Source organism: Chenopodium quinoa, unplaced genomic scaffold (assembly GCF_001683475.1).
Source record: "Chenopodium quinoa cultivar QQ74 unplaced genomic scaffold, ASM168347v1, whole genome shotgun sequence".
NCBI lineage: Eukaryota > Viridiplantae > Streptophyta > Magnoliopsida > Caryophyllales > Amaranthaceae > Chenopodium > Chenopodium quinoa.
Window position 1 is genome coordinate 1,198,772 of NW_018742418.1, and position 144,179 is coordinate 1,342,950.

At 37.6% G+C, this 144,179-nt stretch overlaps 8 protein-coding genes and 1 pseudogene across 9 annotated transcripts; 3 read left to right on the top strand and 6 right to left on the bottom strand.

Moving 5' to 3' along the window:
- Positions 1-31,769: 31,769 nt before the first annotated feature.
- LOC110708503 lies at positions 31,770-37,040 on the top strand (annotated as a pseudogene).
- A 5,354-nt stretch (positions 37,041-42,394) lies between these two features.
- LOC110707688 lies at positions 42,395-46,870 on the bottom strand. Its single transcript, XM_021885720.1, has 4 exons — positions 46,716-46,870; positions 45,380-45,434; positions 43,391-43,711; positions 42,395-43,246 (listed from the first exon to the last, which is right to left on the bottom strand). The coding sequence occupies exons 1-4, from the start codon at positions 46,868-46,870 to the stop codon at positions 43,016-43,018; spliced, it is 762 nt and encodes a 253-aa protein (XP_021741412.1). The 3' UTR covers positions 42,395-43,015.
- A 700-nt stretch (positions 46,871-47,570) lies between these two features.
- On the bottom strand, positions 47,571-49,985 carry LOC110708510 (probable xyloglucan endotransglucosylase/hydrolase protein 33). The gene is made up of 4 exons (XM_021886647.1): positions 49,249-49,985; positions 49,065-49,165; positions 48,748-48,956; positions 47,571-48,141 (listed from the first exon to the last, which is right to left on the bottom strand). Exons 1-4 carry the CDS (start codon positions 49,487-49,489, stop codon positions 47,733-47,735), a joined length of 960 nt encoding a protein of 319 aa, XP_021742339.1. The 5' UTR covers positions 49,490-49,985; the 3' UTR covers positions 47,571-47,732.
- Positions 49,986-75,752: 25,767 nt separating this feature from the next.
- On the top strand, positions 75,753-78,364 carry LOC110707695 (protein FAR1-RELATED SEQUENCE 5-like). The gene is made up of 4 exons (XM_021885731.1): positions 75,753-76,076; positions 76,538-77,225; positions 77,268-77,921; positions 78,356-78,364. The coding sequence occupies exons 1-4, from the start codon at positions 75,793-75,795 to the stop codon at positions 78,362-78,364; spliced, it is 1,635 nt and encodes a 544-aa protein (XP_021741423.1). The 5' UTR covers positions 75,753-75,792.
- A 5,112-nt stretch (positions 78,365-83,476) lies between these two features.
- On the bottom strand, positions 83,477-85,418 carry LOC110707703 (merozoite surface protein 1-like). The gene is made up of 3 exons (XM_021885743.1): positions 85,348-85,418; positions 83,877-84,745; positions 83,477-83,759 (listed from the first exon to the last, which is right to left on the bottom strand). The coding sequence occupies exons 1-3, from the start codon at positions 85,416-85,418 to the stop codon at positions 83,557-83,559; spliced, it is 1,143 nt and encodes a 380-aa protein (XP_021741435.1). The 3' UTR covers positions 83,477-83,556.
- A 7,706-nt stretch (positions 85,419-93,124) lies between these two features.
- LOC110708518 (U-box domain-containing protein 19-like) lies at positions 93,125-95,766 on the top strand. The gene has a single exon (XM_021886656.1). It carries the CDS (start codon positions 93,460-93,462, stop codon positions 95,512-95,514), a length of 2,055 nt encoding a protein of 684 aa, XP_021742348.1. The 5' UTR covers positions 93,125-93,459; the 3' UTR covers positions 95,515-95,766.
- A 74-nt stretch (positions 95,767-95,840) lies between these two features.
- LOC110708537 (equilibrative nucleotide transporter 1-like) lies at positions 95,841-98,608 on the bottom strand. Its single transcript, XM_021886679.1, has 4 exons — positions 98,516-98,608; positions 98,171-98,432; positions 97,174-97,711; positions 95,841-96,721 (listed from the first exon to the last, which is right to left on the bottom strand). Exons 3-4 carry the CDS (start codon positions 97,697-97,699, stop codon positions 96,006-96,008), a joined length of 1,242 nt encoding a protein of 413 aa, XP_021742371.1. The 5' UTR covers positions 97,700-97,711; positions 98,171-98,432; positions 98,516-98,608; the 3' UTR covers positions 95,841-96,005.
- Positions 98,609-98,702: 94 nt separating this feature from the next.
- LOC110708546 (equilibrative nucleotide transporter 1-like) lies at positions 98,703-100,695 on the bottom strand. 2 transcript variants are annotated; one of them, XM_021886701.1, is made up of 3 exons: positions 100,153-100,695; positions 99,751-100,053; positions 98,703-99,613 (listed from the first exon to the last, which is right to left on the bottom strand). In XM_021886701.1, the coding sequence occupies exons 1-3, from the start codon at positions 100,265-100,267 to the stop codon at positions 98,892-98,894; spliced, it is 1,140 nt and encodes a 379-aa protein (XP_021742393.1). In that variant the 5' UTR covers positions 100,268-100,695; the 3' UTR covers positions 98,703-98,891. The 2 variants fall into 2 exon arrangements, with proteins under 2 accessions (XP_021742393.1, XP_021742382.1); XM_021886690.1 differs by having other exon boundaries at positions 99,751-100,695.
- Positions 100,696-101,617: 922 nt separating this feature from the next.
- On the bottom strand, positions 101,618-104,663 carry LOC110708527 (equilibrative nucleotide transporter 1-like). Its single transcript, XM_021886667.1, has 2 exons — positions 103,978-104,663; positions 101,618-102,678 (listed from the first exon to the last, which is right to left on the bottom strand). The coding sequence occupies exons 1-2, from the start codon at positions 104,513-104,515 to the stop codon at positions 101,963-101,965; spliced, it is 1,254 nt and encodes a 417-aa protein (XP_021742359.1). The 5' UTR covers positions 104,516-104,663; the 3' UTR covers positions 101,618-101,962.
- Positions 104,664-144,179: the final 39,516 nt, after the last annotated feature.

Sequence of the window (144,179 nt, forward strand, 5' to 3'; positions counted from 1 at the left end):
GGCAATTTTCTGCCACCTCCCAGCCAATCAGTCCACGCCAACACTCCTCAGCATCCGAGAAACCTGAGAAGGAGGACCAGCCAAAAGGACGGCGGGCGAGCTCCATCTTTCAAGGATCTCGGAGAGAAATGGGAAGAGGATACTTGGAGAACTGAACGGGAAAGAAAGAGGAACCCCCAGTCTTTCGAGGAATCCGAAACCCGAAGTTTCAAAAGCAGTAACACCGCCTCTATGTGGCAGGAACCTACTCGCCGAAATGTTCACGAACGCATCGGCTCAAGGGAGGTAAGTGTGCACAGTCGCCTCACTTACCCAGAAGGGACTGCACCATACCCCGCACCGTCCCAACTGAGGACATAAACCACTTCTACCTCTCTAAGAGGGCGAAGCGAGGTCTGTTCGGCTGGGTACAAGGGGAAAGCCGTGATGGTACCCACCAGTTCACGCTTCCAAAGCTGGATTATGGAAGAGCATGTGCTGACGGTGAAAATACTGGCACATAACATATGATGGAACTTCAGATCCGAAGGACCACATCGCCTCTTATGAGGGGCATATGTATCTGAACCCCAGGTCCGAAGCGACCTGGTGTAAATATTTCCCGACCACTCTCAAGGGTGTTGCACAAGCATAGATCACCAAGGGAGTGAATTAAGGCTCTATAACCGGTTGGAAATACCTTTCCAATAAGTTTAAGAGCAAGTTTTCTATGGAAAACCGCCGAGAGAAGACGACTGCTGAGCTGATGAGCCTGCAGCAAGGGGAGGACAAAAGCCTCCGAGACTATCTGACTCGCTTCAGCAACGAGTCGTCCAGAATTACAAGTCTGGACCAAGGGCTAGCCATTTTCGCATTGCGTAATGGGCTACAGGCTGGAAAGTTCCTTGACTTCATGGTCATGCACACCCCACAGACCTTGGAGGAAGCTTTAGAAGCTTCAGATAAGTACATCCGAGCTGAAGAGTGGAACAAGACCAAGTCCCAAGCTCAAACTGGGACTGGTAAAACAAAAGGACAAATGTCTGAAGGCTAGAGCCAAAGGAAAGGGAAGGTCGAAGCCTTAGAACCGTCCTCGGCTACTGAGCCGAAAAAAGAAAAAGCCCATTCGTAGGGAAATACGAATCTTACACTCCTCTCGTTCTTTCGCGTGCTAAAATTTATAGCATAACGAAGGACGAACAGAAATGGAAGAAGTAGAGGCCACTTCCATCGTGGCATCAGCAGAAAAATAAAGATCGATGGTGTGAGTTCCACGAATCTCCAGGACACCACACCGAGGACTATATCCAGATGAGAGATCAGATCGAGGATATAATCCGAAAGGGCTATCTGAAAAAATACCTCGCGGATCGACGCAAGGCTCGAAGATAAAGATAATATCGACATCCTTGTCATTTTTGGGGGGGACGAGTTCCCGAAACGCTCGAAGCGTCACTTGAGGGGTTGAACTCATTAAGTCAACCATGCTGCCATTCAAGGCCCAAAGTCTCCGGTGCCGAACTTTACGTGCATAGTCGAAGACTGTCGGGGGGTGGCATACCCCCATGATGACCCGCTGGTAATCATCGTAGGAATTGTAAACCTCAACGTCTGGCGAACCCTCGTCGACGGTGGTAGTGGAGAAATCATCCTCTTCCGAGAGGCGTATAACGAGCTGGAGTTGCAGACCAAGGACCTGAATCCAGTACCCTACCCGGTATTCGAATTTAATGGGTCTATAACATACCCAGATGGGAAGATCACCCTTCCCATCACCATCGGCAAAGACCGAGCAGCTCGGAACATCATGGCCGAATTTCTATAGATGTTCCATCTGCATACAACGTGATCATGGGGAGACCCATAATTCACGAAATTCAAGGAGTGGTCTCCACGTATCATCAAATGATGATATATGTATCAGACGAGGGCCACTCCGAAAGAATCCAGGGCAGCCAGAAAGAAGCCCGCAGATGCAATTACCTCAAGCCATCTAAAGATCGCCGCGATGACTAGGATGTGGAGGAAAAAGAAAAAGAAAAGGACTGAAGTGCAAAAAAGCATAAAGGCTTAAGCACTTCAGCTTAAGGTACCCCTACCCAAGAAAAGCAAAAAGGGGGAGGAAAGGCTAGTTCCTCATCCGGACCGAAAGATTCGGAAACTCAACCGAAGTTTGGGACGCTTGCCGATATCGACAGCAGGCCAGATTGTGAAGAGTTCGGTTCCAAATCAATTGAGTTGATCGAAGGAGACCCTGAAAAGTGTGTCAGCATCGGGCTTGGACTTCACCCAAATATCCGTGTTGAACTTATCCAACTCCTTCCGGACAACAAAGATGTGTTCGCTTTCTCAGCGGCAGACATGCCAGGGATCGATCAGAACCTCATCTCCCACAAGCTGAACATCAACCCAACCTGTCGACTTGTTAAGCAAAAGAAGCGGAATTACTCCGCTAATAAGAACCGAGACATCGCAGCTAAAGTAAAAAAACTTTTGGATGCAGGCTTCATCGAACCCTGCCAATATCCAGAACGGTTGGCTAATGTGGTAATGGTTCAAAAGGCAAATGGCACTTGGAGAATGCATGTTGACTTCGCGGACCTAAATAGGGCTTGTTCGAAGGACTTTTATCCCTTGTCGAGGATCGTTCAGTGACTCGACAAGTGGCCACGCCCTGCTTATTTTCATGGACGCATTCTTGGGGTATCATCAGATCTTCATGCACCCTAACGACCGAGCAAAAATGGCATTCGTTACGAACGTCGGGTGTACAATTACAAGATGATGCCCTTCGGATTGAAAAATACGAGGGCAACATATCAAAGACTGGTCGATAGGTCTTCGCCGAGCAAAAAGGCCGCAACATGGAAGTTTATGTTGACGATTCAATCGTCAAGAGCAAAGAGGGCAAAGACCATGTCACGGACCTGGACGAAACCTTCGCCACCTTAAGAAAGCACTAAATGAAGTTGAATCCGAAAAAGTTTGTCTTCGGCGTGAAGTTAGGCAAGTTCCTAGGCTGCATGGTCAGCAAGAGGGGGATTGACACCAATCTCGCCAAGGTGCAAGCAGCGCTCGATCTTCCCGAGCCAAAAACAAAGAGGGATGTTCAACGTCTCACCGGGAGAATGGTCGCCCTGTCCAGGTTCATCTCTAGAGCCTCGGACAAGGGGCTTCCTTTCTTCAAAGCGCTGAAGCTCCCAAAAACAAAGGAGCTCATCTGGGAAGATGAGAAAAAAGAGGCCTTCAAGCAGCTCCGTGAGCACCTAGCTCAACTCCCGACGTTGGCACGTCCAACCGAAGGAGAAACGCTATACTATAGTCGGCCCAGCCACCATAAGTGCGGTCCTGCTGAAGGAAGAAGATAAAGTCCAAAAGCCGATCTACTTCGTTAGACTCATTCTAACGAACGCCGAGACTCGCTACCCCCTACTAGAAAAAGTTTCTTATGTAGTAGTGGTAGTTGCTCAGAAGCTGAGGCCCTATTTTGTTTGTCATCAAATAGTGGTCTTGACTGATCAGCCACTGGAAAAAGTTCTCAGCAAGGTTGAAAAATCAGGTAGGCTAGCGAAGTGGGCCTTCGAGCTTACCGAGTTCAGCATCAGCTATCAACCGAGGACAGCAATAAAGGCTCAAGCTCTAGCGGATTTCCTTGTTGAATGCTCCTACCAAGAAACGTTAGACGAAGAAACGAAAATCTGGACTGTTTTTACGGATGGATCCTCCACCGTAAATGGTTCGGGGGCAGGGGTAGTACTCACCTAACCTGGGGGCAAGTCCTTTGAGTATGCACTAAAATTATCATTCCGAGTTTCGAATAACGAGGCAGAGTATAAGGCAGCAATTGCTGGTCTAGAGTTGTGCATATCACTGGAGGCCGAACATGTCTGTTTGAAAACAGACTCTCAGCTCGTCGCAAATCAGATCTGAGGCGAATATGAGGCCAAAGAGCCCTCAATGATTGCTTACCTCACAAAGATCAAAACAATAATTGCGAAGCTGAGAAATTTTAAAGTCGAGCTAATCCCAAGAGGTCAAAACGCACAAGCCGATGCACTTTCCAAACTTGCAAATTCAACTCTAACCGAGCTGAACAAATCTGTATATGTGGAAGTGCGGCGAGAAAGAAGTGTGGACGAAGCACCTGAAGTTGCTGCATCGCACATGAACTGAGCTGGATGGACCCCATCCTAGCTTACAAGCTTCGGTGATAAATTTCCGAGGACAAAAATTTAGCCTCCAAGCTGAAAAGAATCAGCTCGAGATTCATCATCTTCAGAGGAGAGCTATTGAAAAAATCATTCTCAGCCCCACTGATAGAACAATGTCTACTACAAGAGGGGGGGTGAATTGTAGACTTAAATTTTTTTGCGGAATTAAACTAACTATTAAGAGAGAAGACACTCGAGATAGGCAATGAATTATTTCACTATGTAAAGATGAATTACAAACGTAAATATTCTGCCTCGACTCAAGTTCCATGAGGAACTCAAGTTACCAACTACGATCCCTCAATCGCAGTTTCACACTCTATGTGATTCGACTCTGAATCACTTGTACAATGTGATGAACTCTCTCAAGCCTCACACTTAAAACTCTCACAAACCCCAATCCCAATTACAAAGTAATTACAAGGATTTCCCTAATGTACTTAAGAGACTCTAAGGATGGAAGGAACTCAGCTTTAAAACACTTAGAAACTTTTTACGCTCAGAAAACTGAAGTTGTTTTTCCACACTTTAAAACAGCAACGTTGAAAGCTATTTATAGAAAGCTTTTAGAAGTCTCAACCAAGTTCCCACTCCTCCCATGATCTCACGTTTACCATGACTGAAATAGTCAGATTAACGTTGAGGGAGTTGTGGGTTGTGGTTTCCCTGACTTCTCTCAACTTGATTCCTTAAAACAAGGTAACAAAATTTTGCTTAGTCAAAATCATCAGTTAAAAAGATATTTATTTAAAAGATAAATATTTATTAAAAGATATTTTTAAAGAAGATAAAAATAATTAAATAATTATTTAATTTAAAATAACAAACTTATCTATTTAAATTAAAGAATTATTTATCTATTATTTTATTTCTAAAATTCATCTTTTCAAACTAATTTTATGTTTTCCTAATTTTAAGGTTTTAAAAACTGTTTTAAAACAATCGTAAAACTTTTCTGAGTTAAATACTAAGTTCTTGCAGGAACTCCAGGTTCCTTCAGGAACTTCAAGTTTCGTATATATTTTCCTTCCAACACTTTGCTTCTCAAGTACGTACATGAAATTACTAAGTATTTAGAGCTGTGAGGATATCTTGAAAGCTTGCTTATTGCATCAAGACTTCCAAACTCTTTTGTTCCTACTCCGGAACATGTAGTTTTGTACCTGAATCTTCTGTTCAACCAAAACTTACACACGTCATTAGTCAGAATTTGTTTTATGTATGTCAATCATCAAAATATTAAGGTAGTTAATTCAACAATATTCCCCCTTTTTGATAATGACAAACAAAAACAAACTCGGTTAAACAAAATAGACATCCATGCATTTAGAGTAACCAATAACTAAGTAAAACAATTAAATAATTAAAGCAATAAAACAAACTAATTCTGCATCATTCATGAAAAAGTGAAATTATGAAATTTATACCTTTGCTTAATGATGAAGACTTGAAAGGAAACGGTTTGAGTCTGGCTTACTGAGTTTGTACTCCTTTTCCCCCTTTTGGCATTATTAAAATAATAGAAAAAGCATGCTATATATAGTACTAAACTACGGAGGGAGTAGTAAATCCGAATTCATGAACAATCAAGCATGCGCACACAGATCATATGCAACCAAAATGAGAATGTCAATTCCAAAGAGAAAACTGAGCCAGTTCCATTAGTACAAGCCGAAAGAAAAAAAATTGTGCTAGATAAAACAGAAAATAAAAATTAAAACAAAACATCACTGTTCAATATAAATTGCAAAAGAGGCTAAGTGATGTAAGGTTAGGCTGAGGGTGTTGTGGAGGTTGTTTAGGTTTGGGCGAGGGTAGATATTCACGAAATGCAGTAAAGCCAAATGGAGAGAAACTAAGTAGGTCAGGATAAGGAACTTGGGGATGTTTCTTTTGAAAAAGGAACATGGTGGTTAGGAATTTCATTGGGATTTTTGTCCTCTGAGTCAGATTGATGAATTAAGTGTATGTGAACTTCATCCCTTCTTCGCCATCATATCCTTTGTCTCCTTTTGTTCCTCAATCTCCTTAAACTTTTTCCCTCATTACTTCCTCTGTATTTCGCTTTTTTTTTTTTGATACACCATCAACTTCCTCTTCTAACTCATCTTCTCCCTCACAAAGATCAGCCCCACTTTTGGCCTCATCTTCTTCAACAATATTTGATTCCCCCTCAGTTTGTTCCCTCGGGTTTTTAACAAAAAATGTTACACCATTTTCTACTTTATGACTCAAGGTGGATGATCATTAATGCAGGGAAATTAATTTGCATTGTATTAGCTAAGAAGAAGATAATTGAAGGTGGGTTTTGATTGGGTTGTTACGGTGGGGTTTTTATGGAGGTTTGGTGGTAATTTGAAGAGGTGAAGGTGGATGGTTTTGGTGAACTGATGGTTTTAGGTGACTTGAATTTAGGTGGAGTGAATGTGGGTTGAGTGTATGGGAAGAGAGGGAATTATGGAGTAGTGGTATTGATGTGATGTGACGGTTTAGGTTTATGGAGAAGTGGGTTTGGGTAAATTGTGGGTGATAATTTATTTTGCAATCATATCAAACAATAACTTAACAAAAATAAAAAATTAAACAAGGATAAAAAAAATTTAAAGGATTAATAAAGATAATGAAGATGAAAATAAGATAAAGAAAAAATAAGATAAGAACAAATATTTTTGTATTTTTGAATAGGAAGAATAATAATAAAAAATTAGAAAAAGATAACAATAAGAAAATTACAAAAATAAAAAGATAAATAAAAATGGAAAATAACGAAAGAAAATTTCCAGTAAATTACGTGAGGTGATCTACTAGTTGACATGTACAGAGGTTTGTAACTTTAGCAAAAGGAACTTGGAAACAACATGGCTCAATTTGTCTTCTTCATCGACATAATCATATGATCACACACAAAATAGAATTGCACGCTCTTTCATTGCAAGATTCAAGATTATGTTTTTCACACCAAGGTTATATATAGCAATGCTCAGTCGTTTTACTAAGACATACCTTGGGGTTCCATGAAGAACTGCTCAATTTAGCTTTATCATTCCGAGTTCCAATCGCATCTTTTCGAATTTTTCTCTACTCAAAGGCTTTGTTAGAATGTCAGCAATTTGATATTCAGTTTGTACAAATTCTAATCTTATGGATCCATTTTCCACATTATCTTTTAAGAAATGATGCCTTACATGAATATGTTTTACACGTGAGTAATGTAATGGATCTTTTGATATGCAAATGGCACTAGTATTATCACAGAATATAAGAACACATTGAAGAACTATGCCAAAATCACGTAATTGTTGTTTTATCCACAACAGTTGTGAGCAACATGCAGCGGCTGCTACGTATTCTGCTTCTGCTATGGATAGAGCAACTGTGTTTTGTTTCTTGGAACTCCAAGAAACTAAACAAGATCCTAGGAATTGGACCATACCTGATTTACTTTTTCTATTCACCAAATCCCCAGCATAGTCGGCATCGGAAAACCCATTAAGATCGTATGTGTCACTTCTTGGGTAGAATAAACTCAAGTCGTCAATTCCTTTGAGATATCTCAGTATTCTCTTGACGGCTGTTAGATGCGATTCTTTGGGGTTTGATTGGAACCTAGAACACAGAACAACACTAAAAGAAATGTCAAGTCTACTTGCAGTTAAGTATAGTAAGGAACCAATCATACCTCTGTACTTTGTCTGGTCCACACAAGTTCCAGAGGGATCTTTATCTAATCTAGAGTTAGTTCCCATGGGAGTGTGGTTGATCTTTGCTGTGTCAAGATTGTACTTCTTCAGAAGTTCCTTGACGTATTTTTGCTCGTGAATATATATTCCTGTTTCTGTTTGCTTGATTTGCAGACCGAGAAAGAAATTGAGTTCCCCCATCATACTCATTTGGAACTCGCTGCACATCAACTCAGCAAAATACTTACACAAAGATTCGTTAGTTGCACCAAAAATTATATCATCTACATAGATCTGTACAACTAAAAGATGAGTTCCTTTTGATTTTAAAAACAAAGTTTATCAATTTTTCCTCGTTTAAAATCATATTCAAGAAGGAACTTGGATAGTCTTTCATACCATGCTCTTGGAGCCTGTTTTAGCCCGTAAAGAGCCTTATCAAGTTTGAAAACATGGTTAGGAAAGTTTGGATTCTCAAATCCAGGGGGTTGATTGACGTAAACTGTTTCTTCTAATAGGCCATTTAAAAAAGCACACTTTACGTCCATCTGATACAGTTTAAAATCCATAAAAGCAACAAAAGATATTAAAATTCTAATAGCCTCAAGTCTAGCAACATGAGCAAATGTTTCCTCAAAATCAATACCTTCATGTTGTTTATATCCCTTTACAACCAACCTAGCCTTATTTCTTACAATTGTACCATATTCATCAAGTTTGTTTCGAAAGACCCATTTTAAACCTATGACCTTTTTATCTAGTGGCTTAGGTTCAAGATGCCATACATGATTTCTTTTGAATTCATTAAGTTCCTCTTGCATGGCTATAATCCAGTCAGGGTCTTCTAAGGCTTCTTTATGGTTGCGAGGTTCCAAAGTAGATAGAAAAGCATTAAAGGCACAGAAGTTCCTCATTTGCGATCTAGTCTGAGTTCCTTTGCATAAGTCACTAATAATTTTGTCCAGTGGGTGTGACTTTTGGTGCTTCCAAGGTTTGGGCTGGAAGGTTTGGATAGTAACTCGACTATTCTTATTTTCTGAGCTAGTTTCTTCTTCTTCAGTGATTTCCTCTTGTGTTATTGGTTCCTCGGCAGGTTCTTCAATCTGAGGTTGTTCTGTCGAAGGAACTTCAGTCAGTATGTCGAGTTCCTTCTCCGGATTTTCATGATTTTCATTTACTCGAGTTGGCTGCTTATTTGGAATTATTGCATCTTCTTCTTGTTCTTGAGAACGTACTAGACCAATTTCAAAGTCATAGTCCTCATGTTCCTGTGTACATGGAAGTGGATTAGTTTCATCAAATATAACATGCACACTTTCCTCAACACACATAGTACGTTTATTGTAAACTCTATACGCTTTACTGTTAGTAGCATATCCAAGAAATACGGCTTCATCACTTCTTTCATCAAATTTCCCTATGTTTCTTTTACCATTATTATGCACAAAACATTTACAACCGAATGCTCTAAGATGATATATGTTCGGTTTTCTGCCTTTCATCAGTTCATAGGGTGTCTTATTTAATATAGGCCTTAGCATGACACGATTTATAATATAACAGGCTGTATTCACGGCTTCTGCCCAGAAGTTCCTTGGAAGATCGCTGGCTATTAACATGGTTCGAGCCATGTCTTCTAAGGTTCTGTTCTTCCTTTCCACAACTCCATTTTGCTGTGGAGTTCTTGGAGCTGAGAAATTATGACTTAATCCTTGTTCCCTGCATAAATCATCAAATTTAAAATTCTCAAATTCAGTGCCATGATCGGATCTAAGGTGTATCAGTTGATGACCTGTGGACTTTCGAATTCTCCTGGAAAATGTAACAAAATCGTCAAAAGTCTCATCCTTACTAGACATAAAAATAACCCATGTAAATCTAGAATAATCATCAACAATTACTAAGACGTACTTCTTTCTACTTCTACTTTGAATTCTCATAGGACCACATAAATCCATATGAATTAACTCTAAGGGTTTCGTGGAACTCACCATCTTCTTGGATTTAAAGGATGTCCTGACCTGCTTTCCTTTCACACAAGCGTCACAAATTTTGTCACATAGGAACTTGATTGAAGGAAGTCCCTCTACCAAGTTCCTTGTTCTTAACTTATCAATCAAAGAGAAACTTGCATGACCAAAACGTTTATGCCACAGTAAAGGATCATCCTCAATGACACTGAGGCAAGTTAAGTTGTTCCTCGGAACTGTATTGAGATCCACTGTATAAGTGTTTCCTTTTCGAGTTCCTTCCAGCAAAACTTTCCCAGTGTCATTCTGAATGATGCTACATTTTTCAGAATAAAAACTTACAGAGTTTCCTTTATCACAAAATTATGATATGCTTAATAAGCTGTGTTTGAGGCCCTCGACTAAAAAAACATTATCAATAGCTTGGGAACTTGACCTTCCAACTTTCCTACGGCAACAATGCTGCCTTTCTTGTTATCACCAAAGGTCATTGTTCCTCCTGTATAGGCCGTCAGTGAGAGAAATCTTGATTTATCTCCTGTCATGTGCTTGGAACAACCACTATCGAGGTACCATTGGTTGTTCCCCCTCACTACGACCTGTAAAAGAAACTAAGGGTTAGATTCAGGAACCCCATCTTTCATGGGTTCCTGTGTTAACACAGTAGACTCAACTTTCTTTTGCCACACATAGTTCATGTTTTTATCAGACTTGAGTTCCTTCCTTTTACATTCAGTATCTTTATGTCCTGACTTACCACAGAAGGAACAAACAGTCTCACTAGGAAGTTCCACATAATTTTTCTATTTAGCACTGCTTTTCTTTTTGTGGTTGAAACCCAAACCTTCTGTCCTTTTGGTTTGAGCTTCAAGTATCCACTTTGGAACTCCCATGTGGATTGCACTCTTATTGTTTCTTGCTCTCTCTAATTCCTTTTCAAGGTTTTCATTTTTATCTTTAGTAACCTGTAATTCTTCCTTCAATTTTTCAAGATCAGCATTGAAGGTTACTAAAGGTAATTGAAGAGCATTACAAGAATCAATACTAGTGCATAACAACTTATATTGAGTCAATTCAACATTTAAAAAAATATTTTCATTCTTGACTCTTTCCAGGGAATCTTTCAACATGGTGTTTTTATCAAGTAAATCAAAAAATCTTCCCTGTACATCAGTTCTAGAGCTATTCAAATAATTTACATGATTTTTACATAATTCTAAAGCTTTCTCACTTTGGCCTATCTTATGACAAATTTCTTTAAAGTCATCAAGTGTTTCTAAGAATAAAGAAATTAATATGTCTTTAGATAGAGACTTCAAATATTTGGGTTCAATGCTTACCTCATCATGACGATTTACTGTTTCATCGTGCTTAGCCATCAAGCAGAGATTAGATGTTTCTTCTTCAGTAGGTTCCTCTTCCTCTTCAGAACTTGATAGCCATAGCATTGATTTCCAATTTTTCGAAGTCTGATAATTTTTGGCCGTTATAGAGTTCTCCATCTTCGTCTTCCAGTAAGCATAATACTTCCCATTGAAGAGTGGAGGACGTTGGGTTGAGTATCCTTCTGCTAATCTTTCATCTTTCGACATCGTTCCTCCAGGAACTTGACTCGACAGGGTTTCCTGCTGTACGGAGTTCCTTGCTCTGATACCACCCACTCTTGAAATGTGTGGGACCAACAAATGCTGATTATATCCTTCGGGAAATTCACCTCGACATTTGTGGAAACCACATCGGGGGAAGAAATATAGCCCACAAGGCATTGAGGGCAGGGTATTACTGGTCCACCATGATCTTAGATGCTAAGGAGCTGGTCAGAAAATGCAAAAAGTGCCAAAAATTCGCGTCAGTCATCCATCAGCCAACCCGAGAACTTCAGCTAACGTCCTCACTTCCATTTGCTTAATGGGGATTGGATATCTTGGGACCGTGTCCTGATGCTCCGTACCAGAAAAGATGGCTGATAGTCGGCATTGACTATTTCAGCAAATGGATCGAGGCCGAGGCAGCCTCGAACATCATAGAGCAAACAGTCAGAAAATTCATCTAGCAGAATATCATCACTCGCTTCGGAATCTCGAAGGTTTTTGTCTTCGATCATAGGAGGCAATTTGATATTTGCCGCTAAGGTGGTACACTAATCAGTTCGGCATCAAGTTGGCATATTCCGCAGTATGCCATCCGTAAAGTAATGGTCAAGCCGAAGCTGCAAACTAGCAGATTCTCAACGCCCACAAGAAGAGAATTGAGGATAAAAAATCCAAGTGGATAGAGGAACTCCCAGGAACCCTCTGGTCAATTCGAACAACCAAAAAAGAGGCTACGGGACATTCACCTTTCGAGCTGTTGTATGGGTCTAAAGCCGTCCTTCTAGTGGAAATCGACATAGAAAGTCTACTGGTAAATCTCTTCTCGGGCAAGGAAAATGAGCAACTCATGAGAGAATCCCTCGATTTTCTGGATGAGGTTAAAGACTCAGCCCGAGACAGAATGGCCGCATACAAGCAAAGAATCAACAAATTCTACAACCAAAGAGTCAATGCAAGACCTCTTAAAATTGGGGATTCATGGGAAACTCTCAGCCACTTGGGATGGACCCTATGAAATTTATGATGAACTTCAGCCTAGAACCTACCAACTTTGACAGTTGGACGAAACCGAGCTGAAAAACCACTAGAATGCTGATGTAATGAAAAAATATCATGTATAAGCCCTTTGGGGAAGAACAATCTATGTAAGTGTATCTTTTTAAATCAATGAAAGGCTTTTGAGCCACCATTTCTATCAATTTTACAAGTTTCTATTTTTCTGTCTTCTACATTTTTTGTAAAAAGGTTTCCCTTCGGCACTGTCCGAAGTATAGCCCAGCAGAGGCATTGTACTTCGGATTGCCGTCAAACCTGCCCAACAGGGAACAATGATTTCACCACCAAAGTATAGTCATTTCAGGGCATTGTACTTCAAATAAATCAGTTCCTTGGGGCAAAGAGGTGATGGACAAATCTAAAGCATAGCCTAACATTGGCATTGTGCTTCAGACAAGTTATATCTAAGGCATTGCCAGAATGATGGCTTTATGTTTCGAATAGTCATTCCCTCGGGTAAATTTTAAGGATCGAGAGAATATTGCTCTCGAAGTCTAAGACTTCTGAGCAACGAACTCATAGATTCTTCACAAATAAAAAGATAAAGGAATAGAGCATAAACTTCATAAAATTTGTTTTTAGAAATTTTGCTAAGGCAAAGCTTCATCCACACTAAAAAAGTCAAAGTAAGCACCTTAGAAACCTGAAGATTACAACTTCAGATTTCTAGGGTTGGGGGGGGGGGGGGGTAAGAAGCATCCAGCTCAACCTTCCTCTTTCAGCCAAATAAGGCGATATAGTTCCAAGCCGAAGCTCGACACTTAGAAAAATTTTGCAAAATTTGCGAAAAAAGCAAGTAAGCTAAGTAGAAGGAGTAAGGAAATGGGAAAGAAAATAAAGCGGTGCATTCATAGTAAATAAATTATGCTCGAATCTCCGAGCTACATCAAATAAAGTTTCAGAACATACAAAGAAACATCCTAAATCGGCAGCCTTCCACAAGTAGAAAAAATCACAGCTGCCGAACTAAGTATAACTACTCAAAAACAAAAACAAGCGAAGAGTTTGTACATCAAGGCAAGCTAAAGAAAAAGATTCAAAGGCCAAAAGAGACGTAATAAAGTTTAGAATTAAGCACAAGTTGATACGCAAGACTCTGTAGACAGCTGCCCGAGTTCCTATGCTTCAGCATTAATACTATCAGGCTCAGCAGTTGTGCTTGGACTCCTTGAAGCTTCAGCATCAGCAGAGGAAGAGGCAGGCTAAACGAGAGCCCTCTCAGACTCCCTCTTCTTAGCTTCCTCCCTCTCAAGCCTCTCGGCTTCTTCTTGTTCTCTAGCCTCAACTTCTGCTTGGCGAGCAAGGAAAGCAATCTCAGCTGGACTGGCCTCGTTCATGTGAACGTCTTGCGGGTCCATGGACCAAGCCTCAGCCAAATCCCAGTTGATGGCGGAATCAGCATGGAAAGCCAAACGTCGGGCAACCTTAAAGCCATTCTCGAAGCCCTCTTCGTATTGTTCTTGGGTGTAAACCCGGACTTCCAGCAGCTTCTGAGCGGGTTCAAGTTCAGCTTGAGTCTTGGCAACTTCCTCTCCTTGAGTTTTCAGCTGATCTTGAGCACGCTTCAGCTCATCCTTGGCCTTGAAGAATTCCATCTGTTTAGCATCCAGCTCATTCTGGAGCCGCTGAATTTCATTTGAAGCTCAGTTTGGTTCTTCAGCGACTCTTTCTCAGTAGCGTCGAACTCTCTTTTTTTTCGTCCTGAATCTCCTGGATCTGAGACTCGAGGCCAGGGATATCCTCGACCTCATATCTCCTCAGTAGCTCGGCTCCCTGATCCATCAAGGGGAAAATGTGCTGCTCTAGATCCTGGAAGACGATGTCAGCATTCCTCTGCAGCCTGTCCACCTCGGCCTTGGCTGTAGTAGCCTCTTCTTCGGCAACTTCTCTTTTGAGCCCAGCAATGTTGGCCTGGAGTTCAACATCCTCGAGCTTGAACTTAAGCTCTTCGTTCATCTCCACAGCCAAGTAATGGTTATGAACGGCCTGTAGGGTTCAAAGATTCATCAGTCGAAGTAAAAAAAAAAAACAAAAAAAAAAACCAAGAAGTATAAACAAGTTTACCTGCATCAGCAACCTTTGATTCTCAGCAAATGGATCTGGAACCCTCACGAAGGGCTCAAATACCCCGGCTACGGCCCGAAGAGATCAAATCTTCGCCTTCTCAAATCGGATAGGCCAGACAGGTCGCCGAAGAACTCAATTACTGAGGCTCGGTGAGATTGAAGAGCGTTCCTAGCAGCATCAGGAACATCCAGCAGGGGGGAAGACTTAAACCCCATCTTAGCAGATTAGAAAGTCTTGAAGGAGTTGCCTGCCAAAGTCGAAGGCATGTCGAAGTTCTTCGCATCCTCAGCTTTCTTCTCGGTCTCCTTCGGACCCTCAACATTAAAATCTTTGGGCTCCTCACCCAAAGTTTGCACATCATCATCCTCGAGATGGACGAGCATCTTCGGAATCTTCTTCTTCTTCTTCGACTTTTTCTCCTTCTGCTCTCGGCTCAACAGCAGGAGTAGAAGGCCCTGATCTACTTCTGGAGGCCTCCGCGGCGATAGTTGCAGCTGCTTGCTCTTCAGCCAAATGGAGAAAATAGGGGTCGACCTTCTCGAACCAAGGTTTCTACGCCTGATATTCAACGGCGCTAAGGTTTCTACGCCTGATATTCAACGGCGCTGACTACCTGAAGCCTCTTCTCGTGTAGGGAAAGGGCCTGATCCTTGGAATCAATGATTTTAGGAGCGTTGGTAATCTGGTTCCTATCCTGACTGATCCCGAGCACTTCATAATCAAAGCCCGAGTTCTCTTCGTACAACTCTGAAGAACCAAAAAGACAACGGTTAGCTTGGACGAGAGAAATAATCATCAGAAAGCAGAAAATAACAAAAACATAATAAAGTCTTCGGCCCCAGCCGAGTCCCTTACCGCCTTGGTACCTTCAGCTGAGGCCGACTACAAAAGGTATTTTCTCCTGGAAGATATAATGGCAGCAAGGCAGCCAGATGGTAGGCACATTTGCCATTCGGCCTGTAGCTCCAGGCATGTGGCTCATGCCGAGGAGCTCTATCTATTTCAGATCGGCCTTGGAGAACTTATTAGGCCCGATGCTGAACATCTTAGGGTCAGGCTTCCTCAAGTATTGGGGGCCACCGAAGAAATTTGGATGATCCTCGTCTGAAGGCGCCTGAACCTAGATCCATTGGCTCTGTAGTCCTTATCTGAGGTATCATTCGGATAAGTAGAAAGGAACCCCCTTTCATCTTTGATTTGCCACCAACCACGGTCGTGCCATTTGTTGGACAACTTATTCGACATCAACTTGTGCATGCACCGGAAGTAGTGAACACTCGACGCGAGCCCGTAAAATAGGCACACCCAAAGATAAGTCATTATTCTTCAGATACTGACAGGGGTCAGCTGAGACAACGAGATGTTGTGCCCATTCACCACTTTGATTACAAAGAAATGGGCAGGAAACCGAAGCTCGTATTGCAGCTGCCGAGTATAAACCCCAATATATCCAGGTGGGGGGCGATGGATTCTATCCTCGACGGTGGGCATTCGGCACCAATACCCATCCTACTCCATTATGCCGTAGAAGATTTCGATTTGTTAAGCAAAGCGGTATGTGGCATTATTTTTGACCCACCATGAATAAGGTCGAGCCGTCATGATGCCATTATTCTCATCCACATCAGTCCACTCCCTTTCCTCGGGAGTCAATGGCCTAGATGCCGAAGTCGCGCTTCGGCCAAAGGTGCTAGCATCTTCCGATGCCCTGGGGGGCATACTGGAGATTGGCATAACCCTGATTGCGGCCCCGCTCGAGGTACTAGCAGCTCCAGCCCCGGGGTTAGGGTTCTGGCCACCAAGAAGCGGCATTATTGCTAAAGGACGGTTCCGCTGCAGAATCAATTGCAGCATCTCCTCCTCCTCCTCAATATCCGGTTCAGCCTCTATAGGCCTCTTTCCCCAGTCACCGGCCATTTTCAAATGGTGGTAATGCGAGAAAACGGAAAAAAATGGGGTACTTGAAAAAGCAAAGAAAATCGAAGAAATTTCAAAGAAAATTACCTTTGACAGATGCGAAATATGCCGATCTATGGATTCAGAGCAACAAATTCTAGCTTAAAGCTTCGGATTGCTGAGTATGAGCAGAAAAGGGAAATCGGGTTAGTAGCAAAGATTAGCGAGAAGCGAATGCGAATTAGCGAAAGGAAATAAAGAGAAATGTGGGACGAGTGGCTTAAGTACCTTCCAGAAATGGGAATTTTAGGAGTTCGCGCCACTAAAATCCCCACTAACTCCACTTCAATGCTCAGTTGTTTATATTTTTCTCTAATTAACTGCCCACTAAACCATCCAACTTCCCCATTACTTCAAAAAATAACCGTTATTGCCTCAGTAACCTCCAAATTTAAATTTTAATTAAGTCATTTGCTTCCCTCCATTTTGCAAGTCAAACCCGTTCCATCATGCTTCCTAATCGGGTCTGGGGAGGGGGGGCAAGTTGTTTGGGTCCAAATTACTTCAATTGGACCGGTCCACAAATGGTTCAATTACAAAGCCCAAATGCAAGGTTCAACTCTCCAATCAGATGCCAAGTCAGTCAAAGGCCCAGTCAATGTGGCAAGCCCTTTTGACTTCAAGGCCCACTTATCTATTGGGAAAGGTATAAAAGCCTTCATTCTCTTCTCTCTACATTCATTCACTTGAAGCCTCAAGAAATTAATACTCTAGCATAACTTTCCCTCTCTAAATACTGTACCGACTTCGGCATCGAAAGGGTCTTCCTCGGCACAACCCACGAAGCCAGTTACGTGTGTTTGCTGTGCAAGAAACCCTCGTCTCAGTCATCACTTGGGCCGAGTCCAGTCTTCAGCTCACAAGAAAGGTCTAGAAGAAGGACCTATTGTTTTCATCCGAAACAAATATATTTTACTTTAACCAATATAAAATTACATACTTGTAGTATACAAATATTTTTAATTACGTTTGTTGGTACAGGACATGAGTCAAGCAGTGCATGCATAGGCTTCGTTTATGATAATATTACGAGTAGAGGTATTAATTCAGATAACCTAATGGAGTTTGGGTCGGGTCAATACGGGACGGGTCTGTTCGAGTCGGATGTGTTTGGGTCGGATATGTTCGGGTCAAAATTATTTTTTAAACTCGGATCGGGTCGGGTCAAATTCGCATCATGGTCTATCGAGTCCAGGTCGAATATGGGTTGGGTCAACTCCAGATCTGTTCATGTTCAGTTCGGATTCATACGAATCGGGTTCAAAACGGGTTTGACTGGGTTAATTTCAAGTCGAATGAATTTGGGTCAGTTTGATTTCTGTTCGGATGATTTCGGTTTGGTCAAGTTCGGAATGATTAAGATAAGGTTGATTTAGTATTTGGTCAATTCCAATTCAAATCCTTTCCGTGTTTGTCTAGATTTTGGTCGAGTTGACCAAATTCAATATCGTAATAAGGTCACTTTTAAAATAGAGTAATTATTGAATTTTGACCTTATTATTGGGTCGATATGAAGTCATTCATGTGTCATTATATTTCTCATATTGCGTGATTAATTATTACGAAATGCGAAGAATTAGTTTTGTCATTCAATCAATTCTTGTGTAATACTCCCTCCGTTTTTAAATACTTGCTCCATTTCTCCATGCGCGGAGTTTTAGGAGAAATTGGAGAAAGTAATAAAATATGGCAGAATTGGAGAAGAGAGAGAATATGAAATTAATAAAATGTGATTTATGGTGGGTCCACTAAGGGAGAGAAATGAATTAAATATAGTAAAAACTTTCCAAATAAGGAAATGGAGCAAGTATTTTAAAACGGTCGAAAATGGAAAGTGGAGCAAGTATTTAAAAATAGAGGGAGAATTTAACTTGAAGCCAAATTTTAATTGAATAATTATCGATGACTTATCATACCTACGTACATAAGTTTAACGATTAGTAAATAGTAATGAACTAGTGATAGATTGATAGATGGTAATCATATATGGTGATATACAAAAAAGAATGTCCTCTTTTTAAGGTACCACTCTTCAATTGTTTAATCTCATGAGGCTACAAGTACTATTGGTTTGCTTTATTACTAATTCAATTTGTATAAGATATTTGTTAGAGTTTTAGACTTTCTAACTTATTAATAATTAGTAAATTTGTAAATATATGGTAGTATAAGAACTTGAAAAAAAAAGGTCAATAATAGGTTAGGTTTAAAATTATGGCCGGGTTAAAATCGGATCGGTTTGAAATTAGGTCGGGTTAATATCAGTTCGAGTTAAAACAGATCGGATTAAGTCGGGTCATTTTCGGATCAGATTGAGTTCAAGTCGGGTCACATCGGTTCGGTTTGAGTTCAAGTCAGCTCATATTGTGTTCGGGTTGAGTTCAAGTCGAGTCAAATCTTTGCCGGGTTAAGTTCAAATCGGGTTAAATTCGGATTCGGATTAAGTTCAGGTCGGTAACAGATCGGATTTGGGTCCTGAATTTCTTAGGTCAAATCGAATTGGTTACAATTTAAAACGGATAATTTTTTTTCAAATCGGTTCGATTTTGACACCTCAGTACTACCTAATTTAATAGCCATTACTCATTACACATTTTTTTTTCTTAAGCTCAGTAGTCATTGATAAATGATGAACATGACAAATAAGTTCCTGGAATTTTGTAATTTTCTTAAGTATTAAACATTTTTCAAATTTGGAAGAAAATCTTTGCCATTATTGCCAACAACTAGGAGTGAGCAAAAAATCAGGGTACCCTTAATCGGAACAAGAACCTGTTCGAAATTGCAGATTTCTGAATCGGAACCTGTACAAGAGGTTTCGATTTCGGAATCAACCTGTAGGGTACCCTGTAACCTGATAAAAGTATCACTTAAGTTCAAATTATACACCAATTCTAACCTATTTTTTTAAATAATAAATATCACTACAATGTAAATATATGTATTACTATTAGTTTGTTTTATTTGTGAGTTATAAACATTATAAATTAGTGATCATCTAGTTTATTATAAAAAAATCTGCAAAAAACTATTAAGTATATTATAAGACAGGGTACCCTAAATCGGAACCGATACTTCTGGTTCCTGTTCCCAATTTCTAGGAACCTGTTCAACAGATTTCGATTGTGGTTCCCAATTTGAAGAACCTGTCGTAACAGGTTCCGATTCCAGTTTCAGAAATTTTAACAAGGCACCTGTTATGCTCACCCCTACCAACTACTACAGTACTACATTACATCCTAAAGAACAAGTTGAAGTTTGGAAGATTTTATTTTCTTATCAATATTCCAATTTAGGAATGTGGCTCGCCCTTTTCAAGTTTTCAACAACGGCCACTACACACTCACACAGATTCTCACTGAACTTATTATCAAGTTTGCAACAACACATATATCCTTTTTTAATTTTTTGTTGTTATGTGGAAAATTACTTAAGTCCAAAAATATTGCTTTATGGTTCGGTTCTTTGGACGGTTAACCCTTATTCTTTTGGACGGTTAACCCTTATTCTTTTGGACTCTATTTTTTTTTTTAATTTTTTTAAATTTTTTTTTTTTAATTTTCACTTTACATTCTTTTAGTCAAAAACAACACAATTATATGAAGTATTGTCATTGAATTAAAATCTAATTAAAAAATATCCTTAAAGTTTTAAAACATCTTTTTCATTATTGTTTTTAGTTGTAAATTAGCTAGTCAAAGATCTATCTATTGAGCTCAAGCTCGGCTCAAAATGTGAGTTTTGACCAAAATATTTACGTGTGAATCACAACCTATGTATTTTTACCTGAACTAGAAAAGCTAAGACATATGTGTTCAAACTCAACTTGGTCCATCTTATGACTCAAAAATCATTTCATTTATACAAATATAATATGATAATTTTATAGAAAAAATAAAACCATAAAGTATTATTGATTTAATATTGTTGAATTGAACATGATTTTTGGCCTTAAATAACATGTGGATGGTTGTATAATTGGTTATGATGAATGGCTACGTTTATATTATTAATATCTTATTTGCGTTTTTTTTTTTTTCATGGATGAAGGCACTTGGCGTGTGAACAAAATTGGATTTGTTTTTTTGTGTTTTTTTTGGTCTTTACCTAGGCTGTCATAGTTTCTGATTGCGTTTCCAAGAATTTATCAAAATAAGGGGACCATATAATTACTTATTGTAAATTTGTGATAGGTAGATCATACTTAAGAAAGAAAATTCCTTAAGAAAGCAATTACCTCCGTTAATTTATTTTTATGGAAAGAAAGGGAAGTTGGACATGCAACTTAGCTGCGTCCGTCTGATCGTCTCAAAATACATTTCTTAATAGGCACATCTTTAGGTAGTAATAATTTTTTTTTTTCTCATAATTAATCTGTGATATAATATAAAAATGAGGCAACAAACTCATGTGGAACAAACAAATACAATGAAGAAAGATGAAATAATAAGGCAAAAATTATTAAAACTACAATTGAGAAAATAATATTATTTTTATTAGTTGTGTTGAAAATATTTAAAAAATAGTATACATTATATTACAATAATAATGCATGTTATTCCCAACAAAACTATACAATGTAGATGTCGTATAGTTTTATATTAATGAATTAATTTAGTTCAAAAAAAAATTATACAATGTACTTCCAAAAAAATAAGCTAAGTACTTAAGTTGAATAATTATAAAAAAAAAAAATTAAAAAAAAAACTTAAAGTTGACATCATATATTGTATTGATGGGAATTTTTTTAATGATAAATTGACATATGTCCAAAATGATCGATGTAAGCATGACCTGTTATAGTAATAGTTAAAGATTGTTTGAAGTAAAAAAAGTTAAAACTTGGTAATATTATTATAGAAATATTTAACAAAAAAAAACTCAATTATTATAATATTATTTCATACGATTTCAAATCAACAATATGAATAGGATTTTTTTTTTCCCATCGAACCCCACTATTGTACAATTATATAATGGTAATTAAATGTTAATATTGTATTTTTTACTCCGTTATTTTATACTCTTCGCCATATTTCAACCTTCTAAATTATAGCTTATTCTCCCTTAATTAAAAGGTCTCAAAATCTTGTGTAACTATTTTAAATAAATATAGAAAACGAAATAAAAAGGAATACAATTATTATAAATATAATATATAAGATTAGGAATAATGAATCAATAACATAATACTAAAACAGACACCGGGAATGACACACGTCACTTCTTAGTGTCATTTTTCCCTCCAAAAACGAATTTCCAAAAATAAATATATTCTAACTTTATTTTTCTTTTTATATCTTTTTTATTGGCAACTTATATAAGACAGTAAAATTATATATATTTATTTAATATATTATAATAGCAATTAAATATTCTTAGTACTAATTTTAATATTATTTGTTTAAAATGATTTTTTTTCAAATAAATTACAATCAAATGGATTTAATTTATAATATAAAAAAAAGAAATAAAATATCTTTACGTTACATTGTATCAAATTGACTTTAACACAGAAATCTATAACTATAATTATATTATTATACATTATATTAAAGGTGAAACCAGAAATGACATGTACCATCTCCTTTTTACAAAATTTCCACCATTTTTTTTTGGGCCAAAGCTTCTTAAAGTTTAATACTATTCAATGATGTTTCCTTACTATTTGGTAATTATATTCCATTTATACACATTCAACAAAAATATTATTCGTTTGATTATACTATGCAATAATATTTTCCTATATATAATTTTGTGGGATAATCCATAATTATTTTTAATAGTCTTGCATGTAATACTCCCACTATTTTTTTTAGTATGATACAATTTTATATTATTTTTATAATTACAAAATTTTTCATCTTATTTTGCAATTAAATACTTTTTATAATTAAATATAGTGTTAAACTAATAATAAATTGTGAAATTTACCGTGCATGGCACGGGACCTAATTTAGTATATTAATTATTATATTTGTATTATACAAATATTCCAAAAGTAAAAGATTTTTTTGCGAAAAAGGAATGGGGGAGTTTTAGAGGGAAAATACAGCACTAGGAAGTCACACGTGTCATTCCTAGTGTCTGTTTTAATATTACAATAATAATAATATTATTATTATTATTGATTGATTGATTGTTGATGATTGATTGATGATTATAAACACCTATATTTTAGGTAAATCTAATTAATTACTTTTTATTTTCGAAAATTTAACGTATAATTAAGCATTATATGATACGGTGTAAAACAAAATAAAACATTGTCAATGGTGCACAATTATAATATTCAACTCATACTATGAGCATCTTTTATATGGAGTACTTTCTTTGTCATATTTTCATATAATATATGGTGTAATATGTACTACATAGTAATAGTTTCACCTTTTGAATTTTTATAATTAATATTCATATACGTTCAATTAGTGGCGGATCTTAGGCCAAAAAAATTAGCGGGGGCCAACGTTTAATTCCATAACCTTTTGTTTAAAAATAGCAATACTTAATCACTATGGCACAATTTTTTATGGGCAAATATTAGATATCATATTACTTACAATCAATCACTCAAAATATTTTTTTTTTTTTGGGGGGGGGGGGGGGGGGGGGGGGTTGGGCCCTAGCCCGCTCAAATTAAGATCTGCCCCTGCTCTGAATATATATAATAGATACATTATATGCAGATACATTGAATATATATAATAGATACATTTAGAGGTTATTATAGGTACATCAAAAGTAAATTATAAATACATTGAAAAAATCAATAGAAAGAGCAGAGCTTGGGTGACAAGGAGGAGAGGTAGTACATGCATGTACTGTAGTCATCAAAATTGAGCACCGATTAACGCTATTTCATCGTAAATGAAGAATCACCACCAAAAAATCAAGGATAATTAATATACTAAGCAAGCGATAGACATTATTCACATGTCATGCGATAGTTGAATCATAATTCATAATCGTAAACCTTTCGAACTCCATAGAATAGAAAATAAAAAATAAAAAATTCAGATTCGTCTTCATCGTATTCTTGATAGATACTTAATGCATATCATGTCAACTAATAAGAACAAAAATCAAATGAATTTACAAATTAATTTTTTTTTGAGCTACTGTGATAGAAATGTGAAGGAGAGAGAAGAAGTATGAAGGATTGATGGTAGTGGTTGGTTTCTCCGCGGGAGTGATTGATGAAGAGCAATTTTGTTTCTTAAATAAAGTTTGTGATAATTACCACTTATGCCATTAATGAAGAGGGTTAAATATCAATCATTGGATTTGATAGATTTAAGGGTTGTAATTGCTTCTCACACTTCTCAAAATAAGAGCACTTCTCACATGAACCTATATATATATATATATATATATATATATATATATATATATATATATATATATATATATATAATAAATCCAAAGGTCGCTATTCAACCCACATCATTAATGGTATTATTGGTAATTTTCACCAACTTTCATTGCACATGTAAAAACAAATGTTGCTCTTCAATATCCCACTGATAACTAACGACAACACAATGTAAATCGCTGGAAATTCATGCTACCACCATTAATCGACGGTGGCGATGAAATTGACAACACAATGTTATTAATCGTTGGACGAAATTCGTTTGCGAATTCTATTTATTCTCCTCTGGAATCTATTAAACTTATATGTGACATTATTGACAATAATCAGCATAACAAATTTTAAGCTTAGATTGTTATCTTTTTCTTAAACTCTTCGATTGTTTGTACAGAGGAACATATAATTAGCTTAGGTTGACGTATTTATATCACTTTTTTGTGTATCTAAATTTTGTTTAATTAATTTTATTGATGAACGTATCTATAATTAGAACTTGATGTATTTAAATGTATTAAGTTGATGTATCTATCTTGGTTTCTCAATGTATCGGTAATTGTAAAGCTGAGGTAGTGTGCTTGAGTGCGGTAATGGAGGTTAGAATTGATAAAATTAAAAAAAATAAATAAAAATATTGTTGTGCGCCTTGGATTTAGTAAAAATACTTGTCCGGATGCATTTTTGAAAGGAAAGAAATTGTTGTATTTCTAATGTTTTTCTAATGTATCTAGAGTATGCCATCAATGTATCTCCAATGTATTAACAATGTACATGAGCTTTTCACACTTCTCACCTTATATATATATATATATATATATATATATATATATATATGTATATATGGCTTGAATGTTAAATATGGTCATATAATCACTTTTGATATTGCAGGATATTAAACATGCGATATCATACTTAAATTGTTTTTAAAAGTATTTTACTGATTAAAACTTATTTTTACTAATTCTCTATTATTTTAAAATATATTATAAATAGATCTTATTTTAAAGAACTTTTTAAAACGAATTTGATGATGAAAATAGAATCGAGTTATAGGATATTTATTAAAAGTTATGATTAATTTTGTATACCTCAATATTAGAATTTTATCGATAATAAAACTCTATACAACAATTTTATCTTAAAAAACTGTCAAAAAATCGATTACTTAATAATATTATTTATCTCCTACGTGGCGCGACACTAGGCGAAAAACCGGAATGCCAATCTCTACAAGAAAACAGCCCATTTCCAATGGACTGGTTCCGACGGACACGTTATTCCGTCGAAAAATTCGAAATTTCCGACAGATTTTTTTTTCCGTCGTATAATTTTCAAACAATCCATCGGAATATTTGTATTTTTCGACTGAATATTCCGTCGGGATAGGTCATTTCCGATCGAAAAATATTCCGTTGAAACTTTCCGATAGATTTTCCGTCGGAATATAATTTTTTTAAAAAAAACTTTCCTTTAATTAAACCCTAACCCCCTAAGTTCTTCCTCCCCTTTTCTTTTTTCCCTCTCTTCTCTTTCCTCTCTCCTCCTGGTTCACCTCTTCTCTCCTCCTTCTTTCCTCTCTTCTCTTTCTCTCTCCTCTTGTTCCGCCTCTTCTTTTCTCTTTCCTCTCTTTTCTTCTCTTTCTTTCCTCTCTTCTCTGCCACCTCTTACTTCTCTCCTCTTCTTTCCCCTCTTTCTTCTATCCATTACCAACAACAACAACAACCAACATCACCAACACCATCACTATCACCAACCAACAACAACGGAGACCACAACACCACAACCACCGTGCAACAACAACGGCGACCACAACAACACTGACAACGCGCAACAAACAACATCAATTGCACAACCACCGTCGCGAGAATCGTCAACCGCACAAGTATAGTAGATCTTGTTTTAATTTAGGTTAGATTGTAGATCTAGTTTTATTTTATTTTTTTAATAAATTTCTGATTATGGTTCATTTTTGAAGTAATTGTAATATTAGGTTATAAATTTTATGAGATAATTGTATATTTATCTAATTCATTAAATTTTTTGTGGTTAATTTTATTTTTATTTTTACCAAAATTCGGAATGTTAGATCTTACTTGTTTCGATTTTTTTTTGGGTTAATTGTCGTTTTCATGGTTAATTTTAGATCTACATGTTTTGGTTAATATTAGATCTATCTGTTTTGGTGGTTAATTTTTTTTGGTTAATTTTATTTTCGATTTTTTTTTTCTTTTTTTTTGTGGTGAACGGTGGTCGTGGTGTAGGGTTTAGGCTGGTGGTGGTCGTGGTTTAAGGTTGGGGCTGGTGGAGTGGTGGGGGCTGGTGGGGAATGGTGGCGGTTAAGGGGGAGGTGAGGCCATGGGGTGGGGTTTGTTTTTTTTTTTTTTTTTCAGGGTAAGATTCTCCGACGGAAATTTCGTCAGAATATTCTGGCGGAATGTTTTTCCGTCGAAAATTTCTGACGGACTTTTCCGGGCCGAAAAACCTCTTCCGATGGAAAAATTTTGTCGGAAATTTTGTCGAAAAAGTGTTTCCGACGGAAATTCCGTTGAAAAATGTCGATTTTCCTACAAATATGTTTACGACGATACGTCGAAAATATACTTTTTTTTAGTAGTGAAGTGTCGTTGTCTCGTGATCTGGCTGCGAGACCGACTTTATTTATTAGTGACTTTCTAGTACATACCCCGGGCGTTGCCCCGAATACCCATTTTAAAGAGTGTACTTACTTGTGGGCATGTTTTGTATTATTATTATTATAATTATAATAATCATAATAATAACTATGATAAAAATTTTATTATTACTATTTATATTTTTTGAAATGTTAGATGCAAAAAGAGAGTAGAAATACTACCTATTATTCTTTTTTCACGTTTGTTATTATTTTCTGTTTTTGTAAGGTGCACTATATTCACTTGGTCTACTACGACCAATGTTTGTGAATTATACATAAAAAAAATAAAAATATAATTAAGATATTGTTTATCAAAGTTCTATGTCGACATAGGGCTAAATTTTAATAGGAAACTAAAATAATAGAGGGATATATAATTTTGTGACAAGAAGAGTGTGTCGGTAAAATGTATATATATAAAAAAAAGTTAAAAGTAATTATTTTCTTAACCCGTAAAATCAACGGATTATTTTGTTGGTTTAATTGGACCATTTGTAATATATGGCTGGTAAATAGGCTACGGAGGCTTTGTAAAACCTTAAAGTTCTAAGATCTTGTTAACATTGATCTGAATTCACTTCAAGATTCCCTTGTATTGTACATTTTCTGTTGTGTCTTAATTTTAGTAGTTTTTTACTTCTTTAATTTCATTAACAAAATCATAAACATACACAAAAATATTACAACCGAATATGAAGAATATCTGATTCAAAAGCTTTAATAATGGTAAATCAATGGTAAACTAAAAAAAATTAATGATACATGACCATATTTATAATTATAAATACGTAGTTATTCGTATAAAAGTAAAATTTTATTGTTAATTGGATATTCATATTAATTATAAGTAAATTATTTTATGTATACTTTTTTAAAATTTTTTTTTATCCTAAACAAATCTATCCAATCTAACCTGGCATCTAATCTGATATGGTATGTTGCTATAAGTAAAATACTATTGTCAATAAAAAGATAATTTTTTTTCAAAAGAATTATAAATTATTTTATGTATACTGTTTTTTATCCGAAGTAAATCTATCCAATCTAATCTAATGTGGCATCTAATCTAATCACAATAATATCTATTTATCGCCTACGTGGCTCGACACTTGGCAAAAAATTAAAATGCCAAATGTCGTTGTCTCGTGACCTGACTGTGAGGCCGGCCTTTTATATTAGTGATATATATGATATGATATGATATATTATAAATTAAATATAATTAAATACAACTTTTATTATAAATTAAATAAAAGATAATTAAAAAATATTCATGGTTAAAATATAATCTAATATATATACATAAAGTAGGCATTTTTGGAGAGCATTCGGAGCTCCACGTAAGAAATGTACTTATTTCGACCAATAAGAAGAAAGATTTATATTTTATTTTTGAATTAAAAAATTATATCGCCACCTAGATAAAAGTACGTAACGAATTAGATTTGATACATCTAAAATTTTAATGCCACGTAGATTATAATCCACGAATTAAATTATTTTAATGAAAAAAATAAAGTAAAAATATAGGAAAAGATAAATTTATTAATTCAATACTACGAGTATAAGAAAAACAAAAAAAATATACTATAAAATATTTAAATGATAAACGCTTATAATAAAGTTTGATACTTATCCTTATAAGAGAAATTTTGATAGTATTTATGATAAGAAATACAAATTGTTCGTTAATTATAATTAAATTAAAATTTGTGATACCTACCATTATAAATTGACACATCATACGACACAAACAAAATTTCGTATCAATAAAAAACCCCATTAAGCGAATTTTGTGTTAGCAATTTTGTGTTAATTTTTGGTCATCAATGACCGGGTAATTTTTAGCTTAATTTTTCAAATCTTATGTTTAAATTAGTACTTCTAATTATTACTTAGATTGTATTAATTTGGGATACTCAACGATTATGTGTTTATGTTTTATTTACTAAATGTTTTTTTACATGCAGATCTAACACATCATATGATACAAATAAAATTTCGTATCAATACAAAACTCCATCAAACGAATTTTGTGTTAGTAATTTTGTGTTAGTTTTAGGTCATCAATGTCCGAGTAATTTTTAAAATCTTATATTTAAATTTATATTTGTAATTATTACGATTACTTGTTTATGTATTTATGTAATGGCATACGATTAGATGTTGTATACTTAATATATGGATGGCTTTGGTTATTATTGGAGATGATGAAAAAATTTCAATGCATAGATTTGATTTTACATCGCAATAATTTTTCATTTATTGGTAAATATATTGATTTATTTTATATAAATGTAAAGATTTAATTTATATCAATTTCAGTTTGGCTAACATTTTTATCCATTGATGTAGTAGGTTGGTTGTGGACGAGGTTGGTGATTCTATCGAAATAAAAGATATGGTAAAACATGAATAATGATTTAAGATTTAAATTATCAAAAATTTATCATTTCACATTAAATATTTTATATAACGGAAAAAATATTATATTTACAATTTATTTATATTTAATAAATTCATTATAAATTATTGTAAAAAAAATAAATATTAAACTTTTGTAATTTTGTTTGAAATTATTAAATACAATACATCAAATAATTAAAAATCTTAGATGTAAAAACCGTGCATCGCACGGGCTTCCATCTAGTACATAAATAAATGTGAAATTCTAAAAGAAAGAAGGAAGTATCTAACTATTATTCAGATTTTAAAATTCTTCCGTTTTTAAAATTACGTGACTGGTACTTACCCTATATATTTCTTATAATCGCACCCATGCTTGACTAATGTGCTTAAAAACAAAAGTGGGAAAATAGCAATGACAATGACAACGACAACGAACACATCTAATGATCTAAATATGATTTGAGTGAGAACCCTAATCTCAATTGTTTAACTTAGACGCAATATACCATCCAAATTCCAAATGATCCAATTATGTCAAAATTGCCACTCGTTTGACAAATTAACATTCAACATTTCCTTAATAATAAGATATTAGTCTTCCTTTGATTCTTCCGTATTCCTTTTTCTAATACGAAGTATTTTTCCTTCTAACTTTGCAACTATTCCATCCAAAAAACTTACAAAAGAAAAGTTAACTTTTTTTTTTCCCCTTAAATCTTTAATTAGTAAAATAAAATACTCCATAAAATAAGACTCTATTCCATACTGTTTTTAAGATTATAAATACTTTAAATATTTCCCTCAAAAAAAAAAAAATATTAGTCAAGCACCAACTTTTATATGTGGCGGACATCTATCATGGGGGTTATTTCATTAGTGTAGAGATTACTCAATCAATGTTACGAAGGTTATATTGTTAGTGTTATAGGAGTTATTTTGTATTTTTATAAGTGATCACATGGTGTAGCAACCGCACACAAAATACGTCGTAGAGATTATAAATATTAATGGATAGGATAAAGCTGACACGATGATGAAATTGAGATTGAATCTGCTAAGTGGGCTTCCTCTCTTATCTTGTATGTCATTGGTGAGACCCCCCGACCATAAAAGACTTGAACAACGTATAGTAGGACAAAGGATTCGGATTCTAAATAAAGCGATCCTAATAAAATCAAGTCACGTATGGTATGTCCAAAACGTTGTTGGTAGAGGAACGTTTTTCCAATTTGAGCTCTAAACGTAAACTATTGACAAAAATGGTAGCGTGGAAAAACTATTTACCAAACTAAGCTTCCAGGGTAAATCGCTGTCTCGGACAGCGTTTTACCCCTGGGTTTTTTTTAAAAAAAAATTCAACTGGTAAACGCTGTCCCAGACAGCGTTTTACCTTCTGTATTTTTTTAAATTCAGTAGGGCATAAAACGCTGTCTCGGACAGCGTTTTACCCATTGAATTTTTTTTTTAAAAAAACCCAAGAATAAAACGCTGTCCGAGACAGCGTTTTATTCCCTGTTTTTTTTTTAAATGAAACGCTGTCCGGGACAGCGTTTCATGGCCATATATCAGCATGTTCACTTCAGCAGAAAATCTGTGATAGGCGAACACAAAATAATTTTAATGTGTACGTCAACGGTCATCGGGTCTGAACCAATACTACTATGAACCTCATTCATCAAATCATTCATAGTCATGTTCGGTTCTAGTGTTAGTGGTTCCATATTTCCCCCACTATACTCGACCCGGGGTCCATCAAACAGAATTTCTCCTCCCCACCGGCATAACAAAACTACATTTTGTGACGCCATATTCTACATAACCAAAACACATTTTAGGATTATCGAAATCTAGAGCGAGGTAAATTATCAACACTGAAATAAGACTCTTCTCACCTATAACAACTTCACTTTCAACAACTTCACCAATTTCAACAATTTCATGAACAATTTGAATTATTTCAACAATTTCAACCTAAACTATTTCAATAATTTCAACAATTTCATCTCTTCTCACCAATTTCAACCATTAACAACTTCAACATTTTCACCATCATCAACTTCACCAATGTCATGAACAATTTCAATAACAATGTACCACATCACCATCAATAATTATCAACAATGTACCACATTTTCATTAATAATTAGCAACAATTACATGCAATTGACATGAATTAACAACAAGTAAGAGCAATTACATACAATTCACAATAATTAACCACAATAACTATGCAATTACACTAAATTCAGTTTAGGGCTAACCACGAAATTGAGTGAGTGAGTGTGAGAGGGAGGAGGGCAGCAGCAAGGTGGCGGCAGCAGCGGTGGCGCAAGGGTGGGCGGCGGCGGCAATGCGGGTGTTTGAGTACGGTCGTGGTTTAGTGTGAGAGGGAGGAGGGAAAGCGTTGAGGTTGAGGTTGAGTTCTTGCGCATTCTGCTGAAGTGAACATGCTGATATATGGCCATGAAACGCTGTCCCGGACAGCGTTTCATTTAAAAAAAAAACAGGGAATAAAACGCTGTCTCGGACAGCGTTTTATTCTTGGGTTTTTTTTTAAAAAAAATTCAATGGGTAAAACGCTGTCCGAGACAGCGTTTTATGCCCTACTGAATTTAAAAAAATACAGAAGGTAAAACGCTGTCTGGGACAGCGTTTACCAGTTGAATTTTTTTTAAAAAAAAAAAACCAGGGGTAAAACGCTGTCCGAGACAGCGATTTACCCTGGAAGCTTAGTTTGGTAAATAGTTTTTCCACGCTACCATTTTTGTCAATAGTTTACGTTTAGAGCTCAAATTGGAAAAACGTTCGTTGGTAGAGCGTGTTGGTTTTTCATGCACCTCCTCTCCCACACTCTTTTCTCATTCATCATTTCATTTCGACTTCATTCCCCCTATATTTAAGGAAATTATCAAATAAAATCATAAAGAAGGCTAAAAAGATACAATCTTTTCCACTTTCTCTCTCCTCAATCACTTGAGAAATGGCAAGCCGAAGGATTTCATCTTTGTTATCTCGCTCACTTTCACCTTATCTCACCTCTTCTGCTGGTAATTTACAACAATCTTACCCTTGTTTTTTTTCCGAAATTGTTATTAATTTGGTTAGATTTTTGTTCTTTCTTTTTTTTTTTTTTATATAATTATCTTTCTGTTTGTTTTGATGGGTTTGTTGATTTACACTCATTTGATTAATAATTTTATTTGTTAACCCTGTTTTTTTTCTTGAAAAAATTATCAATTCATGAATTTTATTTTAATTTTGTAATTTTTATGTTGATGCTACGTTTGTTAATCAATCTGATTCGGTGGGTTTGTTGATTTCACTCTTCTGACTGATCATATGTTCTTGGGGGTTTGAATTTGACTCATAATTCCGGGTTTTAGGAAAATGAGAATATGATAATATATCCGTATAGGGAAATTAGACATTAATTACACCAATCGAACGTATAGATTTGTCATGAATTCTTATGCTAATAGCCTGGACCATTTTAGTAGATACTCGTACGTGGTATATTTAATGCTTATAGTTATTCCGTTTGTGCACCTTGTGCTAGAGATGCACACAAGTTAGTTTTGAATTTCGAATGTTTAAAAGGTTCTCATAATTTGTAAATTGTAATGCCTTTGTTGTTCATTCGGACCAAAAACAATACGGAGTAAAACTTATTGTGTGTGACTTCACAAGTTTACATAGCTTTGGAGAGTTACTGCATGTTGATCAAGTGAATCAGGACTGTCCATTTGCCATTTGCTAATTGATATCTTTAGCTCCTAATTGAGGAATGTTAAGATTTACTGTTTTGTTCTATGAAAGTTGTTCAAGGTTATTGGATGTACACATATGATAATTTGTGATTTGACTATTCACCTAGGATAATTAGTGATTTGACTATTCACCTCATTCGTGTGGGTCCATTTGATTGGCTGGCGGCTTTCGGCTGTTAGCTCATTGTACTGGGTTCTAACTTCTAAGTTACCAACCAAATTGGTGAGATTTTGAAGGATGTGATAGGAAAAAAATGATCAACAATGAAATGGCACTACTGTAAAATGACTGATTTTTTTGGACTAAGACTAGGAAGCATGAGATTCATTACTAAAAGCAATTGTCGATGTTTTCTAGGATTTGATTAAATTTGGCTCTATTATAACTTTTATAAGGGCATCTTATAAGGGCTCTACTGTATGTAGATAACGGTGGACTTGAATTGCGTACCAAGCTGTTCTGTTATTGGTAGTTGTAAATTTGTGTTATACTTCGTAGTAAAAAGTACAATAGGGGGAGTAGTGATGTAGTTTGTAGTTCTGTGTTTGCTTATTAATAAAATTGTTTATCCCATTGCAATTGTGTTCACTTGTATTAATGGTGGACTAATGATGAGTAGAAATAATTTGATGCTAGACTGATGCCCCATTTCTTGTACCCACTAGGGTACCAGTTGGATGGATGGTTTCATCACTTTTATGTTAATTAAAATGTTTTCACATTTGTAATTATTGTTAACCAAATTACGCCCTGCTTCCCCCACTTCAATTTTTTTAGAACTTTGATTTTTGGAGAGTAGTGATTATCTTATGCCAAAAAGACCACAACTTGGACTAGGTGCTCTTTTGGTAGTTTGATCAATGGACAAGGATTATAAGTTTCTTCCTCGAAAAGTCTGAGTTAATAATCACTCAACAGAATACAGGAATTTATAGGATGACAAAAGTTTTGCCTTTTGCTTTAGAGTGCTTACCTATTGAATGGTATGGAAGAAATGAATAAAGATACTTAGACATGAAACATTGAAACTTTTAGCAACTCACAGTAGCTGTAGGGTAACATAGCTTCCAATAATCATACACCTAAGTGATTCTTTTGTAGCTTGCCATATAGTATCACTACTTTTGTGCATCTATTGTTGAATCCTTTGTAAATGTGAATTAGGAATCACTGAATCTATTACTGCTTTTTTGGGGGTTGCATTACAAGGTTTAGCACGTATATGACTGATCAGATATCTGAAAAGGTGGGAACTTCTTTGATATCATTTGTCGGTGTGTAGTGATTTAATCTCTTTATTTTTTTCTGTTGTGTACTGATAATTATGAATAACTCTGTACTGCTCTGATTTTCTAGTAACCATTTGGCATTAAATGAAGACGATTATTTTCTTTAAATGATCGATGAAGTTAACATTCTCTAATGTTTTTCTAAGTAGGAAGGAGCTCCTGTATCAGGAGAGGACTTCAAAAATACAGCACTGCTGCTGCCATTGATGAACCAATTACCCCACCAGTGGATATAAATTATACAAAGCTTCTTATTAATGGGAAATTTGTTGACGCAGCATCAGGTCTTTTCCAAAATTTCTGTTTAACTATCTGATACAAATGGGATATATTTTCATTACTAATGTTTCCGCTGATTTCAGGAAAAACTTTTCACACAGTGGACCCTCGGACTGGGAAAGTGATTGTTGATGTTGCTGAAGGAGATGCCGAAGATGTGAACAGAGCAGTATCTGCTGCTCGGAAAGCATTCGATGAAGGACCATGGCCAAAGATGACTGCTTATGTAACTAAATTTCCGAAAATTCGTGAAATTATACTTCGATTTTACGTTGTAAATATGCCTTAAGCCAACTTTACTGTTGATCTACTGCAGGAAAGATCAAAAATCCTTTTGAAGTTTGCAGATCTTATTGAAAAGCATAATGATGCAATTGCTGCTTTAGAAACATGGGATAATGGAAAGCCTTATGAGCAAGCTGCCAATATTGAAATACCTATGGTTGCACGCCTTTTCCGGTACTATGCTGGTAAGTAAATACTCCATACCAAGATTACCCTAAGCTATGGCATTTTCTTGTAAATAAGTAACTAATATAGTGAGGTTGCATTTCTTATATTTTGTGGCCCTAGAACAAGCTACTGTCAGAGAACTTATTTTGATTTCTGATCCTCAGGTTGGGCAGATAAGATACACGGTCTCACTGTTCCTGCTGATGGCCCGTATCATGTACAGACTCTGCATGAACCAATTGGTGTAGCAGGGCAGATTATTCCATGGAACTTTCCCCTTTTAATGTTCTCTTGGAAGGTTGGACCTGCCTTAGCTTGTGGTAATACAGTTGTTATAAAGACAGCAGAACAGACTCCTTTATCAGCACTTTATGTTGCTAACTTATTTCATGAGGTACTTTCATTCTTTAGTCATGAACTTGATTATGTTTGATTACTATCCCTTCTCATTTGCAAAAGAGAAATGTAAAAACTGAGAGATTTCGTGGAAAATGAATATCTTCCTATTTATCGATCAACCAATCTCTGATTAGAAATACATTTTGCATCTATTTTCAAGTTATCTATTAGTCTCAGACAATTACTGATAACTTAATCACAGGCTGGACTCCCTCCAGGCGTGCTAAATGTGATTTCGGGTTATGGACCAACTGCTGGTGCAGCCCTCTGCTCTCACATGAATGTGGACAAGGTAATTAGGAATGTCTTTTGTTTCCTGTCTAAGTGTTCAACTTCTTGGAAAACTCTTTGCTTAATTGTCCTCTTTTGAATGTTGAAACTACATCCTTACTAGACTAATTGATTAAGGCTATATACTTTTCTGTAAATTATGTTATGCAATAGATGCTGCTAAATAGTGCTTAGTAGTCTCAACCTATTCTTTTCCACAGCTTGCTTTTACTGGATCAACTAGCACCGGAAAATTAGTTCTTGAGTTAGCCGCAAAGAGCAATCTCAAGCCTGTTACTTTGGAACTTGGTGGGAAGTCCCCATTCATAATATGTGAAGATGCTGATATAGACCAAGCAGTGGAGACTGCTCATTTTGCTTTATTTTTCAACCAGGTATGAGCAGAAAATTTTCATTATGAGCTTGTTTTTTGTTGTTGGTTTAAAGGTTCGTAATCCTAATTGCTGATTAAGTGATTTGCGTCTTTCTTTAGGGACAATGTTGTTGTGCTGGGTCTCGTACTTATGTCCATGAAAGTATATATGATGAGTTTGTTGCCAAAGCAAAGGCACGAGCTGCAAGCCGATCTGTTGGAGATCCATTTAAGCAAGGAATTGAACAAGGTCCTCAGGTAACTATCTACAGTATTAATCTCTACAAGTCTTGTCTTATCATTTATTTCCTGGCTTTTAATTGCAATAAACCATTCGGTTGTTCAGACATTTTGTTTGATTGTGTTTCTGGTGGCACTTTTGAATTATGTAGATTGATCCAGAGCAGTTTAATAAGATATTGAGGTACATAAGATCTGGTGTTGAAAGTGGAGCTACCCTGGAAACTGGGGGGACAAATTGGGATCGAAGGGCTACTACATTAAGCCCACAGTTTTCTCGGATGTAACGGTATAAAAGCCTAAATTGCCTCACTTCTCATCACTTTTCCTGACAATGTGCATTATTATAAGATTCATAGCTAATCAGTAATAACTGCCTTCAGGATGACATGTTGATAGCACAAGATGAAATTTTCGGTCCAGTGCAAACTATCTTGAAGTTCAAGTGAGTGACATGCATACATTTATACAGAAAGAAAAGAAAATATATACGTACGAAACGATTGTTAAATGCTTTCCTTATCTTGTTCTTTAATTAGGAGCATAGAGGAGGTGATACGTCGAGCAAATGCATCTGAGTATGGACTGGCAGCTGGAGTTTTCACTCAGAACCTCGACACTGCTAACACTGTATCACGCGCTCTAAGAGCTGGTACAGTGTGGATAAACTGTTACGACATTTTTGATGCTGGAATCCCTTTCGGTGGGTACAAAATGAGCGGCATTGGTAGAGAGAAGGGAATTTACAGCTTGCAAAACTACTTGCAAGTGAAGGCCGTTGTCACTGCATTGAAGAATCCAGCTTGGCTATAGAGAGTAAAAACTATTTTGCTTTCCTAAAATAAAAGGCTAAGCTCAATCTTTATATCATTTTATGCTTTATCATTAAACAATGGTGGTAAATGATGATGATGGTAAAAGATCCTTATCTGTTATACTTCATATATTGCAACTTTTGCAAGTATCAGTTCTTAATGATGTCGATAAATTTGGTTGTTAGCAACGCCTGATTTTGGTATGTTTGTGAATTAACAATATATGTTTTGTAAAACCTTACACGACACTCCGCCAATGTGCTAAGAAGAGATATCGAGAGAACACACAGCCAAATTTAGTTGCGTTTTATAGCCAAATTTAATGCGTTGCAATAAAAATGCAACTATTTAACGTGATACATTTGAGTATGTACCTATTACGAGTAACATAATAAAATACTCAAATGTTACGGAGTATTATCTAAAATATTGTTAAACTAGATTGAAACCCGTGCGATGCACGGTTTTTTATACATAAATTTCATGAAAAATATTTTTTCTTAATTAAACCCTATAATTTTTTTTTATTATTTTGCTTGTTAGAAAACGGATAATTTGTTTTATTTTTATGCAACTTATAATGCGACCTTAATTTACTAATATTAGTTATATGAAAATTATAAGTATGATAGATATTAGAATAAAATCATAATCCCGTTCGTATTTTTTTAACCTATGATTCGTTTGTATAACGAAAACACGTTGTTCCACTATACATATATAGTTATAGAATTACTATTTTTCTTTCACAAACAATAACTTAGACCACCATTATTCTTTTACTCCGTATCAACTTTATACAATGAAAAATTAATAAAGTAAACCCAAAACTATAGGGTTACAATAAAGACGGTGGGAGTAATAGTAAAATATGGCTTTATAAATTTTTAAATAGTTAAATGAAATATATATATACTACCAAGACTGTTGCATTACTAAAATTAATCTAATTGAATAAAATTAAATCTTTATAATGAAATTTCATTATCTATGTATACACTACTAAAATGATTTTTACAATAATAATATAGATATTCTACCAGAAACTATAATACACAAAAAATAAAAATTATCAGAGACATCTCTTACAATCTTTAATTTTTTTTCCCTACTATTGTAACATTATAGTTGACTTAGGGTCTGTTCTGATTTACTGAACTGAGTTGAGGTGAACTGAACTGATTGAAGCTGAACTGAACTGAATATTTTATGAGAGAGGGAAATTAGGAACTGAACAAAACTGAACTGAGATTAAGCTGAAGAGAACAGACCCTTACTTTTCCAATAATTTCCTTTCAATTGGCGCATGGACATAATCCCTTCAAATATAAAATAATTAATATTAAGTTACAACTAAGTTGTTTAACAAAATTTAATACGATAAGTAACATAATTAGATTAGGTAAAATAAAACAAAACATACATTTATAAAATAATGAATAACAATCAATTTATTTTGTTTACCATCAGAAAGCCTTGATATATTTACATTATTTCCAATATTTTTTGTTAATCAACGAATTAGACCTGAAAAAAATTCACACCATGAAAAAGTGTAGATAAATAATATTCACATGTTTGTGTTTTTTGTATAGTATATATATATATATTGTCTATTTACAATTGAAAAAAAAAAATCAAAATTATATTTTTGAGAGGATGTATACAAATCTTTAATATCATCCTATCTTATATATTTGTGGAGTAGCAAATAAATCTCTTATAAAAATTTTATCTAATCATGAATGGGTTGCTAGATAAGATAAAAATCGAACATTTTTTTTTTTAAGAATATTGATAAAGACTGAACATTATTGTTATTTTTTTTTTTTTTGAAGAATATTGATTTTTTTGAAAAAAATTGAAGAATATTAGTTAATTATTAATAATATATATTTCTTTAAAATTTTTTGTAAAAAATTGATTGAACGTTTTCTTAAAAACAAAATGAACATATATTTTCCTTTTTCAAATATTTAATTTTAAAGTGTTTGTCTATAATAATTGTACAATTTATGGGTTTTTTTTTTAATTTAAATCCTAATATCAAAAGATTGTCTTTTAAAAAAGATAATTTTTAGTTTTAAAATAATTTAAATAATAAATCATTATTCTTCGTTTTTACCTACGTGGCAAAAAATTTAAATTTCATTCGTCACTTTTGCTTATGTGGCGAGTGAATTTTTTATTTCTAAAATAAAATACAAATCTAACTTTTAATTGGTTGAAATAATACCGTGTGATGCACGAATTGTCATACATATATCTCAAGAAAAGATATTTTCATATATACTCTAAGGTTTTTTTTATAATTATTTGATTTATTTTACAATTTAATAATTTCAGACAAAAAAAAAATTTAATTAAAATGATATTGCCAATTACAAAAGTATATTTTTTTAATGTAATTTATAATGCCACTTAATTTATTGTTGTTTTGTATTTTATTCATTTTTGTTGGTTATATGACAATAATATGATATCTTTAAAAAAATGTAAATATGATATTTCATTGATTACGTATTAACATAAAATCTTTAATATGAAAAGATAATAATTTTTTATTTTAAAAATAATTTAAATCCTAAATCATTATTCGTAGAACAAAATCAAAAATAAAAATAAAATTATAATAATCAATTTTGAAAAAAATTGCAGAACAAAGTTGACTTTAATTGAGGGAACGTAATCACCCTGTAATTAAAAATAAAAAATTAAGTTAATTTTATGACTTAATTAAGCTACCTAAATCACAAAAAAATTTGATTTAATAATAAAATTAATTGATAAAAACTAAAAGGTTCATTAAAAGATTTAATAAATGTAAACAATTTATAAAGATATAATACCTTCTCTTCCAATAAGATTATCAAGCGAGAAACTCATACTTTGATATTCCAAAGATTTTTGCTTGAATTTAATTCTCTAATTAAATTAGATCTGCATGTAAAAACAAAATTCAGTAAACAAAACATAAACATATAATCATTAAGTATCCCAAATAAATACAATTTAATCAAATAATCACAAATATACATTTAAACATGAGTTTTAAAAATTAGGCTAAGAATTACCTAGCCATTGATGACCTAATAAAACTGACACAAATTAATGACATAAAATTTGCTTGGTTTGGTTTTGTATTGATACGAAATTTTGTTGGTGTGATATGATACATTAATTTATAATGGTAAATATCACAAATTTTAATTTAATTATAATTTAGGAATAATTTTTATTTCTTATCATAAACACTATCAAAATTTATCTTATAATAGTAGGTATATAAATCCTATATCTAAAGATGATTAGTTTAAAAGATAACTTTTAGTTTTTTAAATAAATTAAATCCTAATAAGTCAATATTCGTTGTTTTTACTTACGTGGCAAAACTCTTAAATCTCATTCGTCACTTTTACTTAGGTGGCAAACGAATTTTTTAATTCTAAAATAAAATAGAAATCTAATTTTAATTGGTCGAAATAATGCCTTTGCTTATGTGGCGCGCCGAATGCTCTCAAAAAATGCCTACTTTATTTATATATATTAGATTAGATTAGTATTAATAATTTTCTAAATAAGGTTAACTTTTTATAATTTTAAATGTACATATTCATATACTACGTATGTTAAACTTATGCGTTGTTAATAATTCTGAACTGAGGAGTACAGTTCATTATTACCCCACTAATAAATTGAACTTAGCCTTTAAAATACTTTTAAAAGAAATAAACGGATGGAATGGTAGTTTGCTGACACTAAGAATCAGGAAATTTGATTAGCTACTACTAGGAAGACAAAGATATACACAATTAATGAATCGAGCAGAATATGTTCACTACACATTAGTTTATTATGGCCAAGTAAATCAGCACCATATATGTTACAGAATTGAGAATGATCTCTTGGACCGGTGGCCCAGAGGCCATTTCACACCGATTCTTATCAGGCAAAATACCCATCTTCCTATCCTTCCAAGCATTGCCAGTTAGGCATCCTGTGATAGGAGTTTTCGGTTGAGGCCCAATTGATCTTACCGTGTAAAATATATATATATATATATGTTATCACATGAATATTAGCCCTCTCTATTTTTATTTTATCTTTTATTTTTTTATGGCTGTTGATTATTATTGCTGTTACTCTATTGCTTTTTTTTTTTTTTTTTAATACTTTAATCTAATACTCTTTTCTCTTGTTTTGGCTTTATATATTTAAAACTAAACATGAAATCTTAATAAAGATCCTCTGTAAGTCCTTACTTATAAGGTTCACGTGATTAATGGCCCACAAGTGCACAACAATTGTTTAATTAGAGAGTAAAACAACTTGACTAGTACTAAACATGTAATATTTGAGAGAAATATAAAAAAGTCTGAACTAGAAAAACTACCATGAAATTATACGAAATAAGAAAATTTGTTATTTTCGTATATCTAGATTATTTGGATGGAATTAAATTGTTGGGTTTTTTTTTTTTTTTTGAAAATAATTAAATTGTTGCTTTGTAAGTCTCTAATGCACTAATATGATCATCAATAATATTTTATTTGTGCATTGTAAAAATTATTACATAAAATGGTTAATATTTTGAAAATACACATTTTGATGCTTCTCATAAAGTTACACTTAACTATAATAATATCTCACTTGACTATATTTTTGCATTAGTAGTTATATTTTCGCATTAATAGTTAGAATTTATGATTTAAGTTTTTAAAAGTTTGACCTTCAAAAGAGAAATGGTGCAACTATTTAGTAACAAAGGTAGTAGATAGCGAATAACATAAGTGAACAATTACAGAAACAGTAGAAATGCTTAGATCATAGTTTTAGTTACAAGTTTGTGGTTCTACTATACTACCTTTATACTGTATAAAACAAGCCGAGTAATCCGTCGATATGATTATTGTATCTTCTTCAGCCTCCACCTTGAGGAGCAAGTCCGTTCTACTCCGTAACATTTAATTACAATTAAGCACATTTATTTAGGCTCCGTTTGTTTTGATGGAAAACAAATCTAATGGAAAATGAATTTCCATGAAATCCATTTTCTGGAGGAAAACTCAAATTTGGTTTAGTTTTCCTTTGTTTGTTTGTAAGGAAATTCATTTTCCAAGAATCCCATTTTCCTTTGTTTGTTTGGAAATTTATTTTCCTTTTAAAACAATTTTCCTTTTGTTACTTAATATTGTTTGTGAACCTATTTTTTTTTATAAATTGAACCTAATTAATTTGTTACATGAATAAATAACAATCTTGAAACTTTTATTAATTAAAAGTATATGATTCGGGCTTGTTCGAATCACTACTCCAGATAAAAGCCTATGTAAAAGTTGAAACGCACCAACCCAAATACAAGTGATCAAAAGCCAACAGCAAATACAAGAAACTTACAACTATAGTCTAGCAAATACAAATTATAAATACAAAGGTCAATCCAAGTAACGTAACTCATATATAAATACAAATTTCCTTCTCTTTTGAATCTTATATGCCCTGTATCATAATTAATTTGAGAAATGTGAACAGAAGAATCAAGTGATCAAAAGTTATTAATAAGTACTCAAAAGGATCAACTATGGAAGTATGTACACTGGACAAAAAGCTACCCATCAGATATGCAGCTTGGCATTAAACAACAAACATTTCAAATAACTGCATAGGTAGATGGGGTACCCAGATAGATAAGTACACTAGTAAGGTTCAACATTGAGCATTATCTCAGAAGCTGCAGTTGACAGGCTTAAAATTAAAAAGAATACTAGACATTAACAGACACGGCAACACAACCCATATAACAGCATATAGCAGCCAATAGCAAGGGGGCAGGAAAATCAGCTTCCAGCAGCCTACCAGAAATTAGAGTGGAAGCAGCAAACAGACTTTAATGTTTATAGTTTTTGACAAACTTTTCGATCCAAAGTTTGCGTAGTGGCAAGCTTTTTGTCAAAAATGCTTTTGCAAGCATTTCGCGCTCCACCAAGTGATCAAAAACAGCAACACGCACCCCTTCTTCAATGTCCTCCATCTTCATAATTTCGTCACAAAGCTTCTCCACATCAAGTTGATTGTTTGGAAAATTTTTGAGAGCACTAACCACTTCTTGAAGTTGTGCTGAAATGTGTTCCATTTCCGATCCTTCGTCAGTTCGAGACCTCTTTCAATGTGGCCTTGAGCCCGACGAGGTACCACTATCAGCCTTACTCTCAGCCTTGGAAGGCACACTATCAATAGTCATACTTGGTTGTCCACTTTCCATTGAAGCATCAACATCGATGTCGGAAAATGTCTTGGAGAAGTTCCCCCGTGCTAAATCTTTACCCACTACTATAGCCATCTCCTCATACATATCAATTTTTCTATTAAAAAACTTTTCATATTTTGGATATTCCTGCAAAAATAAAACGTTATTAGGGTCATCTAATCCAGAACACCTACACTACACACTGCACTCACCACAGCACACACACACAAGCAAGAAGCAGCACACCACCATCACAAACATGTTTAGAAAAGGTGTATAAAACAACACTACCTTAACATAAGTAGCATATGCTGTGGGAGATGTTGTCACCATCTTCAAGTTATCGTTCCATCCAAACCCGTAGCTGTTTCGGACTGTTGATATAGCCACCCATGCATTCCTCACAGTTTTCATATGATTCTCCACATGTTCTGAGGTGCAATTGGTTTGAAACTTCTCAGAGATAATCTTTGCAGCAGCCACAAAAGAACTTGTTCGAAAAGTATTGTTAGGCCGGTTTCCCTTTTTAACTTCTTCGGCTAAAAAGTTGAGTAACTCCTTTGACATGTCCTTTGACCAGCGAAAGTTGGCCTTTTTCTCTTCGTTTTTAACCTGGAAAAATCACTTTAGCATTAGAATCTGGAAAAAAAAACAAAATAATAATCGTGCATGCTATAAAACGCATCTGGAAAACCTGCCCTGTTGAAAAAGTAAACTCCAGATATAATATTAGGTATCAAGCAATTTCCACATTTCCACCAGAACAACATATAAACTTTAAATATGAAGAATCTGTAACAAACATGGCATATGATTGATCCTACAAAGGAGAGAATGAAAAGACAACATAAGAAAAATGTGTTATAGAATATAAAATACATAATTAATGAACTAATTATCTAAAGATGCATATGCTAAGCCCATCAAATTCGAGCCTTCTTGTATACAGTCCACATCGCTGTTGCAATGGCATTTCTCTTCCTTTCAATTTGTTGGTTTTCTTGTCGTTGTATCCCTTGAGTACGTGCTTCGCCCATGTGTTGTAAATCTTGTGATGTCATCTCTACTTCAACTTCTCTTGTAATTGGGTCATTTGGGTCAACACCTCTAAGGTAGTTATGTAACACACAACATGCTAGAACTACATCTACTTGGGTTTCATACGGCCAAAATGGCTCAGCATCCAAGACACGAAATCTCTTCTTTAATACTCCAAATGACCTCTCCACAACCATTCTTAGTGAGGAGTGTCGAAGATTAAATAATTCACGTTCATTCTCGGGTGGATTGTTGGTATACTCTTTCAAGTGGTAGCGAGTACGCCTATATGGAGGCATGAATCCTTTACGCTCACCATACCCCGCATCAGCAAGGTAATACTTTCCTACAATTTAAAGAGATTTTTCGTAGTTACTAACTTATAACCAATGCATAAAAGAAACCAGACAAAAAAATAATCTTAAAGTACCTTTAGGAACCTTAAATCCCCTTTTGAGCGCATCTTGTAAGACCTTTGAGTCATGAGCAGAACCCTCCCAACCAGCCAGCACATATGTAAATTTCATATCAAAATCAACAGCACCTAGCATATTTTGGGTTGTCCCACCCTTTCTACCACGAAATCGACCTTGCATTTCAATTGGGACAGATGCACGTATATGTGTCCCATCTATAGCTCCTATGAAATCCTCAAACCAAGGAAAAAACCTAGGGTTGTTTTGAATTTCAGATGGAAGAGGAGAGGCTTGTGGTTTGACAAAATCTGGGTACAATTTAAGGATGGCTTTAAGAACAACATGAAAGTAATGATGTATGGTCCAAATTGATCGAAAAAATCTTCCCCCTGCTACCCTAAATCTTACATTATGCCCTAAAATGTATAAAAATATCATTACTTGTTCTTTAACACCTATTCGAATATTTTCTTTCAAAAGTCCTCTTTCAACTAGAATATTACACAAATTCAAAAATGCTTGAGGCCTTATACGAATCTGACCCAAACAATGAGTATCACCACAATACAAAACACTATTAATAATCTCCGACCTTAGACTATCTCTATTAATATAGGGTTGCCTAATTATCCTTAGCCTTCTTGTTTTAGACCTACGCTCGTTAAGAAAAGCAAGAGAACAAGCAATAATAGCAGCCACAGCGCCAATAACAATGCCTTTAGTATCATTAGCCATCTACATCAATTCCATCAAAAAAAAAAAAACAAAATGTTAAGCATACTTATATGTATATTAATTCGATAGTGGTTTTTGGGCAAAGTTATACCTTAGATGATTTTTGGGTAGACAATCCACGCTCCGGTTCCATAACTAATACCAATCTGAAAAAAGAAAATTATGATGATTGATGGTATTATCAAAGTAATCAATCTAACTCAACGGCAACAACACACTTACAACAACAATTAACAAAACAACAAAACAATTATCCCCATAAGACCTTCATTAAGCTAGATATCGATACAAAACAACACTGACCAATGGAGGAACAATAGAACAATACTAGATATTGATACATTAAGCTAAGGCCATGTATTCACAGTCTCATTTTTCAAAACTATTAATCACTTTAGCTTGATTATAAAGAACCAATAAATCAATTTTCACTAGCACTACAAACATATACTGCCAGAAGACTCAAAAATCAGATAGCAGACTGTTTTTGCCCTTTTTGTTAAAGTTTAAGTATCTGTCCATGACCCTTACCTCAATATATGGGTTTTGAGGGAGATAAATTCATAACGTAAAATCCAAAGAATAATAGATGGACCAGTTTAAGTGAAAAAAGTACTCCATATCTCTCACAAAAGCAGACATTTGGATATATTATTATGAGTACTTTATATCTCTCACAAAAAGTAAACTGAAAATTGTAGCACTTGATTTATTGGGAGCACAAGCGAAACTCTGTCTCTACCTACATTAGTATCTATTGCACCAATATACCAAATAGAATACAAGTATATAACGATAAGCTAAATATACTACTCGTATATGCTCATTTTATAATACTTGAAAGAAACTAACACTAGCGCCACATATATTCTCTACTAAACAGCATGAGATATGCAAACGACAACAATACGGCATCAACTACAATTCATCACAATAATAGGTAGCAATAAAATTCAGGCATAAGCTATCAACTATTGTAAACAAACCACAACAACATACATCAATTTACCATAAAAAGACTAGTCAACAAACAATACAATCCCCTGGCCAACAACACTTTGGTTGCTAGAAACTAACCAATCAATCATCCAACAACAACACCAATAATATCGATCATCAAATAGTCACATTCATACACAGAAGCTTCATCACATTACATTGTAAGCAGCCAAAAACAGAAGTCCAGCAATTAATTTTATGTGCAAACCCTAATTCCCAAATCAATAGCAAAAAATCAACCAAATTCCAGAATTCTTCATTATTACTTCACTTGTTCTTTAATAGAGAAGAATATTAACAAACCCTAATTAATCACAAACCTAACCTTAGGCATTTGAATCAAATAAACCAGTTGAATCCAATAAACCAGTCGAATCCAATAAAGAAGCAAACAATCAAAGAAAGGAAACAGAATAATTGGAAATTACCTTGTGAGAGCAGATCTTGAGGATGAGCAGTGAGCTTGAGGAGGAGCAAGCTCGAATGAGAGCAGCGAGCAACGATGGAAAAGAGGAATCCCTTGATTTTTTTGGGAAAATATTTGGGCCTCAATGGAAAAGTATTTTCTGGACCTATTTTCCATTTATGGGCCGATCCAAAACAAACAATAGAAAATAGGAAAACTATTTTCAGGGAAAGGGTTTTCCCTTGAAACAAACACAGCCTTAATATACATTGACAAACATAAATACTCTTTATAAAAGCAGAGTAAATAATACTTGTATAGTTGTATGTAGTATATTTGTACTTTTGTAGAGCTTTATAATAGGCTAAAGCTGCATATCTAGGTGATATAGATGTGCCCATATATTCATTTGGATTTTGAACCAACTTTGTAAACCCACCAATAACTTTATTTCTTTTCATAAACATCAATTTTTGTAAATCACTTTTATAAAATATAATCTTTATGATTATAAAATAGTCAACTAAGAGAACATCGCAATTTCGTCCAAGCCCAAAATGCCCCATAAAAAGGATTTCAGGAATCAGAAGTATTTTGTGATCCAGCTCATGAGATTTCTGCTCATCTTTTAGTTCAATGTTTATAGCTGTCTATGATTTAGACATTATTATGTACAAGTTGGATTTTAAGCAAAATTAAATACATGCAAAAGACAAACTTAACTTTTTATTTATTTTTTATATACAGTATATTTTACTAATTATAGAATTTTATTTTATGTTGGATCACAGTAGTTTATTTTAATGCATTAATTAATTAATTGTGTTGGGTAAACTTTACTACTAGAATCTATGTTAAATGACAACAAAAGAATCACAAAACTTAAACAAATCGTTACACTTTAATTTCTGATATTATGATTTTGGTACAATTTTCAATTCCTCAGGTACTAATTACATATTCAATCTTGTAAAAAATATATATATAAAAGTTACAAAAAATGTATATATAAAAAATAAATTAATTAATTGAATCCTAGTTATTTTGTGGTGCATTCCGGTGGTAGGACTTTGTACCTACGTTTGTCTTTACAATAAGAGTAGATCATTTGCTTGCTTCTTGCCCATTGTAGTCCTTTGTTTTGTTGATTTGATAACTTAACAAAATCTTGGCCCTCAAGAGGGTCCAAACTTGATGGGCTACTACTCTTAGAACATGATTTACCCGAAAGATCTTTCGGGTCATAAACGCAACCGGCCATCTCCATCCCCCCTAATGAAGCGGTAAATGGGGCGTACTTATAGTTAACCGGGTATTTTCCTCCATGGGTTGCCCAAGGTGATGCATCCCATATTGTGGCATAAACCGCCATAGGTTTTGATGGATAGGATGAAGACGTCGCTGGAGTTTTTTGTACTTCCCTAACCGGTATATTGTCCACTAGAAACCTGCATTTCGAAAAAAAATAAACTTGCTATTAATATTACAACTAAGTTAGTAGACATCCTTTAAAGTAATTTTATTAAGATAATTTTTCTATGAATACCTCATTTAGCCTATATTTGGTGTCATTATGGTTTGATTTCTTCTAGTAGTATGTTGCTAGGCATTTAAGGTTTGGGTAGGGAAGTTTGTGTCTAGTTGTTATGGGCAACTTGAAGTGATACAACTCATAGTGTTTGAGTATGAGGTCCACAATTTATATCTTACCTATAAACCATTTTGTTCCAAACATAAACATGTTACAATTTTATTTTCATAATAAAATAATATGTTTCACTCTTATTGAGATGCATGTATAAACCTTCTTAAGTTGAGTTACAAAATTCAAATAAATTTATCAACCCAGCCCCAAGTTTTGTCACACTTTTATTTATTAAAACCTGAAGTGCGTTAATATATAATGTAACTATTTAATCATACTACTTTATTAAAAAAAAAAATATTAGCAAGGATTGGTTTTATCGAGTTGTCATGTTACACCATAATAATTAATGTACAAAAAAATGACATGATTTTAGGTATAGTATAAGCTTATGTTGGCATCTACTTACACGATATGATGACTATTCCATATGATGCTGTATTCATGAAACTGTGTAGTTGGATCAAACCATAGGCGAAATTTCTCTTCTCTCCCTGTTTTTACACTTCCATTTCCATACATATTTGTTTGCAAAACCCAATTCCTGCTTTTTTGATGCCCAAGTAACTCGAAATCGATCTCATCGTGGTTGTGTGGAAAAATATCTGCATTCGACATCTGGGGCCGAGGAAAAAAAATCATTCAATTAGTCTCGCGGCTATTTATAAATAACTAAAATATCTTATGCAACCGTTGTATATTCTACATGCGTGTTAAAGGACTTACATAGAAGGCGACAACAACTCCAGAGGTGAAACCAGGGGGAAGTTTGATAGCAGCACTAAAGAACCCATAATTGTAATGATTCTTAGAACCAAAACCTGAACCTGTATGTTTTGATCATGTTAGATTATTACAAAATTACATTAATAAATTACAAAAAATTAGATTAAAAAAAAATAAAATTTACCAGTTTTTTTGTCAAGAGAAATCTTAGCAAAAGAACCATTGCCATAAATTTGAGCATTAGAGTCTCCAAACATTTGGGAGTAGTCCCGGTCGAAGGAAAGATGAGGGAAGAGGCTAGTTAATCGAGTCGAGCTCGGCGGCACACTTTGAGCGTTAATGCCATGGTTTGATAAGCTTAGTAGTATGAACGTATAAAAGATTATGGCTTGTAAATGGAGGATCTTGCTAAGCAAGTATGCCATATTTTTTTTTATACTATAGTTTGTGTAATGTCATAAATAAAAACAGAGGATTGTGGTGTTGGACAAATGAAGGGTGGTGTATTTATATTTGATATTAGAGGCTGCTGAATGCTGACTGGAGTTGCTGAGTTGGTGCAAGCTGGAATTTTCTGTATTTCTTTTGAGGTTCCTCTTGATAAAAATTATACGAAGTATTGTGTCATTGTTTTTATTGGATGTAGTTCTAGGTATTTGTACAAACCTAACTCTGTTCTAGCGTTCTAGGTGTTTGAAACAAAGTCGAAATGGGTGAAAGGTAAATTTGATCGATTCTGATGGTAATAAGGGATAAAATTTATTCGGTTTTTTTTTTTTTCAGATTTGATGTTGTTTGTATATAGAAAGACTATTTTCTTATTTTCTGTCGATATATAAAATTGTAAAGTATGTGAATTAAAATTTGAAATATTCTTTTCTAATTTATTGTCGATCTTTTAAAGTATGTGAAAATTCACATAATTGTTATATAGACTATGTATATATAGTTTTAGTTATTGATATTATCATTTTTTGTTATAGGTGATTTGTTACTCGCTCACCTTGAATTGGCATGGCCAACACTTGTCCAAGGGTGTTTCAAGCTTATGTCTTACTCTAACTTGATCGAGTCTTGGTGTTTGTTACAGACAATTTAGAATCGTGATGATACCTTCTTATTAACCGTAATATAAATTTAAACACACACTTATGGACCTACAATTAGACGTTCACACTAAACCTACATTGGTAATAGTGTAACTCTAAGGTTATTTATGTAATTGTGTAACATTACCATTATATATATATATGAGTGACAGGCTCCCTACTTAGGTAGAGCCTCTATCAATTATTCACATGGTATCAGAATCAAGTTGCTAATTGGAGAGAACCTCTATCTATTATTCACAACTGGTCATGAACCAAATGTAACTCGACCATGTGTAGACTAGACCTAACCAAAGGAAATTTGGTAGCTTTTGACCTAGCTCGGCCTGGCACAACACTAATGCCGACGTAGTTGGTATATTGAGTTTATGTTCAACAAATGTCATTGCTTCAATCCGTTTATAAACATAGCATTTTGTATTACACTTAAATAGACTAAGGGATAAAACTAAGACTAATGCATTGTATAATCAAGCAAGTGGGGTTATATAGTGTATCGAGTATGTTTGGCTTGAGAACAAAGTGTGGGACATGTAGAAGATGTAGCCATGTAAGACAATCAATGCTGCTATTAGCTGTAATTTTCTATGGGTTCTGCCAAGAGCAAGTATAAATAATACAAGTACAAACTAAACTACAATTGTAATTTTTATTATTTTAATACAGTAAGTAGGATTCTATTCGACCAAAAAGTGTCGTATTTCAGAAAACAAAACAAAATAAATCAGTTTTAATGGTTAAGTTTTTGGGATTGAAAGTGCGTAGAAAAAATAAGTGAATCTCCAACACCATGAATAATAACATATAATAAGAGTCAAATCAGTTATTTGAGCTTATTTAAGTCATCACAAGCTGAAATCCTACCATCACCCTACTCACATGGTCTACTTGTTACGTATAATAATACACTCCGGATTTTGGTTAGAGTTTAAGACCCCATAAAATTTTTAGTCCAGATTAATACATTCTTAAATCTAAGTCTCTAAGTCACACATATAATAAAAGTTACTTTAAGGACATTGACAAACGATGAAGTTTGAGTGTGAACATATAAAATGGAGAACTACAACTAGTTACCAATGTCAAATTTGTGAATTTAATTTGCTTGACCTTAAAATTCAAACAGAAGAAAAATGGGAGGGTTTTTTTTATGACCTCAAAAATAAAATAAAAAAAAAGTTTAATTTGAAAGTAGGTCGTGCCAAACTTGAGTAGACTTGAAACGTCTAACATTGCCAACCGTGTGAAAATACAGGGTGCATGCATGATGCATATATTCACCTGTAAAGCTTTGCTTTCAATCTTTACGGTTTTTATGAGTCCTCCTGTTTTTGTACTACTAGCACTCCATATTTAATTGAAGTAGGTTCTTGTCATGTTTGTCTAATACACTTGTGAAGCTTTTCTGACTTTTCTAACTTGAATTTTTTTTGAAATACCCTTTAACTTATCCAATTATATAGAAAACTTCTTATGACATTATCTATAGTATCGGAAGAAATTGAAGTGCAACAATCATATAAGGAGTATATTATAAGTGAAAATATCAACCAAAATGTTAATTAAGTAGTACTTCGTATATTGCTTTGACAGTTGATGTATGTTTATTAATTACTATGTAATAATGTATAGTTATATAAAAAATAAAAAATAAAAATTAAATTTAATTTCTTATCTAACACGTAGTCCTGCATAGCTTCTAAAGTCTTATTGAATATTCATTTAAGAGGCATTGTGTGAGAATATGCGTTAAACTAGTTTGTTGATATGATAAAACGCAATGAGTCTTATTTATTGCACAATCAATATCACATTTTGGGCGATAAGTCACAATTAGATTTTGTCAACAAGTCTTACATTATGGATCTATCTCAAATTTCAGGCAATGAATATCATATATTGGACACCGAGTGTCAAGTGCTCAAGTCTTGAGCAACACATCTCATATTGCGAGCAACTAGTCTAAATCTTAAATAATGAGTAATGAGTTTCATATTTTGGTTAACGAGTCTGAAGAAATTTTAAAATTTTCACATTAAACACAAGGTAACCCCATCTCACCCAATCTTTACCTATTAATCTCTTATTTGAGTAATGATTTAACTACTCATATCTAACATAGCAACTAGCAACCACTTTGGTCGAAAAGCTAAAACCATGTTAGGTTGCATTTCAAATCATTGACATCAGGGGAAAGTATACGGCACTAATATATTGAGTCCACTAGGACTCTAATAACACGGCGTTGGCATTAAATTGTGTTTAGATGGTATTATAAGAAGATTTTTAAATAAATTGAAACAAGATAAACTAAAGCCGATAATTGCTTGCAATTTTATGAGCTCTCTCAGCTTGATCCTGATCCACTTACTTATCACAACACACATTTAAAAAAGAAAATGAGCAAATTAGCAATGAGTCGCCAATTATGTTGCTTAGTCTTTATCAGTTGGATTATTGTTGCAATTATCCCAAGATAAACGTCCTCAGCTATAATTGTTAATATACTTACAAATTCTATTGATGGAAAAAAGAACAGTTTTAGAATACCTACACAAGTAGGAAATTAAGAATGAAAGATGTTAAGCTAACACAACAAATATTGCAAAATGTGGTCCAATTGAGATGAGGGAGAATTTAAGAAGGCTAGTGTTTCGGGGTTTTCTGATGTCCTGCGGGAGAGTTACAATTCCGAGACTGGAACCGGACGCATGTACCTGCAAAACAACGGAGACTCCTGGTGGTGGGAGCTCCGCCTCCAACGGTCAAGTTAGTACTTGATTAAGGAGTAATTAATGCGGAAATTAAAGTGATTGGGTCTCTCTAGGTGAGAGTGTTTAATGTAGGTAATCTGCTTTTTTAGCGTGATCAGCCTGTTATTCATGTAATCTCCCTTAATGAGGATTAAGGGAGGTATTTATAACCTTGGGAAACGTGCTAATCCTAGGTTTAGGTTAACCTAGGGCTGATTGGGCTTCCCTCGGAAGTTGGGCCTGGTGGCCGGTTTCTCCATTAGGCATGGAGTATGCCACGTGTCATGACATAATAGGTCCAAGGTGGACAAATAAGCGGGTGCCACATGGCAAGCCTTGACAGTTTCAACTGAGGGACACTTGGCAGGACCTGATTGGCCCACGAGGCGCATTCCGATTGGTGGGAGCAAAATCCCCTAATCATTTGCCCCTCAAATGATGGCACGTGACTGATCACGTGTTACCTGTGACAGGTGTCGCACTGTAACAGGCGACAACCTGCTACAGGTGTCACTCGGCGAAAGGCCGAGAGATTCTCCCGCCCAAATTATGAATTCTGGAAGTGACCCTTCGCCTTCTCACTTCGCCTATATATAAGGGAGTGTTGACTTCAGTCATTTTCACACTTGAGAACTTTGTGAGAGAACATTCGGACCCCTGAACTTGCTCTGACATTTTGGACTCTTTCTGCCTACCGCCTGCTCTGACAAGCCGACTGCAAAGGATTTTCAGAACTTCATCAACCGTCACTCGTTCAGGTAACCGTCGGTTCTCTTACTCTTAATTTTCTCTTTATTCTTTTTTGAAATGGCACCACGGAAGCACACGACACGACCTAGGTTAGTGATCAGCCGGTCACCGGGGACGGCTGAATCTAGGACTAGGAGTGTCGCCTGCCCTTTTCTGGACCCATCTTTTCCCTTTATACAAAGTCCGACTGTATCTGTGTCTATGCAGAGCATGATGGCCAGAACAAAAAAGACTGCCAGGATCTCAAATTCAGACGGCTCCTCCCACAGGGTGCCGATTAGTGAAACATCTGACCAGGCGCCAGATGTGGAAGTGAAACAAAGCGGCTTGAAAGCCGACTGTTCTGAGGGAGGAATCAAAGTGACCCCTTCCCATTTCACAGTTGACAATTCTTCATTCTCTCCTGCTCCTTTTAAAGGAGAGGAGGCGGGCCCCTCCGGGAGAGGGGAGGAGTCGTCCTCTTCGGACTCGTCAGAGGACGATTCCGAGTCTAGCTCTTCTGGCCATGCTTCTCTGGACACAGAAGAGAAAAACAGTCGCCTGCAAGAGGCGAGGCTTTCTCACGCAGTTGAGAAGGGGGACGATTGGGCGGAGCCATCCGCCTCTTACCGAGAGCAAAATACCCCCTACTACTGCACGGTACCTCGGGGCCGGATCACAGCCATGCAAGAGAAAGTGGAGAGCTTTATCGCAAACCACACAATGGGACCCGACTTTTTAGTGTTTGTGCCGGATCCAGAAGACACAGTCGTCTGGCCGGCTGGTACCAGTTATGATAGCGCCTGCTTTGGCTGCTACAAGGCGGCCATCAAGGCTGGGCTGCGCTTCCCACTAAATCCGGCTGTTCAGCGGATCTTGGATGGGTATGAGTTGGGGTTATGGCAGTTAGCCCCGAACTCCTGGGTCAACGTACTCGGCTATGTGGCCGGGTGCGAACTGCACGAGGTGGAGCCGAGCTTCGAGGCTTTCGCCCACATGAACTACCTCAGCCGGACCCCTAAGGCAGGGGGTACCGGCTGGTATCAATTGACGAGCCACAGAGGCTACCTCATGACGAGAGGTAAAGCAAACAAATGGAAGGACTGGCGGAGCACCTTCCTCATCATTGAGAGTTCAGACACAGAGCTGAACAAGCGCTTCAACAGGTGGAACAGGAATCCGCCCCTTCTTGCAGGCGGCCGCAGCATGCCGCCTGTTCCCCCCAAGGCTAAGAAAGAGATCCAATAGATCTCTACTGTGACAACAATGGAGCTATTGCTCAGGCCAGAGAGCCAAGAGAGCACCAGAAGGTCAAACATGTCCAAAGGCGATTTCACATAATAAGGGAATGGAAATCCGAAGGTGAAATCAGAATTTGTAAGATCGGGACGGATGACAATGTGGCCGATCCTTTGACTAAACCTCTGCCTCAAGTGAAGCACAACAAGCACGTCAAGACAATGAGAATCAAGCACGTTGGAGATTGGCTTTGAATTCCCTATACATATGTTTTAATTAAACTAGATGTCTTAATGTAAAACACTATGTTAAAACCATTCATTTTTGGAGTAATCAATTTTATGTAAAATTAATATTCACTCCATTGCTATTTAATTATGGTTTAGAATTAAATAATGAGTCCATTCAATTTATGAGAATATTCAAAATAGGGTATCAAGACCTTGTCTTGGATAAAGAAACACCTGTTAAGTGAACATTGAATATTTAAATCGAAAATTATCCCTAATCGAGGTCATTTAACTGATGGATGATCAATGATGTAGTATGATTTACAACACCATTTCTTGTGCTGCAAGGACATAGTAGTCATGAATCATTTGCACAGGTGCTAGTTTGGAACTACACCAAATCGACCTATGAGAGTACTTTAAGAGATTTAAAATCGTCATAAGTACATTTCTCATTATAACTATCGGAACCTGTTTCCTCAACCATGAGTATTGTAAAGTTATCTTGTTTGAGTACTAGTCTCTTTGATGTTGCCAAACGTCTGCCGTAACTGGGGATTATAACGGCAACACTCGGGAGATTAGGTCCTCTTAGTAAGGGAGGCTTATAGTACAAAACTGGGAATGTTCCCCTATTAACAATAGGGAATATGTCTTTGTTGTTTACAAGGCCGCTCGAAGAGCGAGACTGTGAAAATGCATGGTCGTGCTCAGATGGATTTTAGAAATCATCTGCTTGTTGACAGTCGAACTCGGAGATTGAGAAACACTTCTGAACGTAATAAGGATGACGAAGATTCTTACCTTATAGTTCATGAAGAGACATTAAGCGACATAGGAAATGGGCTATACACTATATGCACACTTGTATGGAAGGACAAGTGGGAGATTGAAAGGAATGGTGTCCTTCCAACAAGTGTATTATTCTGATAGAGGGTTCAGAATTAACAAGAAACTAATTCTTCAGTGAGATCAAGTGATCGGAATGCCTGGGTGGAGGCCGCTTCCGATCAGTAATATTAGTGAACAATTAATATTACAGCTTTATCTTGACTGAACCCTTCGGGTCGAACCCAAACGAACTGTCGATCCGAACCGACGAATCAATCCGAAGGATTTGATGAGTCATTAGAGTATTACGAACACAAATGTCGAATATCGAGCGTAAAGCGTCGAGACCGAGCGTCGCAAAATCAACAAGCAACAAGTTCGAGCGAAGCCGTAGCATCACATTTGTTTCGGGGTTTTCTGATGTCCTGCGGGAGAGTTACAATTCCGAGACTGGAACCGGACGCCTGTACCTGCAAAATAACGGAGACTCCTGAGAGCTCCGCCTCCAACGGTCAAGTTAGTACCTGATTAAGGAGTAATCAATACAGAAAATAAAGTAATCAGATCTCTCTAGGTGAGAGTGCTTAGTGTCGGTAATCTGCCTTGTTAGCGAGATTAGCCGGGTGTTAATAAGTCTGTTCTTCTCTGCTTGATCTCTTAATTATTCGGTCCCCTGATTAATGAGGATTAATCGAGTATTTATAGCCTTGGGAAGCGTGCAGCTCTCTAGGTTTAAGGTAAACCTAGGGCTGATCGGGCCTCTAGACTGAATTGGGCCTTGATGGCCGGTTGTCCCACTTGGCATGGGTGGACACGTGGCGTGTCTTAAGTGGTCCGTGGAGGACGTATCTGTGACTGACACGTGGCAAGCTCCTGTTGGCCTTCGTGAAGGACACGTGGCGGAACCTGGTTGGTCCACTTGTCAGACGGTGATTGGTGGATAAAAATCCCCTAATCATTTGCCCCTCACAGGTGGCACGCGACTGGTCACGTGTCGCCTGTGACAGGTGTCGCACGGTGACAGGCGACGGCCCGTTACAGGTGTCACCTTGCAGACGGCCGAGAGATTTTCCCGCCCAAATTTGAATTCGGAAGCGACCCTTCGCCTTCTCATTTTGCCTATAAAAGGAAGTGCTGACTTCGGTCATTTTCACATTTGAGAACTTTTGCGAGAACATTCGGACCCCTGAACTTGCTCTGACATTTCGGACTTTTTCTGCCTACCGCCTGTTCTGACAAGCCGACTGACCCGAACTTTCAGGACTTCATCAACCGTCATCCGTTCAGGTAACTCAGTTCTCTTACTCTTAATTTTCTTTTTATTTTTTGAAATGGCACCATGGAAGCACACGACACGCCCTAAGTTAGTGATCAGCCGGTCACCGGGGACGGCTGAATCTAGGACTAGGAGTGCCGCCTGCCCTTTTCTGGACCCATCTTTGCCCTTTATACAAAGTCCGACTGAATCTGTGTCTATGCAGAACGTGATGGCCAGAACAAAAAAGACTGCTATGATATCAAACTCAGACGGCTCCTCCCAAAGGGTGCTCCTTAGCGAAACATCTGACCAGGCGCCAGATGTAGAACGAGGCGACTGTCAAGCTGACAGTTCTGAGAGAGGGACCAAGGTGTTCCCTTCTCATCTAACCGTGGACATGTCTAATTTTCCTTCTGCTCCTTCTAAGGGAGAGGAGGCGGGCCCCTCTAGGAGAGGGGAGGAGTCGTCCTCTTCGGACTCGTCAGGGGACGAGTCTGATTCCAGCTCTTCTGACCATAGTTCTTCTGGCTCAGAAGAGAAACATAGCCGCCTACAAGAGGCGAGAAGTTCCCATGCAGTGGAGAAGGGGGATAATTGGGCAGAGCCGTCCGCCTCTTACAGAGAGGAGAACGCCCCCTACTACTGCAGGGTGCCCCGGGGCCGGATCGCAACCATGCGAGACAACGTGGCGAGCTTTATTGCTAACCACAAAATGGGCTCAGAGTATTTACTGTTTGTGCCGGATCCAGAAGATACTGTCGTCTGGCCGGCTGGTACCAGCTATGGTGACGGCTGCTTTGGCTGCTATGTGGCGGCCATCAAAGCTGGACTGCGCTTCCCATTACATCCGGCTGTTCAGCGGATTTTAGATGGGTATGATCTGGGGTTATGGCAGTTAGCCCCCAACTCTTGGGTTAACGTACTCGGCTATGTGGCCGGGTGCGAACTGAACGGGGTGGAGCCAAGTTTTGAGGCTTTCGCCCACATGAACTATCTCAGCCGGACCCCTAAGTCGGGAGGTACCGGCTGGTATCAATTAACAAGCCATAGGGGTTACCTCATGACGAGAGGTAAGGCAAACAAATGGAAGGATTGGCGGAACACCTTCCTTATTATCGAGAGTTCAGACACGGAGCTGAACAAACGTTTTAACAAGTGGAACAGGGATCCGCCTCTTCTCGCAGGCGGTCGCAGCATGCCGCCTGTTCCCCCAAAGGCTAAAAAAGAGATCCTAGACAAAGGACTCTTCAAAGTAGAGACTAGGGTGAACTCTACTTCAGGGGTACGAGAGCAAGTACCCCTAAACTGCGTCCCGAACTTCAAGTGGCTCTATGATGAGTACTTCTTGGCCGCCTGTGGCCTCGGCAGTCGGTGCTCTAGAGGTAGCCGGCCTGACGAATACTCTGTTTTTTCACGCCTTGTTTACTTGGGATTTTTACTAACTTTGCTGTTTATTTCTTTCAGCCGACGCCATGAGTAAAATAACAGCATCTAAGACTGCGGCGGCCATGCTGCGGGTCTCGCTAATGAAGCAGTCGTATGCCGACTCCCCCAGCAAGGAGGCACCCTTGGTAAGCTTTGAAAACTCTTCTCCTTTTAGTTGTATTATGCATATACTAACTCTTTTTTGTTTTCAGTCTGGTACTCCAAGGGCTTCTTCCTCGCAACAGCCGGACCCCAAGGCCCGGAGGACGACTGTTGCAAGCTCTCCTGGGTCTTCCAGGAAAACAGTGGCGGCCGAGAAGCAGCCGGCCACTTCTTCAAAAACCCAAGCGGGGCCGCCTAGATGTATGGACCCTTACTTGTAAAAAACTCACCCTTGCTTCCTTCTTGATTAAGTCTAACTTGTTTTATCCTTTTACTTAATGCAGCCGGCTCCCAGGGTCTAGACTTGGTTGAGGTAGCCAAGTCTATGGTTAAAGTAGTTCCTCCCTCTGACAGGGAGACGGTCAAGGGTGCCGGCACCCTTGACCTCGATGGAATTTCAGGGATCCTAGCTGAGGTATACTTAGCACCTTTTTGAGCTTTTGAGTTCCAGGACGCCTGTTAACTCTTTTGATTGGAAACTGACGCCTGTTTTTCTTTGTACTTAGGCCCTGCTCCGAGTCAACAGCCTTCGCAAGCCGATTGATCGGAAAAAACAAAGAGGTAAAGGCCGCAAAGGCTATGGCCGCCTCCAGCTGTGATAAGGCAATGTTTCAAATTGCCCAAAATGAAGTACTGACCATTGATCTTCTTTATTATCAGGCGCAGGCGACCGCCGCTGTTCGGGCTCAGCTAGAGGCGGCCCAAAAGAAGGTTGACGAGCTGGAGGGGACCGTCACCAAACTTAAAGCCGAGCTGAAGCCCCTTCGCCAGAAAATGCACTCTTACGAAGCCATGGAGAAATCTTTGGCTAACGTAAAAGAACGCCTGGTGAACCAGGAGAAGAGTCTTACCCAAGAGCTCTCGGACAAGGCCGAGCAAGAGAAACAAGAGCTCGTCCGGGAGATGGTGGAAGACTCCGCCCAAATCCAACGCATGACCTGGGAACGACTGTTCCCCAGTGCCGACTTTGCCTCATGGGAAAGAACGTACCGCCAGTGTTCGGAAATATATAATCAACAGATCCTGGCGGCTGCTGAAGAAGAGGCGATGGACGTTGCGTTGGAGGAGGAAGAGCCGGTTGTGGCGCTTGTGCCACTTGGGGGTAAGGCATCAAAAGATGATGCAGCTAAGGCCGAGTCCAGCAAGAAGAGTGCTGACCAGGCGGCTGCTGCTGATACTGAACTGCCCCCTTCTTAAGCTTTAAGTATATTTTTTTTCTTTTCACGGCCTGCGTGCCGTTTGCTTTGTAATTACCCGGCCAGGGGGCCGGGGTTTTGAATATTCTGCTGGTCTTTTATGGCCGGCTCATTTTAATCAAAGTTTTTGTTTTTGTTCAAACTTGTCTAAGTATTTGAAATTTGCTCACTTGACCGACTGTTGTGTATGGCCGAACGTTAAGACAGGTATAAGTAGTAAGTATGCCGCCTATGCCCCTGGACGACTGGTTGTCTGTTTCCAGGATAGATGATCAGTCGGCCATTTAATCAATCGGTATTCGAACTCTTTATTCAATTTGACCAAGTAAATAGAATTACCTAGTAGCCAAGGAATTTAAGTAGGAAAACAAGCGGCGGGTACCGGTTGTTTCCCTTTATTGCCAATGTTGGCTTTTAACTCGTTATTTGTTAACCTAGCAAGAGTATTGGTTGAGAGCCTTTGTTTATTAAAAACAAGTGGACGACTCATACCTTTTAGGCTTCATACTAAGTTTGAGTGACTATTAAGTTAACATAGGAGTTACTTAGTCTTTGTCACAATCTTTATTAAGTAGTAGAGGTATCAGGCGGCGTAGGCCGGCTAGACCCCTTGATTCACCAATGTTTGTTGGCTATTAACTCAATAGGTTATCCAGTAGGAATAAGGGTTCAAGTGCCCTTGTTTGTTTAAAACAGGCGGACGACCCAAACTTTTTAGGTTCCATACCAAATTTAAAGGAGTGACTATGAGTTAACTTTTGGAGTTACTCAGTCGCCGTCACTTTTGTTTGAGAAGTAGAGGTACCAGGCGGCGTAGGCCGGCTAGACCCCTTGATTCGCCAATGTTTGTTGGCTATTAACTCAATAGGTACCCCCTGCATTTATCCCAAGTAATACAGGCGGTTATCTGACTCAGATGTCAACTGCTACCATTGGTTTGGTTAGTGATAGAGTTATCTTTGTCTCAAAAACGGCTACGTGGTTGCCCTTGGGGACAGTCGTATAGGTGCCGTGTAATTAGTTTATAGAACAATGTTCCACCCAAAAGGGAGCTGCTCTCTGCGACGAATTTCATCCGGAGGGATGCCGTCGGACGCCTGCTATGATGTTGGGACAGGTCGAATTAGTTTTGTAGTTTTGATCAGGTGGCTTGGCGCCTGGTCTGATCATTCGGCCGGTGGCCTTGGTAAGTTCTTGGTGAACGTAGGTGCTAAGTAAAAGAAGGGTAGCCGCCTGTTAGGTACAGGATCGGCCAGGCCCTAATCTTTTTAGCTAAGTATTGTGAGTAAAATACTCGATGGAGAGTAGCCGACTGTAAAGGAACAGACGGCATGCCCCTCTAAAGATAGTGAAACTCAATGGAGAGTAGCCGACTGTAAAGGTACAGACGGCATGCCCCTCGTAATACAATATTGAATAGTAAGTGCAAACTTTATTAAGTAGCTCTTTACTTTACATCATTCAGAAGAAATATTTTTTAAGGTTATCTACATTCCAGGTTCGAGGCAACGGTTGTCCGTCTGGTGTTTCCAGACGGTAGGTACCGTCCCTGACTTCCGCATAGATTCGGTAGGGTCCTTCCCAGTTGGGAGTTAGTTTTCCAGACTCATTGGCCCTACCAACTGCTTCCATTTTTCTAAGTACAAAGTCCCCTACTTTGAGTGGACGCCTGTGTACTTTCTTGTTGTATGATCTAGTCATTCTTAGGCGGTAGATCTCATGGCGCAAAACAGCATTGCCCCTCTTTTCAGGAAGTGAGTCTAATGCCAGGCGCATGGCTTCCCAGTTTGCCTCTTCGTCATATAGCATTACTCGAAGAGTCGGCTCGTAGTGTTCTATTGGAAGAACAGCTTCTGCACCATAAGTTAGGAGGAAGGGAGTTTCTCCAGTCGCCCCTTTTTCAGTCGTCCTAATGGCCCAAAGAACATGTGGTAGTTCATCTGCCCATAGGCCGCCTGCTCGTTCAATCTTTTTCTTGAGACCGTCTGAGATGATTTTATTAAAGGCTTCTACCTGGCCGTTTGCTTGTGGACGGCCGACAGATGCAAAGTAATGTGCAATTCCTTGGTCTCCCAACCAGCTTTTGAGAACAGGCGTCTCAAATTGGGGACCATTATCAAAAACCATAGACATGGGAACCCCGAACCGAGTGATGACGTTTTTCCAAATGAATGAAATTACATCTTTCGTCTTGATTCCCTTTACAGCCTCCGCCTCTACCCATTTAGTGAAGTAGTCAACGGCAACAAGTATATACCTTCTGCCGCCTGTAGCAGGCGTATATGGACCCAGAATGTCCATGCCCCACTTAGCAAACGGTAGTGGGCTGTGAATGGTAGTAAGGTCAGTAGCCGGACGGTGAATTAATTTGCCAAACCTTTGGCACTTGTCACATTTTTTCACCATCTCCATTGCATCTGCTTCCAGAGTAGGCCAAAAGTAGCCCTGCCGCCTTGCCCTTTGAGCAAGCATCCTACCACCTATATGGGAAGCACAGAGACCAGAGTGAAGATCATCTAGTATCTCTCGTCCCTTTTCAGGAGTAACACACTTTAAGAAGGGTTGAAGGTGCCCCCTCTTGTGAAGTTCTCCCTGTATAATTTCAAAACAGGAGGCTCGTTTTTTCAGTGCTGCCGCCTGTTGAGGATCATCCGGCAGTGTACCGTTTGTCAGATATGCCCTGATTGAATCCATCCAGGTTGAGCTTCTGTCTAGAATTCCAATAGGATTTTCCTCGATGCTTCTCTTCTCCATTACTTCCCAAAACACAGTTCGAGGAGTATCGGAGGAGGCGGATGATGCTAATTTCGAAAGTGCATCTGCCTGGTTGTTTTCTGATCTCGGCACTTGGATCAGATGGAAATCCTCAAGGGAGCCGACTGCTTGTCGGACCGCCTGTAAATACTTGATCATGGCCGGATGTGTCGCTTCGTATTCGCCATTGTACTGACTCACTATCAGTTGTGAATCAGAACAGGCGTCTATTTTCATTGCCCCTGCCGCCTTACACATGCGGATCCCGGCTAGTAAAGCTTCATATTCTGCCTCATTGTTTGAAGCCTGGAAACTAAAGCGTAGAGCATACTCGAACCTGTCGCCCTCTGGAGATTGACATACGACGCCTGCTCCACAACCGTTTGAAGTAGAGCTTCCGTCCACATATACCTTCCAGACTTGGTCTGGAACTTGAAAGTCAGGAGGACGAGTCATCTCTACAATAAAGTCAGCAAAGGCTTGCCCCTTCACTGCTTTTCTAGGCTCGAAAGTAACTTCGAGACTCTGCATTTCTATGGCCCATTTGATCATTCGTCCGGAGGACTCCATGGTGGTAAGGGGCCGCTTGATCGGTTGGTCGGTATACACGACGACTGCATGTGCCAGAAAGTAGGGCTTCAATTTTTTAACAGCCATGAAGAGTGCAAGACCAAATTTCTCCACTAGGGGATACCTCAACTCGGCATTTTTTAGTACGTGACTGACAAAGTAGACCGGGAGTTGACAGCCGTCCCTTTCAGCAAGGAGTACCGCGCTTAACGCATGATCAGAGACGGCCAGGTACATGTACAGATTTTCTTTGGGCAAAGGGCTGACCAGCCTCGGCAAGGAATGCAAGTGAACCTTTAATTTCTGGAAGGCGGCCTCAGCATCCGGCCCCCATTCAAACCTTGCCTTTTTCTTAATTGCCTGGAAAAAGTATAGGCATTTGTCGCCTGATCGGCTTAGAAATCTTCCCAAGGCCGCCAGACAACCTGTTAACTTCTGAACCTCTCGAACGGTACGAGGCGACTGCATGTCAATGACCGCCTGTACCTTCTCGGGGTTCGCCTCTATTCCCCTCTGGTTGATAAGGAATCCGAGAAATTTCCCAGACTCAACTCCAAATACACATTTCTTGGGATTGAGCATGACATGGTGCCGCCTGAGTGTGGCGAAAGTTTCTCGGAGGTCCGTCAGATGATCTTTCTGAAGTTTAGTCTTGACAATCATATCATCAATGTATGCCTCGACGTTTCTCCCAATCTGATCAAAGAACACCGTGTTTATCATTCGTTGGAAGGTAGCCGGGGCATTCTTAAGACCAAACGGCATGACCGTGTAACAGTATAATCCCTGATCAGTGACGAAGGCCGTCTTCTCCTGATCTTTCTTCCATAAAGGAATTTGATGAAAACCAGAATAGGCGTCCATAAAACTCATCAAGGCATGGCCGGCTGTTGAGTCGACCAGGTTATCAATTTTAGGCAGAGGGTAACTGTCTTTGGGGCACGCCTTGTTCAAGTCTGTGTAGTCTACACACATTCGCCAGGTGCCATTCGGCTTTTTAACAAGTACCACATTTGCAACCCAATCTGGGAAGTAACATTGCCGAATGAACCCTGCATCAAGTAATTTTTTGACTTCGGCGGCTGCCGCCTGACCTCTTTCTTCACCATGGTTCCGTTTCTTTTGTCGTACCGGCTTCTTTTTCGGATCCACAGCGAGTTTGTGTACTGCCAGATCAGGACTAATGCCTGGCATTTCATGGACTTCAAATGCAAAGATGTCCTTGTATTCTTTCAACAGGTTGTGAAAGTCGTCACCAAGGTTTCTCAGAGCAGTCGTCCCTACCTTGACTGTTCGGTCAGGATGGGAGTCGTCTAATATCAGGTCCGCATGTTCACCAGCCGGCTGAGGGCGGAACTCATCCGGCCGGTCCTCTTCCAATGATTGCTATTTTCTTGCTTTTCTTGCGGACTCAGTCTGGAGTGCCTTTCTCTTTTTGTCGCCTGTTTCTTGAACAGGCGCACTTTCCTTGACATTGTCAAGGTCTGTTTTTTCTCCACTTGACCCAGTGGCCATAACAGTGGGCTTGACATCCGAGAGATAACACTCTCGGGCCATCCTCTGATCTCCCCTAAGGGAGCCGACTGTTCCATTGTCCCTTTCAAACTTAAGCAGCATAAGTGACGGGATTATAACAGCCTTGGAATTATTCAGGGTTGGTCGACCCAGAATCATGTTGTAGGCAGAGAGTTCCTCTACCACTAGGAACCGGACTACCATGTGTCGTCCTTCCCCTTTTTCGCCCAGGCGGATGGGTAGATCTACTCGTCCCAGTGGGTGGACGACTCCTCCCCCAAACCCTATTAAAGGGTGGGAGGCCGGATGTATGCAGTCCGTCTGATATTTCAGTTTTGATAGACATTTGCTGCTGATGAGATCTGAAGAGCTCCCGGTATCTATGAGGATTCGACCAACTCTCTGGTTGGCCACTTTACATTCAATAACGAGAGGGTCGTCATGCAGCCCCCTTATTCCTCCTAGATCCTCTTCAGTGATGACAATCTCAGGAAATGTATATTTGGACAGTCGTTCTTGGTGAACGGAATTTACATCTAACCGCCTTATATTATCTTTGTTGCCCCGAATAGTGGGGCCACCTCCTGAGAAGCCGCCTGCAATGGTGTAGACGACTGCATCATCTGTATCAGAACTGTCGGCCTGCTGATTCTTTTTGGCCGACTGCTTTTTTGAGGAAGTGTTTCCCGCAGATTTCTTGACATAAGTGTCAAGATCACCTTGATCAGCCAAGCGGTCTAGGTACCGCATGAGACTGATGCAGTCATTGGTGTGATGACCAATGTCATCATGATAAGCACAGATTTTGTCTTGGTTCCGGTTGCTCGCAGAACCCTTCATGGGGAGCGGCTTCTCAATTGAGAGCCGTCCCTTTATTTCTTTTAGGATAAACTGGTTATCCTTGTTAAACACATATTTTGGGGAATATGGTTTGAATTCTTTTTTCTTTTTCTGGGCCGGCTGTTTAGAGGAATCAGCCGCCCAGACCCCTTTTCTTTTTTCATCTTTGTTGGACGACTGTTTCTGTCGTCCCTCTCTATTGTCGAACCTCTTCCCGTCCGATTGTTTCATCGTACACAGATCAGTCGCCTGTATATAGGCTTCTGCTTCAATCAAGGCCTCTTGAAGAGTCGCCACCCTTTTTCGAACTAAATCAAATTTGAAGGTAGACCCGTCTTTGAGACCTCTAAAAAAGTCAGTATAAGCTACCTCATCCGGTAACCCTTGAATCTGTATTCTCATCAGGTTGAACCGCCTGATGTAGGAACGAAGCCCCTCCTTTTCACCCTGCTGAATTGTTCCCAAATCAAGGGTTGTTTTCTTCGCAGGGATGTTCATAGCGAAGTTGGAGGTAAATAAGTAAGCAAGCGTCCTGAAGCTGTTTACACAACCAGTCGGCAGGTTGCCGAACCATTGCTGTGCAATTCCCTTGAGAGTCGCTGGGAAACACTTGCACCAAGTGGGATCATCCAACCCTTGAAGGTACATCAGGTTGGTGAATGCCATCAGATGGTCTTCTGGGTTAGTAGTGCCGTCATAGGCGCCTACTAGAATATTTTTTACTTTGGCCGGCTGAGCGGCTTCAGTAATTTCCTTGGAGAAGGCCGTCGGCTGTTCACCAAGTCTAAGCAGCCGTAGCTGCCAGTCCATAGGTTGGACGTTTTTTGCTGCAGGTCCACCAAATGGAGGTGGCTGCATAAAATACTGTTGTTGCGGCACAAATGGTAAGTTTGGTACCGCCTGGGCACTATGAAAGCCGGACTGACGGGAGGTGCCGCCTGACTGACTCTCATGGTACGACTGAGTTGGCCTCATAGAGGCATTTCGCAAACTGTCCTGAAAATTTGAAGTAGAAGCCGACTCTGATAATCGGTCACTCTTCTTCTGCTCTAGCAGGTGCCGAGCATCTGTGAACGTTTGCTTTGACCCGTCCGCCTGAATATGACGAACCGGTTTCCTATTTCCCGTAGGATAACGGAGTTTTGTGAAATCAAGAGCAGACGGCTCCCGCTTCTTAGATTTAGGGTGGGGAGTCGCCTCTCGCCCTTGAACTGGCTTCCTCTTCAGTGAAGTGGAAGGTTTTTTGGCCGACTGCTCTTTGACTGAAGCAGGCGGTTTTTTGTTGATCAACTCTTGGATCTCTCCCTTGAAATCCCTCATAAAGGTCATGAGTTCGTTCCTTGTGATGGGAGCAGACCCATCAGTCGGCTGTTGCCGAGCAAGCGGTGCGCCTGCTGGCTCGCTTCCTGTCTGAAGATACTCCCGTTCCCTCATTTCAGTATGACGGGTACGTCGGGCCCTTAGGGTCCCGTCTGGAGCTGTATGAGTTTCAACTTCAAATTCACTTTCGGTATCATGGTCCGAATGAACTTGAGGGTCGTCTAGGGGACGCCTCTCTTCTGGAATCGGTACAGACTTGGATGCCATCTCTGAAGTACTCTCCCCACAGACGGCGCCAAATGTTTCGGGGTTTTCTGATGTCCTGCGGGAGAGTTACAATTCCGAGACTGGAACCGGACGCCTGTACCTGCAAAATAACGGAGACTCCTGAGAGCTCCGCCTCCAACGGTCAAGTTAGTACCTGATTAAGGAGTAATCAATACAGAAAATAAAGTAATCAGATCTCTCTAGGTGAGAGTGCTTAGTGTCGGTAATCTGCCTTGTTAGCGAGATTAGCCGGGTGTTAATAAGTCTGTTCTTCTCTGCTTGATCTCTTAATTATTCGGTCCCCTGATTAATGAGGATTAATCGAGTATTTATAGCCTTGGGAAGCGTGCAGCTCTCTAGGTTTAAGGTAAACCTAGGGCTGATCGGGCCTCTAGACTGAATTGGGCCTTGATGGCCGGTTGTCCCACTTGGCATGGGTGGACACGTGGCGTGTCTTAAGTGGTCCGTGGAGGACGTATCTGTGACTGACACGTGGCAAGCTCCTGTTGGCCTTCGTGAAGGACACGTGGCGGAACCTGGTTGGTCCACTTGTCAGACGGTGATTGGTGGATAAAAATCCCCTAATCAACATTGCTTACCCATGTGGTTGCTAGGCTAGCTCGAGCTAGCACGCACCTCACATTGCTAGGCCCAAGCCTAGCATGCCATGCGTGCTAGGCGCTAGTGCCCAGCTGCTATCGCAAGGTTAGGCCTTGCTAGCACTGGCGAGAAGCATGCCTAGCTTGCTAGGCGCTTGCGTGTGGCAGCATAGCACAACGCTACGCACCAGCCAACAAGCACGCTAGGCTGTGCGTGCGTGCATGTGCCTAGGCCCAGAGCTAGCAGCCCTGCAACGCACAACACTACGCACCAACTAGCAGCACGCTGGGCTATGCGTATGTGCATATGTCTTCGCATGGCAGCACCCAGCAGCAGCGAGCTAGGGCCTCGCCCAGCAGCAACAGCATGCGTGGCTCGCTAGCAGCACCCATACGCCGGGGCTTGCTGTGCTGGCTGGCTGCCAACCTGCCAAGTCCTTGAGGCCGGTTGTGAGATGTGGGGACCAAGGCTTGGAGCCAACCTTTGGGGAGCAAGGCAATGGTCCCCCCCTTGGTGATGGTCCTCACCTAACCACTAATCCTCCATGTGCCACTTGTTGATTGTGGATTGCATTATCTTTTAATTTATTTTTGATTAAAATAAATTAGTTGGAAATGCAAACTATCCCACATTGATCATGAATGGGAGTGCAAGTTGCATTTCTCTATAAATACCCCATGATTGGGCATTTGGAAATCAACTTGAGTGGAACTCAAAAAGGCATATCTAATTATTGAGAAAACCTTTAAGTTCGTAAAACTCTAGTTTTATCTTTGGTCAAGTCTCGACTAACCCTCGAGACGAAGACCGTTCGGGTCGAATCGTGGGTACGAGCCGTTGGAGACCGTCACGCTTGTGAGGCTTTTAGCTTAGATGTAAGAGCTCGGTTTACGAGCGAAGCACACTTCAAGGGTATAACTTCTTTCTCCCTTCTCTTAATTATTGTTTAATTATGTTTATGCATGCTTTATTGCTTTAATTATTGGCGCGGGTCTTGGGGGTTTCTATTCCGCGTAGAGACGGTCTCTACGAAACCCAACAATGTTCAATTCAGCTTATTTAAGAAAATATTTGCTATTTTCGAATTAGATGAGATCAGTACATTACTATTACTATATATATATATATATATATATATATATATATATATATATATATATATATTATATATTTCTCATTTGATAATTATAAGAATTATTGTACAAAAAAGTCAAAAAAACGTCCATTAGCAAGATCCTAATTACATAAGAGTATAAAAATAAGCAAAAATTAATTTAGGGTATATACTATAGTATTAGAATTTGATACTCTTCAGTTCTCCAGTCATTTTTGGATTCGTTCTCCAAATCTATTAAATCATTAAACTTATGTTTAGTTCACCTAATCTGCTTTTTTTGTAAATATGATATGATCCGATCTGGTATATGATTTTTAAAATTGAGTAAAATTTGACGTTTTTTGTACAATAATCCTTATAATTATCAAATGAGAAATATATTAAATGGATCTTGCTAACGGACCCTGGGGCGTTAGATAAGCCTTTAAAATAGTTCATAAAATGGTACGGAGTATTAATATGGGAATGCATGCCTAAATTACGCGTCGATCGGAGTAATTAATGTTTATTTCAAGTTAATATTTCTATTTTAAGCTATCTTATCCAATGCCTATTCGTTAGCTTTTGCCATATAATTTTAACGAGTATATAGCATCTACGAGGTATATCATATTATATTCGATTTGTTATATTATGTTATGGCCGTAATTACAATCAATAATTAATATTTAATATAATTGAGAGTATCTTTCATACATGCATATTTGATATTTCATTATTTCTCATCACAAGCATAGTTCCATGAAGTTAGGACATTATCACATATTCTGTATTAATAATGATTAATCCGAATGTTGCTGTAAGCCTGTAAATGTGGTTTATTGGGTTTTTATTTATCAAATCTGCTTGAAATTGATTCATCGATGCAGGCTGTTTATTTAGACAAATATTGCCTGTTATAACTTTATCAAATTGAACAACATTTCATTGATCCCTGTATTAATAGCGCGATCTGCGATCCTATTTGAGTTGTCCCAGAAAATGAAACGGATAAAGTATTAAATTGACAGTTAAATGCAGAAAACTCATACTATAGGTATATCTCATTGTCATTCACCTTGTCCAAGTTAACTTTATGACCCATTTATTTGTTCCAAAAATAAGTTTAGATCTGATTATTAAACCATATCACGTTTAACTTTGACCTGATTGATGTTTAACCTTGCACTAGGATAGTAGGATAGATCTTATGGGTTTTAAGCTAATAAGATAGGTCATATAATCATCATATTTTCGTATTCGGGTTCAATAAGAAGCATATTTTCCTAGCACCGTAAAATTTCAAATTGAAACCGTTTAACTGTCCGAAACCAACCGATCCAAATGAGAACCGAATCGATTAAAAATTGATTTTTTGAAACTGAAAACCAATCCGAATCCTACTTTAGTAAACCCGAAACCGAACCGATCCGAATAATGTTATACCGTATAAGAATTGAACCCGTTAACAAACCGAACCAGTTCTTAACCGAACCGTTTCTAACCCGAAACCTTTTGAACCAGGATAAAAACCGTTTACACCGAACCGTTAACAAAGCGCAACCCGTCTGTACCAAACCGTTTACTACCCGAACCGAATTAAAACCGCACAAGAATAAATCGGAATCAAACTGAACCGATAATAATTTGAACCGATGGGAAACCAACTTGTAAGACTTCTCCACCTAAGACTATCCCTAAGTGCAAAACAAACCACCTGCAATTACAAAGGAAGAACAAAAGTCAACTACAGACTCTCAATCCAAGGAACTGATTTCAAATCGACCCATTTTCAAATCGAATTATCAAACCGTTTTGACAGTGCTAATATTTCCACATATGTATTTAAGGGACAAATAATTTCGACGTCGACAAGAGGAGGTTAATGGTATTTTGGGGACATTTAATGAGAGATTGAATGATTAGTGAGCTTAATTTAGTGGCTAATGGGTAGTGTCCTAGTGACTATGGTCCAAAGCTTCAAAATTCTCTTTTCCTGACAATTCAGCAGTACTCTCATTACTACATAAGCCCAAAATGAACTTTGTGGCACCGTGGGCCAATATTGTAATATGGAGTAATTGTTTAAATATTGGCCCACATGGCCCAAAGTCCCTTTGTTATTTTTTGTCTTTGCAAATAGTAAGGCTTACAAATGTAAAAGAATACATATGGCCCAAGATCCAATAATCAACGGGAATAAAACTAAGTACTGGCCATGGGCACCAAGTAGGCTTCACGGGGCCTTTGTGAACCACGAGAAGCAGCTTGATGCTTTATCTTGTCGGTTTCAAAAATGTTATCAAAGGTCAACTTTGAAGGCTTTACACAATATTGGGCTATTTATGGAGATTTTGGGACCTGATGACGATAACTCACGCAGTAGTAGTGAATGCATCCTAGCGTCATACTTATAATGTTATTTGGAACCATATACGACAATTATTTAGTTGCATAAAGACTCGTTGTGACCTTGAGTTAATGAATGAAGGCATGTACTTTTTTTTTTGAAACAATGAAGGCATGTACTTAAATGTGCTAAAAACTAATAGTTTAAAGACAAAGTGAATGGTTTCTAAAACTTCCAACTATCCAAATGACCCGGGGTCAATGGGAAGCACTATAATCTCTTTCCTTTCAAGATTTAAAAATGTCGAACATTGTCCAAAAATCCATGTTTTTAGGCAAATTTCATTTTTTTCCCCCTAAAATTAAAGTGAATGCATGAGGTGTTCCTAAGATTGTATCTGTTGTAACAAGTCTACCAATTCTAGGTTTATAAAGTCCTCATAGTGAGTTTGATTCAAATGTGTAGCTATTGTTGCCTGCATTCCTGCAACAAACTATGAGATGAGTTTCTATCTCATTATGAAGCTATGTACTTTTTCCATTAAAATGAGGCTTCATTCATCCCATTATGAATGAATTGAACAATGATAAACATTCAAACAATTAAAATGAACATTAAAGCCAATACTAAACACACATATTAAAAACAACACATGCAAGATACAGAGTAAAACCTAAGGTAGATATCTCAAACTTTATAACCAAGCAAACATGCCCATACTATATATTGAAAGGGTACGTATTGTTAAGATATATATGTATATATTGTGATAAGTCAAAGTGTATAATTTATTTACCGTATTTGTAGCCTAGATTAAGGGAATTGATATCTCTTGTAATTTGTATATATTGCTATTGAATCAATGAGAATAGCCACGGAATATAATTCCTTTGTGGTATCTGCAGTCTAAGGAAATTTCCGCTGCACCCTAGTTGTTCCGCCCCTTCTTCTCTTCTTCTTTTTTCATCTTCTTCTTCTCTCTGTGCACAACAGCTATGTCGGATTCAAAGAACTCCTTTCATTCGGCCCTTGCTATTTCTAATATCAAAAATAACATTCCCATAACCCTTGAAATGGAGAATGTTCAATACTCCACTTGGGCGGAACTATTCAAAATTCACACTCGTTCTCACAAGGTTCTCAACCATATTATTGCTCCGAAGAAGAAGGTTTCCGCACCTTCCACTGACGAGGAAAAGGAACTATGGTCGACATTAGATGCAATTGTTCTCTCGTGGATTTATGCCACGATTTCTCATGACCTCTTGCATACTATTATTTAATCTGACTCAACGACAATGAAGGCTTGGAATAGGTTGCGTGATATATTCTAAGACAATCAAAACTCTCATGCCGTAAATCTTGAGCATGATTTCTCAAACATAAAAATGGAGGATTTCCCTAACATTTCGGCATACTGTTAGCGGCTTAAGAGCCTCTCCGATCAGCTGAAAAATGTAGGGGCACCGGTGGATAATAATCATCTTGTCCTTCAATTGGTCTTCGGCCTTACGGAACCATACAAGGGTGTTGCTACCTTAATTAGGCAAAGCAACCCTCCCTCAATTTTACCAAGCTCGATCAATGCTTACCTTAGAGGAGGCGGGCTTGGCAAAACAGGCGGCAACGGTTTCAATGTCATCCATGGTGGCGAGTTCTTCACGAGATGCAGAGACGGGGTTTGATGGCTCGGGGACAGCTCAAGGGAAGAATAAAAAAAAATGGTGGTCGGAAGCTGAACAACGGCGGTGGACGTGGTTTCGGCGCCGGTGATGTAATACCCCTAATAATTCTATACTCTATCTACATATATTTTATAAAGAAAAGTTTGGTTTGGTTTTACTTTCTCTCAAATTTACAAGTAAGTTATTTTTCTACTCTTGTTTTAGAGATGGTAGATTATAATACCCTAAATTTTTCTATTTTAAGTTTCGGGGACGAAACTTATTTTATGAAGGGTAGATTGTAATACCCGAATATTTTAAGATTTATCAGATACATTTTATGGATAAAATAAGATATTTTAAATTATTTTATGAATTCTTATACTCTATTTTTGTTATCCTATATATATATATACGTACATACATATATATATACATACATATATACATATATATATATACATATATATACATATATACATATACATACATATATACATATACATATATATATATATACATACATATATATATATATACATACATATATATATACATACATATATACATACATATGTATGTATATATATGTATATATATATATATATATATATATATATATATATATATATATATATATATATATATATATATATATATATATATATATATGTACCGGTGAGAACACATCCTATATGTGAGAACCAATCTCAGCCATCAAATTGTATTCAATCCAATGCACATAAAACTCCTAAAATCACACCTAACTGTCATCTCTCTCCACCTAGCTAACTAGCTTCTCTCTCCACCAAGAGCTTCATCAATGGCGCCTAATCAGTAACGCTGTTTCTCATTGCTTCAAATTGCTTCATCAATTGCTTCATCAAAGTAATCATAAGCAAGTTCACACCGACCTTGCTCGCCTTGCTCTATATTACTAATCGCGATTGCAATCGCTGCTACAAATCAAATTCGCCAGGTTATTGAATTGCATGTTAATTGGATGATAATTTTTGATTTTTTGGTTTGTTCTGTTCTTATTAATTTGCATATTTAATTGCATCAATCGCCAGGTTATGAATTGCATGTTAATTGCATGATAATTTTTTATTTTTGAGGTTTGTTCTGTTCTCATTGAATTGCTTGTTTAATTGCATCAATTATGGATTTGATTGAATTTACTTCTTTGAAATTTTTTGAATTAAATCAACAATTTAGGTTTGATTAATTTGATAGAAATTGAAAATTTGCAATCAAATTTAAAATGAGCAAATGAATATAAAATGAGCAAACCTAACTATTTGTAATAATATAAAAACATATAATGAGCAAACATAATTAAATTGAGCAAATCCAAATATTTGAGTTGCAGAAGCAATGAAAATGAAAGAAGTAGATGTAGCTAATGAGCAAATATTTAATTGCTCATTTATCAAATGAGCAAGTGGTTGTGCTTCTTAGATTGAGCACTTCTGTGTGCTATGATAATCTGAAATTACTGTGTTTGTGTGTGTGTGTGTGTGTAAGTGAGTGTAAGAGTGCATGTGTTAGAGTGTGTGTGTGTGTGTCTAAGTATGTATGGTTTTTGTAGGCAAATATGCTATACTGAATGCTATATATGCTAGGTTTTGCAAATCATAGTGAAGGGTAGAATTATCAACATTTACTCCTTTTCAAATCATCTAGTTTCTGCTATCAAAGCATTGAGTTCCTTGGTTTTCTTGCCTGCACACAAGCCCCAAACCCCTTCTTCATGGTCTGTTTCCTGCACACCAACCACACTCCCTTCTTACACTTCCTTATACAAACCTATTCCCCCCTCCCCCCTCATCTTTCTGTTTGCAATTCTGATTCTAAATCTGGTTTAAGATCTATTTTAGATTATGAAATTATTTTGTGTGTGTGTGTGTGTGTGTGAGTGTGTGAGTAAGTGTAAGAGTTATGCTGTAAGTAGTAATTAGTATGGTTAAAAACATGATTCAGCAATACATATGAGATTTTTAATGAGCTTCCTTAAACTATTTTATGGAATTGTTACTAACCTGTTATTTCTATTATATTTAATGTCAGAAATGATGAGCAACAACGAAGAACTTGACAGTCATTCTAGTACCATCACAAATGTGGCAACTACTCCTACAATAGTAGTTTCTCCTAAAGTAGCACCTTTGCTCACTCCTGGAGGAACAAAAGAATGGCTTCCAATATTCCCCAATGAGTTGAAACCAGCTATAGGGATGAAGTTTAATAATCTTGAAGAGGGCCTTGAATTTTATAAAAGATACGCATTTGCTATTGGATTCAACACAAGAAAGTATACAATTAAAAGGCAAAGAAGAAGCAAAGAATTGAAATCACAGTATATCTTATGCAATAAAGAAGGATACAAAGAGAAAAGAAAGCCTACTGTTGAAAAAGATTTAAATAACAACGAAGGAGGAAGCAATGAAGAAAAAACTTCAATCAAAAGGAAGAGACTCGTTACTCGTGTTGGGTGCAAGGCACATATTGTCATAAAGCATTGTGATGATAACAAATTCATAGTGTCACAATTTCATGAGGGACATACTCATGCACTTTATACACCTAGTTGCAATCTCTTACAAAAAGAAGGAAGAAAAATGAACATATTGCACAAAAAAATAATTGTGAATAATTCTAAGGTACGACTTTCAAAGTCTCTTATGTTTTATGAATTCTCTATATGTTCTAATAAAAGTAGTATGCTCATTTGAAAAATGAGCATTAAATTATTTGCTCATTTGACAAATTGTTTTGTTCTTTAAATAGGTGAATATTGGTCCTGTTGCAACTTTTCGAATGATGAAGGAAATTGTTGGAGGATATGATAACATCGGTGCATCTAAGCAAGATTTCAAAAAATTTCATAGAGATTTGAAAGCATACATTCAAGGAAGTGATGCTCAAATGTTCGTGGATAACTTTACCAACAAAAAGCTAATGTGGAGCGCTTTTTTCTTTGATTTTGAGATGGATGAAGATTATTGCCTTTGTAGAGCATTATGGGCTGACCCCCTTTGTAAAAAGAGTTACGCTCTTTTTGGTGATATGGTATCCTTTGATACCACATACCAAACCAATAGGTAATTCATAAAAATCACAATTCATTTTTATGTTATAACTATAGCTTAAATTAATAACTTTGTTTTAAATGAACTTAGTATAACTGTTTGCTTATTTCACAAATGAGCATTAACTTATTTGCTCATTTCAGAAATGAGCATTCAATTATTTGCTCATTTGACAAAAAAGCAAACAGTTGTTTGCTTATTTCACAAATTAGCATTGAGTTATAAGCTCATTTGACAAATGAACAATCAATTATTTGCTCATTTGTCAAATGAGCATTGAATTATTTCAGTAGCTGATGACAATTCTGATTTCATAATCTGATTTCAGATTCTATTACAGATTGTGAGTGCGTGTATGTATGTGTATGTGTGTGTGTGCGTGTGTGTGTCTGTGTCTAAGTACGTGTGTCTGTGTATTTATGTGTGTGTGTAATTATTTGATCATTTAAAATTTAATCTGTATGTGTAAACAGGTACAACATGGTGTTTACTCCATTTACAGGGGTTGACCATCATAAGAGCTGCATTACTTTTGCTGCTGGTTTCATAACAAAGGAAGATATAGTGTCATTTGAGTGGTTGTTCAGATCATTTCTCAAAGAAATGGGTGGAAATGAACCGAATTGTATGATTACAGATCAAGATCCAGCAATGAAAATTTCTGTTAAAAGTGTGTTTAACAAGACTGAACATCGGTTCTGTATGTGGCACATAATGAAAAAGTTACCAGATAAGGTGGAGAAATCAATCATGCAAGAAGAAACTGGTTTCCTAAAAAAATTATGTGCTTGTGTTTGGCATCTTGAAATTGAACCTGCTGAGTTTGAAGAAAGGTGGAACAAGGTGATGGTTGAATACCACTTGGAAGAACATGAGTGGTTAGGTTATATGTACAAGATAAGGAACAAGTGGATTCCGGCGTATTTCAGAGATGTGTTCCTTGGAGGAATAATGCGTACAACATCAAGATCCGAAAGCGAAAACAACTTTTTTAGCTCCTTTATCAATCCTCATGTGTCACTTGTTGAGTTTTACTTGAGATATGAAGCTGCAATTGATGCCCAGAGACACACTCAAGGTCAGAATGATAATGATTCAAAGCACAAATATCCTGAGTGCAAAACACCACTAGGGATAGAAAAGCATGAATTTCAATATGAGGTTGAAATTGCTTGTTTTTCTTGTGGTGTTGATGAATTGAAGAAAGAAAATGGATTGGAAGTTGCAAAAGTAAGTGAAGGAAATCGGATTAGAACATTTGATGTTGTGTTTAATCCAACTAACTATGACACCACATGTTCTTGCAAGTTGTTTTATAGACAAGGTATTCCATGTAGACATATGATTTGGGTTTGGAAAGCAAAAAGGTTTGAAACCATTCCTGAGCAGTATATGCTACACAGATGGACTACTATGGCACTAAAAAAACCAATTTTTGACTTGCGTGGAAACCTGTTGGAGCAATGTGCTAATTTAATTGACAAGAAAAAATTGTTAAATGACTTATGGTCAGAGATACACACTTGTGTAAGTTTGGCAGAAGGAAATGATGAAGATATTCAAGATCTTGTGATAAATCTTCAAGGAATAAGAAAGGATTTGGAAGCTAAGAGGATTGCAAGAAATAATGAAACAACAGGAAGTGCAAACAACAAAGCACAAGACATTGAGCTATTGATTGGAGCTAGTGTGCCAACTGAAATAATTGTCAAACCTCCAAAAATTTCAAAGAATAAAGGGACTGGAGTTCATGTATCAAATGAAGAGACTTCAAAAGAGAAAGGGGCTGGGATTGATGTGCCAAATGTTGAAACAAGAGGTAGAAGTGCAAAAAGGCTGAAGGGAGAGAAAGAAAAGGTTGTAGAACAAAACCAGAAAAAGAAGAGATTATGTAGAGGTTGTGGTGAATTGAGTTACCATGATATTAGAAATTGTCCAAAACAAGTGTAATGATAACTTTATATAAATATAAGATTTAATATTTTTGGCACATCTCCTCATTATATATTAAACATTTCAATTCAGTAGTTGATCACAATTCTGATTCTAGAAATTAATTTCAAAATCTAATTCTGAATCTAATTACAAAATCTGATTTCAGATTGTATTACAGGTTATGAGTGCGTGTAAGTATGTGCATCTATTTCTGTGTGTGTGTCTGTGTGTGTGTCTATGTGTGTGTGTCTGTGTTAGTGTGTGTGTATGTGCATCTGTCTGTGTGTGTGTGTCTGTGTGTGTATTTGTGTGTGTGTGTATATGTGTGTGTATCTGTGTGTGTGTGTCTGTGTCAGTGTGTGTGAATGCATATATGTGTGTCTGTGTGCGTGTGTATGTGTATTTATGTGTATATGTGTGTGTAAGTGTGTGTGTGTTCTTGTTTAAGGGAGGAAGGGGGTTGTAGGTGATTATGCTATTTTTCAAACAATAAAATGCAACACATAAAAACATACCATAAGAAATAATAAAGATCCTGGAAATTTGTGTTTTAAATTTTGTTAATATTCTGTTGATTTTATATTTCTTAACAGAATCAATTATTTACTCATTTGGAAAATGAACAATCAATTTTTTGCTCATTTAGCAAATGAGCAAATAGTTAGTTGCTCATTTTTCAAATGACCAAATAGTTAGTCGCTCATTTTTCAAATGAGCAAATAGTTAGTCGCTCATTTGTCAAATGAGCAAATAGTTAGTCGCTCATTTGTCAAATGAGCAAATAGTTAGTTGCTCATTTGTCAAATAAGCAAAATTTATTTTTAATCATTCATTAAATAAACAAGCATTTCTTCGCTCATTTATTAAATGAGCAAATTATTCTTTGCTCATTTGTCAAATGAGTAATTTGTTCTTTGTTTATTTTTCAAATGAGTTAATTATTCTTTGCTCATTTGTCAAATGAGCAAATTGTTCTTTGTTCATTTTTCAAATGAGCAAAAACTTAGTTGCTCATTTGTCAATTGAGCAAATAGTTAGTTGCTCATTTGTCAAATGAGCAAAGAATAATTTGCTCTACCCTTGACCAAATAATTGTTCTTTGTTTATTTGCTCAAATAAGCAAATGTTTATTTGCTCAAATAGTTCGTTGCTCATTTGTAAATCAACAAATAGTTCAAATAAACAGTAGGTATAAATGACAAAGTATTTCAGGTAAACACAAAAGTCACCATAATCAAAAGTCACCAGTTTTACATCATTCAAAAAATAACAATTTACAAGTTGATTAAATCATTGTTTCTCTACTTCCCTAAAATTAGAAAGCTATGTCAACACCTTAATCAATACTACACCAAGCAAAATATTGAGGTAACACTAACAAGTAGCCTTTTCATCTTAAGCTTTTTCTTCTTCACCCTTTTGTTCTTCAACTTTTTCTTCTTCAGTCTTAGGAGAAACTTTCTTCTGCTTTTTCTTCTTTTGAGGAATTTCTTTAACGGATTGAATTGTGTTTATTTCGCTTGAAACTATTGCCAAGGTGTACTTCACACGAAGTTTTTCCATGATTATCACCTGTAAGAAATAGGAAAGAAAAAATAAAACAAGAAAATTTTAAAAAATATAAATGTATAAAGCAGGGTGAAGCACGAAGCACGTAGCACGTAGCAGAAGAATAGAATAAGTAATAAGAAACCCAAATTCTGATTCCTTTACATTTATTTAAAAACAAAAGTAGCTTGAAATCTTGCTAAAGGTTCACTGGGTTCACTGAATTTTGGTTCAATTGCTCTACAGTTTATAGTCCAAGTTTCATCTGAGTTGGAAAAGGGAAGGTGGATGATTGGTGTGCAAGGTCACTCAGAACCATCTGCTACTTATATTGGACATAAACAGTTTATATTGGGCATAAACAGAATTCTATTAGAAGTTGTGGAAATTATGTCTTGTTTTTTTAATTATTGAAATGTTGGTGCAAAGCCTCTACTTCAAGAGAAAAAAAAAACCAGAGTAGGAAGCTGCCTTAGTGTGCTACCTTCTCTGCTATGCATAAACAGATGGAAGCTTGGAAGATTTCACTTATCAAGGATGCATAATCCACAGCCTAGAGCACTAGTTGATGCCAGTTTAAGTATGTGCATGTGTTTCTGTGTGTGTGTCTGTGTCAGTGTGTGTGTATGTGCATCTGTCTGTGTGTCTGTGTGTGTATCTATGTGTGTGTGTTTGTGTGTGTATCTGTGTGTATGTCTGTGTGTGTATCTGTGTGCGTGTGTATGTGTATTTATGTGTATATGTGTGTGTAAGTGTGTGTGTGTGTTCTTGTTTAAGGGAGGAAGGGGGTTGCAGGTGATCCTGCTATTTTTCAAACAATAAACAGAATTCAAATTAATTCAGTCAAATAATTGCTTGCTCATTTGAAATATGAGCAAATTATTGGCTGCTCATTTGACAAATGAGCAAGATTTATTTAAATTTCTATATAAGAATAATAAAAAAATATCTTGGTGGTGCATATAAACATACTAATATCCTTTTATTATCATGAATTTTCTTTATCATTCAAATTTTCACTTTACATATCCATATTCCTATAAACTCAGAGAGTATTAGAAATTAACAAGTAAAAATTGTACGCCTTGTAAAATCCAGCAAACAAGTACCTAAGGACAATTCATATAAGATGAAAGACTTACATTATTCTTCTTCAAACCTGAAGCCCACTTTGACAAACCCATGTATGTTTCCATAATCCTCATCAATGCAATTCCACAGTGCAAATGATTATTATCTGTAGACTTCCAAGGAGAATCAAGTGTAACATGCTCCATGCGCTTGATATCACTTGACAACACAGAGCTCTGTACATTTTCTTCATATTGCATAAAATTGCAAAATGCACTTCTCTGAAAATAAACATGTCAAATGAGAAAAGATAATAGATATTTATAAAATCTAATAATTTTACTGAAATAAGCAAACATAATGTTAATAGAAATTAACTTTTAAACCGTACCAAATGTTTTAAAAGCTGTGTATGATCTCCGGAATCTTCACTATAATCAATAACCTCAATATTACCATGCTCTGTGGTAGTGTTGAAACATACCAAGAAATAATGACCTGTTTCGTAAACTGGGAAGAAGAAAAGTTGAATGTCCTTCTTTTGGACAACACTTTGGCTGTATAACTTCTGAGAAACCTCACGAAACATAGTATTCCAATAACTAACAGAATCAATCTCATAATGAACAAGACACTCCTACATGTTTAAAAAATAAAATAAAATTAATACAACTGGAATACTGTAAAATACTTCAATAAAATAAAATAAATTAAAGAATATGAACTTACAGTAGCAGTAACATTAAAAAAGAAACGAGCAGGAGAACTTGAGTCTCTAAATTGCTCATTATAATTCAAAATACTACACCAAGCATTAATGATTTCTGAATCAATTTTAAGGTGACTATACAGCTTTTTAAGTTGAAATCTCATGACTTCAACATCATGCACTCCATTAACTTTGGATAAAAAGACTAGATCACTGCATAAAGGAATTAAAAAAGTTAATATCACTAAAGCAAATATGAATTAGTATACAAGATAGCAAATTTTATAATAAAAAAAAATACTTACAAACGATTTTTATCATCATCAAACAGAGCTTCCAAGATAGTTTTCTGAACTTCTGATAATGTAGTGTAAATGTTGATAATCCGTGCCTTAAAAGGTGATCTAAGCAGCATTGATGGTTGAACTTTACGCTTCTTCAAAACAGGAACATCAGCACCACCTACAGCACAAGGAACATCAGCATCGGCAGCAACTGAAGGTCGTACAGGAACATCAGCATCAGCAGCTACTAAAGGTTGTACAATAGTTGGGGAGTTCTCCGGATCATCAAATCCTAAACTGAAAGTAGGAGTTCCAAATCCTTTTTTAACTGAAGATCTCAAACCAGATCGAATACTTGAACCTCCTACAACTTTTTCAGTTTCAACTACAATAGCAGGACCTTCATTTTCAGAAAGACTATTTGCTATCTGAACACTTTCAGCCGCAATCTTTGTAACATCAATGGCTCCTGTTACGATTGGACAATCAGCCCTAGCAAAGACTGAGGATTCAACATTCTTCTCATTAGCAAAAATCTTGGAAAATCTATCCCAAGCTTCAATGACGGCTGGATCTTGCCAATACTCATCGTCTTGGCTAAAATAAAAGCTATGATTTTCTGGCATAGCTTGAGAACTCAATCTTTGCTCGTCACAAATACCCATTGCATCTTCCTTCAGCTTTTGTATTTTCTGATTGTGAGGAAAATGCTTCACAGCTAGTTCATGTTTTTCATGAAAGTCCATGTATGCCAACACCATCTTAGTCGAAGACGCTGCAAGATCCATTAAGCATTTCTAGAAAAAAAAAACATAAATAAATAAGATAAATATAAAACAAAAGACTAAATAACAAATCAATGGTAAAATATTTGCTCATTTGTCAAATAAGCAATTAATTTTTTGCTCATTTGTCAAATGAGCACTAAGGTTTTTGCTCATTTGACAAATGAGCAAAAAATTACATGCTCATTTGACAAATGAGCAAATATTTTTTTGCTGATTTCTCTACTCCATTGATGCGCCATAATAGAGTGCCACCTTGCATCATTATTCAACTGTTGCTGATACTCCACAACCCAATTTTGTCAACCAAACTTCACAGAATAGAATTCAGAACATTGAGTTAGAATGGATGTCATTAAACAACAAAATAAATTAATATTAGATCTACATTAAAAATCATATAAATACCTTCTTTGGATCTACTTCAACATCTTCGTTAGTTTGTGGAACAGTTGGAACATATGTTTCCTGAATGCAAAAAAAAAAAAAAAAAAAAAAAGTCAGAATAAGTTGGGATCGTTTGCAATGAAATCTAACAAGATTTGGTCCAATTCAATTAATTCTAAAAGGAAAAAAAGCTAAGTATTGATTGAAAGTGAAATACCATTTTTGGTTGTTTGCTGCCAGAAGGACCAACAACCTTTAGATTTTTATCGAAAATTTCAAGCCTCCCCTTAAAAATTTCCAGTTTCTCACGGCTAGACAACATATTCGTTGTCCAACCTTTGAGAACAGGAGTTTCTCGTTTCGCTCTAACTTCCTCAATGACAAAATGATCAACATATAAAAGCTATAAACAAGTACGATAGAAAAGATTAGTAAATTAAAATTAAACAAATAAATAACAGTTAATGCATAAAAAATAAAAAAAATAAAACTTAGAAAATACCAGAACCAGCCCTTACTGAAACCTACCCACACATTTCAATTCTGATTTCAGATTTCATTATAGGTTGTGAGTGCATGTATGTATGTGCATCTGTCTGTGTGTGTGTGTGTCTGTGTGTGTGTCTGTGTGTGTGTGTCTGTGTCAGTGTGTGTGTGCATATATGTGTGTCTGTGTGCGTGTGTATGTGTATTTATGTGTATGTGTGTGTGTAAGTGTGTGTGTGTGTTCTTGTTTAATGGAGGAAGGGGGTTGCAGGTGATCCTGCTATTTTTCAAACAATAAAATGCAACACATAAAAACATACCATAAGAAATAATAAAGATCCTGGAAAGTAGCAAGTAGGAAGCTCATCCCATTTGATCTTCGCCTTCACAAGAGAATCAAGGATAAAATTCGACCAATTTAAATCCTTGATTTTAGCAACATTACTCAAATATCTGAGAACGTCATGATTAACATTCTTGTTTTGTCCTCCTAACATAAAATAACAAAATTTAAAAAATATGATCAAACAAAAACTAAAATGAGCAAAATGAAACTAAAATGAGCAAAATGAAATTAAAATAAGAAATATGAAAATTAAAAAACTACCTGACATTAAAGTGGAAACACAAAGAACTACGAAATTGCGTTTGAACATTGGCCCAGCTGATTTATGGTTCTTCAAGTACATTGAAAGTTCCCCAATGTTCACAGATAATGAGTTCTTTGGGAACTGTTTTTTCCACTGGTTAATAACTTTATCATCCTTTGAAAAAAGATTAGCATCCATCTCCATGCCTCCAGCTGGCAGCCCTAGGACATCATGTACATGTTGTTCCGTAATTTTGAAAGGATCGGAATCAGGAATATTCAACGTACAACTATGAGCATCAAAGTGCTTGACTAACCAAAAACCCAATTGCAAAGGCAGTTGGGACACTTTCAAAAACTCCAAAGACCCAAATCCTATAGCTCTAATGGAAGTCAACTGATCTTCAGAAAACTCCTTAAAAACATTAACAACAGATGAAGGTGACATCCTATTACGCAACGTCCCATAAACAACAGATTTTGATTTCTGCACTTCATCAACAACATCTTCACTGTCTGGATCCTCAAACTTCACATTATGCTTTTCTTTCACTCTTTTTTCAACCTTTTTTGCTTTACCCTTTGTAGCAACTACTTTGATTTTCTTTTTCTTCTTTTCACTGATCTTCTCCTTTGCCACTAGAGCCCCTGATGAACCAGCCTCGGCAACAGCCCCTGATGAACCAGCCTCGGCAGCAGCCCCTGATGAACCTGCCTCGGCAGCAACCCCTGGTGAACCAGCCTCGGCAGCAGCCCCTGATGAACCAGCCTCGGCAGCAACCCCTGGTGAACCAGCCTCGTCAGCAGCCCCTGATGAACCGGCATCGACAGTAGCCGCCCCTGATGAACCGGAATTCGCACCAGACTCCTTTTCAATAGAATTCCTGCTGATACAATATCATAAAAAAAAAGTCAAATATCACATAGATTTAACGAATAAGGAAAAACATAGATGCTCATTTGTTAAATGAACAAATAGTTAGTTGCTCATTTGTGAAATGAGCAAACATTAGTTTGCTCATTTGTCAAATGAGCAAATAATTTGTTACTTATTTCTAAAATAAGCAAAATAGATAGTTGCTCATTTGTCAAATGAGCAAATACTTAGTTGCTAATTTAACAAATGAGCAAATAGTTAGTTGCTCATTTGTCAAATGAGCAAATATTTAGTTGCTAATTTTACACAAATGAGCAAAAACATAGATGTTCATTTGTGAAATGAGCAAACGCATAGATGTTCATTTATGAAATGAGCAAATAGTTAGTTGCTCATTTGTGAAATGAGCAAACATTAGTTTGCTCATTTGGGAAATGAGCAATCAGTTTTTTGCTCATTTGGGAAATGAGCAAACAGTTTTTTGCTCATTTAGAAAATAAGCATATAGTTATTTGCTCATATGTCAAATTAGCAAGCATTTCTTTAATAATTCATTAAATCAACAAGCATTTAATAAGAAAACATAAAATAAGGAAATAACAAAACACGTACATTATCCTTTCCAAATGTACATCTGTATAATCTTTAGCATTGTTAATATCAGTAGCAACTGAAGAATCCATAGCACCGTTACAAAAAAACCAAAAAAAAAATGTAAGGTAACTTAATCTACAATGTTGCATCTATAAACAGAAGCCAACAACTAATAAACAGAAGATGGACAAGAGCCTGGTTGTTTCAACTTAGGAATGCAAGCTAGTTTCTGTTTGTTTCCTTATTGGTTTTCTGTTTTTTCTGGTTGTATTTTGTCTGTGGTATTTTTTTCTGTTTTGATGCAGAGGCTTATGCCATGGTCACTAGTGACTCAAACACACAGTTCAGCAGAACGAAGGATATAAGGCCATATGACTGAGTCATTGCCGATTTGCTCCTTTATGCTATTCCAGGGTACCACATACTTCAAAAAGAAAAAACCTAACTCACTGAAAACTGAGTTTTACTTGTTGTAGTACGAGTATTATCCAACATGACTTTGTCAATCAACTTTATAATAATCATAATAATAATAATACTTCTATATACCTTGGTGTATTATTTATTGTTATTATATGAAATGGGATATAAAGATATACTAGTAATAATTTAACAGAAATTAAGACGACTTTTGACCAATAATTTTATACAATCATTAATTTTAGTGGTGAAATATTTATTTATTAAAGAAAAATATATGTGAGGCTATCAACAAAAAAAGAACTATGCTTGGAATGGTCAAAAGATAATAATGTAGGCAACGGATAGTTGAAATGATGCCATTGTTCTCTGTAGTTGGTGGCTGACTAGCTTGCTTTCGCTTATACTCCTGATAAAATAATTCACTCTTTCTTTGATTCAATGCTTCAATCATCTCTATTTTATTTTACATACAGCTAAAGAACAGCTACCAAATCAGACAAATATTGCCAATGAGATCTAGAGTTCTTTGGCACTACGGAAACCATAATTTCAGCTATTATATAAAAAAAAATTGGAGCTACTTGAGCTGTCAAATGAATTGACCAAAAAAATTTTGGTTGATTCGTAGTTATCTGCTGGTTTGTCGATAGTTCTAGCTTATAAGCCAAACGCTAACATCAAATAGGTTCAGGTCAGGTTTTGCAAACTCAGTTCTTCTACATACTGTTCAAGTCAAGAGCTCATGCAAAAAGAACGTGGTACATCAAACACAAATGTAGCAGCAACAAGCAAGTTTCGTAAACTGAGTTCTCCATAATACCGTTCTGGTCCAGAAATTTTGCACAAAGAACAGAACGGTGGTACTTCAAACACAAATGTAGCAATAGCAGGCAAGGATGAAAATTCAGCAACCAAACCAAAAGAAAAGGAAATTTAGCAGTTTGGGGAACTGGTTCAGAGTTCAGCTATTTTGAATCAAATCCCAAAAGAATAAATAACCATTAACTTATAAATTTACACACATGTTGCTAGAATGTCATTCCAAACTTTGTTTTCTATTGCCATACTAACAACTCGTATATATCCATCTATAAACTCTAATCAATTTAGATTTATGATAAGGCATGCTTAGGAAGTGCTCTCTATGATCTTTAAGACCTTCTTTTGTACTTCAAGTGTAGCAGTAGTTAAGGACCCTAACTAAAGCATTAAGCATACATAGTCCTGCCATTGACAAAAACAGTTATATACAACATCCACTATAGATTTTAATAGCCTATAGCCCCATAAATCCAAGCCCTGACATTATAAAAAAACAAAGCACATTTAACATACATACAAGTTTCGATCCGAAAGCAATTATAACATACTCTAAGCACCTGTATACAACAACAAGGTTTCCTAACAACAAAGCAAAAATTAAGAGTAGACAAATCCAACACATACACAAGCTCTTAATAACAGAGTAACAACCAAAGAACCATGACATAGAAACGAGGAAGCTAGGAAATTGAGATATCATAATTTTAATCTTTAAATTTACTTTAAAACATAATTGATTTACTTTAAAAAGTCTATATCATTATATACCTTCCATTTCATCGTGTAAAAAAACTCTTTTCCCCAAATCATTCATCTTTCATTCACAGCTAAATCTTTAGCTTCCTTAAGGCCCAAATAAGTAAAACTCTCATATTAGATTGAACTCACGTAAGATTTCTGACTTTCCCACCTTTGTACTTCATGGACCATAGAAATGAGGGAGAGAATAAAGTGGAAGGTTAATGCTAGTACTACAGCCTCCCAACCTCTGTCATCATAATGTGGTGGTTTTTTTTTTTGGATTAACTCTCAAATAATGCTTCAAATGGCTGAGGTTTCCTTTCGAGCTATTAGAAAATCTATGTTATGATACAGAGTTTCCACTGCTCATCGAGTAGCAATTTAAAACCTCAACACCGGCCAAATCTGAAGTGCTGAACTACATACAGGCTAAAGGCACGCAAATGCAGTGCAGTTTATCTGATTTTGAAATGATATAAACAAATAATCTAGAAAATTCAAACTTGTTCCCCAAAAAATTAGTCTTTTGCACACTACATAGGATCATGCACAAAACAACTATATCCAAAAAAATAGTAGAATAAATCCAAGCATTCTAAACAAACCTCCGCTCATAATTATTGAACAAGAGTTGAGGAGTAACATAGATTATAACCTTGGATGTAGAAAATGGAAAGGATGTGGCTGACATAGTAATTAAGGTAGATTATTATGTGGCTATGTGCCCTAATAGTGGGTCTGACTAACATCCAGCATGGTATATAGGAATCACTGAAGAAGAATGAAAACAAATCACCATTGTGAAACAACATACGACAGGTTATAGAACAAATATTATATAAGCTACAAAACAAACAAACAAATAGATCATCAATCATTAAAATCTGAAGGAAATATTAAAGTATAAACAAGTAATAAGAATCCTTTGAAGAAATGAAAGTTTTAGGTTGTCCCAGCATTTTACTCTAATTTCAGGTTATTGTTTACAAACCAGGTGAAGGATTAGTTTAATTGAGTGTCATCAATCATAGCAGTCATAAAATTGAGTGTCTCCACGGTCTGACTCCCCCCCCCCCCTTCCCTCCAAACAACCGCTTAATGTTTGCACGAAGCTCTTGTTAAGTTTCTACAAAACAATAGAGCAACAAAAATCGCAACAAAACCACAACATAATTTCTCAAATACACAACCAAAGCAAGAAGAATTGTAAAAACCTAAATTCAGACAAAATAAAACTAAAAATAACTTGATAATTACTCAAAAAAACGAAAAAAAAAACTAAAATCAACAAAAAAAAAACAAACTAAGAGATAATCGACACAAAGTAACCTAAAATTAATGAGCTAAAATCAGAACAAATTAAACGAAAAGGAAAACGAAAATCAAGCAAAAATCGCAACAAAATCAAAGCAAGGACACTTAGTAAAACCTAAATTCAGCCAAATAAAACTAAAATTAACTTGATAATTACTCAAGAAAACGAAAATAAAACTATAATCAACAAAAAACGATAATCAAAACAAATTAAACGAAAATCAAAACGAAAATAAACAATGAATGTAACATAAAATTAATTGAAAAACAGCAAATGTATAAACAATAGACTCACATTAACGAAGAATTGATGAAGATTGAAGAACTTGTGATGAAAAATCAAAGAGAAACAGAGTAGAAAACCGTAATATTGAAGGAGGAGAGAGAAAATTGAGCGAAAGGAAGAAGGAGGAGAGAGAAAAAACGCAGGAAATGAATTTGAAATAAATGAGCTTTGTTTTACCGGGTTGTATTATGACCGTTGGATGAAATTGATCCAACGGTTGTAATATGTCCTCACATATAATAGGGTTCTCACATAAGGGGGGTGGTCTCATATGATCCTATTTCTATATATATATATATATATATATATATATATATATATGGCCATATGGGCAGTCGTGTCTTTGCTTTCATGGGTTTTTATTGATATTGTTGGCGCCTGAAAATCAATTCACCAAACACTTCCACCCTTTTAATTAGTGGTATACAATTATCACTATATATGAGATCAAATTTTGGATCTTTGCTAATTAATTTGGAGCACTATGCGTGATGTCTTGGATCGCTACCCACAATTCACAAGTCCGGCAACCCTTTGTTTTAGTTTTTTAGACGAACGGTAATCACACTATATCAATCTTTTGATAATATAATTTGATTGTATTGTTTATTATGCGTAATCACACGAAACTTATTTTGGAGTTGTTTGTATTATATTTCGCATTATCGTGAATTTTATGATTTATTATTTGTAATCTTGTACATATATATGACAAATTATTATGGTATTATGATTTGATTGGTTTTGAATATCGTATTATCTTTGTTGTATTGATTGATCGTGTTATTATTATTTCTAGGGTTTTTAATGTTGTAGCTACGGGGAGTATTGTTTTATTAAGGTTTTAGGGTTATTAATGCAGAGTATTATTTTTGGGTTGTGAGTTAATTATATTTGGGTATTAGTTCTATTGCCCTATAAGAGTTGAGATATACTATGATTGAATCGAGTTCAAATTGTTATATTATTTGGGAACATGTGCCATTATTGAGATATTATTTATTAGCCTATGAATGATTATTTGATCAAGGTATGAGATCAAAGTGTTGATAATTATTATTCTATTTTTGGTTTGAGGCTCAGCATTATAGGCCTTAATCCTTGGCATGTTGGTAAGGAGATGATAATCATAAGTTAAGAATGAGGTACACTCTTTATTTATATTTTTCTATGGTCCCCTATAGTGAGATTTGACCCGTATGTTGGTCTGGTTCAAGGCGTTTTTCTGGTTATTGAGAGTATTCAAGTTTTTATAGTTGTTGGTTTATTATTCGAATTACTCATGTCCAAGGCTAGGTATAAAACAAAGAGCGTGGCACACTTATGGGATAGATGAGATAATTGAGTAAAGGTTCGTGTTATTATTGGAGGTTGAGTTGAAAAAGGTTATTTTAAGAGTACAAGTGTAATGTAGTTTTGAACTACATTGTTTAATTGACCTAGTAATGTTGATTATTCTATTATACTCTGTATTCTGATATGTGATGATTACTCAGCTTTTTGCTGACGTGTGTGTGTTGTTTTGTTGTGCTACTTGTGTTTGCGGCCATGTCTTTTTCTTATGGTGGCCCTGTGACGATCTATTTTGGAATTTGTCCTTAATGGTGAGCAGTCAAGTCTAAACAGGTTGATCAAGTGATCGTAGCTAAAGGAGTTCAAGTGTTTCGATTAGTATTTTATAACGAGTTTGTAAAGCTATATAAATAGCTCACTTAGATTTATTGAGTTCGTTGTAATTATTGAGATTTTGTAAGCCTTAGCACTTGACAAGTTGTTGAGTGTGGCGGTGATACCTCCGATTTAGGTGTATGCTTTCGCAATTTTATTTAAAGGTTGTTTACTTTTTTTTATTTCTTATTTTTTATTAGTTAGTCAATCGGGGGTGTTACAAGTGGTGGGCAGAATTCCGGCGGTGCTGGTCGTGGTGCTCCCGGACAGCAGCAACAACAATGGTGGGCCCCTCCTTGGGGTTGGGTACCTCAATGGGCGGCTCCCCCTTGCCCATACCCAACCCAAGGTTGGGCTCGTCCACAAGGCCCAATGAAGCAGCAGTCTGGTATTCTTGGTCCACGACCCCAACAAGCATACGCAGCTTCTCAACAGTCCATGTCCTATGCTCCAACGGACATTGAATCGGCTATACACACTATGACATTGAGCCAACCCGATCCCTCGTGGTGGATGGACACTAGTTCCACTTCTCACATGACATCCTCCAACGGTAATCTCTCGTCTTATTTTAATTTAATCAATCCTCATAATGGTATTGTTGTTGGTAATGGTCATATAATTCCTATTCGTGGTTATAGTCATACTACTTGCCTTCTCCTAACCCACCTTTGTTCCTTTCTAATGTCCTCCATGCCCCCAAACTCATTAAGAATCTGATTTCTGTTCGAAAGTTTACAACTGATAATTCCGTGTCTGTTGAGTTTGACTCTTATGGTTCTTCTGTGAAGGATTATCGGACGGGGATGCCAATAATGAGATATGATAGTCAAGGAGATCTTTACCCACTCACTTCCACTATCTCACATTCTTCTCCATCAACCTTTACATCTTTAGCGTCATCCTTTTGGCATGATCGTTTGGGACATCCGGGTTCTTCTATTTTAAATGCTCTTTGTAGTAATAAAAGCATTGAATGTAATCAAACTTTTAGTTCTAGCGTTTGTCATTCTTGTGTACTCGAAAAACACATTAAGTTGCCTTTTATTTCTTCCAATTCTACTACTTCTATGCCGTTTGATCGATATTGTTCATAGTGATCTTTGGTCATCTCCTATTTTGAGTTCATCGGGTCATCGTTATTATATGCTTGTATTGGATGATTATTCTAAGTTTTTGTGGACTTTTCCTATAGCCAAAAAGTCGGATGTTTTTGATAGAATCATAGCTTTCCAAGCATTTATTCGTACCCAATTTGAACGGCCTATTAAAGCTTTTCAATGTGATAATGGGAGAGAGTATGATAACGAACCTTTTTGGGTTTTGTGTGAGTCTAATGACATGTCTTTCTGTCTTTCATGTCCACATATGTCATCACAAAATGGAAAGGTTGAGAAAAATTAGACCATTGAATAATATTATTCGCACTCTTCTTGCTCATGCATCTTTACCTCCATCTTTTTTGCACCATGCTTTGCAAATGACAACTTATCTTCATAATATTCTTCCAAGTAAATTGTTAGATTATAAGTCTCCTCTCCAAGTTCCTTACCAAAAGGAACCATCTTACTCTCACTTACGTGTCTTTGGATACTTGTGTTACCCCTTATTTCCATCCACTACCATTAACAAGCTACAACCTCTAAAATTTGGATCTAAAATTACAAGAAACAACATGCGTTTATTCCAATTTTGTCTCTGCTCTATATTCTAAACAATTGAAGTCAAACCTTACTTATATTATCAGCTGCTCATAAATTAATAATAATACAGTACGTTCTTACATTATATGGTACCATGTTGCTCCAACCTGTACACTCCGTGCATCATGCCGATGCCCCCATAATTTTGTTGCCACTCTTCATTATTAATTTATTATTTATTATTACAAGAAATTTCCGAACGTCATCATACATAATTACGAGCCATTTTGTAATGTTCTTAATATATTCAATTCTATTTTATGCAAACGAAAGTTGATTATTGAGTAAGAATGCCAAATGAGTACAATCTATCCATATGATTTTCACTTTTTATTAAATTTAATTAAATTTTTATTAACTTATAGTAAGAATTAAAAAAATTTAGTTGTAAGTTGAACGAACCTAATTATCTTTTATTAACTTCGCTCTATCAAAGCTTAAATGATCTTGATATTGTCTTATATGAACTTAAACAAATAATTAATCTATACATACATAATCTTAGCTAAAAGTAAGCTTCTTTTTTTTTTTTTTTTTTTTTTTTTTAATAAATGAAAATAAAATGAATAAAACACATCTTCAATTCGCCTATACCAAAATACTCGTAACATATACTCCGTACTTCGTTTCTCCGGATTGATTGGCATAATCTTTCATAAATTTCTTAAGTTTAAAGAAAGACAAAGTATTTATTTCCCCTGAACAATAGCTAACTCTCACAAATTTGTCGGCTGCGCCCTTCGCGTAAGCCCATCACCATGCACATACAACTCAAGTAACTTCCTCCCTTCTCACCCCCACTCTCTCTCTCCTCCACCCCACGTGCCCGGCACTCTCCTCGAACTCTCATTGACTAATCATGTACCAACACGTGTCTTTCGATCGCCATCTCATAAATCTAACTCCTAGGATTATAAATTTGCCTCAACTCCCAAACGTCCTTTTCATTCAATCCAAATATCCAATCACAAAAATTCTAGGATTCATCTCATGCAACGGTCGTGCCACTAAGCAATACAACACTCTCAAATTTATCGCATACAACGGTTGCACCAGTAGATAATACTACCCTCTCAAATTTATCGCATACAACGGTTGCACCAGTAGATAATACTACCCTCTCAAATTTATCGCATACATCGATTGTGCCACTAAGCAATACAAACCTCTCAAATGATATATAACTCGAATGAGTCTACTCGCCGGACATTGTATTTTCCGGCAGTGAAACCATGCGAATCAATTTCCCAAACTACCCTTGTCAACTCTTTACTTTCTCTATCCAAAAAAATCTCCAACTATAAACCTCCTCATTTTACCTTCACCTCCAACAAGCGAAATGTCAAGAAGGCCCTTCGCTTGATCCAAGTTCTTCAGCTTTTCTTACAAGGGGTAAGAGATGCTGGAGGTTTTGATATGATGGGCAATTTAGTCAATTCGCCTCTTTTAGACCTCCACGTGGCTCTTCAGAAGCTTGAGTTTGTGTTGCAAGACTGCACGCGCCAAGACGCGCGTGTGTGGATGCTCATGAAGTCAAACTCTGTGGGGCGGCACTTTCGGGTTGTTTTCGAGGCAGTGGCTGCTTCCTTGGATGATCTCCCCTTGGACGTTGTTGGTGCTTGTGATGATGAGGTGAAGGAGTTGGGGTTGTTTTTGATCCAGAAAGTTAAGCAGGCCCATTTTGAGGCCCAAAGAGAGGATGTTTGGGCTTCGAATCTGGTAAAATCGGCTTTGTACCGGTTTGAGGGTCGGGTCATACCCGACCCGAGTGAGTTTAGGTGGGTTTTGGATTACTTGGGAATCAAGAAGTGGGCAGAGTGTAATGACCAAGTCAAGTTTCTTGAAGAGGAAATCGGATTTGGGTCGGGGCCCGCTGCTAGGTTGATGGGTCTCATGGTGTATTGCCGTTGTGTGTTCTTTTATCACATTGATGGTGATGCTAGAAGAGTTGAGGATGCAAAATTTGACTACAATATAGGTTGCTTGAACCCGGATGATCTCAAGTGCCCAATATCACTAGAGATCATGGAGGATCCGGTGACGATCTCAACGGGTCAAACTTATGATAGAGTCAACATTGTGAAGTGGTTCAAAGCAAGCAACCCGGTTTGCCCGAAAACGGGTCAAAGGGTTCAAAACTTAGATTTGGTGCCTAACTTGGCTCTTAAGGAGATCATCAAGAAATATTGTTTAGAAAATGGGGAAACTTTCCCCATTCCTAAAGATAAGGGTGCTAGCAAGAAGAGTAGCGAAAGTGACATGGCGGTTTTAGCTATCGAGGAAGCTACTAAAATGGTGGCTGATTTTTTGTCACTTAAGCTAGCAATGGGAACAATAGGAGAGAAAAGTAAGGCAGCCTATGAGATTAGACTACTTACTAAAAGGAGTGTATTCAATAGGGCTTGCTTCATGGAATCTGGGGCAATTTCATACTTGTTGAATCTTCTATTATCTAAAGATTCAACTGCCCAAGAGAATTCCATGGGAGCCTTGTTGAATCTCTCTAAGCACCCTGAAATCAAGCCCGTCATTGTTAACAATGGGGGCTTGATTTTGGTCGTTAGGGTGCTTAAGAATGGGATTAAGATGGAGGCAAGGCAACACGCCGCTGCCACCTTGTTTTATCTATCCTCAGTAGAAGAATACCGAGGATTGATTGGAAACAACCCGGATGCAATTCCTTCTTTAGCGGAATTGATCCGGATTGGTGGTGATCAAGGCAGGAAAAATGCCTTAGTCTCCATCTTTAGTCTCCTAATGCTCCCTAGCAACCATAACAAGGTGCTCGAGGCTAAACTTGTCCCTCTTCTCGTGAGCCTCGTAGGCTCTATGGAAATTAGCGATAATCTTATAGTTGATTTCTTGGCAGTGCTTACATCTTTGGCTGAAAAGCCCCATGGAGCTAGGGCAATATTTCGCGCTAAGGCCTTAGATGTTGTCATAAGGTTAATGTGCTCACCTTATTCCGATTCTTCCAGACTTGGAAAGGAGAATTGTGTATCACTGTTGCTTGCAATGTGTATAAATTGTGGAAGAGAAGTGGTCGAAATTTTAGTGATGAACACGTCTCTAATGGGAGCTTTGTACTCCCTTTACGCCGGGGGAACTTCAAGGGTTAGCAAGAAGATCAGCTCGCTCATCAGCATTCTACACGAGTTCTCAGAAAGAAGCACAACTCGCTCCATGCCTCGTGCTTTATCACACGAAAATTTTATTCATGTGTGGTAAACTAAGAGCCTGATGCATACAGATTCTTCATTTTAATTTGTAGATATATACATACCATTTGATGATATTGTAAATCATATGTTAAGAGATTAGCTCAAATTTTTGAGAGCTAATCCCAGTGTATGAGTTTCCATCTTTTTCGTGAAGCTCATTTTATAGTTTCCATAGCATACATACACATTTATCAGCAATTGATGTAATGTAAATTGTAATTGTTTTGACTACATTTATATACAAGTGAAAGTCTTTTCTAACTACATAACTCTTGGTGTAAAAATCTTGGTTTTACTATGCTAGTACTTTTTTTGTAATGTCCAAACAAAGTGTAATTTGAAGTATTAGCTAGATACGTACAATTAATTTCAGAAAGTGAAGGTATACAACTATATATACATTTACTCTGCATCATAACAAACATTAATTATGTGCATAAAATTACACAAAAAGGAGCTCTTGCTACCTTTAATTTTGAATGTCGTAGTACTTGTTTATCATATAACCCAAAACCAAGAAAAAATTGAGCCAATAGCTAAGCCAAGAATCAAAAACACCACAACCAAAATCCCAGCTGTTTCAGAATGTTGAAGCTGTACCATTTTGGGAGTCAAAATCATGAGCACGCTCGCAAAGTATCCAGTAGTAAACCCCAACAACGATGTCAAGCTTATAACAGGAATTTCAGTTCGGAAGAATTGAGGACCATGTAAACATCCTAAGTACAGTGGATAAAACAACAGTCGCGTGAAACTTGCACCCAAAGCAATGTTCGCATTCTTAAGAAGATAGACAGCAGTCAAAGACTTGCCAATCAAATCGAAAACATTGTAACAAGTAATTAACAGAATCGCATACCAATCCCCAAGAGCTGTCGAATGCACATCTTCAGTAACAGACCCTGGGAAAATTGACAGGGCAACAATATATACGAGGGTGATCCCAAAACCATACCATCTGATTTTCTGTATGGTTTCCCAAATGGAAGCAGACAAAGGCAATTCCTCCTGAATGAGTTCCGGCTCATTTCGAAGCTTGCTGTTGTGGTGTTTGATAACAGGAAGTCGACTTACCACATTGAATAAGATAAAACATATAACCATGAATAAAATTGCGACGATGAAGTAAAGGATGGCACTGTTTCTTAACCCATCGTTGCTGCCTTGAGGATATACAGCTTTGGTAAAGATTCTCATCAACGAAACAAGGACACCTACGGTCAATAAAACATACATATAATACGTTACAACTCTAGCTTGTACCGTAACCACATTTAAAGAAAACCATAAAATTAGCTAGAGAGCATATATTCTTTCCATCCCACATAATAAAAGGCTATCTTTAGTTGGGAAAAAAATGTTTTTATTTTAAGGAAAGCTTAATATTCCCATTTTAGTCCAATTTTTAGATTGAATTAAATTAGAAATTTCCCATGGTTAACATTTTCCTTTTGTAAAGACAAAATGCTACTGATAGAGATGGTACGAGCATAACATTTTCAAGGCCCTACTGATAGAGATGGTATGATCATAACATCATATAATTTATGCCATAAATGCATAATTTATAGTAGTTAGCAGTTAAATTAATAACCAGAAAAATAAAAAGATCAGCAGTCAACTAATTCTGAATCACAAAATATTTGATGACTGAAAGCGCCAATACCTGAGGCAGAAGTACCAGAAACAACAGCCTGCATGTATCGCTCCGGCAACTCAGCAGCAGAACCAATGATACTACCTTGGACAAGCGCATTGGCGACACCAGAGAGGCCCACAACTCCAATAGTCACATAAAATCCATCATAGAGTCCACTTTGTCCCCTAATGTAAAACCAATCCATCAGAGGCACCACAAGGAGGGCTATTAAGAAGAGGCCCAAGCCGATGTTGATACGAACATAGGCATGGAACTTGCGGAAGCAGAATACGATGAGGAGGAGACAGAGAAGAGACACAGACTGGTAAACTACAGCAAAGATTCGATCAATGCTACGATCAGGGTAGAGGTAGTTGAAGTAGTCTACAGCTGTGATGAAGGCGTTCCAAGGGAGTAGCATACCTGTTCCTAGTATGAGGTAAATTATATAGGCTAAATTGAAGGAGTCATGATTGGTTATGACATCGTCGCCATTGTTTGTAGGTGTGGTGTGGTGAAGAAGAGAGACAGTGGCTTCTTCTTTGGCTTCCATTTTTTCAATTAGCTGTGAGTTTTTGAGTCACAAATAAATGTGTGTTAAGATATTTAAAGGACTAACTTATGGAATGTGTGTTGCATGTGACATCTAATTTTTTGTTTTTGTTTTTTTTTTTTTAAAGTAGGTAAGAGGAAGACCCTATCGGACTTAAACCTCTCACAGGTCTACCGAGTCTAAGTTAGCGAGCAAGGCTCTTTGAAATTGCGGTAGGAAATCTATCTATATAAAAAAAGAGTATCAGTATGTATTATTCAGCTACATAAAGTGTTTTGGTAGTATTTCTAAGGTTATGGATAAGTCTCACATAAATTTCTCTAGTTGATAAATTATAACAAAATGCCCCACTATTAAGTAATGTACGGAGTATTGTCTAAGATTCACTTGTAGTATCTTATATAGTTATATATATATAGTCACTATCTCTAGCATATAAACAAAAATTAACAAAAAGAGTTAAGTCATTACCGTATCCCACTTCCTGGGCTGTATTAGTGGTAAAGGTGAGAAGCTCGGAGCGCTATATTCTGATCCATAAGGTGTTTACGAGGGAGTCACTGAGTGCAGTGTTGAACCTTGTGAGCCATGGCACTCGCATTAGCTGCTGAGGACAGCTTGTCAGTGTGCTCAAGTCATCAAAATGTAACAAATCATCCATGCCAGCTACAATGTTAAAGGCCAAACACTCCAGAACTCGCGATTAGCTTTCTAGAATGGATGTTCTGAAATCCTGTCATGGTGAAATATGCAATTCTAGTTAATGAACTAACAGCTAAATTCAATGCAAAATGCATAAGGAGTACAAAATCTTACTAGAGTGTGGCTGTTTCACTCCCAAGACGTATTTGTAATAAGTAGTTCAGCACGAACTGTTCCTAACAAAGTCGAAATTCTATCACATGGTGTTGGCCAGTTCATTATATAGTTGTTGTAAATTATAATCCATATAGAAGGAAAAACAATCAAAAGATATCTAAGACATTTGAAATTACAACTCTAATAACGAGACTTTTAAACCGAAGGTTTACTAACATGTAATAAAACATATCTCACAGAAATTTTACAAATTACTCGCAATTCTTTCATCCTGCGTTTCTCATCAGAAATCAGGCATGATATCAAACTTACAGAGAAAATGTACTACAATTGGCTGTACCAAATTCAGGGCAAGGCTTCACAACTTTTCAGTTCAGATGACCCAAAACCAAGACACAACTGAGCCAACTGCCAAGCCAACTATTAAGAACAGAGCAATCAAAATCCCCGCTGTTTCTGCATTCCGAAGTTGGACTGATTTGGGAACCAAAATCATAATGCAACTTGTAAAATAACCGTTGGTTAACCCCAACAGACAAGTCAGCAGTGTCACAGGAATCTCTGTTCGGAAGACTTGAGGACCATATAAGCACCCCAGATACAGCGGATAAAACAGCAACCTAGCAAAACATGCAGCAATTGCAACATTGCCATTTTGTACAGGATATACAGCAGTAAAAGACTTGCCGACTAAATCAAACACATTGAAGCTGGTGATGAGGAGAATGCCAAACCAATTTCCAAGTAACTCAGAATGCACGTCTTCAGTAATGAATCCTGGAAATATAGATAGGGTGACAACATACATGACGACAATCCCAATTCCATACCATTTGATTTTCACCATTATTTCCCAAACTGGACCAGATAGAGAACCTTCCTGACCAGGTTTCTCCTCGCTTGCAGCAGCCTGTGCTCTGAGCTCATTGTAGTACTTGATAACAGGAAGTCTATGCACCATGTTATACATGATGATACAGATGATCATAAGGATGATTCCAACGGCAAAGTACAGGATTGCACTACTCCTCAAGCCGTGGGTATCTTGTGGGTAAATGGCTTTAGTAAAGATCCTTAGAGATGAAACAAGTACACCTAAAGAGAGATATGCAAATTTATACCAAGTAAAGTCAAATGATACCCGTTTCCAATTTAAACCTTAAAAGCACATGCCATCACCAACTTGAAATAGAACCAAAACTGAGCAACAAAAATAAAGAAACCAAATTTACCTGAGGCGCCAGTACCACAAAAAAGAGCCTGCATATAGTGGTCTGGCAACTCTCCAGCAGACCCAATAAGGCTAGCTTGGACAAAGCCATTAGCCATGGCGGAGAGGCCAACGGCCCCAACAGTGATATAATACCCAATATACAGCCCACTTTGACCCATAATATAGAAAACATCCATAAGAGGAACCACCAAGAGGGCCAACAAGAAAAGTCCCAAGCCCAAATTGACGCGGACATAGGCATGGGACTTACGGAAGCAGAAGATGAGGAGGAGGACAGTGAAGAACATCACCAGCTGAGAAACTACAGAAAAGGTTCGGTCAACACTACAGTCAGGATATAGATACTGGAAGTAATCGACAGCCGTGATGAAAGCGTTCCATGGAAGAAGGTAACCTATACCTAGGATGAAGTAGATAATGTATGCCAAGTTAAAAGAGTCTTTTGGGATCTTGTTGATGATGTTTGAGTCTCCAGAGAGATGGAGAAGAGATACTGTAGCTTCATTGCCTGCCATTTTTTTGACAATATACAAGAAAACACCATGTACTTAAGAGATGGAGCAGATCTGCAGTTACTACATTGAGAAGAATGGATCAAAATAAAAACAGAAAAATAGAATAACGTTTACTTAAGACCAAGTTAAAAGAGTCTTTCGGGATCTTGTTGATGATGTTTGAGTCTCCGGAGAGATGGAGAAGAGATACTGTAGCTTCATTGCCTGCCGTTTTTTTGACAATATACAAGAAAACACCATGTACTTAAGAGATGGAGCAGATCTGCAGTTACTACATTGAGAAGAATGGATCAAAATAAAAACAGAAAAATAGAATAACGTTTACTTAAGATTTGGTCATAGAAAATATGCATATTTTTTAATGGACTAATTTAGAAACTAGTGATGCAAGGAGGTGACGGCAAAGAATTATCTTTAAATATTTAAATGAACCAATTATTGGAGGTTTGGACTCCTTTGGAGGGGCAATTACAAGAAAGCTAAAAATTTGGTCCTTCAATTACGGAGTATAGATTATGCTAATGTATAAAAAATTATATATTGTAATTCATGGGAAATTTTTTCATATGAGCTCAACACCGTGAGAGGGGGTTACCTTCTAGGAACAGATTACCTTCTCCCATGGAACGCCTTCATGGCTTCATCACGTCAGTCGATTACTTTCAGAATCACTTGGTGTAGTATCATCTGACAAAAGCTGAGACTTGGAATAACATACTGTCAAGAATAGGGAAAAGGAGATTTGAACCTTGTCACTTTGATCTTTATAATTAGAATATCAGCAGGTTAATGAGTTTTAATCTGAGATGTGCAGCAGGTTATCGAAAACGAAAACCAGAACAAATTGCTATCAGATCAAACCATCCAAAACCAAGGCACTGTTTAACCAGTGGGAAAACGAACTAATTAGAAAGCCATAATCAAAATACCTGCAGTTTCATATAGATGTTGGATGGTTTCAGTAGTCAAAACCAAGCACAGATGAGTACAAATACAATAGCTATTCAATTCAGCACCATCACATGAATCTCAAGAGCTATTTGAGTTGGCACTTACTTTGTCCAGACCGTTTACAGTAATAGAGCCAAACATGCACTTAAGGTGACAACCTTGGATCACCTTTTAGGCATAGCAGCATAGGACAGAGTACATGCACTTACTTTGTCCAGACCGTTTACAGTAATAGAGCCAAACATGCACTTAAGGTGACAACCTTGGATCACCTTTTAGGCATAGCAGCATAGGACAGAGTATGTGCGTTTTTTTTTTTTTTTTTGGTTTACAATCATCTCTTATGGAGCTAGATACATTAAATACTTCATATTTAATTTGGCCAAGTGAACCAATTCATAACAAGAAAAGATGAAGGTTCTAGTTCTACTATACTAACCACAAAAGGGATAAACAGTGAGGACGGGCACATATACAAGAATATAATTTTCATAATATGCAGAACTGAATGAAAGTTACACTTTTAAGAATGTAAGGAAACATATCTTACAGAGCTTTACAATTTGAACAATTACATCCCTGAGTTACCCCATCATGATGAGATCAGGCATGAAATAAGCTAGGATCATTCGCCCCTCTCCATTTCCAACTACACAAGGGTTGACGATGGATCTCTAAATTATAATTTAAGCTGAGACATACCAGCAGATTACACAGCGTCAGGTAAAACAAAATGCTACTGGATCAGATGACCCAAAACCAAGACACAATTGAGCCAGAAGCCAAGCCAACTATTAAGAACAGCACGACCAAAGTCCCTGCTGTTTCTGAGTGTTGAAGTTGGACAGTTTTGGGAGCCAAAATCATCAGAACACTAGTAAGATAGCCATTTGTCAGTCCCAACAGACACGTCAGCACTGTAACAGGAATCTCAGTTCTAAAAAACTGAGGACCATGCAAGCATCCCAAAAAGAGAGGATAAAACAGCAACCGAGCAAAACAGGCACCAATGGCAGCATTTGCATTTTCAAGGAGATAGAAGGAAGTAATCGCCTTGCCCACTAAATCAAAAACATTGTAGGCAGTGATGAGGAGAATTGGGTACCAATCCCCAAGAAGTGTTGAATGAACATCTTCAGTAATGAAGCCTGGAAATATGGATAGAGTCACAACATATATGACTATAATTCCAATTCCATGCCATTTGATTCTTCCCATAATTTCCCAAACAGGACCAGATAAAGAATCCTTCTCTTTGTTTGCCTCATTTACAGCCTGCAACTTAAGCTCATTGTAGTATTTGATCACTGGAAGTCTATGTGCCACATTATAAAAGACGACACAGATGATCATAAGTACAATCCCAAAAATGAAGTATAAGATTGCACTGTCCCTCAAACCATCGATATCTTGTGGATATACTGCTTTGGTAAAGATTCTAATAAAAGAAACAAGGACACCTGCAGTTAATAAGGAAATGCAACTTAGTTCAGCAATCATTCAGAAAAGAGAGCACAGGTGAATCTAATATGAGCATAGACTTCCACTAAAATGCCCATTTTTTGGAAAGCATGCAATGTATTAAGTTGATTTATGTCTTAAAATCTGATTAAGTAGTCCAGCACTGGGGAACTTTTGTCACCATCAAAAGACGAATGCTAAATCCTAGTTGCAACTCATGCCGATGCTATTTCTAAAGGGATTCTACAGAATTCAAGCTTAGCTTTCCTAATTAATTACTTAAATCCATCGATGTAGCTTGTCAGCAATGTGCCTTGCGGCTATGCCTCCCCTTCCCATTTCTTAAGAACTAATAAACCATCAAATCACCCACAGTTGATCCAATTTTGCTCGCTTGTGACTTGAACATATTAGAGATATGAGCCAATGCACAAACAATGCTTATAGCCTATTGAGCCAAAATATATTTTACAAATAAAATTAAATATTTTTAGTTTTGTACCATTAAAAGAACATGAATACATGATATCAACATGCTGAACATACATTTTAGGCCTAACGACAAACAACTTAATAACTTTATAACCATCTAAAGCAACATCTAGAGATCACCAGCATTTCAATTGATCATTTGCTTTACACTGCGGAAACCATTGATCCTTTTAAACAAAATCAGCTAAATTCCAAGATAGAGACATTGAGCATAGGAACAAAATTCAGCACCAGCATTTCTAAACCCCATCTATCCGCTTCTTCCAAACTAAAGCTTCCAATTACTTCGACAACATAAATCCAATCAAATTCCAGGTGCCAACCCTAAAATGGCAATAAGTATCATACTAAACTAGCAGACAAATTTCTCAACAAAACAATCCACACAGCTGAAAATCCACATAAAATCTACCCCTAGAAAGGTAAGTAAATTAACCTATTTCCAATCTCATCCCTCAAAACATCACAAGTCAATCAAACTCAATTCATTTCCAATTTCATCTCTCAAAACTTATACCCAATTCCAATGTCATCCTTCAAACTTAGAAACATTTACAATTTCATCCATCAAAGTCAAACCTAATACAAATCATCAATATATTGAGACTCTACTCCTAACCAAAAAGTTCTCAATTCTCAGCAAATCCACCAAGAAAATGATCAAAATTAACCACATTAAACAAAAAAGAAGTAATTCATGAAACAAACAAAATCCCATTTCCAAATTCATCCCTAAATCATCAAAATACCCAAAAAAATTAAAACTTTTAGCACCCCAAAAAACATAAAAGTCAATAAACACAAACCTGAAGCAGCAGTTCCAGCAACAACAGCCTGCATATATCTCTCCGGCAACTCACCGGCGGACCCAATAAGCCCACCTTGGACCAAAGCATCAGCCAAGCCCGATAGGCCCAAAGCACCAACAGTCACATAAAACCCATCATAAAGCCCACTTCGGCCCTTAATATAGAACACATCCATTAATGGCACCACAAACAGGGCCACAACAAAGAGGCCCAAGCCCATATTGATCCGAACAAATGCATCGGATTTCTTGAGAGAGAAGATGATGACTAGGAGAGAGAAAAGTCCTGTAAGCATGTAAGCAACGGCGAAGATGCGGTCAACGCTCTGATCAGGGTAAAGGTAGTCAAAGTAATCGACGGCTGTGATGAAGGCATTCCATGGGAGTAAAAACCCAGCTCCGAGAGTGAAGTAGATGATGTATGCGAAGTGAAAGGAGTCTTTTGGGATGTTTTTGGGGGCTTCTTCGCCGGAGTTGGGGTGGTGGAGGAGAGAGATTGCAGCGTCGTCGACGGCGGTGTTTACGGCGACTCCCATTGTTTGGTGCGGAAGAGAGAGATGATGATTGGTGGGTTGATTGCTTGTTAAGTTGTTATTGGGGAGAAGAAATTAAGGAGAAGATTTGGAGTTACGTAGTGCGTAGTCTTTTGTTGGTGGGGAGAAAGATAGTGGGGTCGGCAATTGGATTTCGAATTCGACTTGGGTGTACAATTCTCATAGTCCGTCCACTTGCTGAAAACTGCATCATCTATTTGCAATTATCTCTCGTTTTCGTATTAATCACAACACTTTCCTTTTACATACGTTTTATATTAATTGCAACACTTTTATACTTGAAAATGATATACCATTATTTTATAATTTCTCTCCCACTAATCTCACTTTTACAAATATTTTATTATTTCTCTTTTCTACTAACCTCACTTACACTACTTTTTTATCATTTCTTTCTCATACTAACAATACTTTATATTATAAAAAATCCTCTTTTAAGCCCCACCTTATGAATTTTCTTAAACTTTGTGAAACCCTAGTGTTGCGATTAATACGAAACGGAGGGAATAAGTCTTAGCAGCACCCTTTTGCAGCTAAGATAGCTAAACCATGCCCTATAAAATGAACATTTAGTAAAAAAAATATAAACACGTAAAAAAATGAACATTCAATAATAAAAAAAAATGAACATTTAGTACTAAAAAGCAAACATGTTAAAAAAAATGGTCATTTAGTATATTAAAAATGAACATGATTATCATATAATCATAAAATTGATGGACCACGACCTTAAAAATGAACATTTAGTTGAAAAAAAAAATTGTGAACACGTTAAAAAAAACAATTAGTAATAAAAAAAATGAACATTTAGTAATAAAAAGGAGCACGTCAAAAAAAAAATTGACCATTTATCATACAATAATAGAATAGATGGACCATACCTAATAAAATGAACATTTCATAAAAATATATGAACACTAAATAAAATGAACATTTAGTATTAAAAAAAATACGAAAAAAAAAATGAACACTACAAAAAAAAATTATGACATTTAGTAAATTCAAATGAAGATGATTTTCATACATTCATATAAGCTCAAATTAATTATTAATAATTATTAACGAAAAATAAAGATAAAATAAATCGTTAAAATATGTTCATTTTTATGTACTAAATGTTCATTTTTAGTGTACTAAATGTTCATTTTGAACAAAATGTTCTAATTTAAAATACTGCGTGTTCATTTTTATTTTATTTTTTACAAAAATTATACACAAGTTCGATTGTAATTATTTTAACTTTAAAAATTTGAATATCCACCTTAAATCTAATCTTGATTCATCATAAAGATAATAATTATCAATCTATAACATGGTAGATTAGGAATCACAAATGAAAAATTGATAGAAATCAACAATTTTATAACATTTACATAAAAAATAAATATAAAAATAAAAAAAAAAAACTCAAATTTACCTCAAGATTCTCAATCGTGACGAAGATGATGACGATGGAGAATGCTACAATGGTGACAAATTGGAAAATATCTGAAGTAGAAGGACAAAGAAGTGTAAAGATTAAAGGAAAGCAAAGTAAGAAAGAAAATTAACTTATAAGGAAAGGAAAAAAAGAGGAGAGAGAAAATGTCGAATAGAGAAGAAAATAGAGGAGATAGAAAATTAATAGAGGTAAGAAAGAAGAAGAGAAGGAGTTAATATAAAAAGAAGGGGGAAAAATGTATGTTCATTTTTTAAGTGTTATATGTTCATATATATAGTTGTTGTATCTAGCTTAGCTGCACTAGTGTGTAGCTAAGAATTTGTGCATCTATTTGTACTCGTAATTACCAAGCAAAGCTGGTGGAGTTGGTGGGGAATTCACCTTGTGAATTTGAGGTCACGAGTTCGAGCCCCACCAACTACATTTGCTTGAGAGTAGTGGGATTTCCTTACCTCCCCCCTTCACTCTCAAGCGCTGAGTTGCAGAGCTGGGCTAGCTTAATCTGTGAGAGGTGCTGGTTCAGTAGGGTTCTTCATCTTACCTTTAAAAAAAATCATCTATTCGAAATTAGGTGATGAGATAGGTAAAAATCAGATAAATAGATTATACGTTGCCATTTGGACTTCACCATTACTAACACTGTCATTTTTAGTGGCAAATTCATCAAATTTAAACGAAAACCCTAAAACAAAGGAAGAAATAAAGGACATGGTTAAACATTAAGGGTAAGTGAGACTCCTTCCTCCACTTATTATTTCGTTGGTTCTCTATTTACTTTATTTTACGGATGTTCATGAGAGGTGTATACTCCGGCATTATTAAAATCACTGATTGAAGGAGGAGAGATAAAATAAGGTGAAAATTAGATCCACCAATAAAATTGAAGCTTGAAGGTTTTTTTTTTTTTTTTTAAGCCAAGCGGGGAATCAATATTATTTCAAAGATCAAACTCTGCCAAAGTCATAAGACTTTGGAGGAAAAAGTTCATACAAATACGTTCCGCATCAAAATTAGTTTCCCACCTAGACACTGAGTGTGCCACAACATTTCTGTTGAGTCCCTTAGGTTTTGATTGATAGTTTTGAATGATGACAAACAGCTATGGGAAACAGGTTTTAATAAGTGTTGAAAACAGTTGGTGGGAACCAGCTAACATAGAACACTGTTTCCCCAGACAAGTTATTACTTACATGAGTTTTCTTATTGAACTAACTTGTCTTTATACAGGGAACAGTTATATGATAAAAGTGTTATGTACTGGTAGGGAACCAGTATGTACTGTTTCCATGGTTGCTACGTGGTAAAGCAGTCACATACTCTTTATTGTGCATTAACCATGTTACATGTGCAGTAGTTGAGTTGATTCCAAGACTTGGAGCATAGAAGCCTTTCGAAGATATTTCGAAGAAAGATTGTTTGCTCATAATAGAAGTATTCAAGGAAGATTCAAGTCTTGAAGATTACATGAAGAAAAGACGATTTATGCTTTAATATGTTATCTAGGTTTTCATGTAATATGCTCCGTAGTATGCTTGCATGTTTGGGTTATATAAGTGCTTAAAAGTATATTGAAGTATGATATGAAATCTGGTACAAAGTTGGAACAGGTTTCATAACATGTTTCAATTCAGGGAACCAGGTCGGGGAACCAGGTTCACTGTATTCGAGCTGCCGTTTTGGAAAAAGATTTTACAAAAAGATTTTTTCGAAAAGATTATTTTGAAAAATATTTTGTGCAGCTGGAAATAAGATGAAATATTCTTGGTTACCTAAAAACTAGGAGTATTTATCTTAATTGATTCTATCTTTGTGATTAAATCAAATAAGATAAAAACTTTCCTAAAATTACATTATATCTTATTCTCTAAGATTGTGTGATTTAAGGAAACTAGGTTTTAGGAATCTAAGCTTATATAAACTCATCTTATTTCACATATTTCGTGTGCCTCTCCAGAAATTAAAGGAGCAATTATTTGAGAGCATATACTTAAGCACTAATCCCATTCATCAAGTCATACACAAGAGCATTCTAGTACTTAAACTTTTTCTCTTAATTAGCTTCGTAGAAGTGAGATCAAAGGGGAGTTCTTGATTCTTGTATTGAGTCTTTAACAAAGGGGTTAAAGGCTGGGTGAGTGTTTGTGAGTTCAAACACATTGGGCTTACGAGTGTAAGTCGAGAGCACACTCGGAGTAGAGTGTGGGGTTTGCTGGTTCCCGGAGTAGGGAACAGCAGAGTGTTCTTTGTCTTTGTTTTTCGGAGTAGATTAATAAAGAACTTAGGATAGGAGGACGTAGGCCTGAGTTGGCTGAACCTCGTTAAATTTGTTGTGTTCTTTATTGCTTTGTTTTATTTCGTTAAATTTGTTGTCTTCTTTATTGCTTATTTATATTCCGCTGCGTACGGGAACCAGCACAACTGGTTCCTCACACATAATCCGAAAAGAAGCAAAATTAGCCAACGATTACTTAACACTCAATTCACCCCCCCCCCTTCTTGAGTGCCCATTGAACCTTCAATTGGTATCAGAGCCTAAGCTTCTCGAAAGAGTAACATCTAGAGGAGTTAAGAATGAGTACTCAAGAATTAAGTGCAATCGGTTATGACAACAAGTCACCCAAGTTTAATGGAAATAATTATGCTTGGTGGAAGAACAGGATCCAGAATGTTATCATGGGTATTGATTATGAATGCTGGCTCGTAGTTAAAAATGGTCCTAATATCATTCTCAAGACAGATGTTGAGGGGAACCAGGTTCCCAAGAAGGATAGCGAATTGGTCATTGCTGATTACAAGTTGCTGGAAAAGAATGCTAAGGCAATGTCAATACTACAACAAGCAATAGGTGAGACCGAAACAAATCGTATCTCTGGCTGTAGTAGTGCTAAGGAGATATGGGACACCCTTGAACTTGCGTTTGAGGGAACCAGCGAGGTAAAACGGTCTAAAATTGATTTAATCATGTCTAAATATGAATTGTTTGCCATGAATAAAAATGAAAAAATCAATGACTGCTTTCGTAGGTTTATGACTATTGTAAATGATCTTAGATCTCTTGGTAAAAATTTATCTGACGAGGATCTTGTGAGAAAATTATTGCGTAGTTTAACAGATGCATGGACAGCCAAGGTAACAGCAGTATATGAAGCAAAGGATCTGTCTACCTTGTCTCTGGAACAGCTGATTGGTTCCCTTATGACTCATGAGATGCTGATTGACTCTAAGTCTGAGAAGGAACCAGCAAGAGGCATGGCGCTTAAGGGAACAGTAGAAGATGATGAAGATGAAATTAGCATGATTGCAAAAAGATTTGAGAGATCTCTTCGAGATCAAAGAAAGAATTTCAAAGGTAAGCATTTTAAAAACTATAAAAAATCTAACTCTAATTCTTCTTCTACAGGATGTTTCAAGTGTGGAGAAAAAGGACATCTTATTCGAGATTGTCCTAAGTGGAATGACAAACAGTCTAAATCCGGAGATAAACAAGCATACAAGAATGCCATGATAGCTTCCATGTGGGGAGACTCTGACTCAGGGTCAGATGAAGAAGAAGGATCACCCAACTCAGATGTTTGCCTAACTGCCTTTACAAACATCAAGGAAAACAGCACTGGTCCAGGAACCAGAGGGGGAACCAGTACATTCAACAAATGCTTTATGGCAAAGAAGGATGTACTACATGAACGCAAGGTAAGCTTAGAGCAAATTAGAGAAGATATGCATGAATATGATAGAGAAAATATGCTTGCTTGTATTGATTCCTTACTAGATGAATGCTATAAACTAAGTGAAACATACATAACTTGCAAAAGAGAATTAAAAGAAAAACGTGGTGAATGTAATATTGCTATTGCTAGTTGTGATCATCTAGAAGGAGTCTGTTATGAACTAAAAAATCAAGTAGCAGAACTAGAGGTTGAATTGGACAAGTGTAAAGTGGAACTAGAAAAGGAAAGATCGTTTGAACCAATTGATGGAGAAGAGGATCTGACCTCCTGGTTCCCTAGAGACTTATCAACCACTAGTGATACTCTTGATTTTTCAGTAGCTATAAGTAAAGCAAATTCGTGTACTAGAACTTCCTTGTTGAAGGCCTTTGAAACATTGGCTTACAACCTGGAAAACTCTCACAAGGAAATTGCTTCACTTAAAGCTGCACAGTTCACTGTTTCCCCTACAGGTACCAGTGTAGATGTCAGTAATACGATTGATAAGTATGAAAGTAATATTTGTGATTTGCATGCGGAAATCAATCAACTGAAAAAGGACAAGCAACCAGTGGTTGTTGACATGTCTATTGACTCTATGGTTTCAAAACTTAATCTACAATTCGAAGCTTTAAAAAGTAACTTTGATTTTCTTAAAGAGAAAAACGAATTGTTAACTAAAACACTTGAAACCAGAGAAAAAGAACTTAATGATAGTCATAGACATGTGGACAAATTATTGAATGCTCAAGAATCCTTAAATTACCTGACTTCATCAAGAGGAAACAGAGGAAAAGTTGTTCTTGGTTATACTAGACAGAGAACCAGGACTAACTGGTCTCCCAGAGAAACCACCTGGATCAAAGAATATCAACGAGGCAAGTATGTCATGACTAAAGAAATGCATGTGTGTTTTCATTGTGGTAAAAATGGACATAAGATACATGAATGTCCAGCTAAGAAAATTAGTGCTAATAAGAACAGCAAGGGTGTAAAATATGTGTGGAGAAGAAAGGATCAACAAGATGTTAATGTTGTTGAAAAGGGACCCAAGTATGTTTGGGTTCCTAAAACTAATGTTTGATTTGCTCTTGCAGGCTAGAGTGAAGGGAGACACCTATTGGTATTTGGACAGTGGTTGTTCAAGACACATGTCCGGGGATAAAGATCAATTCCTTTCACTAGTGGCCTTTGATGGAGGAAGTGTCACCTTTGGGGATAACAACAAGGGAACCATCACTGGTTTAGGTAAGGTTGGTAAGACACTTTCTAACGCAATAGATGATGTTTATTATGTTGAAGGCTTGCAACATAATCTCTTGAGTATTTCTCAATTATGTGACAAAGGTAATATAGTTGAGTTTCAAGCCAACCTATGTCACATAGTTAACTCACAAACAGGAGAACTTGTATGTGAGGGAACCAGGAAGCATGATGTTTACATTACCTTCTTAGATAAAATCCCTCAAGACAAGTCCATCTGTTTGAGAGCTGTTTCTGACAATAATCAATGGATTTGGCATAAGAGGTTTGGACATGCTAGCCTAACACTTCTAAACAAACTTAAAACACGTGACTTAGTTGTAGGTCTTCCTAACATTAAGTATGAAGCTGATAAAGTTTGTTCTGAATGTGTAAGGGGGAAACAGGTCAAAAATTCTTTTAAGTCTAAAACTGTTTTGAGTACCAGCAGACCCTTCGAACTTGTACACATTGATTTGTGTGGTCCCATGAGAGTACAAAGTCGAAGAGGTCATAGATATGTCTGTGTTATGGTTGATGATTATTCCAGGTACACTTGGGTAATGATGTTACACACAAAGGATGAAACGTTTGAAGAATGGGTAACATTGGTGAAACAAGTGGAGAACCAGCTCACCCACAAGCTGGTCTCGGTACAACCTGATGAAGTGATTGGATTGATGGATTTCACGGGGAACCAGTATACTGGTCCCACGGATGAAGTGCAAGCAGATCTAGGCCTACCAAATACTCCACCAGATGATAATGATGAAGTGCCTAGAGAAGAAAATGAAGATAATGAGGACTCTGAAGGGGAACCAAGTCCTGATGGTTCCTCAAATAATAGACAGGTAATGAGTTCAGGGGGAACAGAAGAAGGTACCACCCCTGAACCTGAGGTAAGTAATGATAGAGGAAACAGCATGAATGTGAATCCTCCTGGCTCCTCAGAAGAAGGAGAGATCCATGAACATGCTGGTTCCCAACTTAATGAGAAAGCACAAAACAGTCTTAATTTTAAAAGTTATAGATATCAATCTTCTCATCCCACTGATCAAATAATTAGTGATATAAATAAGGGGATTCAAACGAGAACAAATGTTTTTCAAAACTTTTGTGCTTTCTATTCTTTCCTGTCTAATGTAGAGCCTACTGACTATAAAATGGCATTGACTGATCCTGATTGGGTACTAGCTATGCAAGATGAGTTAAATCAGTTTCAGAGGAACCAGGTTTGGCACCTGGTTCCCCGTCCCAAGGAAAGATCAGTCATTGGCACTAGATGGGTCTTTAGAAACAAGTTAGATGACCTTGGTACTATAGTCAGAAACAAAGCAAGGCTAGTGGTGCAAGGGTACAATCAACAAGAAGGAATTGACTATGATGAGACGTTTGCACCAGTAGCTAGGCTAGAGGCTATTAGGATTTTAATTGCTTATGCTGCTCACATGAATTTTAAGCTGTTTCAGATGGATGTAAAGACTGCCTTCCTCAATGGATATTTAAAGGAAGAAGTATATGTGGAGCAGCCACCTGGTTTTGAAGATGCACTGTTCCCCCAACATGTGTACAAGTTGGACAAAGCATTATATGGGTTGAAACAAGCTCCGAGGGCTTGGTATGAAAGATTGTCCAATTTCTTGATGGCAAATGATTACAAGAGGGGAACAATAGACAAGACCTTGTTCATAAGAACCAGGGGGAAACACTTGATTGTAGTACAAATTTATGTTGATGATATTTTATTTGGTGCTACTAATCAGGTTTTATGTGATGAATTTGCTAATCTTATGCAGAGTGAATTTGAAATGAGCATGATGGGAGAACTAGGATTCTTCCTAGGGCTGCAGATTAAGCAAATGGATGATGGAATAATGATCCATCAACAAAAGTACTTAAAAGAGTTGCTGAAAAAATTCGGCATGGAGAACAGCAAAGCTTATGATACACCTGTTCCCCCATCTACAAAATTAGATGCTGATCTTAAGGGAAAAGATGTTGAAGCTTCTCTTTATAGAGGAATGATAGGTTCTCTACTTTACCTAACAGCTAGTAGACCTGACATTGTGTTTTCTGTTGGTTTGTGTGCTAGGTTTCAAAGCAATCCAAAGGAATCTCACTTGAAGGCTGTTAGAAGGATACTTAGGTATCTTGTAGGAACAGCAAATCTGGGATTGTGGTACCCCAAAGGCAGTACCATTGATCTTATTGGATACACAGATGCAGATTATGCTGGTTTCTTAGTTGATAGAAAGAGCACATCAGGTATGGCACACTTTCTTGGCTCTTGTCTAATTTCATGGGGTTCTAAAAAGCAAAATTCAGTGGCCCTATCCACAGCAGAGTCTGAATATATAGCTGCAGCTTCATGCTGTTCCCAGCTACTGTGGATAAGGAACCAGCTGAAAGATTTTGGTGTTATTTATAAAAGTGTTCCTATTTTCTGTGATAACACTAGTGCAATCAATATTTCAAAGAATCCTGTGCAACACTCCAAGACAAAACACATTGAAATAAGACACCATTTTTTAAGAGACAATGTGGAAAAAGGATTGGTGGAGATGTTGTTTTGTAAAAGTGAAGATCAAATTGCTGATATCTTCACAAAGCCTTTGTGTAGAGAGTCTTTTTGTAGGTTAAGAGTCCTTTTAGGTCTAGTTAGACTTTAGGTATTGGCTTCAATTACTTCCTTCAATGATTGGTTAGAATGGTATTCTCTTGTATAGTGTGTGTACATACTTATGTTGATATCTTTCAAGTGTTGTGTAGATGGTTCAAAATCTCAAAAGGATTGAGAATCATTGTTGTAAGAAACAGGTGAAATCAGGCTGAATTGCCAGAAACAGCGTGACATGGTTCTATACAGGTACCAGCAAAGGAAAACAGCAGACCAGCTCTGATATGTCATCCGATAATATCTTTTATTTTCGGAAGATTACTATAAGATACATCCTTTTGGAAGGAATTTATCTTATTTCAGTTATTTAATCCCATATAAAAGGCAAACATATCATATGCCTTATTTATAGTTGGTTGAGATAATTATGGTAAAAGATAATTACCAAATTTTTGATTTCAATTTAAAAATATCCTTTACAGTTGCTTTTTATTGGCTCAACTAACTCTTTTCTTTCCTTCTTCTCTCTTTGTGCTTCATTGTTAAAAATATACACTAACCCTTTGTGCAGATCATCAATCATCATCACTCGAAATTCTCTTTCTCTCTCTCGTATGCTTTAAATTCATCATTGTTCATTTGGTTACTGTTCACTCAAGGAACCAGCTCAGTCTCAGGGGGAACATCAGAAGGAAGCATAAATGTCCTTAAGCCCGAAGTTGGAGGAAATTCAGAAAAGTCAGAGTGAAAAGGATGAAATAGAGGTTGTTGGTTATTATGAGGAGACACCCACTGCTAAGACCATGGTACGAAGTAGAGTAACTCAATTAAAGAAGTTCACTGAGAAGGTGCAGGAGGAACAGTCCATTGACGCTGTTCCAGGAACCAAGAGAAAAAGGGTACCAGCAAGAACCTCCTTGCTTGATTGATGTGATTGATGTGATGCTAGTTTTGCACTCGTTATGCTGTTTCTGTTCTTGTTTCCTCACCCTCATGTTTATTCTTAAATAACTGATTTTGTTGGTCTGTCTACTTCTCTCCATTCCATGAACTTTCTTTTTGGATGGATTTGGGCTTCTTTGGTTGAACTTTGTTGGCTTGTATGAACTACTAACTCTGCTATGGTATGAACTGTTTGACTAATCTCTTTTTGCAGCATAATGCTTGAATGGTGGTTGATGCCATTGTATGGATAAGCACATTAACTTGTGCACATTGCTTTTACTTGTGGATACTTTTTAATGATGCCAAAAGGGGGAAGTAGTCTGAAGTTGAAGCCTAAGGTTTAGCTAGTTTAGATTGAGTCAGTTTGAGTCTTTTTATTTCGTATTTTCTATTTTCTGCTTAGGGGACCAGTTAGCCTAACTGACTTGTTCCAAAGAGTTTTGAGTCCTTGAAGTTTTTGACGGTTTTCCTTTTGAGCATGTTCACAGGTTCAGGAACTTCAAAAGTTTGTCATCATCAAAAAGGGGGAATTTGTTGAGTCCCTTAGGTTTTGATTGATAGTTTTGAATGATGACAAACAGCTATGGGAAACAGGTTTTAATAAGTGTTGAAAACAGTTGGTGGGAACCAGCTAACATAGAACACTGTTTCCCCAGACAAGTTATTACTTACATGAGTTTTCTTATTGAACTAACTTGTCTTTATACAGGGAACAGTTATATGATAAAAGTGTTATGTACTGGTAGGGAACCAGTATGTACTGTTTCCATGGTTGCTACGTGGTAAAGCAGTCACATACTCTTTATTGTGCATTAACCATGTTACATGTGCAGTAGTTGAGTTGATTCCAAGACTTGGAGCATAGAAGCCTTTCGAAGATATTTCGAAGAAAGATTGTTTGCTCATAATAGAAGTATTCAAGGAAGATTCAAGTCTTGAAGATTACATGAAGAAAAGACGATTTATGCTTTAATATGTTATCTAGGTTTTCATGTAATATGCTCCGTAGTATGCTTGCATGTTTGGGTTATATAAGTGCTTAAAAGTATATTGAAGTATGATATGAAATCTGGTACAAAGTTGGAACAGGTTTCATAACATGTTTCAATTCAGGGAACCAGGTCGGGGAACCAGGTTCACTGTATTCGAGCTGCCGTTTTGGAAAAAGATTTTACAAAAAGATTTTTTCGAAAAGATTATTTTGAAAAATATTTTGTGCAGCTGGAAATAAGATGAAATATTCTTGGTTACCTAAAAACTAGGAGTATTTATCTTAATTGATTCTATCTTTGTGATTAAATCAAATAAGATAAAAACTTTCCTAAAATTACATTATATCTTATTCTCTAAGATTGTGTGATTTAAGGAAACTAGGTTTTAGGAATCTAAGCTTATATAAACTCATCTTATTTCACATATTTCGTGTGCCTCTCCAGAAATTAAAGGAGCAATTATTTGAGAGCATATACTTAAGCACTAATCCCATTCATCAAGTCATATACAAGAGCATTCTAGTACTTAAACTTTTTCTCTTAATTAGCTTCGTAGAAGTGAGATCAAAGGGGAGTTCTTGATTCTTGTATTGAGTCTTTAACAAAGGGGTTAAAGGCTGGGTGAGTGTTTGTGAGTTCAAACACATTGGGCTTACGAGTGTAAGTCGAGAGCACACTCGGAGTAGAGTGTGGGGTTTGCTGGTTCCCGGAGTAGGGAACAGCAGAGTGTTCTTTGTCTTTGTTTTTCGGAGTAGATTAATAAAGAACTTAGGATAGGAGGACGTAGGCCTGAGTTGGCTGAACCTCGTTAAATTTGTTGTGTTCTTTATTGCTTTGTTTTATTTCGTTAAATTTGTTGTCTTCTTTATTGCTTATTTATATTCCGCTGCGTACGGGAACCAGCACAACTGGTTCCTCACACATAATCCGAAAAGAAGCAAAATTAGCCAACGATTACTTAACACTCAATTCACCCCCCCCCCCTTCTTGAGTGCCCATTGAACCTTCAATTTCCACTCCTCTTCACATGATCGAGTACAATATAAAGAAGAAAAATCTTGACAAATATTGTTGATCTCCTCATATAACAGAAAAATAGGTGATGCACCTTCTTGCTTGTGTTGAATAGCACGAACCACGTTCCAAGCATTCACTCTCAAGCACCACTCTTTGGAACCCCAATCTCAAAGCAAGCTGATGACCGTAAAAAGTTGCTCTAGCTTCCGCAAGGGCAGCAGGCTAGTTGGCTTTAATCTTCTTCACCGCTGCAACAAGCAATCCCCACCACCATCTTTAATATAATATCCTGGAAATTTCCTTCTTTAAAAATACTCTTTTTACTTTAAATAAAACTCATTTTAGGAAATAACCAAAATATTACCGCCACCGTGATAACGGCTAAGGCTATTATCAAAGTCACACAACAGTACTCTAAATTGAAAACCAACTTTTTAGAGATAAATAACTTGAGTTCACAACCTCAAAACATAAGTAAATTAAAACGTTCACCAGTTGGAACCAATATAAACATGGCCCTTCAAAAAAAAGTTAAAATAAAGCATAGTATTGTTAGTCCACAAATCATAATCAACAGTTCAAAATATAAAACTAAGAAAGCATAATAGATAACTCTCTGCATTCATTCCCTTCATGCTTCAAGTACCTGTTACTTTCTCTTTAATTTAACCTTTTTACTCACCATAAAAATGGGTCATAGTAGGGTCAATCCAAGGGAAAGTCAAACACAAAACACAAAAGTCTGAATCAGCAAAAGCTGAGTACATATGCACTTATAAAACTAGCACAATAACATGATCATCCTAACAATAATAATTAAAACATGACATTTGGCACAAGGAGAAGTTACGAGTCTTTGGCACACTATCTTGGATGGATTGGCATTGTAGGAATAAGGAGGTGTATGGTGAGGTGGAGGGGTGGGATGCTGTTAGTATGGTTGTTGGGTTTTTTAAGTTGGGTATAGATTATGTTGCGTACAATACGAAGGTATGTATGCCTAGTAACTATGCTGGTGCGTGTCCAAGTCCTGCAAGATGATCTCCTCCATTTTATCCGGTTGTAAAAATCAACATTGATGCACATATGTGTGCTGGTGATGGGTTAGTTTTGGTGCGGTGATTAGATGTAATACTTTGTATTTTTATAATATTTTTTATATATAAATTATATATTTTATTTATCAATTAAAATGACTCATTTCATTTTAAATAAATAAATTATTTAATTATAAAATAAGTGTGTATAAAATAATATGAGTCAAGAGGGTACCACTTCCAGGAGTGAAGACTAAATGATTTGGAGATCGCTAAGTAGTGTGATCTTCGACGACTTTCTTTAAGATTAAGAGGGTTGTCATTTGATTTGAGGAGGCGACTCGAGATGAGGTAGTCTTCGAGAGGGTTGTCATTTGATTTGAGAAGATGGTTCGTGATGTAGCGGTCTTCGACGACTTTCGCTATGATTGAGGAGGTTGTCACACCTGATTTGAGAAGATGGCTCATGATTAGCGGTGTTCGACGGCTTTCGCTAAGATTGTGGAGGTTGACAAACAAAACAAATTTGATCCGACGTGATGTCACCCTGAGGCGTGTACCCGACGGTGCAAAATACGCGTTTCTAACTCCTTTATTTGTGAAACTAACGCTTTCTGCAATTATCAGCGTATACAGAATGATTTGGGATCGTAGAAAGTTTTGAATCATTCTCAGTCCCTATTGACTTACTTTGACTTTTGTTTTTGAAACTTAAGTTTCTCCAAACTCATTCAAAGTGTGGGCTTCTATAGAAACCTGATTGTGTCTCCCCAAAAACTAAATCTTGTGATGAGTACCTTTCATGTCTTTGATTATCGAGTTAGGTGAAAGAGTTGAAGAGTCTCGTGAATTCCCTTTATCCTTGACCATTCCTAACCTTTCATTAAATTTTTTTAGCCAAAATCATTTATTTCATGTCCTTAAACCCAAAATCATTCATTTCGTGTCCTTAAAATCATTCATTTCGTGTCCTCTTTATAAAAACGTTCGAACCAGTTAATTTTGGTCCATAATTATGGTCCAATTATTGTGTAGTTGGATGGGGCTTAAAAAGTGCATTCCAACGATATATTATAAGCCCAAATCCGAGTTATAACGAAAAAGTTATGCCCAAAATACTAAACCAAGCCAAAACTGAGCCTTACTTACGACCCAATGACCATGTGGAGGATCCATTAATCTTAAACATCAATCCTAAATCCATTAGGATTTATTATTAGCTTCTATAATCCTCTAGAAAGTTCTAATTTATCCTGTTTTTGAAAAGATAAAGACTTACAAATTTCATATAGGATAAACACTTGTTTTTCAATGATTTTAATTATGATAAAATTAGAATACGAACGGAAATTCGATTAACCCAATTTGATTGGAAGTCGGATTCCGTACGGATTCTATCTTCTGAAAATATCGCTGAGTGATAAGAATATCGCAGAGCGATACAATCGCTGAGCGATAAAAATATCGCGTCGCGATAGCACCAGTTTTACTCAGAGTCGGATTCTGACTCTTTTCTGATCTTTCGACGCTCGTTTTTCCCTATAAATAGAGGTCGATTTCCCCCGTTTTCAATCATCAACAAGCTTGATCACCAACAATCATCATCTAATCCTCTCTCTAAGCTAAAGCTTATTCTTTCTCTCTTTCTTTCTTATGCTAGCCTAAACACATCCCAACACATCCAAACACACATCCTTGATACTCTTCACAAGCAAACACCATACCTCCTTCACGAGCCTTAAATACTCTAAGCCAACCTCGTAGTAGCCTTCGACCTCAGTGTGAAAGGTTGATAGTTCTGAGGGTCTGGTCCCAAATCTATATTTCAATTCTTATTTGATTTATTTGTTTGATTAATATCTTTTTTGAAGTTACTAACGTGTGTATTATTTTGATAGAAAGAGGTACGAGGCATCAAAGTGAGTAGATTTGTTATCCTTATTCCTCGCTTTTGATTTAGAAATCATGGTTAGAATATTATTTTAATTCCTAGTATCATGTTAGGATGTCTTTATGATTTCTAGTATCATGTTAGGATGTCTCTGTGATTTCTAGTATCATGTTTAGGGTGTTAATTAATATTTCTAATATCGTGCTTTTTAGTATCATATTTGGGTTAAAGCTTTGATCTTTATAGTTAGTGACATGCTAGGGTTCGTTATTAACCTGTTTAGTATCATGCCTAGGATCTTGCTATTAATAATGATTTGATTATGATGATGATGATTGTAGTGTCAATTAATAATTATTACATTGCTTGATTATTCATGATTTATTGTTATTGCTTGATCACGCCCCTTTCTGCAGGTTTAAAGGGAATTTGTACTTGAAAACGCCTAATAAGATAATTAATAATTTGATTTAGGCTTAATATGATTTTAATTCAAGTGATCACAAATAATAGATTTGTTTGTGCATTAATAATCAACCAACGTAGATTAAACAAGTTTAGGATTAACTTGATGGATGTATGTTGATCGGAAAGCGTACATGAATATCATAAGAATTAAGTAGAGGCCGATTTAGAGTACGTTCAATCTCTTTTAGGTTATATTCGCACCATTATCCTCGAATATCCAGTCATGGTTCCGGACTACTATGTAGTTAGCGATCTTCGTGATCGTGAATGGGGTGTAACATTCACACCTATTAACGGTTTACAAGTTCCTAAAACTTGTTGGCGACTCTTTTTTCTCTAGCTTCTTTCCCTTTGGACGCCACCATGCTTAAATGCATGATCATAGTGGGACTCAAAATTGATGTTTGAAATATTCCCTACAACGAGACATATTGTTTTTAGTGCGAATAATTCTTTCGGCTTTTCCATTTTGGGAAGAAGTGTTTGGGCAAGAGAAACGAAAAACTAAAGGTGGGCATGGGCTGTGCCGGCCCGCAGGTGGCACGAGTACGGTATGGTGGTGGCACAGCTCGGCACGAGCCCGCCATAGGCACGACACGGCACAGTGGCCCAGTCGTGGGCCGTGCCGTAAACAAAATTTTCAGAAATCGGCACGAGCACGGCACAGCACGGGTGGGCGGCACAGTGTTTGGCCCGCAGGTCGGCCCGCTAGCACGGCCTGCAAGCATGGCACGCGGAACAGCAGAGCACGGCACGCGGCCCACCAGGCACGGCCCAGCACGGCACGCGGCCTGCGAGGCACGACTCGTGCATAACGGCTACTTTCTCCCACAGCCAAAAACGGCTATATTAACAGCTACTTTCAGCTTCCTAATTCCTATAAATAATTCAATTCTTCCTCCATTTTTTTCCACAATTTATCAACTCATCTATTCTCAAATCTCTTATTCTCTAATTCCTACTCTCTTATAATCTCTACTTCACAGACAAAAAAAAAAAAAAAAAATCTCATATAATATTTAATTCTCTAATTCTCTCAATTATAAAAATTAAAAAAAAAATTATAAGTTCGGGAAATTAATTAGCGGAAAGCAATCGAAGCGTCGTTATAAGATTTAACTCAACGTTATTTTAATTTGTTATTATTATTATTATTATTATTATTATTATTATTATTATTATTGTTATTATTAGGAAAAATTGCATTAAATAATACGACCTTTGCTCCGTCCGCTAAAAACAAGTCCACCTTTTGTTTATTTCAGAATAATACGACCTTTGGGGGGTGTCCGCTTTAAACAAGTTATGACCGGTTATTAACTTGATTAACAGGTTATATGGACACGTGTCATTGTTTTATTGGTTTGAAAATTTTATTTGTTTTTTAAATTTTTTTAATGTTTTTAATTTTTAAAAGATTATTATTTTTTTTTTTAAAAAAAGAAAAGGAAAAAAATAACCCCCAACCCAACCCCCACCTTCCCCTCCGGCAGCCCCCTCTCCCCACCTCCCACTACCAAAACCTCCCTCCCCGCAACAACCCCCGGCGACGCACCTTCACCGCCGGCATCCCCTCCCTTTCCCCCTTATATCCCGTCGCGACCACCCATCGCCACCCCAACCAAACCCAGACCTCGGAATCACCACTCGCATCGCCACCCAAACCCGAAACCACCACTCCCACCTCCACCTTGACCCAAAACCATCACCCCCCACCCAACCAGACCCTCATCCTATCCTAAAAAACCCCACCTTCGAAAACCAAACATTCCTCAACCTGTGGTGAGGGTGGTTGCGGTTCAGGTCAGGGTTAATGTGGTTTCGGTTGAGATCTAGGCACCGGTGCAGACTTAATGCGGTTTCGGTGGTGTGGGTTGGGGTAGAGGAGGGGTTTTGAAGGTAGGGAAGGGGGTTACGAGGAAGGTGGTGGCGGTTTTATTCGGTGGTGTGGGTTGGGAAGGGAGGCGACTTCGGCGCTGTGACAGGGGAGGGGGTGGTTAAGTGGGTGGACTGGGAGCCAGAGGTTGGGCCTGGGAAGGGGAGGGTCGCCGGGGAAGGGGAAATTTCGCCGGGGAATGGGAAGGGGAAGGTCACCGGGGAAGGGGAAAGGGTGGCTGGTGGTGGAGGTGGAGGTGGGTATTTTTTTTTTTAAGATTTTAATTATTTTAATTATTAATTAACCATAATTAAAGTGTTAATTAAGTGTTAATTAGATTATTAACGAATTTATTGAAAATTTTAACCGGTTATTCAGGTTGTAGGTAAAATAACTTGTTTAAAGCGGAGTACCCCTAAAGGTCGTATTATTCTGAAATAAACAAAAGGTCAACTTGTTTTTAGCGGACGGAGCAAAGGTCATATTATTTAATGCAATTTTTCCTTATTATTATTATTATTATTGTTGTTGTTGTTGTTGTTGTTGTTGTTGTTGTTGTTGTTGTTGTTGTTGTTGTTGTTGTTGTTGTTGTTGTTGTTCCTGTTCTTGTCACTATTATTATTGTTATTGTTATTCCGACCCCTCCCTTGCCCCCACACGAAATTCCGACCAACCATGGTGTGTTAATTTCGTTGCCGACTGGGTTGATATGGAAATCGGGGAAGATGAAGAAGAACCGTAAAAAAGGTGGGCCCTACTAACGGATTCATGGACGGAATCCGTTAGTTGGTGGTAAAATCGAATTTTTGGAAATTTTGGTGGTGGTAAAGTAAATCTTTTTTTTTTTGGAGGTGGTAAATTCAATTAAGTGGTTATTTGAAGGTGGTAAAAGTCAAAATTTCTTTATTGTTATTGTTTTTATTATTGTTATTGTTATTATTATTTGTATTATTATTATTGTTGATATTATTATTGTTATTATTATTAATCATGGCATCAAAATCGAACCCTTCTTCCTCTTTTAGGAAAGCCAAGTCAAAACGTACTACTACTAGTAGGGAATCACCAAATCCAAACACTTCAATGCCCCCCCCCCTAACATGCCCAATCCGAACACTTTCACCCCCTTCTTCCATCCCCAAACCATGGGAGGATTCGAACAATTTAACAATATGTCTCCTTGGAATATGTCTAGTTTTGGATTTCAACTAAACCAATTCTCACCTCATTTATACGGCTCACAACATGAATTTTCTTATCAAACTACCCAATGTAGCCAAACAAATGCCATAGGGTCAAGTGAACAATCCCCCAAAATTCCAAATACCCAAATTCCAAACACATTAGAATGGTGTACCGAAGAGGAACTTGTCAATAGCAATTGAAAGAGTAGTGTTTGGGGATATTTTCAATTACGTAGAGATGGAACCAAAGCCAAGTGTAAGACATGTAACAAAATTTACTCAGCCGATCCCAAGGGAGGGACAGGACACCTTATTAGACATGTAAAAAAATGTGGTTGTCCATCTAATGATCCAACTCAACCCAAAATTTCTCAATTCCATCCAAAAGGCTTCACTTACAATTATGAGAGAGATAGAGATGAACTTGGGAGAATGTTAGTACATGCCGAACAACTTTTTCTTTTTTGCCAAAAATGATCCCTTTAACAATTACATTAACCGAGCACTACAACCCGAACACAAAAAAAATCTCTAGAAAAAATGTCCGTTCGGCTACCATGAAATCTTTTTAGAGTACAAATTGAAGTTATATGATGAATTAAGTAATCTTACTTGTAGAGTTTCTTTGATTGTTGATGCATGGGATAGTGGTTACGGATATCACTATTTGTGTGTGACTTGTCATTGGTTGGATACTGATTGGTTAGTACAAAAAACGTATTATCCATTTTAAAATGCTTGAATACCCCCACACCGGTCTTAATATTACTCATCATTTAATGCAAGCTATTGATGCATATAATCTTAGGCCCAAAATCATGTCTATGACTTTTGATAATGCAACTTCTATGACATTTTGTGCAAATGTAGTTAAAGCACAATTGATCGATGTAATATTAGATGGAGACGCACTTCATATTAGATGCATTTGTCATGTTCTTAACTTGTGTGTGAAGGATGGAACACAAGCAATTGGTCCATTTTATCACAAAATTAGAAATGCTATTATGTCTATTAACAGCTCTAACATGAGATTTCAGGAATGGAAAGGTTTTTGTAGGCAACAAAGGATAAAGGCTATTAAAATATCATCAGATTGTGCAACTAGGTGGAACTCCACCTAAGAAATGTTGAGTAGGGAAATCGAGTACAAGGGTCCATTATAAATTTTTTATATTCAAAAATTTCCACAATTTGCTTTACTAGATGATGATTGGTCTAATTGTGAAAAATATATGCAGTTTTTACAATTATTATATAGTATGACACATTTTTTTCTTCTATTTATAATCCCTTTGCTCATTCTTTTCTTAGCAATGCATGTTTACTTGCACAGCTTTTCGCTGAACACTGATCACAACACGATTATGATGGATGTCTTCCATCTATGGAGGAAAAATGGCGTAAATATTACACTACTCTTCCTATGATTTATATTTTTGCTTCTATATTAGATCCAAGGCAAAAGTATGATGACACATTTTTATTAATTGATATTTATTTTCAATGCATGAATTTTGAAGATGATGTTGAATCTTATAAAACTAATGTGACCAATCAATTTTTTTTCCTTATATAGAGTTTATGAATCTAAATATGGAACCGTGACTCGATTTTCTCCTTCTCAATCATCCAAAAATGTAAGTAAAAGGGCAAAATGTTTATTTGCACAAGTTGCTAACATGATGTCTAAGTTTTCAGGTAGTGAATCATCATCTAGGAGAACACAAAGCGATGTTTCGGAGCTACAAATGTACTTAAGTTACGACTTCATGAAAGTCATGGATGACAAAGAGAAGTACGACCTCGACATCCTTGAATGGTGGAGATCACAAAGCTCGAAGCATCCAACTTTGGCGGCAATGGCACGAGATATTTATGCTATCCAAGTCTCCTCCGTTGCCTCCGAACGAGCTTTTAGTGCATCAGGGAGGGTTTTAGACGATAGAAGAACAAGACTAAAACCCGAAACACTTGAAATGCGTGTTTGTTTCAAGGATTTGTTGGATGCCGAAACTCGCTGCCAAGATCGTACTTATGTAGAAAAATGACGACGATGAAGAAACGTCGGGTTATCGCAATCGTAAATTTTTAATTATATGCATTGTTGCTTTTTGCTAAATAATAACAAATATGTATAATAATAATAAAAAAAATTATAATAAATTAATAATAAAAATAACATAAATAATAAAGAGTAAAAGAGCTATAATAGTAAAAAGAACACTAATAATATAATAATACAAAAACATAAACATAAATTAATAAAATTATTTACATATACTTATTTTAAAAGTTATTTAAAAAAAATATATATCAATTTTAAAAAAAAAAAAAATTTCGGGGCAGCCCGCTGCCTGGCATGGCACGCCAGGCATGTGGGTCGTATCGTGCCGTGGGCAAGGGTGTGCCAAATGGTAGCCCGGCACAACAAGGCCCGCGAAGTGGCAGGCACAGCACAGCCCGACATGAGCCACCACTAGGCATGGCCCGCGGTGGCCTGACACGGCACGGTGCCCACCTTTACGAAAAATCATGCCATTATCCGCACAAAATTTATGAAAAGGGGATTTGTCGAATTCGCGACCATTATCACATTGAAATGTTTTAATGTCCTTTTCAAATTGAGTTTTAACAAATTCTCGAAACTGCAAGACGATATCATAGACATGTGACTTGTATTTGAGTGGATAAACCCATAAGAAGTGAGAGAAATCATCAAGCAAACAAGATGATATTTATGGCCCAATTTGCTAGAAATAGGTGATGTCCATAAATCCGCAAAAATAATATCAAACGGTGAAAAAGTAACTGAAGTAGAAGGCTTAAAAGGAAGTCGTACATGTTTTCCTAAAGGACACGAATAGCAAAAATGAGAACTATTTCTCTTATTATAGCGAATGAAATTTTTCTTCCTAAGAAAATCAAAAACTGGTTCGCTAGGATGTCCAAGTCTATGATGTCAAGTTGAAGGAGAAATTGCAGCTAAGGATAGATGACTATTGTCAGGAGTAGCGGAAGACTTTGAGAATGGATATAGATCCCCCATACCATTGCACCTCGCTAGAGTTGTCCCCGTATGGAGGTCCTTCACAGAAAAACCGAGAGGGTCAAACTCAACAGACACAGAATTATCACAAGTGAATTTTCTAACATAAATTAAATTTTTAATTATGTTAGGAACATAAAGGACATTCTTGAGGTGGAAAGAAGGGTTAGGTGGGGGGGTTGTAGAATTTCCATAACCGTAAATCAGAATGCGTTTGCCATCACCAACCAAAATATATTGAGGAAAACTCAAATTAAACAGTTTAGAAATAATACCCGAATTACGAGTCATGTGAGAAGTCGCCCTTATGTCCATATACCATCCATTGTCGGGGGGTTGAAGACTCATGGAGCTGTAGGCTTGGCCCAATTATGTGGGAGACATAAGTGGCCCATAACCGGACTGAGGTGGAGCTGCATAGTAAGCCTGGTTTTGTGTTGGACGTGGGCCCAACACGGATTGTTACTGCTGTCCACGGAACTGCTGCTGCTGGGGCCGATTGGGTATGGACAGATTGCTGTTGTGGTCAGCCGGTTTGGTTCCCCCACTGAGGGGCCTGATGCTGGGCCATATATTGTAGCCTGGAAGCTTGTTGAGACTGTTGGTTGTTGCTTTGTCCTCGCCCCTTCCCACGACCTTTGCCGTTTTTGTTACTATTGGAGCCACGACCTCAACTGCGACCACCGCGACCTCCACCGTTGCGCTGTTGGTTGGTGGCTTGCTGTTGCGGCGATGGTGACAAGGTGTTTGTTAAGAATTATGGGAAATAAGGGCTTGCTGCCCATGTTCCTCTTGATTGTTCTTCCTTGTCTCTTCCAAAATAAACATAGAATGAGCCTTGTTAAAGTTAGGGGTAGGCTCGGTTTGAGAGATCAAGGAAGTGACGGTGTCGTATTTTCCCTCGGGAAGACCCGCAATCAATTAAAGAACCATCTTTCTATCGGAGACGTACAGGGTTATCGACGTTGCTCAATTGATCGGCAAGTAGTTTAAGGCGCATACAGTAATCCGACATGTTGGCGAAATTCTCAAGCTTTGTGGTGCTAAACCGCTCCTCCAAATAGACTGCCCTAGTATGCTTGTTATCATGAAAAATATTCTTGAGTCGGATCCATAATTCAAGAGTCGTGGCACACGATTTCATGATGGTGTGAACAAGGTCTTTTAAAATTATTCCATTGATCCATTGTTTCACGATAGCATCTGTTTGGGTCCAATTCAGTCCATCTGGTTGGGCCTAGTCCAAATAACTCAAGTCAAGCCCAAAGCAAGGTTTAACCCTCCAAAAAGCATGCTAAGGTCAGGATAAGCCCAATAAGTGTGGTCAGCCCATCTGACTACATGGGCCCAACTCTCCTCAACTGACTTTAGCATCGGAGGGGCCTTCCTCGGCAATCGCCCCCAAGGCTAGTTTACTTGTTCTTTACTGTGAAGGAAATCCTCGGCTCCAGTGTTCTTTGGACCGAGATCAGTCTTCTCCACCTCAAAAGGGCCTACTAAAGGTCCCATTGTTTTCATCCGAAACAATTCGGCGCCGTCTGTGGGGAAGATATAGAAAGCTAAGCCAAAAATCCATCACTCCCAGCGAAAAAACATGACTAAGAGTGGCAAAAGCGCCAAAAGCGCTAGAAAGAGGAAGGAAAGGGACCTGATCACGGTGAGGCAACATCAACCTATTTTACCGTCGCCGGAACCATCCACTCCTTCCTCAAAAGCTCCTAATTCCCAGGAAAGGGAGGCTTTAAGAGCCCCTAATTTTGAGAGAAGGGAAGCTTTAAGGGACTCATCCTCGCACCAAAATCGACAGCCAACAGTTTCACCTGAGCCGTCAAATGCGAGGAGTCCCCCACCAAACAGCAACCAACGCTCTCGGTCCTAGCCGAAAGAAACCCCTCTATCGGGGCCCTCTATAGAGGAAGTGGCTAGGGCCGTGGCGGTCTGCATGGAGTTCCTTAAAGCCAAGGGGCTCAGCCACAACTAACACCACCCAAGCCTCCGTCTCAACAGCCGAGACACCTGAGAAGGAGAATCGGACAAGAGAAGGATGGACAAGCTCTATCCTACAAGGAGCTCGGGAAGAAATGGCAGGAGAACACATGGAACTCCAATAGGGAAAGGAAGAAGAATCTGCACTTCTTCAACCAATTCGAAACTCAGGACACAATGAGTTTCCGGAGCAGCAATACTACCTCCACATACAAGGAGGAATCTGCTCGCCGAAGCGTTCATGAACGCCTAGGCGCAAGGGAAGGGGACGTGCACAACCGCTTAACTTTCCTAGAAAAGACCGGGCCATACCCCGAATTGTCTCGGCCAGGGATGAAAACCACTTCCACCTCTCTAAGAGGGAGAAGCGAGGTCCCTTCAGCCAGGCAAAGAGGGAAAGCCATCATGGTCCCTACGAGCTCGGCCTTCCAGAGTTGGATACTGGAAGAGCATGTGCCGACGGTGAAAATACCGGCGCACATTACTTACGATGGCACCTCGGACCCAAAGGATCACATTGCCTCCAATCCTATGAGGGGCACATGTATCTTAACCCCAGGTCCGAGGCCACCTGGTGCAAGTACTTTCCAACGACCCTCAAAGATGTTGCACAATCGTGGATCACCAAAGGGGTAAAAGAAGGCTCTATTTCTGGTTGGAATGATCTTTCCAACAAGTTCAAGAGCAAATTCTCCACGGCTAACCGCCGAGAAAAGACAACTGTAGAGCTGATGGATCTGCAGCAAGCCGAAGGCGAAAGCCTCCGCGATTACTTGACTCGTTTCAGCAACGAGTCATCCAGCATTACAAGTCTGGATCAGGGCCTTGCCGTATTCGCACTGCGGAATGGTCTTCAAGCTGGAAGGTTCCTATACTACATGGCCATGCATCCCTCGCAGACCTTGGAGGAAGCTCTAGATGCCTCGGATAAATTTATTCGAGCCGAAGAGTGGAACAAGTTGAAATCTCAGTCCCAGTCAGGGGCTGGGAATGCTAAAGGACAAATGTCCGAGGTTCCGGTGCCGAGAAAAGGGAAGGCCAAGGCCTCAGAACCGTCTCGGCCGCCGAACCGAAAAAAGAGAAGTTCGTTCCCTACGCGGGGCGATACGATTCATACACTCCCCTTACTCTTCCTCGTGCTAAGATCTACAGCACGAAAAGGGACGAGGGGAGATTCAAGAAGCCCCGGCCATTGCCACCATGGCATCAGTAGAAGGGAAAGGACCGACGGTGCGAGTTCCATGGATCTCCTAGACATCGCACCGAGGACTGCCTTCAGCTGAAGGATCAGATTGAAGATCTGGTTTGGAAGGGCTATCTGAAGAAATACCTCGCGGACCGCCGCGAGTAAAAGAAGGCCGAGAGAGACTCTCGACAAGACCTGGAATTTCTCCGGAAAAAAGACAAGCAGCAAGACAAGGACACCCTTGACATTCTTGTTATTTCCGGAGGATTATCTCGAAGCGTAGTGAAACGCCACTTGAGGGGTCTGACCCACTAAGTCAACCATGCTGAGCTCCGGGCGCCTCAGTCTCCGGTGCCGAACATTCTGTTCACAGCCGAAGACTGTGAGGGGGTGGTGTATCCCCATGATGACCCATTGGTGATAGTAATGGGCATTGAAAACTGCAACGTTTGGCGAACCCTCGTCGACAACAGCAGTGGGGCGAATATCCTCTTTCGGGGAGCATTTGACCAGCTGAAGATGGAGGCCAAGCACCTAACTTCGGTACCCTAGCCGGTATCAGGATTTAATGGCTCTTCATCATATCCGGATGGGAAGATTCTTCTTCCTGTGACCATCGGCAAAGGGCGAGCAGTGCGAAGCATCATGGCTGAATTCTTGGTCGTGGATGCGCCCTCTATATATAACGTGATTATGGGGAGACCCCTCATTCACGACATCCAAGGAGTTGTCTCGACGTACCATCAAATGATGATACATGTTTCGGACGAGAGACACTCCAAAAAAATAAAGGGCAGCCAAAAGGAAGCTCGAAGATGTAACCACCTTAAGCCATCCAAGGGTCGCCGCAGCGACCAGGATGATGAGGAGGAGAAAGAGCGGGACTGTAGCGCAAAAAAGCCAAAAGGCTTAAGTGCTTCGGCCCAAGGAACCCCGACAAAGGGAAAATCTTTAAGGGGTGAAAAGGCTAGTACTTCATCCGAGCCGAAAGACTCAGAAGATCAGCCAGAGTCCGAAGAATCTAATGCCAAGGCTTTAGCATCGGATAACCAGACAGAACCAATAGAGTTGGCTGAAGGAAATTTTGAAAGGTGCATCAGCATCGGACTGGGACTTGAGCCAAACGTTCGTGATGAACTGATCCAACTCCTTCGGGACAACAAAGATGTGTTCGCATTCTCGGCAGAATAAATGCCTGGGATTGATCCAAAACTCATCTCTCATAAGCTTAGTTTCGACCCTACATGTCGACCTATTAAGCAGAAAAGGCGGAACTACTCCGCTCAAAAGAACCAAGACATCGCAGCCGAAGTAAAAAAACTCTTGGATACTGGGTTCATCGAACCTTGTCAGTATCCAGAATGACTGGCTAATGTGGTGATGGTTCAGAAGGCAAATAGCTGGAGAATGTGCGTGGACTTCACGGATCTGAATAAGGCATGTTCGAAAGACTTTTATCCCTTGCCGAGGATCGATCAGCTAGTCGACTCGATAAGTGGGCATGCCCTGCTCAGCTTCATGGATGCATTTTCCGGATACCATCAGATCTTCATGCACCCCGATGACCGAGCAAAAACAGCATTTGTTACAAGTTCCGGGGAGTACAATTACAAAATGATGCCCTTCGGATTTTGAAAAATGCGGGGGCAACATATCAAAGGCTGGCTGATCAGGTGTTCGCCGAGCAAAAAGGCCATAACATGGAGGTTTATATTGATGATTCTATCGTCAAAAGCAAATAGGAAAAAGACCATGTTACGGACCTGGCCGAAACCTTCGCCACCCTTCGCAAGCACCAAATGAAACTGAATCCGAAGAAGTGTGTCTTCGGCGTGAAGTCAGGCAAGTTCCTCGGCTTCATGGTCAGTAAAAGGGGGATTGATGCTAATCCCACCAAAGTGCAAGCAGCTATGGATCTCCCCGAGCCGAAAACTAAGAGGGATGTTCAGTGCCTAACTGGTAAAATGGTCGCCTTGTCTAGGTTTATCTCTAAAGCCTCAGACAAAGGGCTACCTTTCTTCAAGGCACTCAAACTCCCAAAATCAAAGGAGCTCATCTAGGGAGACGAGCAAAAGCAAGCCTTTCAGCAACTTCGTGAGCATTTGGCTCAACTCCCAACGCTGGCAAGACCAGCTGAAGGAGAGACTTTATACTTATATGTTGCGATGTTGCTAAGGGAAGAAGAAAAGTTCAGCAGCCGATCTACTTTGTTAGCCACACCCTAACAGACGCTGAGACACGCTACCCCCTATTCGAGAAATTTGCATATGCAGTAGTGGTAGCCGCTCGGAAGTTAAGGCTCTATTTTGATTCTCATCAGATAGTGATCCTAACTGATCAGCCGCTAGAAAAAGTCCTCGGCAAGGTGGAAAAATCCGGTAGACTAACGAAGTGGGCTTTTGAGCTCACCGAGTTCAGCATCGGTTACCAGCCAAGGGCAGCTATTAAGGCGCAAGCCTTAGAAGATTTCCTAGCTGAGTGTTCTTATTAAGAGACACTTGACGAAGGAAAGAAAATCTGGACCATTTTCACAGATGGATCTTCCACCGTGAATGGTTCGGGGGCAGGGGTCGTCATAGCCTCTCCCGAAGGAAAATCCTTTGAATATGCACTAAAATTTTCTTTCAAAGCTTCGAACAACGAAGCCGCATATGAAGCAGCAATCGCTGGCTTAGAATTGTGCATAGCATTGGAAGCCAAACATGTGTTCTTAAAGACAGACTCTCAGCTCGTCACAAATCAAATCTGGGGTGAGTACGAAGCCAAAGAACCTTCAATGGTGGCTTACCTCGCAAAGATCAGAACTGTTATTGCGAAGCTGAGAGCTTTTGAAGTCGAGCTGATCCGAAGGGGGTCAGAACGCACAAGCTAATGCACTCTCCAAACTTGCAAGTTCAACCTTAACTGAGTTAAACCGATTAGTATATGTGGAGGTGCGCCGAGAAAAAAGTGTGGACGAAGCAATTAGCACGTTCTACATCACACATGAGCCGAGCTGGATGGATCCCATCCTAGCTTACAAGCTTCAGGGTGAACTCCCCGAAGACCAAAAATTAGCCTCTAAGATAAAAAGAATCAGCTCAAGATTCGCTGTCTTCAGAGGGGAACTTCTAATAAAGTCCTATTCAGCCCCACTATTGAAGTGTGTGGGTCCAACAGATGCGGACTATGTCCTTCGAGAAATTCATCTCGACATCTGCGGAAACCACATAGGGGGAAGAACCTTAGCCCATAAAGCATTAAGGTCTGGGTACTATTGACCAACAATGACCGCAGATGCAAAGGATCTAGTCCGAAAGTGAAAAAAATGCCAAAAGTTTGCACCAATCATCTATCGACCATCCTGAGATCTTCAGCCAATTCTGAATCCTCTTCCATTTTCCCAATGGGGATTGGATATATTAGGACCATTTCCTGATGCTCCTTATCAAAAAAGGTGGTTGATGGTCGGAATAGACTATTTCAGCAAATGGATCAAAGCCGAGGCTGCTTCGAACATTACAGAGCAAACTGTCAGGAAGTTCATATGGCAGAATATCATCACTCGCTTCGGGATTCCGAGAGTTTTTGTCTTTGATCATGGAAGGCAATTTGATAACATGCCGCTAAAGCGGTACACAGATCAGTTCGGCATTAAGCTGGCATATTCTGCAGTCTATCATCCGCAGAGTAATGGTCAGGCCGAAGCTGCAAATAAGCAAATCCTCAACGCTCTCAAGAAAAGGGTTGAGGATCAAAAGTCCAAGTGGATAAAAGAGCTTCATGGAACCCTCTAGTCACTTCGGACAACAGAAAAAGAGGCAACGGGGCATTCACCTTTTGAGTTGGTGTATGGATCCGAAGCCGTGCTTCTAGTGGAAATTGGCTCAGAGAGTCTAAGAGTAAATCTCTTCTCGGCCGAGGAAAATGAGCAACTCATGAAATAGTCCCTTGACTTCCTTGATGAGATCAGAGATTCAGCCCGAGACAAAATGGCTACATATAAGCAGAGAGTCAGCAAATTCTACAACCAAAGAGTCCACTAAAGACTTCTCAAAGTTGGGGACCTAGTTCTTCGGAATGCTGCTGCTGCTGTGCAAAAAGGTCGCATTCATGGTAAACTCTCAGCAACTTGGGAGGGACCCTATGAAATATATGATGAGTTCCAGCCAGGCACATACTGACTTCGGCAGTTGGATGGCACTAAGCTGTAAAACCACTAGAACGCTGATGTACTAAAAAAATATCATGTGTAAATCCCCTTTGTGGAGGAACAATCTATGTAAGTACGTTATCTTTAATTAATGAAAAGGGCCTATGAGCCACCATTTGTTCAAATTCAGTCTTATACTTCTATTTTTTCTGTCTTCTATGGTTTTTGCAAAAATTCAAGGTTTTCGTTCGGCGTTGTCCGAAGTATTGCATAATGATGCATTGTACTTTGGCAAGTCGTAAAACTTGCCGAGATGAGGATAAAAGATAAAAGCCCGAAGTATTGCATAATGATGTCTTGTACTTCGGATGAATCTGTTCCTCTGGGCAAAGAGGTCATAGACGCATCCGAAACATAGCCTAAAAAATAGGAACTGGTAAAGCCCCGAAATATTGCATAGTGATGCCTTGTACCTCAGATGAATCAGTTTCGGGTGGTGATTGCATTTTCGAAGTATTGCATAGTGATGCCTAGTACTTCAGATAGATCACTGCCCCGGCATCGTGTTTTGGATAGTCGTTCCCTCGGATGGATTGAAAGTATCACAAGAGTATTGCTCTCAGACTCTGGGGCTCTTGAGCAAGAAATCAGAGCCTTTGAAAACGAAAATAGAAGAGAAAAGGAAAAGTGGGCAGAAATTATGAAGCTGGAACATTGCAAAAATTTCACCAAGGCAAAATCCTCGGCAACGCCGAGGAAAGCTGTTGTCCCAGAATTCTGAAGGCGTTATCTTCAGATTTCTAGGGGGGCAAGAGGCACTCACTTGGCAAGTTCCCGTCTGAAGTTTAGTACTTGGAAAAATATTTCATAAGTTGGAACATCCAAGTAAAACGAGCAAGGGAAAAAGGAATGCAAGCAAAGGCAGTGCACTCTCACAAAGTAAATTCTCAGCTAAGTATGTTTCCAAACCCAAGTTCTACACTTGGCCAAATTTTGAAGAAAATCAAGGAAAGCAACTAAAGTACAGAGAACATTAAAACAGGCAATAAGGGAAGAAAGCTGAGAAAATCATTCATAAATATAACATGAGGATTTCAAATGTTAAACAAATAGCAAGAAACTCTAGAGTCGGCAGCCACCCACAAGAGGAAAACACAGCTGCCGAAGAAATGTACTTAAACAAAAGAAGTTTGTACAATGCAAGGCTAGCTGAAGTAAAAGAGTTAGGCAAAAATTAGTTGCGGCGTTAATTCGGTTAAGAGCACGTAGACCCGCAAGATTCTGCAGACAATTGCCCGAGTCCCTATACTTCGACATTGGCTGGATCAGAGTCAGGGGCCTTCGAAGTCTCAGCAGTAGCGGAAGAAGAGGCAGGGTGAACAATGTCAGTCTCTTTGGCTGCACCCCCATCTTCAGCCTCATCTTCCTCAGCAATAGCTTTGGCCAGGCGAGCTAAGTACGCATCTTCAGCTGGATGGGCGACCCGCATCTTAGGATGGTTAGGGACCGCCGCCCACTCCTCGACCTGATCCTAGTCTATGTCTAGGTAAGTGTGGAAGGCCAAGCGTCGAGCAACATTAAAACCGTTGTCAAATCCCTCTTCATATTGTGCTCGGGTGTAGATGCGCACTTTCAGCAAGTCATTGGCAGCCAGAGATCTGCCCTAGCTTTTTCAGCCTCTTCTTTGGCCTTGGCCAGCTGGTCCTTCAACTCTTGCAGACCGGACCCCATAGCGAATAGGTCGGAGTCCTTGGCATCAAGGTGGCTGACAAGGTGCAGAGTCTCAGCCTCATGGCTTGCCTTCTCCATCTCCAATTCCTCGGCCAAAGCTTGCCGAGATTCTGCCTCTTTCCTCATTCTCTCCTCAATCCGAGCTTTGAAGCTCGGAATGTCAACGACACCATATTCCTGAATCAATGCATGACCCTCCTCAAACCAGGGAAAGATGGTCCATTCAATGGTCTGGCAGATATCTCGGAGCTGAGAGTCCACCTCCTACATCCGGGACTAACTGGTAGAAGACTCTTCCTCTGCTTTTTTGCATTTCCGCTCGTACAGCCGAGCCCGGTTCTCAGCTTCTTCTTCCTTGAGCCTTAACTCGTCATTCAGGCCCGCAGCCAGCACGTTGTTGTGCACAGCCTATCAAGGTGGAAAAATGCATCAGCCGAGGAAAAAGAGATGTAAAAAGCAAACAAAACAAGAGCAGGAGATCGAGAAGCAAAGAAGGAAAAAGTACAAAAAATAGGGATACTTAAAACAAATGTTTGAGTATAAATTACCTGCATTAACAACTTCTTGTTTTCGGCAATAGGGTCAGGCACCCTCACCAAAGGCTCGGCCACTCCCGCAACAACGCGGATTGACCATTTCTCGGCTCTCTCCAGCTCAGAAACGCCAGATAGGTCACCAAATAGCCCAATGGATGAGTCTCGATGAAGATGCAAGCTGTCCCTGACAACTTCAGGAACTACAACCATGGGGGTAGGCTCAAACCCCATATCTCCGGATTGGAAGGTCTTGAAATAATGCCCAGTAGAAGATGGAACATCAGAAGCTTTGGGAACATAAATTCTTTCGTCAACCTTCTTGAAACTATCAGGCCTCACCGATAGAATCTGTACATCGTCATCCTCAGAGTGATGCTTAATGAGTACATCAGTCTCCTTTTGGATGTCAGCTACAAAATCCTCAGTTACATGCCGAGGAGACTTAGTAAGGACAGGAGGAGTCCTTTGCTGCACTTCTTCTTCCTGATGCTCAGGAGGAGGGGGAGTTTTTTCCTTGATTACCTCGGCCCGGGTCTCGACCAACCGGGGTCTCTTATTGGTTGGTTCAGCAACTTGGAACTCTCCAGGTTCAACAACAGCTCTCCTTTGTCTCCTCCTTCCACCCGCCATTTCTCCTTCTAAAGAGGAAGGCTCAGCTTCTGCAGCGTCCTCTTTGTTTTCTTCTTCTCCGTCAGACTACAGCAAAAGAAACAAAGGGGGGAAAAGGGGTGATATCAGTAACACATATGCAAAGAAAAAAAAAAAGAAGCAAAACAAAAGCAACAAAACTTCAAGCCGAAGCTTAGTACTTAGACAATTTTCACAAGTTGAAAAGTTTAAAGTAGGAGGGGCAAGGCAGATGAAGTCCTATACTTAAGCAATTTTTCACAAGTTGAGAAAGCAGTAAAAACTCACCAAAGTCGCTAACAGACGCTCGTCTTCTTCTTATTCGGCTTCTTCTCTCGGCTCAGCACTGTGCTCAGAGTTAACAGCAAAAACCCCAGCCTTAACAGTAGCTGCAGCTGCAACAATCTGCTCTTCTAGGCCCAGCAGAATGAACGGATCCCTCTTTAAATACCAAGGCTTTTGAGCAAGGTATTCAACTGGTTTCACTATCTCTAGTTGAGAAGGGCGCAGAGTAGAGGCCCTAGCAGATGGAGGGGCGATGGAGGGATCACGCCTTTTCACTCTCCAAGTTGCGTTGATTCCAAGCATGTTATACTCTAAGTCGCAATTTCCTTCGTGCAGCACTGGAAAACCACAAAGAAGCAAAGGGTTATTCTGCGTGAACAAACAAGATTTTAACAGGAGAAAAATAAGCTAAGTAAAGACTCTCGGCCCCATCCGAGGTTCTCACCATTCTGAAACTTTCGGCTGAGGCCGATAGCAACTAATATCTTCTCTTTGAAGATATAATGGTAGCAAGGGAGCCAAGTCTCGGCACCCCGTTTGTTCGGCGAGCACCCCTCGCATTTGCGTCCCTGTTAAAGAGTTTCAGCAACTCCTTTTCTTCAGCAGAAAACTCATCGGGACCGAGGACGCTCATTTTTGGATCGGGAATTCTCAAATACCTCGGCCCCCCATAGTAGTTCGGATGGTCCTCATCAGCAGGAGCCCGAACCCAGATCCATTGACCTCTCCACTCCTTGTCCGAAGTGTCATTCGGCCAAGTGATCAAAATTCCCCTCCTGGATTCTATTCTCCACCATCCAGGTCCATGGTGCTTATTGGACTGCTGATTTGGCACCAATTTGTGCAGTTTTCTGAAAACATGGATGCTCGGCAAAAAGCCGTAAAAGAGGCTGACCCATAGAATTGTCATAACCCTCCTAATGCTGACGGGGGTCAACTGGCACAAGGAAATGTTGTACCCGTTTAGCACATTGACTATGAATGGGTGGAGGGGAAACCTAAGGCCAAATTGCAGTTGCCTGGTATAAACACCCAAATAACCAGGTGGAGGCCTGTGAATTCTATCTTTAGCCACAGGCATTTGGCACCAATATCCATCCTCCTCCATTATGCCGTAGAAAACTTCTATTTGTTCAGCGAAATGGTGGAGGGCATCCCCTTTGATCCACCAATCATAGGGGGCAGCATTCGTTAACTCGCTGTTCTCAGGCGGATTTTTCCATTCCCCGGCTCCATCAGGTAATCGCCGAGGCCCATGCCTAGAGCTGCTAGCTGAAGTGGTGGCCTCTTCCCAACCTCGGTACGACACCGAGTTCAGAGGAATTGCAGCAACAGGGGGTTCTGGAGGAGAAACCCTATCCTCTCTCCTTTGAAGTAGAGAGTTCTGGCTATGGCTAAGGGGGGGCATCCGCTGCAAAGGATGGTTGCGTCGAGCACCCAACACAGTCATTTGAAGCTCTTCTTCTTCACTTGAAGGGCTCTCAACTCTATTCCTAACCATTCTTTACGAAGAACTGGGAATTGGGAAAAAGGGCAAATTGCTCAAAACAAGAAAATTCCGAACAAGTTTCGGGAAAAATTACCTTGACTAGACTCGGAATTCGCTGATCTTCAAGTTCGCAGCAGAGAATTTTGATTGCAGCAGCAGAATTGCAGAGATTAAAGGCAAGGAAAATCTAGGGTTTGCAATGAGTTCAGTGTTCTTGGGAAATTTGTGTGTTTATGCGAAAATGATTAAGGGAAGTGGAGAGGGTGCTTTTATACAAGGATTTCAAGAATCAAGAATTCCAAAAAAACCTTAAACCGCCAAAAACCCCACGAATTCCACATTAAACGCAAACCGTCACACACGTTCCCAGTAAACTACCCACTAAACCCTCAGTCTTCTTTAATTAATCTCCTTAATGGTAGTTAAGCATCATTAATTTCCTAGATTCCTTCAAGATTCAAGTTGCTATTATTTGTCCTTTCAAATTCGCAAGTCAAACCCAACCCGTCTTTCAGCCGAATCGGGTCTGGGGGGGCAAGTTGTTTGGGTCCAATTCAATCCATCTGGTTGGGCCTAGTCCAAATAACTCAAGTCAAGCCCAAAGAAAGGTTTAACCCTCCAAAAAGCAACCTAAGGTCAGGATAAGCCCAATAAGTGTGGTAAGCCCATCTGACCATATGGGCCCAACTCTCCTCAAATGTGTCCAGGTATAAAAGCCATCAATATCACCATTTTACATTCATGCAACTAAAGCCTCAAGCACTAAAACTCTTGCATAGCATTCTCTCTCAACTGAAATGACTTTAGCATCGGAGGGGCCTTCCTTGGCAATCACCCCCGAGGCTAGTTTACTTGTTCTTTGTTGTGCAGAAAATCCTCGGCTCCAGTGTTCTTTGGACCGAGATCATTCTTCTCCACCTCAAAAGGGTCTGCTGAAGGTCCCATTGTTTTCATTCGAAACAACATCTAACCTCTTCCATGTCGCTTCATCAATGTCCGTCGGACGAGAAACCGTAGCATCAATATGATCAAGGACGTTGAAAGCAAATGCTTGAATCTAGAAAAGCTCGACCTAAGTAGCATAATGTCCCTCTTCTTGATCTAGGGTAACACTCATAAGGTTTTTGATGTTTAATACGGCATAAGCCGGTTGGAAGTTGTTTGAGGGGGGGGGGGGGAGGAGGAGGAAGGGTAGGGGTAGCATCATCGCCTGCCATGGAGGAAGTAGGAGCGGCTGCTGCGATTTGGTGGTGGACGGCTTGGTGGCCGGCCTAGGATCGATTAGGGCTTGTGTAGCTATTGGCTTTATGCTTCATATATTATTTTCTAGAGTATATGCCACTGAGGATTCCATGTACGAGATGCATTAGATTCTAAATGTAATACTTCATCTCTTATTGTATGATTGTACTATCCTTTAATTTGTTCCTCATATGGACCTATCAGAAATCACCCTTGCATAGTTGGATATATTGTTTTGGTGGAATTTTCTTTTGATTATTAGTTGTAACTGGATGCGTGCTCATAAATATTACTAACACTAACTCATGTACATGTTCAGAATCGGTTGCATGAAAGAATGAGACCCTGGATTTCCAAGAAGATTACAGAGTTTTTGGGAGAAGAAGAAACCACTTTGGTGGAGTTCATAGTAGATAGATTCCGGGAACATGTTAAGGCTGAGAAAATGCTGGACGTGCTCCAGCGAATTTTGGATGAGGAAGCCGAAATGTTTGTCCTCAAGATGTGGAGGATGCTTATCTTCGAAATAAAAAAGGTGGAGACAGGTTTGACAACAAGGCCAGGAGCGTGAAGCATTTTGGATCTTCTTGTTCCTGCTGGCAATTTTTCTCCTTTATAATTTTTCCATAGTAAAAGAAATTGTAGGCAAATGTGATGTTGAAGCTCCATTGTTATTGTATGTTTTCTATTTTTCTTATTGTAGTTTACAACTTAAATTAGTTAAATGAAATCTAGATTTATTATTGTTTTGGTCTTCAAAAATGTATCATGAACTGTATATGCAAGAAAGAACGTTTTCTTCTATGTACATCGTTTCGACATCTCTTGTACTTTGAGCTAAGCAATACTGGAGTTTCCTTCATACCTTCATAGTTCATATATACGCTGTACTGTTTGTAAACGCATTTATCAAATTCTTTGGGTAGGGTTTACAAACAAGATGAAAAATCCCTCAATCCTTTACACTTTGTTTGGATAGAAGGAAAAGAAAGGAAGAGAAAGTGAGGGGGACAAACTCTCTTGTTTGGTAAAGGATTGGGGGAAGGAAGGGAAAGGAGGGGGAGGGATCCATCTCCCTCGATCTCTCTTTAATAAGCATTATCTCTCCGAAATTAGAGAGATTTGGAGGGAAAATGGAGCTCACCTCTCCCTCCCTTTCTTCTCTCTTCCCTTCCTCTTCTATCCCTCTCCTTCCTTTCTTTCCTTGCTTCCTATCCAAACAAAACGTTAGTTCAAGATGAAAAGTCATTGAGCAAATGACTTTTGGAAGACATAAGCCTTACGAAACCCATTTTGATAACCAATAATTTACTCCTTATTTGTTACTCTCTTTGTCAGTTGTCGCATTACACTTTGTAGGCCTTGTTTGGTTTGGTGGAAAACAATTTTAATTGGATTTAACTGGATCCCATCATATCAATGGAAAAGACATGGAGTTGGATTTGAAGTCGCAGTGAAGTGACAGAAGAAGGGGTAAAGGAAGTAATGAAATCGCGTAAATGACTGATAAGCATGCAATTATTGACAATGAAGCAAGAAAGCACATAAGACCTCCGATAATTGTTATCTGCTACTTTGGAATATTTTATATCTACTACGTATCTCATAAATAATACCCCAAAAATGCAGATAACAATTAACAGACAGAGGTAGTATATATAGACATCCAATTAAGTAGGTAAAAAGTACTTCGTATTATTTAGGTAATTGTATTGAAGAAGTACATGAACGCATAGAAAACGTAAACACTAGTGCAGGGAAGTTTTATTTAGTTATAAGACCGCACTAGGATTAGTTAGTTAATAGCAGGACAAGGATCAGCCCCAAAGTACGTTGACTTCAATGGAGCCATACTTTCCGGTAATGGTCTTATTGTCACTTTCACCGGAAGCCTTGACTAGAAAGATAGCTTTGCCGTTTGCAATTTCATCGTCGGGAGAAACAGTATCATAGTCCATCAAGTAAGCTTCAATCTCCATTTCCTTGGCTTCTTCAGGCACATTGACTTCGGACCGACTCAAGGGAATGAATTCCCCAGGCCCTTACTTCAATATGCTGACTTTGCGGCTTATCAAAAAGCGAAAATTGACTGCTGATGCCAAATCGACCATTTATATGCCTAAAATAACTAAGATTATAGGCACTTACCTTATATGTAATCTGTTTCACTTGCTTGCAAATTACAATGCCATGCTTGATTGCTTGCCCGCCATTATATAGTAGGAGAAGATCATAAAGTATTCTTTTTTTTTTTTTTTTTTTTTTTTTTTTTTTTAAAGTTATTTTGTTGTGTCGGGCACTACAAATTCTATTCTTTGCGATAGATAGATTGGAGCTTCCGAGCTTATCAGCATTTTTCCATAAATAAGTTTTTTAAGAAAAATTTATTCTATTCTTATTCGAATGGATTTTTAACGTTTGTCTCATAACACGTTTTATTCTCTTACTATTTTATTATACTTCTTCCGTTCTTTTTTTATTGCATCATAGGGGTTTTGGAGGCAAAATTTGGTAGTGGGAAAAATTAAGAGAGAGAAACGTAAAAATACAAAATTGTCCATGTAATGTAAAGATAAAATAAAAAGTAAGGGTGAAAAAGTAAGGGTATGTTGGGTATTTGCAGTGTGAACATAAATATTTTTTGTCCTAAAATGGAAGTGATGCAATATTTGTGAAACTTCACTAAAAGGCAAGTGATGCGATATTAAAAGAACGGAGAAAGTATATAACTGAAAATTTTAAATTTAAGATACATTCCATATAATTTGAGTCGAATAAATTTATATTTCTACATCGCACACCTCAATTATTGGTTTATGATGATAAGGCAATATTCTTATATTCACTGTCCAATAAACTGGTGCCCATAACCTCTGCAATGGGCAACCCCTTGATCATTTGCGGTTCAAAACTAACCGGTGCCCATTACACTTTTTCTACTAGTGAGTCTAATTAACTATTACTGTATTAAGGTATTCTAATTATTTAAAGCTTATCAAAATGGGTAAAATGGCTAAATTCATTAATGAATTTCAATATGATACCAATTACGCTTGCTCGATTAGCTGATTTTATATGCTTTATTAAACTAGGAATTCTAGTTTCGTTAACTGTTGATTGTCATTTATTGGGCCACGTGGAGGTCTGGTCAAGTCGACTGCAAGTATCCACATGCTTGGAAGCATCTCTCCACGTGAATGATAGACGTAGGTCGATATAGAATTGACCAATTAGTGACATAGTCCAAATGGAATCATCTAGACCATATCGATAGTCGGTAACATCCCGTACACAGTCATATGTATAAAGCATTATACAAGTAGTTTATTTATTGTAAAGTATAATAGTATCATTGAAATCTAGCGTATTACATACACAATTACACCTTTTTTTTTTCTCATCAATAGGTTTAATGATTCATACCTATTTTCTAGTCTCTTAAAGATGAGAGAAATTAAAATATATATTGGATTTTTCTTATTTTGCTTTGATTATTTTGAAAATGATCAATTCCTTTTTGCTGGTGTCCTTTTATAGGTCCACGCCATCCATTTATACGGTCCTACATTGATTCCATTGCTTAAAAGTAAAGAAATCCATTTTTTTTAAGGATAACATTAGGCAGGAATATTATAAATCAGAATCGGCTAAAAGTACAAGATTTTGTGTTAGAGATATGAGATATCGGAAAATATATGTGTGATATATTTTCCGTAAATATCATTAAGAGAAAAATATATTTAGAATAATTTATGTTTAAGATATTATTTAGAAAATATATATCTTTAGGATTTATGGTTATGCTAATATATCTTTTAGGAAGATTATTTCCTATCTTATAAGCTTAGGTTTTATATAAATACTCTTCTACCTAATGATCAATAATAAACAAGCCGTTTCATTATCTCTTTCAGCCAAATTTGTCATGGTATCTGTTTAGGGTAAAATTACCCATGACAATTGGACCAATCCGGACCTGCCACGTGTCCACCATGTGGGCCAATCAGCCGTTGCATTACCTTTGGGTTTGGGCTGTTTGCTGCAATCTAGTTGTCGAAAGACATTTTTTGTGAGTTTGTTGACGAGGTGAAAACAAGAGGTCCAACATTGACCTATGATTTAAAAATAAAATAAAATTTGGCTCCCCTGTGTCGTGAGACAAGATATATTGGTTTTTCTTGTGCCGTGAGATAGGGTTTATTTGTTGGTCCTCCTTGTGCCGTGAGACAAGGTTTATTTGTTGGTTCTTATGCCGTGAGACAGGATTTGTGATTTGATTTGAGCATGATTTTGCTCCTTTGGATATGAGTTTGGTTTTGCTCCTTTGGATATGAGTTTGATTTTGCTCTTTCACCCAAATTTGTCACTCTGCGGGAACGGACCCATACAAACAAATTCCGAATAACCACGAGTATCTCATCTTACAACACGACACGAACCGAACATGAAAAAAACAGGTTAGTGTCAAGGGTTTTCAACACGTTTAATTACACAGGTCAACACGACACGACACGTTTAATTAAACAGGTTGGGTTAGTGTTGAGATTTTCAACACGAAATTAACACGACCCAACCCGCCTAATATAAAAACCCAATAATTTATGGAATTATTGATAAATATATTGAATAAGACCAATATTTATCAATTCAACACGACAATATGACACGAAAAGAACACGAAAAAAGCAGGTTAGTGTTTAGGGTTTTCGACACGATTAATTAATTGGGTCAATTCGACACGTTTATTAAATGGGTCGGGTTAGTATTGACCTTTCCCAATCCGTTTAATTTCCGATACGAAAATGAACACGACACGACACGATTGCCAGATCTACCTACGAATGAACATGAGAAAAAATAAAAGTAAAGAAAAACCATTCATTCCTTTTTATTAACAAACAAAATATTTCCTATATGTTTTTTACATATGCAATCTTGACAAAATTCTCAATTTAATAGAATATTC

Bases quoted from the DNA above. Each gene is read 5' to 3' on its own strand.
- LOC110707695 (XM_021885731.1), top strand. From the start codon at position 75,793: ATGATGAAGGAAATTGTTGGAGGATATGATAACATCGGTGCATCTAAG. The intron at 76,077-76,537 runs GTAATTCATAAA...ATGTGTAAACAG, and splicing joins ACCACATACCAAACCAATAG to GTACAACATGGTGTTTACTC. The intron at 77,226-77,267 runs GTTGAAATTGCT...GATGAATTGAAG, and splicing joins AGCATGAATTTCAATATGAG to AAAGAAAATGGATTGGAAGT.
- LOC110707688 (XM_021885720.1), bottom strand. From the start codon at position 46,870: ATGGAAAATAGGTCCAGAAAATACTTTTCCATTGAGGCCCAAATATTT. The intron at 45,435-46,715 runs GTAATTTCCAAT...TTCTTTTTTCAG, and splicing joins TCAAGATCTGCTCTCACAAG to ATTGGTATTAGTTATGGAAC. The intron at 43,712-45,379 runs GTATAACTTTGC...TGATTTTTCCAG, and splicing joins CTACCCAAAAATCATCTAAG to GTTAAAAACGAAGAGAAAAA.
- LOC110708537 (XM_021886679.1), bottom strand. From the start codon at position 97,699: ATGGAAGCCAAAGAAGAAGCCACTGTCTCTCTTCTTCACCACACCACA. The intron at 96,722-97,173 runs GTATTGGCGCTT...TATTGACCGTAG, and splicing joins TTCTGGTACTTCTGCCTCAG to GTGTCCTTGTTTCGTTGATG.
- LOC110708518 (XM_021886656.1), top strand. From the start codon at position 93,460: ATGATATATAACTCGAATGAGTCTACTCGCCGGACATTGTATTTTCCG.
- LOC110707703 (XM_021885743.1), bottom strand. From the start codon at position 85,418: ATGGATTCTTCAGTTGCTACTGATATTAACAATGCTAAAGATTATACA. The intron at 84,746-85,347 runs GTACGTGTTTTG...ATATTGTATCAG, and splicing joins GTACATTTGGAAAGGATAAT to CAGGAATTCTATTGAAAAGG. The intron at 83,760-83,876 runs GTAGTTTTTTAA...ATTTTATGTTAG, and splicing joins TGTTTCCACTTTAATGTCAG to GAGGACAAAACAAGAATGTT.
- LOC110708527 (XM_021886667.1), bottom strand. From the start codon at position 104,515: ATGGGAGTCGCCGTAAACACCGCCGTCGACGACGCTGCAATCTCTCTC. The intron at 102,679-103,977 runs GTTTGTGTTTAT...TATTAACTGCAG, and splicing joins TGCTGGAACTGCTGCTTCAG to GTGTCCTTGTTTCTTTTATT.
- LOC110708546 (XM_021886690.1), bottom strand. From the start codon at position 100,267: ATGGCAGGCAATGAAGCTACAGTATCTCTTCTCCATCTCTCTGGAGAC. The intron at 99,614-99,750 runs GTAAATTTGGTT...ATCTCTCTTTAG, and splicing joins TTGTGGTACTGGCGCCTCAG to GTGTACTTGTTTCATCTCTA.
- LOC110708510 (XM_021886647.1), bottom strand. From the start codon at position 49,489: ATGGCATACTTGCTTAGCAAGATCCTCCATTTACAAGCCATAATCTTT. The intron at 49,166-49,248 runs GTAAATTTTATT...CAAAACATACAG, and splicing joins TTCTCTTGACAAAAAAACTG to GTTCAGGTTTTGGTTCTAAG. The intron at 48,957-49,064 runs GTAAGTCCTTTA...CCTCGGCCCCAG, and splicing joins GAGTTGTTGTCGCCTTCTAT to ATGTCGAATGCAGATATTTT.